Genomic DNA, 144,179 nt, shown 5'->3' with positions numbered 1-144,179 from the left:
AAGTTTTTTTTATGGAATATAGTTTAGTTACCAATATTTCAAGTCTTTTGCAGCATTAAAGTTAATTAATAATCATGACGAAGTAGGGTGTTACGACAAGCGTATTCTGCCCTGTTTTTATATCACATTTCCTATATGGTAGACTATTTTAATCGAAAGATTATACATTTTAACTAGCGTAATATAAATCGTTACATGTATAGACAAAAGATATAGCATTTCTTTCGTGTGCAGAACAATAACATTCGCATAAGCGTTTACAAAATCGGAGATACTTTAACAAATAAATTCATGTGTGAATAAAAGATGTTCGTGTGCTAAAACAATAGAGACCAGGCCATTTCTTGAATAAAACTAAGCCAGAGCTACAAAAAGCACCCGCTAAAAAAATTACGAGTGCTATGGTCGCACTCGCAAGCAAAATTTACAAGTGTGATGAAAATATTTGCAAGTGTGATTCACACTTAACTATTTTTTGTTTACCACAACGTTATTATGTTATTTAAGCTGTATAGAAATGATGCTTGAATACGCCTTGCAAAAAAAATATGATTAAAAAAAATATAAAGAAAAATTTTGAGTTGTGCACTCTCATTGTGTATGAATAAAACAATTTTTTTTTAGTATTTATTTTTGAAGGGCATAATGATGAATATTCACGTCATACTCTCCTTGTGTACGAACAATTATATTTTCAAGCACAGGTGGTCACTGAGAATATCAAAAATAAATATAAAATGCATTTCATAAGACACATGCAACTATCTCCTCTCCATTGCCACCATTCATTTTATCATGCACGATTGCTGAGATATAAATGGATAACAAAATTATATAAACATTAGAAAAGATTGTTCCGTACATCGCTGTTGCAGACAATCCGTGATAATTATTATATTGTTTATTTTTATGCTAAAAAAACCTATTTATACATAAAAAAAACCAGAGATTTTACATTAGGTTTAATAGCCCGTTTCATCGTTCTATAATATTTTAGAAAAAGAAAAAATTCACGAGTGCGATAAAAAGCACTCGTAAATTTTTTACCAGTGTGCGGGGAGTGCGTGTACGATCACACTCGTCTCAAGGAATGGCCTGAGAGACACGAAGGGTAATTAACTTTTTAAATATTTTTTGCGGTAATCCCTTAGCAGATGCGGTAATTATAAAAAACAATAAGCCGCACGAAAATCGTTAAAGTTCTGACGCTACCGAAAGCTCGTGTAAAGGTGATAACTATCGGGCACATGAACATTACATTCAGGTGGTATTGTTAACTATAGTCTGTGAAACTTTTTTGCACTTAAATATTAATTTTCCTATAAGACTGCGCAAAAACATTAAAAGAACACTTAATTTTTATATTAAAATAAATTTTGTATTTTATTATTTTAAATGGGAAAATAATAACTTGCTGTATAAATTTCCAAACAGCCTAAGTATAACCTGCTGTATATCTTTCAAAGCAAGGCAGGTATATTCTGTATAACTTTCGAAACAGCACGAAAATAATTCTTGATGTAGAGCTTTCAAAACAACACAAAAAAACTTGCTGCATAACTTTTGAAAACAAGTTTTTTAACATGCAAGTATTTTTATCTTTTCACCTTGAGTACTAGTTACATTTTTTTAGTGAGACAAATTATTATTATTTTTTCTTCGCAACTTAAAAATATAAACTGCGTGCGTTATGCAAAAATACATAGAAAACGGTTGTCGTAACACCTGTGAGATACCAGCAGGACAAGAAATAACACGTGTGTCTCGTAATATTTTTAAATACAAAAGAGGCTATATACACTTCACTCTGTGCCTTATATATACAAATATAGAACAGTCTGTATATATGCAGTCTCCGACATTACATTACTCGCCTTTTTATTTCAAAGACTCTGGGAGGTCTATTTCGTATTCTGTTAGCTTAGACGGCTTCGTTCTTTCACGTGTAGATCTAACTTGTTCCATCGTAATTTCTTGATCGAGACTATGCCAATCTTCCTCTACTTCATACTCCACAGTTTGCATACTTTCATCTTCACTGGTTACTGCGTCTTTGTCCGCTTCTCCTTCACAGGTTAACGGTGGTATATCGCAGTCTCCTACAGATGCTGATTTCGTGATAAGTTTCTGACTCCTTTCTTTTCCTGGGTGATTAGGAATTTTCTTAACCCTATTCGGTCCGCGGGGGGGGGGGGGGTGTATTCCGCTCCCCCTGACGTTTTTTTTTTAATAACTCCTGATTGCTTTCTTATATGGCTATGATACTTACTGAGTTTCAACATTTATCTATTAGACACCTGCATGCTAAATTTTTAGGTCCCATACCTTTCAGAGGCTTTGATATTGGCCATTACTCGAAACTACCCCTAAAATCTCTATGAAATCCTTATAATGGGGAGAATATAATAACTCCTGTTAGGAATATCCTTAGAACTTGAAACTTGCAACACAACTTTGTTTCATCAAGAAGAATCATTTTGAATAGTTTTGACACGTGACTAATCTGATTTCCCGGTTTTTTCGGATTTTACCCGAAAATCGGAAAAAACGGATTTTCGGGCAATTTTTGGCAATTTTTTATCCGATCCATGTAAAAACCGGAAGATATGTTAAAAAAAATTTATTTAGCTTTTAGAAACTTCAAACAGAATGTAAAAATTCGCTCTAGAACAAAAGTAATTATATTTTAAGCAAATAGTGGCATTTTTTATAATTTTTAAGCTTCTGATGACGTCCAGAAAATGTGCTGACGCAAGCAAAAATTTATTGCCGCCATTTTGTTCCTTTTATGACGTACTATAAGTGTGCCAAGTTTGAGTCAATTTGAATAATCCTATGAAAAGTTATTGAGGGGGGGCGGAATCCGCCCCCCCCCCCAGTCATAGTATGTTCGAAAAACCCCGAACCGAATATGGTAAAGAAGGTGCTATGCTGTGTGATGACATGTCTATCCTACTCTGCAGTGACTCTGCCGCCAACCTTTTTGATAATGCGATGTGGGGTTCCACAGTAGGGCGTATCGCTCTTCTTTTGTTGCTTTTGGCGATACATAACCCAATCACCCACTTGTAGCTCACTCTCTGCAACATATGCTTTTCGGTCTGCATATTTTTTCATCAAGGTTTGCCTTGACTCCTGCTTGGCTGATATTTCGGTGTGGAACTTTGGACTTTCAGCGCGGCGTGCTGCAGGCAACCGGGTTCTGTATTGTCTTCCATTGAATAAAACCTCTGCTGGACTGTGACCCGTCACTGTATGCGGAGCGACCCGTCACTGTATGTGGAGTGCCCTGATATGCCCGCAGTAAGCGCTGTAATTTGTGTCTTCAGTACAGGTGTTCCTGCAAAGACGTTTGCAAGAGCTTCTTGAGATTGTGCATAAAGTTCTCTACCATGCCATTCGTCCATAGTGCCAAGGTATTTTCGGACCATGCTTGAATCCCATGTATTTGCCATAGCTTGCAAATGTTGTGCTACTGCAAGGCGGGTCGTTATCTGACCCTAGATATTTCGGAATTCCAAAAAGGGAAAAAATGCGATCCATGGCCGGCAGTACTGATTGTGCAGATGTGGCGTGAACGACCTCTACAGCAGGGTACCAAGAATACATGTCTTGTACAACTAGTAGGTACTCATTACCACCCTCGATTGGCCCAAATAGGTTAGTTTAATCCAGGGTTGTTCTGGTAGTGAATAAGCTTTCATTGGTTCTTGTTGCTTCGTATTCGTTGCAGCTTGACACGGGTTGCAAAATGCTACAGATACCTCCACCATAGCATCTATTCCTGGAAACCACATAGTGCTTCTGATGTAGCTGTGACGGTATAATGATCCTTTCTTCTCGCAATATAATACCTGAATCGTCCTCACTGATTTCTTTGAAGATGGCTTTGTAGGGTTGTAGCTCTTTCTGCCTCTTGTCAATGTATCCTTGTCGTACAGCAATGACAAGAGATTGAAGCGTTGGATCTTCCAACGTTGCCTGCACAATCATATCAGTGGTAATAGCTGAATCACTTCTCATAACAACATTGGTGACTAAGTATAAAGGAAATTCACTTTCTTGTTGGGATGGAGCCTGCTTTTGCTGTGGATGGCGAGAAAGATAATCAGATGGGTTAACTGAACCAGGTCCGTGTATTAACTGGAAATTGTAGCCTTGTAGTTTTAGTTTATGCCTCAGAATACGTGCTGACATGTCCTGCTTCGTTTGCTTATACAAGGCTAGTAAAGGTTGATACAAGAATTCAAGTACAAAGTGGAAAACGTATTTGTACTTATCTGACATTGTTTCTGAAATGTTGTGGTAAATTTTCTTTTTATAAAATCCAATCCTCGTCGCCAAATGTCAGATACCAGCAGGACACTGATAAACAATGACCCCTACCGATCGATTGTTTAATCACAATAGGTTGCAAGATCAATTTTAGCAATCTATTTTGCGCGAACTCCTTTGAAATTTTTAATTGCGGTAATTAAGCGTTTTTTTAGATCGCATTTTAAAATTTTTAAACGAAAAGCGGCGATAGAAATGTTTTTTTAGATCGCATTTTAAAAGTTTATAAACGAAAAGCGGCGATAGAAATGTTTTTTTAGATCGCATTTTAAAAATTTATAAACGTAAATCAGCGATTGAAATGTTTTTTTAGATCGCATTTTAAAAGTTTAAAAACGAAAAGCGGCGATAGAAATGTTCTTTAGATCGCTTTTTAAAGTTTAAATACGAAAAGGGGCGATAGAAATGTTTTTTAGATCACCTTTTAAATGTTTAAAATCGAAAAGCGGCGATAGAAATGTTTTTTTAGATCGCATTTTAAAAGTTTATAAACGAAAAGCGGCGATAGAAATGTTTTTTTAGATCGCATTTTAAAAATTTATAAACGTAAATCAGCGATTGAAATGTTTTTTTAGATCGCATTTTAAAAGTTTAAAAACGAAAAGCGGCGATAGAAATGTTCTTTAGATCGCTTTTTAAAGTTTAAATACGAAAAGGGGCGATAGAAATGTTTTTTAGATCACCTTTTAAATGTTTAAAATCGAAAATCACATTTTAAAAGTTTAAAATCGAAAAGCGGCAATAGAAATGTTTTTTTAGATCGCATTTCAAAAGTTTAAAATAGAAAAGCGGCAATAGAATTGCTCTTTTAGATCACATTTCAAAAGTTTATATAAAATAGAAAAGCGGCGATGGAAATGCTCTTTTGGATCGCATTTTTAAAGTTTATAAATGAAAAGCGGCATCTAATAGTTATGAACAATGCTTCTCGTATGTTTCTTAAATTAAACGTGCTGGAATCTTTTTAAGTGAATAAATCAACAATACATTCTCGCGCAATGTATTATAAAACTTCGCGAAAGATTTTTATTATTTAATTACTTCATGCTAATACTTAAGGGAATAGTTTATCAATACATTTACACAATGTATCTCGCTATTACAAGAAATATAATTGTTCCAATATTTCTTCGCGAGCGCATTGTTTTTTAACACGCAAATATAAACTCGCAAAACTTTTAAGGGATTTAATTATAACAAAAGACAAACGACTGCCGTCCTCCACGCAAAGGTGTGATATTAGCGTGTACGCGGTAGATTACATTCAGACTGTACTGTATATGCAGATGATACAATAATTATTTCATCCCATAAAAAATTGGATATCCAATTTAAAAAAAGTTGAGAACAAAACTAGCAACTATATGGGTATTCCTTTGAAGAGGAAAAGTTAAATATCTTGGGGTAACGTTTTACCAAAAAATGCAATGGAAAGAGCACATTAATGACATAAATAGAAAACTGTTTCTTACATCCCTGGCAAGGAAAATACGGAGGCTGATATGGAATCAAGGAGAGGTATAGACAATAAGGAATGGATGCAAAATAAAAAAAAGTATCTGAAGCATTGTCATGCAAGCCTAAAATTGACTTATTTGCAAGTCGCATAAATTACCAATTAAAACCTTTTGTTTCTTACGGACCAGATCCGGAGGCATTAAAAGTAAATGTTTTTATACTAGATTGGAGAAAGTGGTCTCCAATATATGCATTTCCACCTTTTGCAATTATTGGTGTTTTATTAAGTGTTGCAAAAAATTCAACAGGATGGGGCAAGAGGTTTGGTAATTATACCAAACTGGCCTAATCAAGTATGGTTTTCAGTATTAATTCGTATGCTTATAGATGTGCCTTTTATCTTAAACAATAGGTCTCAGAAAGCGTTAATTTTACTGTTACACAACCACAGGAAACGCACCCATTGCTCCCAAAAATGAAATTACTGGCATGCAAGTTGTCGGGAAATCCCTCGGAATGCGAAATATTTCAGAGGAGGTGGTTGATGTCATCATCAAAGGATGGAGTGATGGAACACAAAAACAATACGCACCGTGTATTGAACGATTCATTCGTTACTGTAATGAAAGAGATTTGGATCCCTTTTACGCAACTGTAAATACAGTTGCAGAGTATCTTGTATATTTGATGAAAAATACAACAAATGAATATTCTGCCGTAAAAACGGCAAGATCAGCACCGTCAAGTTATTTACCCTTCGCAGAAGGAGAGCCTATAGGAAAACACCCTATTATAAAAAGAGTAATAAGGGGGATCTTTCGAGAAAGACCTTCTTTCCCACGGTATGCATTTACTTTTGATGCTAAAGAAGTACTCGTTTATTTGGACAGTTTAGAACCTTGTGATAAATTAACATTACCTCAGTTGACTGAGAGACTTGTGACTCTAATCTGTTTACTTAGCGGTCAAAAAGAGACCAAACAGTTTCGTATTTGGATATTCGCTTTACACATGATGGACGCTTGTTGTACAATGTGCTTCCAAAAAATAACCAAGTCAACAAGACCTGGCACCGCTAGAATTCAATAAATATGAGAATGAAAATTTGTGCGTTTTGTCAAACTTACGACATTATCTACTCAGAACGTTTGGCATAAGAGGTGTTTTTGTAGTTGTGGTGTTTTTCATCAGTCCGTATCCACCACATAAACCGGTGACGACAAGTACAATAGGAAGATGGGTAAAATCTTGTTTGAAAAAAGCTGCTATAGATACTAACATATTTTCTGCACATGTACAAGAGCCGCTTCGACATCAAAAGCATAACGTAAAGGTATAACTATGAGCGAAATTTGCAGGGCGGCTGGATGGACAAACTGTAAAACATTTGCTAAACATTATAACAGAACCATTGTAAAACAGTTTTCTGAAGGAATCTTAGAATAAAATGTAAATAATTAAGTTAAAACAGAGTTATGAAATCTTATAAACCTAGTATGTTTAATACACCACGATAAATCTAGGGCAAGGAAACGACGCCGTTTGGCGCCGTAGATTAGTGGTTATAGCTCTCGTACTCTGTGCGGGAGACCGGGGTTCGATTCCTCTTGACGGCGATTCAACATGGGCGAGTGAATGTTACCATAGCCCCGGGTTAACCACCAACACATAATAATATATAAACAATAATATATAACATCATCAACGCATGCGCAATAGTATATATGTTAGTATGCAGAACATGAGTAAGGGAATTTGCTAATTACCAGTTACCAGAGTTCTATCAAATAAATATGACCAAGGAATATTGCGACGAATGCGGGATCGTTCTTGATAAATATGATAGATGTGAGAAGTGTGGACGGAGGTTAATCATAAAAGAAAGGATGCTTTGCTGGCAGCACTATATGATGTATATAACGTGCAACGGTGGATTGTGCATTTGTAAAAATTCTTAGTTGGGCCCTGGTTATTATAATAAAAGATGTTCAAATTTTACAATGATTCTGTAGAGACAAGGGATTTTTACAGTGAACCAACTGTGCTCGATATTGACGAGGTTCAAGTTGAAAAAATAGTACTCAGCGATCCCATACAAGCTAATAAGGGCAATGATGCTAGATATGTGATCGGGTACAAAAATGGCAACAACATATCATCACTATTGATCATAACGCCAAAGGGGCTGTATTCAAATGGTGCATCCAGATATAACGATGGATCTTCGCTTACCATGTCATTTGATATGCATCAACATCCTGAATGGCTGGAAAAAGTGTATCCTAGCCAGGATACAGCAATTGTATGGTATTGATTTTACGACCTCATCAGTGAAGAACGGTAGATACCTGAACACAAAAATTAAAGAATGGGATAGTAAAATAAACACGTATTTCTACGATCTTCCAATACCTATGCGACATCCATGTGAATGTATCAGTATACTAAAAATATACAGCATTTATCAACAGGGGAATAAGCATTACCCGCAAGTCTTGCTTGAGGAGTGCAAATACAAGCCTGTTCAACAACCCTTAAGGACACGACATCTTATTGATTCAGATGAAGAGGAACCATTCGTTGTGGTCTAATAAGCTCGATAGATTTATATATTTCATCAAATATACAAAAATAAACATGAATGATTTGAAAAGAGAAGCCAGGACGCTGGGTATTCGTGGCTACTCCACTATGAAAAAGGCTGAAATTATAGCTGCAATTAACAAGATAAAATATAGAGATATTGCAACACAAACCCTTGGGCCTCATTGTAAATCATGCTTAGAAATCACGGCTTGGTGTTGTATAATGTATTGTTAACAATACATTATGAATATTCAGGTGGTGCCTCTAGGTAGCGTTGGCATAGTTCACAGATTGTAGATTTTTAAGGAGCTCATTTTTACCTTCTTCACGACCTTGCGCGACTAATTGCTGCCTTTCTTGTTCATTAATCGTCTCCACAATTTTTTTCGTGCGTTGGCGAATCTGCTCCTTTAGCAGCATACATTGTTGCTTCTCTTGGTTTATTAGTGAAAACTCATAATCACTTATCACTCCATTCTCAATCGCCCTTGATATAAGGTACACAATACTATTCAGCTTCGTTTCCGCTAATAATCTTTTACTATCATGTTTCTTACGTTTGTAATTCAGCTTCTTCCCACCTTGTTTTAAAGCAGTCTGCCCCAATCCAACGGCTATTGAGATTCCTTCCATCGCGACGGCTAAAGGAACTCCGATGCCGCTGAGCATACTAGCGATACCTACGCCTGATGTTATCACCCTTATGGCGAGCAATCCGTGGTCCATATAATGGATCCAGGTACCATGCATTCAAAAAAATTTTCGACAGCTTTTCACGTTGTTTAATCTCGCTTCGTAGATATTGTTCTATTTCCTCTATTTTCTTCAATCGATAGACCTGACTTTCATCAGGCTCATGATCCGGTGCACTCGGCGGTAAGCTTGGGTAAAGTTTTGTAATATCCGACATTTATTTTATAAGCATGCACATCGATAGTCCTACGAATAAAACGTTCTTATCATGGTGATATTCATCCATCAACATAATCTTTAGGCGATCCGTCGAGCCCTTCAAAGGAAGGTAAACAAGGTTGTCGAAACTCCATATTAACATGTCTCCCCAGTTATTTAACTCCTTCGTTTCAAGCGTAACTAGTATCTTGGATTTTTTTCCATTAAGAAGGCATCTTTCTCCATCGAGTTGGTGACAAGTGAGTCTTAGCCGTTGGTATACATCAGTCTTGTATAAGCTATCGTGATCGCCTTCTGTAAACATTGACTTGGTATCAAAATACCAAGTATTTTGATACCAATACCTATATTCCGTTCCTGAGTACAAAAAATTTGATTCTCCCTCCCGCATGTTCATTTACGATGGCCGCGATGTCCTCGATTCTATATACACCTTTCTCGATAGTGATGAGGGTTTCAAAATCCCCAACTGTAAAGTCCCCATCATTGGTAGACCCAGGCGTCGCTTTGTAAATCTTGATATCATTCTTTTTTTCGAAAAGGTTCAAATACGTAGGTCGAATGCTAATAGACTTCAATGCGATCATAGTATCCTCCCCCAGATATTCATCAAAGACTATTGGTTCCTCAATAGTCGTAATATATAACTGCTTTTCTTTAAAGAAAAGATGAACAATTATTCGTATAATCCTACGGCAAAGTACAAGTCCAACAGAGGCGAGTGGCCTCTCGGTGTAACTAACTTGGAGCATCAGGAGCTATACGTGAGTACGACTAAGCATATTTCCGTGGCTTTCCAACAGTTTACCAAGTACCCCATCAAAGTTCCTACTAATCTGTTGAATGATCCCGTGAGTGTAAATTGGGAAGGCCAAGCCATGGACTATTGGAACATACAGGTGAATTTCGCTTGCCATTGCGCGACAACGGCGTTGAGGATCTCTGCGAAGCATATGAGTGGCTCCGTACCCCTCGTTAACGCCATTTTCAAATTTCACGTATATTACCACATGCGTCGTATTTTAGCGAGAATGAAGGTACCCATATCATACGAAGGAGGCATGCTCGAGTATGTCGTGAGTATGGTGCAGATCCCAACGCTTTGTACTAGTTCAAAGCAGTCATGTCGTCTTTAACAAACGGTAGATGGTGGCCGCAGGTTGATGGGGATTGGGCTAAATTCATCACATCAACCTCTCAGGGTCTGACATCAGAGGGCCTAACCAAGCTAAGCGAAAGTATACGCGTCTATGTTGTCTTATTACTAGGGTCTCAAGTGAGTGCCAAGGCATCAATTCTAGGCTCTATTGCCGATAAATTCACGGCTGGACAGATCCTCCTGCAGAAATTCGAGGCCCTGGTTCAACGTGAGGAAAACGTAGGTCAAGACATCACCGAGTTTCAAAAGGTGCTCCAGTATGCCAGAACACCAGTGAATTTTGTTGTGATGTCCAGCGTGTACATGCTTCCTTCAAACATGGAACTTCGTATTGGTAAAGTCGTGGGATATAACAACAATGTTTTAATCGTGCCCTCTAACATAGGTGTAGGTGTGGAGCTAGACCTGAATACCAAAGCTGTCAAACATAAGGCATCCTTCACCACACCTCCTAGGTAACATATAAAGAAAACCACGCCTGATACCAAGGAAGCCCACAGGCAGCATGAGGATACCAAGGCCACCATTATCACGTTGGGAGTAGGACTGATACTTGCATATATATGGATTAAGGTCTAATGTGTTGAACAACATACTAGACTCTCATCTATTCCTTCTTTTACCTACATAGGCCACAACAATACCCACAGCACCTGCTATAGCCAAATACAAGTGTCTCGCTATATACTCCACGACTTTGGCGGCTACCCGGAAGAAAAATGATACGATGGTGCCAATAATGCCTGGAAGGGCTGCACCTGCCTTCCCTGCTAGATATTTAAGGAATTTTCCGAGCCTTTCCAGCTGCTTTTGAACAAACCCTTTGCTACCACCTCCTCTAGCACTTCCTGCTGCCCCACTACCTCCCGTGAGTGCTAGGACCAGGGTTGATATCAGTAAGCTGATACGATACTCGCTATAGTAATACCCTGCTCTTTGAACAGGACCCTGAGTTTTTCTCGCAAGGATATATCATCCCCCGCTATCTTCATCAGCTCGGATTTAATGGACCTCAGTTGCTTAAAAACCTCGGAGGAAAGACCGTGCCTACCCAGTTCATCCTTCTTATCTTTCTTCAATTTCTTCAATTCCTTCTCAAGATCATTAATATCCTGAAGCCTTTGTACCCCGGGCTTCTGCTTTTTAAGTTCTTTCAACTTACCCTCTTTCATATTTATCTCGCTGTTATTTTGTACAACTTTATCCTTCACCCCCTTAGTAGTCTTTTGAAGATCTTCAATGTCGAGCTTTAAATTTCTCATCTCAGGGATCTCGATCTCATCGTCGATGCCCGCGAACGAAGTATCTGCATAACCCTCTATGTCATGAGCAAAACTTTGAATGCTATCAATTGTTTTCATTCCAATAATCCCACCCTCCTCTTTACCCGAAGTCTCCTCACCCTTCTTAACAAGAACATCAACCTTCAGCGCAAGGTTCTGAGCCTGTGACCAACCACCATTATTGGGGGTAGAGACATACTTGATGAAGCCCATATCGCGAATATCTTGAACCGTAAGGCTATATTTGTGTAATGTACATAATGCTAGGAACCCTGTTCCATTCTCCTTCGTAACCCTTATACCTTTGAAAAAAAGCTGTTCCCCTTCACGTGTAAAGCTACCCCTGGTGATATTGATATCTATCAGAGTTCTATCCAGAGGTCCCAGATCTTGATTATTTAGATGTGTGTAAAAAGCACTTACCTCTTCCTCTAGTATAAATTTTGTTATTCTATCAAGTGTATCTCCCTGCTGCTCCGTCGTGGTATCTCCCGCTGTGCTGGATACGTCTTCGAGCCCACAGAACTCCTGCGACACAAGGAGTTCACTAGGGACATTCTCGGGCCCAAGATCATCCATCTGAATATCTTCCTCTGGCGTAAAGTGATCTTCATATCCTGGATTATCAGCCATTTATTTCAAGCCCGAACCACTATAAATAAATGTACGGAACTATCTTAAATCCGAATAAGGAAATCAAAATTATGATGGCAATGAAGGGTAAAAATCAAAGGGTGAAAATCAGCCACATACCCAGCACCATAGGTCCAAAAGAAGATTTATATGTGGATATTCCTAACCTTGGTCAAAACGACGTGATTTCCCCCGGCTCAATCAAGCTCCTCTTTGACCTTGAGCTGACTAGTATCAACACCAAGCGTACCCTAGTTTCAAACATCGGCAAAGCATTGGTACAAGGCTTACGGATTACACTTAATGCTAACGAAATACAAAAGTGCAAGATTACAACGTGCTCGCGGTGTATAGGGATTTGTGTCTCCCAAAATTTGAACGTGAGAATAATCTTATCATTCAAGGACTAAACCCAAATGACGGGACCATCAGAGCTCTGCAAGTCAATGCCAGTGATCACGACAGAAATAACGAGGAAAAAGCGATCGCTGCGGCCTACGGCAACACCTTTGCCATTTCTATCGGCAAGATGTTCTCGTTGATACGAGAGTTGCCCCTCTACCAAGGAGGCTTAAAAGACAGTTTGTGATCCACTTCGCACCGTTCGGTGACGTGATCAAGGATGCCGGAACCCCAGCCGCAGGCTTAACCGCGGCCAAGCCAGCCGATGCTGCCTACAAAATCAGCAATATCTGCCTTGAATTCGTTAAAGTGGTCAATGAAGAATTGGCTAGCGCTTTGATGTCCAGATACTCGAGATTGGCCCTACCTTACGAGCGTATACTTAGGAGCAAAGTTGTCACGATGAAGAAACCTGATACAAGTTACAACCTGCAAATCGACACACCGGCGAAGAGCCTTAAAGGTGTCCTCCTATTATTTCAGGATCTTACCGTTGTTAAGGCATATGCTGGTAATCCTGGCACATCGTCGGTCAGCATAGTCGTGGAGGGTGAGCCGAATGAATTGTATAGCCACGCGATGTTGCCTCGTGTTCATCTAGAACAAGTGTCTGCGTTGCTAGGATCTCATGACTCGAGCGTAACGATAGGTCAGTTCTTTACGGAGAGGGATGGGCTATTCGTGGACTTCCGCAGTAGTCCGGACCCCACCTTACACGGGAGCGGGGGGCCTCTGCAAAGGCTCAGTGACGGTATAACCCTCCATATGACCAAAAATCCTGATGGCACAGGTGATAAAAAATGCTATATTTACTTACTCCAAGATGCACAATTGAATATTCTGGATGTAGGTTCCATTCAGTAGAATATTAAGATCATCAAAATTTGTTTTTGTAGGCCTTGGATCTACAAAATAAATATGGCAACAATCGGCGTCCTCGTAGCGGGCGCTGCTATGAACGCCCTAGCATTCAGCGGATCAAATTTTTTGTTCAGCAAAATAAGTGGCCACGGCGAAGAGGAAAGGAAGCGTCATGATTTAGTGGTGGAAAAATTACAAGCTGCTCAAGCCCAATGGGTACGTGACAGACAAGCAAAAATAGACTGGTATAATAAGAGACGAGAAGAACAGCTGGACAGAGCCTGAAGGAGCTCGACGAAGGAATGAGACAGTACTATATCGCGACGATGGAGGAGGCTTTAAAGCTCTCCGATTTTATACACCCTCAAAGCAGCAGCAGGACGGTGAGTTGACGTTTATTCTTGGTTCCTTGGCCCTCCTCGGTTTTGCGGCGTATAAATACATAATAAATACGTAATGCAGAACGTTTTCGATATGTAATAAATATGTCGAAAGTAAAGCATATTGTTACTCAAGAGGAAGCGAAAAAATTAAGCAACATCTATTACCAACCAGAACATCTTTGGATTGGACGAAAAGCCATTAAATTACTATGCTCGCTGAGTAGTCTTTCCAGAAAGAAAATTATACATTGGCTTAGTCGTCAGTTGCTCTGGTTAAGGCATATCAAAGGCCCCAAGCGCATCAGTTACCCTCATTTCACCATAACGAGACCCAATGAGATCCATCAATTCGACTTACTCTATATGCCACATGATACAGTGTATGGTAATACGTACAAATACATACTTACAGGTATCGATGTGACCTCAAGGTATAAAGTCGCGAGACCTCTGAGAACTAAGAAAGCTAGCGAGGTAGCGGACATGCTCAAGGACATATTCAAAGCTGGACCCCCCAAATACCCAAATATTTTCCAGGTGGATAACGGCTCAGAATTCAAATCAGACGTGACAAAGTTGTTGGAAAGCAAAGGCGTAGAGATTAAGCGGGCAACCATCAAGTATCACCATACGTTCACAGCGTTCGTGGAGTCCTACAACAAAGTACTCGCAGAAAGATTGTTCAAGCCTCAAGATGCCCAGGAGCTGGTCAGTGACGAACAGAGTACCACCTGGGTGAAACACTTATATAATATCGTGAAAAGCATGAACAACACCAAGACCGCGATGATCAGCATGAAGCCCTCGCAAGCCATTAAGCTCGATGACGTACCACTTGCGAAAAGCGAGGAATATCCCGAGGAAAAGCCTTTGCCTGATGATGGCCTTTTTCTCTGTCTGCTACAACCCGGGGAAGAACATGGGGATCAAAAAAGACGCGCGACTGATCCGTGGTGGAGTAAGAAAACATACAGGCTGGATCGTATCGTAACAGGTACGAAATTGTTATACTACTTGGCAGATGGACCTGATCGATCTTTCGTAGCCGAAGAGTTGATGCTAGTACCCGAGGATGTAGAGGTACCTCCCGAGCATGTGAGGGAATGGTAATCGATTTTTGTGGCTCATAAGAGCTACAAAAACTTATACCTAATCTTCTAGTGTTGCATCACTCAAATCATACAAATCGTCGCGAGTAAGATCAATAAGCTTGAAATGGCATAAGTAGCGCTCCATATGTCCTTCCTCTTCAAACCGATTAAACGCATGCATCCCATTTGCATTATCAATAACAACGATTTCTTCGGACTCAGGAAATCGAACACTGATCCATCGTCTTTGTACACGGGCGCAATAGTATAGAAGATGGTGATATTTATCATCGTCATGTGTTGTATGTTTGCGAAAAATCATAATAACATTATCTTTGCCCGCATCATTGGCATGTGGTACATATCTTTGACGGAGTCCTGCAATTTCCAATGTTCGGAGATCTAACTGCTTCTCTAGCTCTTGAAGATCCTCCTCAAGGTTTGCTATAGTTACGTCCCTATTCTGAAGATCATCGCTGAGTATTGCAAGAGCTTGATGATGCTCTTCGATGGCTTCTTGTAATTTTTCAATGCCTTTCGCCGCAAGCCATCTCATAATTTCAATAGCCCTTGGTTTTCTTGAATGTACACAAATCTCAAGAGCATCGTCCAAAGAGATGAATACATCGCGAGCATTTTTAGTTTCCTTTGTCCCAGCATACCATGACGGGTTCTGAGCATTTAGCTCTATACGCGTCCTCTCCACTATATTAAGCGCTCTACAGGATGTTCTTATGTCAACAATTCCCAAAAATCTCCCGAGATCAGCACGTTTAAAAAGAGGCGGATTTTGCGCATTGAATAAAGTTTCGATGGCTCCAGGTAATGTGTTTAACGCAAGCCAGGACATTTTATTTTTAATAATGGTTCCAACCAGAGTACGGATGATAAGGACGGTTGATATGACAAAATAATTAATATACCTGTGGATCCTTTCCGTATATAGTGATTCACGAAGCTCCTCCTGCAGGGCTTCCAGACTCCGCTCCAGATAAGGGATGCGATCGAGCTCCTCATGGCAAGCAGCCAGCTGATTTTCTAATATTCTTATATATGACATTTATTCTAATATACTCTAAGTTCTTGGGTGCTCAAGCCTAATATACAAACAGGCATGCTTAGACTTTTTGAGTTGAGCCTTGATCTCTTCCCACTCAGTGGATTAGATCATATTCGTTTCCTCATCAATTAATTTGAGGTCCGATCTTTCCGAGGGATACCAGGCAAATAACTGTTTCTTTTGCCTCCTCAGATATTTGGGAATCGCGGTATAACTCTGAGTCAACAGCCATAACGAATGCTTCCTGCTTCTTTCCATTCCTTTCAACCACAAAATCAAGTACCACATCTGTTGGGGACTTGTGGCTTATTGAAAAGGGGCACTTTATTTCCAGACAGCTAGGCGAACAGCAGCAACAAGTCACCAACCCATCAGGACTAGCACCAACAAACTTCACGCCACCGTCAATAAATAAGCCACAAGACCGCACTTCTACATTTTTATGCTCTTTCTTTATTTCTTCTTTAAATGCGGCTAACGCAACAGGCTCCATTTCTCTTCCATATTTCAGTGCAGGTATATTTGGGTTGATAAACACAGACCCAGACACTTTCTGAAAAAGGGACCAGAGGTTAACATTAAGATTCCCTTTTTTAAACTTTTTCATTTTAGTTAATACCTCATGTGCTTTTGATGCAGTCACAATATCCTTCCGAAATAAATACCATGCCTGATTTTCTGATTGCCCACAAGTTATCTCTTCTATTTTTTTTCTGGCTTCTGGTGTCATTTGGCTATCTAGTTTACTGAGAAACGTGATCTTGTTATCACTAGATGAAATCATTTCATTAACAGAAAATACATTTTTTTGTTCTGGAACAGTTTTAACAATCTCTCTCATAAAGTCCATCTTTGGTGTTGGAACAGATGTAAACAATACACTACATGGCAGAGTGTCTTTCAGCGCAGTTACAATGTTTTGAAGCTCTAAAGGCTTTATTTTACATGTAGCAAGAGGATTATAATTTCTTTTCGGAGTTGCTACCAGCGGTCTCTTTTTCTTTTTAGATTTTTTCATTTCATCTCTGTTTAAAACCAAATCTATCATTTTCTGTGGTCTGACTTCTTTTCGGTTAGGTAGCCATTCACAAGCTTTGGCTGTGCATGATGGATTTGTCAGCCCGCATGTTACTGCAGCATCTACTCGAAACAAAAGTGCAGCAATATGGTTGCATGTCCCGGACATTCCTGTCATGCAGGTGCAGTGTGCTGACATAATCCGATTACTTTCTCCTTTCAGAACGCATACCCATAGTTTATGAGGTGGATCATTTAATCGTTCTGAAGGCCTACAATCTCCTTTTAAAAAGCAGTACTTTGAATCTTCGTCAATCGGATGGTACATTATTGGTCCTAGCCAACCATTTGTAAAATAGCTATATGCTTTGCTTGTTTTGTAATCGTTTAGGTCGTCACTCCCCAGTGTGCTAGGAGTAAAGGTTAAATAATTAAAAATATTTCCATATGTAATCATTGGCCAAAACGATACACCGTCTTCCTCCGCTAACCATCCAGAAGTAATGTCCATTGGGTCAGGTATAACACCATCTTCAATTAATAATTTGCTCACATACTCTTCGTTGAACTGCTCTTCTACCTGCGCTGCAGTTTTTACCAGTTTTACATTATTCTCACTAGCAGAAAATACCCTTGCCACCAACTCACATTTCCTTCCAGACACCTTTAAACCCCGCATTCTTAAATATTTTTTTAATTCTTCAACTTTCATCTTGCTTATCATATCAAACTCCATTGTAAATGAGCGTGTTTACTTCTTCTTGTCCCTCCTATACTAGTTACTAGTCTTTTCCTCCGACGCGGTTTCATAATGGTAGCCGGATGGGGTTGATTGGTGTATTCAGCAATTGTAATGCCCGTTTTTGTACAAAATTGCCCATCTTCGTACAAGCGCGAAAAATGACCAACCTCGTACAACGGGTCAATTTTGTACGGAGACACACGGGGTGGAACAGATATATGATTTAGCATCAACCTTTCAGTGAGCAGTGAGTGTAACTAGTGAGAAGTAAATTGTAATATTCACTATGAAGTTCTCGCAAGGATAAGTTTTTTTGTGTTTGATTGCCAATTTTTATATAACAGCAAATGTTTATGGAAGACCCTAAGTCTCATTCCGGGTTGAACACTACTTGGCCCCATATAGCTTGTGGTTATAACTTTCGCACGGGGACCAGGGTCTCAACCTATGGCGCCTCATGTAAATAAATAAAAAGCAGGGCATAAGTCATTTGCCTTGCCTAAGATAAATAAAACACTGTTTTTACAAATCGAAAGGGCATAGACGAAGAAGAAGAAGAATATTTTAGGCAAGGCGTGATTTATGCCTAACAGAAAAAATAGCAATTGTACAAGCTGAATCCAAGGGACTGTTAAACAAAAGAACAGAACTTATCAACAAATGTCGCCATCGTAATAAATTTACTTTAAAATGGTTGAAATGAACTGTAACGAACAATGTACTTATTTGCATTTATTTGTTTTATTATGTTTTATCACGTAATTAAAAGGTTTATACTTTAGTTAGTACCAACTTGTATAATTGGTATCATTTGCCTGAAGATTGCTAAGAAGCATGAACCTTTAAGTTGAAGGAATGGCTAAGATTGTTTATAGAACAAAACAACCTCTTCCTTAAAAAGGCAACAATGATCTGCAGTGCGCGTAAGGCCATGACAGCAAATCCTTTCGTTGTGCATGACTTTTATGACATGCTTGAAAACATCGTTGAAGAAAAAAATTACACCCAACCAAATCTGGAACTGTGACGAATCTGGAGAGGAAAGCGTCCTCTTCGAAAAGCTGGCTTTTTGGAGAAACTTTAACAGTGTTGGCAAACTGCACTTACTAAAGATAACATAAAAGCAGGATTCAGACAAATAGGTATTAATATTATATATTTTATTTTACAAAAACGTCATTAAGTGAAACTACTTCTCCTCTTTTGAAATGTGGAAAATTGCATTCAACTTGTTTTTACTGGGTATATTTCCGATCGACAGAACGAAGTACCTGAAGAAAAGATTTGACCCACGGTTACTTAAAAGATATAGAAGATGGTGCGAAATGGAAAACCAGAGTACGTTATGGAAGAACTTGCTCTCGCTCCAATTACGCCAAAAAAAATAAAAGAGCCAACAAATGTAAATGCAGTGATAACGCCAACGCAATCAATCGATACCACACAATCGCCATTTCTTGCTAACGCTTCTTCAGCATCCTTTACTGACGCTCCTTCAACTGCAAGCACCAATCAATCGACGCCAATACTTCCTGCATCTAAGCCTTTGCCCTACCCTGGAAAGGTTTGGGTGCCCAAATGGGTTCTGGATGATCCTCCGTCAACATTTGAAGAAAAGCTGCTATCTTCAATTAAGGGTCCAGTTGAGAAGACAAAGCCAGTTCACTGAAAAGTTAATTGGAAAACAAAAGTGATGTCCACCAATAATTATTTGCAATAGTTAGTCGAGAAAAATGAAACTAAAAAACCAACCCCAAAGCGTTGAAAGATCGAGGAAAAGAATAAAGAGGATAGTGACATAGAATCTGTAACAGATGAGGAGATAGTTGAGGACGAGGATGAAGATACAGATAAAGAAGAAGATTATGCTGATGAGGAAGAAGACGAAGCAAGACTTGTTAAATTATGTAAGTGGTTATCACCACCAACTCAGGAAGAAGAGATCTTTGGGAAATGGTTTGCTCTCATCTTTAAACTCGAGTCACCAAATGTAAAGAAAAGAACGCCAGCCCCTTCTCTTTACATTGGAAAAGCCACCACTTGATTCCTTTTAGACACAGATGGTCCAGCATGTGGTATTGAATTCAACTGTCTGAAGCCACAAGTTGGGAGCGGTACAATATTAGAGTCATATACAGGGACAATGCAGGATATATCACTTTATAAGGTCCACGATGTAATAGCTGGTCCTTTGGAGGTGTATCCAGAGCGAGGAAACAAATGGAGTGTTCCTGGTTATCCAAACATCGAAATGTTTTTTAATACAGTGTAAAATATAGACAAAAAACAATTTATTATGATCGAGGTGTGCATGTCCAAAACCAGGCCTCGTCAGGTGAGTGAGTAAGTAAAAGTAAGTGAGTAAAATAATTCAGAGTGAGAGTACAATGTGAGTGCGAGTAAAATAAATAAGAGTAATCAATAATTAAACTACTCGCAAGTAAATCTTTAAAAAAATATATCATGTTACTCGCGAGTTATATTAAAGAAAAACAAAGACATTAATTTTAATTTACTATTTAATTTTTTTTTTTATTTAGTTGCTCTTTTGAAATTAATAAATAAATTTTAAAGTTCAACTTTTCCGTCTTTTACTTGTTTAAATGCTTTAGCTACTTTCGTTATATGAAATCACTTCCAGCATGTTCTTTCGCAGAAATCACTTCCAGCATGTTCTTTCGCAAGCACAGAGTCAGCATGATATCTAATTATAGTTATGGTGATCAATTGCCACATGCAGACTTTGCTTTCTGAATATTTTTCAACAAACATTGCTTTACAACTCAGACAACAATCTGTATAGTTTTAAAACATCGCCATAGAAACAGGACGTCACAAAGCTTGTTATTGTTTTGTTTAGGGGGGAATGTTTTAAGATCGAAGCAACAATAATAACGTGAGGGATTTTTTATAAAAAAAACAGTTTAATGTTTAACGATATATTTTTTTGAAAAATATAAAAATAAAAAATATTTACCTCTAAAAAAATATTTACAAAAAAGTTATTAACTGAAAGAGTTTTATGACTGTAACTTGCATGTTTTATAATTTTTCTTCGTTTTGTTGCTACATCGTATACTTTTTTTTACAAAAATAATGAATAATGAACGCATCGCACGTTTTAGTTTCGTCCCAACAAATTACCTGCTTTTCAAAACATGGCAAAATTAGTGTTGCTGTATGCGAGTTCTATGATTATTCGAAAAAAAAATGGAACAAAAATGAGCACACGCCATCGTACGCCATTGAAAATTATGCCGTGCGAACAACGCACGCCTCAAAATTATAAAGAAGTATCATGACGTGCTAAGCTCGCACGCCAGCATTTTTCTTCCTGCCGAGGCCTGAAAACTGACATTTTTATTATCATAACTGTTTATTTTTCACCTATAACAAGAAAAAAACAATTTCAAACACAATACAAGTGATTTAATCAAGAAAAACTAGAACATGGACCGTGGAAAAATCCATGGATTCGCCCATTCTTTTTATATCGCATTGCGTGTGTCTCGCTACTTGCGGTACCATTTTGCGTGACAGAGAGACGCATAGGGTATTATAATATAAATAAACAATTAAAAATGATTATGGACAGAATTTTTACAATAAAAAATCTATTGACAATTAAAAGTATGGTAAATTAGTGAAAAAACAATTAAACCGATCAATGCTTAAAATAAAGACACTGCGACGTAGCCGGGAGAAAGAAAATCAATAAATCAATAAATAAGAGATAGACATTTAAGATACAGTTACGAATACATAAAACAGTCCTTACCCATTCCAGCTGGATAGAATGTGCAGAGTACACATCGAAGTTTTAAAGTACAGCTGATATGCCAGGAATGGATGAATAGGAGACCATAACTTAGACTTTATCAGCAAGCATTTATTCGGCACATAGAACCAGGTTGTATAGAAATCAATCATTAGAATATGAGACCAACATCCCGGAGTTAAATGATAACTTAAATGCCCGGCAAATGCCCACCTCCATCTAAGCCGTATAGTTCTTTCCCATCCGCCTAAGACCTGTTATAGCTTAAGATTTCCCCAAGCTGTACCATATTATCTTCAATAAAATTAAAATAAAGCTAGTGCATATATGTGAGGAGGCTAATAGTGTAACATTTGTTTAAGAAGATGCCGCTACGGCAGTTACACTATAATAGATACGCGGAAGAAAACGTTAGAATACACAAGTTCTTTGAGAGCCTAATTAAGGGGACCCGTGCGCTATGCGGATATAAAGAAAAGAGTAAGTTTGTATGTCCTATTGTTAGCAATAAAACAACAATGGAAAGTTTCTTAGCTCATCTGAACTCTTTCTGTCTCTCAGACTGGCGTTACACATCCACCTAACCATTCTCATATCATTCCTTTCTAAACGGTCAAGATCTTCCTGCTTCACTGCCCATGTCTCACTACTGTACAACATAACACTTCTTACACAGGCCTCATACAACCTACCTTTTACCTCAATTGACAGGACTCTGCTAGTCAACAAAGGAAGTAACTCTGAACTTTTTCCAAGCAGAACCTATCCTGCAAGTAACACTTCTTCCAACACCCCCTTCACTGCCCAACATATCACCTAAGTAACAGAAGTTCTCAACTATCTCTAAGGAGCCACTGTTGTACATCAGTGAAGCTGGAAATACTTCATTCTCTATAATCTCAACTTTGCAGCGCTTGCATACAAACTGAATGTCAGCTCTTAACCTTCCACTAATATTACTGCGCTTCTTATGTACCCAATGCTTGCCAGTCTGACAAAAAATTGAATTACTACCAACCCCTTTCCTGCAAACTCCACAAGGCCACTTTCCAACTACAAGGTCACACTTGGCTGCAATGCTACTAATCATGTCTTAAGACTTTGCTGTGTTCACCCTTAGCCCTTTCTCTACTAGTCCTTTCTTCCACTTCTCAAACTTTCAACTAATTATTCCATCGACTCTGCTATGAGAACGAAATCATCTGCATACAATAACTCCCATGGACAACCTGTTCTGAACTCCATCGACAGCGCTTCTAAGACTAGAACAAACAACAAAGGACTAAGTACAGAACCCTGATGTACACCAACATTTAAACTAAATTCATCACTAAGTGAATCGTTAATCCTGACACGACATCTAGCATTGCTGTACATACACTGTACCATCGTAACTAGCCACTCATCCACACCTAATTTTCTCATAGCCTACCAAATAACTTTACGTGGCACTCTCTCAAAAGCTTTCTCTAAATCTACAAAGGTAAAATAGAGATTCTTTCTCTTTCCTAAATACTTTTCCTGAAGCTGTCTGAGTAAAAATATGGCATCTGTAGTGCCACGCCCTGGAACAAAACCAAATTGCATCTTATCTATATCATTTTTTTCTCTAAGTAACTTATCAATCACTCTTTCAATAACTTTCATTACTGGATCAACCAACTTCAAACCTCTATAGTTACCTCTTTCTAATGCATCACCCTTGCCCTTGAAACAATTCACTATTACACACGACTGCCACTCACTCGGAATAGCGCCATCCGTTATAATCTGATTAGCAAGACTTGTAATAAGCTCAACTCCAATATATCCAGATGCTTTTACCATCTCTGCAACAATACCTGATACTCCTGCAGCCTTTCCAATCTTCAATTTCCTAATAGCCTCCACTACCCATTCTGTATTGATCTGCATAGCTGGCCCTTCTACAACATCATCATCAGACAAATTATCCTCATCCCAACCAAACTCAGTGTTAAGCAACCTCTGATAATAATTCTTCCAAGCTACCCCTTTCTCCTCCTCTCTGCTAGCCAAAACACCTTCATCATTACGTATACACTTCTTACCTACAATATCTTGATTAGTCTTCTTCATTTGCTTTGCTATCTTGAATACCTCATTGCGCTGGTCTTCCCTTCTTAACACATCTGCAAATCTGTTTCTCTCTGCTTCTGATTTTGCCTTATACAATGCTGTACGAGCGCGACGCTTAGCTTGTAAGTAAATATCTTTACTACCACCTGACTTCCACTCTTTCCAAAGTTTCCTCTTTTCCTTTATACACTGGTCAACCTCATTATTCCACCACCAGGTCTGTCTATGTCTAGCTGGTCCTTTCGTCCACCCACAGGTATCATCAGAAGCTTCTAGAAGACAATTCTTTAAAGTAGTCCAAGTACTTTCAACATTGTCACTATCACATTGACTATTGTAGGCTAACTGCTGAACTTTTGCACTAAATTGTCTTGCTACAATCTCTTCCTTCAGCTTCCAGACTTTTCAACGGGGCCTGTACTTTCCCTTGGCTTCTTTAACACTCTTCAAGATAATATCACAAACCAGCAACCTATGCTGGGAAACACACTCTTCCGCCGATATAACTTTCACGTCCTTCACCACTTTCTTGTCTGACTTTCTAACCAAAAAGTAATCTATCTGTGTCTTGCAACCACCTGACTCATATGTTATTAGCCTACTCTGTCTCTTACTGAATGATGTGTTGCAAACCACCATGTCCGTTGACATTCCAAACTCAAGCAATCTCTTCCCTTCCTTATTTCTGCTCCCAAATCCATAGCCTCCATGCACGCCTCTATAACCTTCAGATGACTTCCCAACATGACCATTAAAGTCGCCGCCCACCATGACAAGTTCAGTGTCTCCAAACTTTGATGTGACTGCTATTAACTCATAAAACTTATCTTTATCTTCCTTACTGAGTCCACTCTGTGGAGCATAAACTGACAGAAAAGTGACAATCCTATTACCTATCAAAAACTTTATCACTCTAATATGACTATTAACACGCATAACATCTATTACTTTTTCTACCCACTTCTCTGCAACGAATATGCCAACTCCTCCATATCAATCACTATTACCAATCCAAAAAAGCTTATGCCTTGCCCTCCTACCTTCCACAAATCTCACTGAAGTTTTGTAGAAGGTAGGATAATAATATAAAAATAAATAATAACACAACATATACACAACAAACGAATGCTACTCCTCAAAGCCTCAAACCAACAAAGTACTTCTAGACATATGTTCTAGTTGACAAACAGACAGAGAAGTATCTTCACCACTGTCACTGCAGTTAGACAGTGTAGTAGTAATCCGCTAAGTGGGGTCACCAGATTTTCATCCAGTGTCCAAAGTAGATCCAAAATCACTGCAGAAAACAAAAAAACAAAAAATAATAATAACAATAAAAAATAAATAAAAGATATATACAAAAATTAGTAATCGAAGGTAACCTCACGCTCATTAAGCCTATTAGGTTGGAATGAATCTAATTTGTGTGGCCAAAAGGATTCTTTACTGGGACAAACTTTTGGCATGGTGAATTAACGTAAATGATCAATCTTTCATTCCATTGTGATCAGGCTCTTAGAAATGAGAGTGAAAGGAAAGCTGTATAACAGGCTTCCCTGGACTAAATTTCCGGTGGCTGCATTTATAGGTGTTTAAAAGCACTCTAAACTTAGTGCTGGTACTACCAACATACTGCACGCCACATTTTCTACACTGTGCCAAATAAACAACATTATCAGAATTACAGTTCTTTTTCTTACCTTGAATTTTAAAAGAAGAAGAAGAGGATCTATTAGTGAAAGAATCTGTCTCTTTCACATAGTCACAAACGCCGTAACGTTTGCTACCACATTTTTGTCTCCCCCCACATACCTTTTCCTTCACCGACAATTTTGCCCTTAACAGCATGTCTTTAGGGTTTTTCCCTCTCCTAAAACCAACTATTGCGGGTGCAGCAAAGATGACACAGTGTTCTTGATTAGGCGTAAGAAGAAGGTGAATGTCCTGCAGATGATTTTTAACCTTAGAAAATGCAGGGTGATACGTGAGATTGAACACAAGTTTTTTTAGAAGTGTCCTTATTCCTCTCCCTGTCAAGTAATTCATCTCTCTTAAACTTCCTTGCTCTCAGTACCTGTTCTTGAGCCAGCTTATCACTGTATCCTCTTTTTTGAAGCCAGGCCTCTAGTTTGTTGCATCTATTGTCAAAAAATTTCCCTTCAGAGCAGATTCTGTTGAGACGGAGAGCCTGGCTGTAGCTTTATAACCTTAACATCTAAAAATTTAACACTTTGTTTGGAATATTCTGCAGTAAACTTGCATTTCTCCAGGCCAAACGGTTAATAGGCATAACCTTAAAAATGTGATCATTGTATCAATTACACTTTGCGATCGACACAGTTTCCTTAGAGGGTGTAACATGCTTTTGAGCCCCACCCACATCATTTCGATTGGATTCTTATCTGGGGACCATTTTCTTTCATAAAGTTAATAGTGTATTTTGACTTGTGCATGGGATTATTTTCCTTAAAGAATCTGTTGTAATCCAGGTTCATTGTTTTTACAAATGGAAGCATAGACAGGATACCTGTCTCTCTTTTCTGCTCTCGCGCTGTCCTGCTTTTTTAACCCTGCTTTTTTTAGCGCGCTATCGCTGAAAAGAAAAGCAGGCAGCTGCATGTGCGTTGACTGATATTTTTCAATAAATGTGAGTTTGGTGGGATACTTTTAAATGTTCAAACATATTAAAAATTATTATGCGGTAACTCCATTATTCTTTTTTAGTATTTAAGCCATTTCTAGCGATTTTATTGGACTAAAGCTAGAATTTTTTGTCTTTTAGTCGCAGCTATAGCTAGCTAGCTACCTTAAGCTAATTAATGTTTGTTTTTAATCCGCCATGTTTTAAAGTGACTTCCAAAATAATTATGCGAATATTTAAAAACAATACTGTGAAATTTAAGTGGCTAATATTTTTGATTTTGAAATCAGTTGTCAGTTTGAATGTTAACTGTCAAGGTAGGTTATTCTAAACTCTCTTTTTTCTCTTCTCTATCAAAAATATCAAAAAGGGAAAAATGATGAGTTTAGTTTACTAGACTAATGGAAGCAATGCTTCTTTCAAAATTGTATCGACGTAAAATTTCTATAAAAAATGGATAAATCACCTTTGGAAGACCAACCTTGTTCCCTGATCTCTAAAGGTTCAAGGAACTGTAAGTCTAAAAAAAATTCTAATTCTATACTTTATGCATAGCATTATGCCTGTAAATATCATCATTTGTGTTCTTCCTTTTCTAGATAGAGAATATTTTCCAGCCCATACGTGAATTTTGTTTTGGTGTTTTACTTTCGGGCTTTAACTTAGCAGAATGATATTTTTCGACAAAAACAAACTCAAGAGCAACGCTCCATCCAAATACGCAATTGTATGGAAATAGTTATTCATGTACTACAGAGTTTTAATAAAGGGGCTTGCATGCTAATTGCAATGTCATTGTTAAAAGATTTAACGAAAGCGAATATGTAGCAACACTTTAGCGACAATATTATAAAAAGAATGAAAACTAAATATATATAACTAAAATATCCACGTATTAATTACTTCTGTTTTGACTTTGTATATAACGCATACACTGAAAAAAAAATTATTTCGACGCATCAACAAAGAACAAGAAATGGCTTCTGCAGATATTGTTAGGAACAGGCAAAAAAAATTGCAAATTCCAACTTACACGTTTGTGTATTTTCAAGAAGATAAAAAAACTACTACTAAAAAACTTGTAAAAGAGGAACTTTTAAGGCAATATTTACAGGACAAGAAAGATATTGAAGTTAAATTAGAAATTTATGTTCAAGCTAAAGCTAATAATATATAAACGTTTCAATTTTTCTTCTAAAAAAGTAAAATAAATACAAAAAATGCCCTAAATGGCTATATTTTGCATTCAACTAAATAGCCATAATGGCACCTAAAACTCCAATTACACTTTTCCAGTCCCCTGTTGACACTCTTAGGGGCTATTTCTTTTATACCTGAGATTCAAATCTATATGCTCCAACTGCTCCAAGTGCTCCAGTGACCAAAAAAACGGCACAGATCCAAATGCAAGTGCTCCAACATTTTAATGTGATTAAAAAATATAGCTTATATTTTTTGCATAATTTTTGCATAATTAAGAAACTGTGTCTCTTTGTAAACAAATATGGCTGTTTCAAAAGGAAAAGTGCAAGCACTTTTAGCCTTCAGTGAAGTAGAAAACGAAGACGATCAAAGAACTGAACAGGATATAGCTGACTTAATTCTACCATTGGTTGCAGCAATAAGTTCTACTAACTGTGTTGGTGCTGTTTGCATAGTGTCCTGGAAACTTTGAAACAGTAATACCCTTGTATTTCGTTGACACATTTAAAAGCCATTTTAGGTTGAGGAAAATACCAATAGAATCATTGTGCCTAATGATCGACAACTTTGATCAGTTTCTCAAATTAAGTATTGGTGAAAGACTGATGGTCAAGTTGCACAAACAAGTGTGTAATTTTTTGTGGTATTGTGCGTCAAGGGGACCGCTTCGTAGTATTGCTGATCACTTTGATGTTTCTGAGTCAACAATATTGAAAATTAAACGTTGAGTATCAAAGGCAATGTTGTATTGTTAGGTCATACTTAATATTGTTTGACCTTTTCGAAATTCCATAATTGAATAACTAATGGCTTTAAACTTCTAAAAGGCAAGGAAGGTGTGATTGGTGGGATAGATGGCACACAAATTAAAATACCAGGCCAATTTATGTAGAGTATTCAAAATGGTTTCTCACTGCAAGAGTTTCACTGGCGAAAATATGGTGTGCCAAAGAAATGGGCTTTCGAAACGAGAAGGCTTTGACCGTAGTAAGTCCAATTATTAGTTCTGAATACTCTAAATGCTCCAAGTGAACTGCTCATTAAAAAGTTCATCCAGGTTTGATTCTGACTGCCCCAAATTACCAAAGAAATGGTAAATGAAGCACTTGAGCATCCAGAACTGAATCTTGCGTACAAAAGAAATAGCTCCTTAGATTTATGGGTTTTTCAAAAGAAATAGCTCCTTAGATTTATGGGTTTTTCAGAAGTTGTAATTTTTTGTATTTTGCGGTAGTGCAATGGAGTATTTTCATTCTGTAAAGTTACAGAGATGCTTCTAGTCTAGTCTCAAAATGTAAGATCCGATGTATGTACTATTTTCATTTTTAACCCCTTATTAAGTTCAGAATTTGCTATTAGTAAAATAAGTTTGAATACTAATATTTTCGAAATGAAATGACATAATCAGCTGAAATTTTCAGGGTTACTCATCTTACACATATTGTCATACAAACAAAATTTTGAGCAAAATCTTAGAGTGTCAACTGGGACTGTTTGTGAAGTTTGTATGGAATGACGCAATATCAGGAACTAAGTTGCATATTTTTGTGATATCAAAAAATAATTTTTAGGTTAACTTCCCCTTTAAGATGTAGTTCTGAATTTATGTGGAAAGTTGCTTTGCGTGATTCTATGTTCTTTTTACTCTGGTGATAAAACCTTATTAATAATCCATTTTTAAGAAAAAAAGACCCAGAAATGTAAGAGACCTTAGCATGTTCAGAATATTAAAATTTATTTTGCCTCCATATTCATAGATTTAGCCTAACACGTCAAGGTGTGTTGTGAATATCGAGAATTGAGAATTTAACTTTGGAAACAAATTAAATTTTATTTAAAAATTGTTGTTTTTTTATATTTTTTTTTTGTCAAAACATATCTAAAATAGTTTTTTGATTTTCAACGACCCTGACAAAAGTTACGATGAGAGTTATGAAAAGTATGAGTTATAAGAAGTTAAATTTCGAAAAAAGGCATTATCAAAGCTACTGAGAATTAAGAAAATTATAAACCTAGATACATCCCATGGTTAAGATAAGTTGAGAAAATATTTAAACGTTTTGTAAATGAAACTGCAACCGGGAAGGAGGGGGTCAAATTATAATTTTCACCTTATAAATCTGTGTCACACAAGAGTCCCTTGCTGCCCCTAATAAATCTGACAACAGCATTAATTTTTTACAAAAACAACCATAAACTTAAAAAGGATTCCGTTCTAGTAAAATATTTTACAATGCATAAATATTTACAATGCTGTGATTCGCATTTTTTTACCAGACAGTATCTTCTAAGTTTGACTGTGGTGTGTGATGTACCTATGAAGACCATAACTCCATCTACTAGAATAACTACAGTATTCTTAAAAGCAAACAATTTTCTGGCATCTTAGTTTTTCCAAAATATAATAAAGTTGTCAGTCATTAAAAAATATAAAATATGAGAGTGGCAAAGCAAATATGTACAAGTTATTTAAAACATATGCATAAAATCCAATATCGCTGGTGTAAAATTTAATTTTTTTATGCCATTTATAACAAAAATAAACTTGCAGTATAAATTTAAAAACAACACAAGTATAACTTACGGTATAACTTTCCAAGCAACACAAGTATTATTCTGTATTACTTTCAAAACAGCGCAAGAACAATTATTGCTGCATAACTTTTAAAAATAAGTTTTTGAGCATTTTTATCTTTTCACCTTGACAGCTAGTTATTTTCATAAATCAAAACAAGAGAAAAAATTTATCCAAACACTTTTTTTTGGCAAGACAAATTATTAATTATTTTGCCTTCGCCACAAAAAATTATTAATTAACTGCATGCGTAAAGCAAAAATAAATTTGTTTATATTTAACTTATTATTGTCGCTAAACAATGGTGGCCCCCAAACAAGACTCTATTTAAGCAAATAGAGTGGTATGACCAAAATATCTCTGGATGGCACTGATCCCAAGGTAATTTTCTAAGGTTAACTGACCTAAAAGCTTTGCATGAGAAAGTTATTGCAGTATATTCACTTTTTACCAAAGTAACATTATCTGAAATAATTACAATTTTTCTTTAACTGTTGGTGGCCGCTCTCAACAACAGTAAAAACTATTATTTTGAAAAATTGAGTCCTTTTTCAACCTGTGCAGTTTGTGACATACTATTTCAGGCTGGTCTGTTACAGTCAAGATGCTGTTCACTTTGCATTCCCTAGAACAATAAAACAAGCTGGCACCCTTGTTTTCCTTGTTCGTAAATTTAAGATTTTTCAGTTAGTCATCCTAACTTTAAATTAACAAAAAAAAATAAATGCAATCACAAAGAAAATCCCAACAAGTGGAACGATGTGAATGAAAAAAAACAGAGGATAACAAAGTGTTATATTTATATTAACATATTGTGTTTTATATTTAGGCTTATGAAAATAATATGTTCAGAGGTGTTTTTATCCGCATCGAGCCAAGATTTTACTTTGTTCTAAAGACTGAACTGTATTTCACTTTGTTTTAAAGACTGAGCAATCGTTAATTAACATTAGCTTCAAAAAAGAAGACCCCGCCGAAATTCGAAGACGAAATGTCTAATTTTGTTTTTCCAGGTTGTATATTACACGACTTGGAAAAACAAAATTAGATGTGGAAACTTGTTACTTCTGTTGATAAAAAAGAACAAGGCATTATTGTACTGTTAGACTCCTTAGAAGGAAAAGTAAAGGCAGAAAAAACAGTTTCTTACCTGAATGCTGCAGCATTGCATGTTGATAATGGCATAAATATTCTACTTGAAAAGCTTGATGTAGCATTTAAAAGCGAGAAAGTTGGCGAAGCTTATAATGCATACTCAAAATTTATTTTGTTTCAAAAATTGGAAAACATTTCTATGAATGACTATATTGTCGAGTTCGAACACTTGTATTGCAAAATGCATGACCATGACATGAAATTACCAGATACAATTTTGACATTCACAGTACTTGATGGTGCAAATCTTAGAGATGATGAGAGAAAAGTCGATCTTGCAGTTGCTAATGAGTTAAACTTTGACACAATGAAATCTGCTCTCAAGAGAATCTTTTCAAAACCTGATTTTGATGCCACAATGTCTTCATCTGCAATAAAACCAGAAGAAGCGTCTTATAGCAAAAAGTCCTTTTCGTAAAAAGCAATCATTCCTATCAAAATTGGTGACAAAAAGTGCATCATTGATATAAAAAATGATAAGCCACCATGTTTGGCAAAGAGACGAAACTTTGTCTCTCCACCAGCGGTCACTACTGCATAGACATCAAGAGGAATTAGCCTTTCAGCAAGAACTGAATCCAACGGAACGCAAAAAGCAATTTATGAAGCTACATAAACAATTCAGACATGCTAGTGCTCATAATTTAAAATAGCTAATCACAAATGCAGAAAGGATGGATAACCAGACTGACAAATTAATTGACAATGTTGTTGGTGAATGTGACACGTGCATCAAATATAAAAAGCCAGCCGCTCGACCTGTTCTTGGATTATCCAAAGTGAATAACTTTATCAAACAGTCTCCATGGATCTTCATAGTCTAGATCAAAATCTTTCGTACATGCATGTCATTGATGAGTTCACAAGACTTCAAATGCACCGATCATTCGAAACAAAGACGCCTCAGTCCGTGCATTTATGAAATGCTGGATAATTATTGTGGGAGCATCAAGCAAAGTATTCTCTGACAATGGTGGAGAATTTATTGGCGACAATTTTGTGGACATGTGCAAAACATTTGGTATAAAAATTTCAACAACTCCAGCATATTCACCTTGGAGTAATGGCTCATAAGGAAACATTGACTCATGTACTGTTGATAATCAAGGAAGATCGAAATGCGAATGGAAAACAGCACTTGCTTGGGCAATTAATGCCAAAAATTCCCTAGTGAATCACAGCTAGTATTTGGCTGCAATCCAAATTTACCAACAACTTTTACTGCAGAACGTCCTCTCTGGATACTACTCCCGAAATAGCAGTTGTTGCCAAACACCTTTCTGCTGTCCATGCAGCACACCAGGCATTTATTAATGCAGAGTCCTCTGAGAAATTTAAACATGCTCTTCGAAAACAAACCAGGCAATGGTCTTACCATGGCACTTACCAATTCGGTGATAATGTGTACTACAAGCGAGAAGATGACCAAAGATGGAAAGGTCTGCTAAGGTTCTTGGTCAAGATGGACCTGTTGTTTTCATACGACAAGGCTCAAGATATATCAACGCACATGTTTGTTGTTGTGCAATTTGCTGACCCACACACTCAAGATCAAGTGGAAGTAACCTTAACTCAGCTACCTTGCACCAAGGAAAATGTGGTCATACCTGTCACAAAGAAAGCAACTACCGAAGAAGAAAATGAGTCAGATGACGAAACACCACCTCCACCTGTTTCAATGACTGCACCTGAAACCCATAAACAGGCAGCAAATAAAGCAGCTGTATCTGCACCAAGAACTGCATCTACCACATCACGAATTGCACCTACTGACCAACCAAAAATCAAAGTGAATTAGAAAATAACCTTTTAACAAACAGATGGACAATACTGTGAAGCCAAAATATTAAGTAGAGAAGGAAATAGTACAGGTCAATATTCCAAATGGTTCAACATCCAATACAAATCACCCAACTCCAATGCTGGAAAAATTACTAGCCTTAATCTTTCAAATGTGAGGAATATTCAAATTCTTGAGAACGAATTAGATGTAGACAAAGAACAGGATGTTGTTACTACCGGTGAGGTACTTGAATTAAAACATGAATCGTTTGTTGGTGCTAAAGAAGAAGAACTTAACAGCTGGAAGGAGCACCTTCCAGCTGTTAAGAGTGTTTATGAGGAGGTGCTCTATAAACAACAGAAATGTATATCTGTTCGATGGGTATGTTCTCTGAAACCAACAAATGATGGTCTAAAACCAAAGGCACGTTTAGTTGCTCGGGGTTATAAAGAAACTGGTATTATTAAAAAAGATTCACCAACATGTGCTAAAGATTCACTACGAGTCATGATATATCTGTAATTAATCAAAACAGGTGGAAAATGAAAATTATTGACATCAAAACTGCATTTCTGCAGGGTGAATTTATTGAGGGAAATGTGTTTCTTTATCCCCCTCCTGTAGCCCACTGTGCCTAAGGATATATGTGGAAACTTCGCAAATGTGTTTATGGTCTCTTAGATGCCTCTCTTAAATGGTATCAGCATGTCAAAAATACCATTTCAACACTTGGAGGGAAGGTGTCCCATGTTGACCCAGCCCTTTTTACATGGCATAAAGAGAGTGTGCTAATTGGGATGATAGCTGTTCATGTTGACAACTTTCTTTGGTGTCGGGATAGTTATTTTTCCAATCAAATTATACCTCAGTTGCGCAGCACTTTACTGTGGGGCGGAAAGAAGAGGTAACCTTCAGATATCTTGGTGTCAACATTTGTCAAGATGAAGAAAGTATTATTATTGAGCAGGCTGATTACATCAACAGACTGCTGCCACCTTATTTGATCGTTCTGAAGTTGAGAAAATTCTTTCTTCAAAAGAACGAGATGTTCTACAATCTGAAATTGGACAACTCTTGTGGGTAAGCAATCAAACTCGACCAGACATCAGCTTTAACGTATCAAATCTTGCAGTCAATATGGAAAAATCAACATCCAAAGACATTGTCGCGCTCAACAAAGTCATTAGAAAACTTAAAAATGATTTCTACGCTATGACCTTCAAACAACTTCAGAATCCCATCAAAATTATTGTCTATACAGATGCGGCATTTGGCAACCTGCCTGCTGGTGGAAGTCAAGGTGCTTATCTCATTTTCCTTGCTGATGAAAACAACAGTTGTATGGCAATCAAAACATCTCAAACGAATTGTCAGAAGCTCGCTTGCTGCTGAAACATTGGCTATGGGTGAAGGTATTGATGCAGCATTGTACGCTTCAGCAGCATATTGTGAGATTGTTTATGGTCATAATGCTAATAGATTCCCCATTGAGACAATAACAGACAACAAATCGGTGGTTGAAGCTTTGAAATCTTTTAAGTATTGTAGTGAGAAGAGGTTAAAGATAGATATTGGAGCATTGAAACAACTGATTTTGAACAAGGATGTGGTAAAGATCCATCGGGTTAAAACTGATGAACAACTGGCTGACACATTAACAAAGAATGGCCTGTCATCACATCACTTTACATTTATGTTTTATTGGACATTTTGTTTATATTTTTTATATACAATAGGGCCCAGAATAATGGCCAGGACTGAAGGGTAGTCTACTCCTAAGAAGGTTCTTTTATAAAAGAGAGTGAATTTATATTAACATATTGTGTTTTATATTTTAGGCTTATGAAAATAATATATGTTTAGCGGGTTTTTTATCCGCATCAAGCCACTCTGTGTCTTAATAGTTACCCAACTTTTTACAAAGTTCAAATTACTATTGTATCAAACCAAAACTCATTTTTAAAAAGCTCTGTACAAGTAGACAAATGTTTATTATGCAAAAGGTTGCCCATGCACTATGCCCTGCTATCTTCAGAAGTCTCTTAGCATAATACACCTTACAAAACTGATAACAAAGGCTAGAACCTAGGTTGCGCAAAATGGTTGTTACGTCTTTCAGAAGTCTGGAAAGTCTTAAAATATTCTGGAATTGGCTCGACAGTCTGGAAAATAGCTTGATTATTTTATAAATTATATTAATACGCTTAGTCTGTGTGTTAGTACGGGGCAATATGGATATGCAATAAGAAACTATATCCTAATGGCTCAATGACAAATTAGTTCCTTTGACGTTATGTCACAAAGTCCTATATTTATATTATTGTATTATTTTTTTCATATTTTCACAGTAACAAAAATTCCTTTTCAAACATTTTTGCTGCAATGTAAACAGAGGGAAGCTAAGTGTGCAGTGGACACTATCTTTACATAGTGCCATGCCAAACAAATTTAAAGGATGTGTTAAAGGGAGTAGTTTTAATATGTAGTAGGTCTGCAGTTCAAAGGTCACCACACATTAATTCAATCTACTTACAGAATGTGTAAAACATTTTCTACTATACAACTATATTTACTTTATGATTTATGTATATTTTAGCATTATGTGACACAAAAGAAAGAAAGTTCTTCGCTTTCTGGACATTACAAAAATGCATGATGCATTTGACTGTGTGGCAATATTGGAAAAATTGCCATTAGAGATTGAATGTATAGCAACATCTGGCAATAAACTGCTAGTAGGGACAAACAAAGGCCATCTCCTGGTATATGGTATTCAGGAAGATTTATCAAGTGGAAGATCTGATCAACGATTTGAAGTAGAACTTCAAAGATCAAACAAAGCATTTGGCCGAAAGCCAATTTCACAACTTGTAGTTGAGGAGCAGTATGGTGTCTTAATTAGTTTATGTGATGGTATGATCAGTGTTCATGATTTCGACACATATTCTTGTAAAACCCAGTTTCCTAAAGGCAAAGGTGTCAACTACTTTGCAATTAATACTTCTACATATTCTGGTAAGGATTCCATGAGGTTGTGCACAATTTCAAAAAGGAAAATTCAGACCTATGTATGGATTAAGAATGAATTTCAGGAATTACATGGTGAGTTAGGATTGCCGGAAACACCGCGAACTGTCATATGGGTCGGAACATATCTTTGTGTTGGTACGAAGAAGGAATACATGTTGATCAAAGCAGATAGTGGTATGTATTTATGTGCATTTGTATCTTTGAAACCTAAATTGTACATTTTGAATCACGCATTGTACAAACCTGAATGTTTCTGTTTTTCTCCTTAAAACTATCAAAACAATAATCTTACACACCTTAAATCGGACCATTCCTTCACACGAAAGCGATGGCATGAGCACCAGCTCGTATACATTCGCCAAAAACTGTAAGTGCTTTTTATTGCACTTTTTATTTCTTGTCACTTAAATAATGACGAATGTTACAAATATTATAAATGTTTCTCATGGTAAACATAATACAGGAGAATGTCAATAAAAAGATTGAGAATGTCAAAACAATTATCACAAACAAATATTTTTTATATCATTTTTTTCTCTTCACACACATGCTCACCTTTGTTAAAAATATCTTCTGATAGTCACCTTCCACACTTTCGTTATTGTGCCGATCTGGGAAAATTTTTAAACTTGCAAAATAATTTTTAAAACAACTAAAAAAAGTTCAATCAATTTCCGTCTTGTGTTTTATGTTATTTGTTTTTTAAATTCTAGGGGGAATAAAAAAATACCCACATGGACAATTTTGTGGGATTGTAAATACTAAAAAATGAAATTTGATCTTTCTAATGGGATAAGAGAAGCAACTAATCTGCTAAAAGTTACAAAGATAAACAGATGATTTCTTTAATTGATGTTATATTTGTTGATTTACGAGTTATCAGTTGCATGAAATTTTTTGTCAAGTACTTAGCAACCATAGATATCTTCCTGCCAGTTCTAGTGATGGTGTCACTTTAAAAACACCCAGTCCGGTCTGTGAACGGTTGGTGCTAGGAAGGGCATCCAGCTGTAAAACAATGCCAAAACTCTTTATTAATGGCCGTAAGAATAGTTGATCAGACAAACTGCGTAAACGGGGCTGGAACTTTAAGGAGTGAAGGTGTCGCACACGGTAAGACAGATGTCAGATGTGAGCATCGTCAGACCGTTACCCAGCTATCACATCACAAGGTAGATAACACTAGGTTGAGGATGGCTAGTGTAAATGTTGGTACTCTGAGAGGTAGAGCAGGTGAAGTAGTTGAAATGTTAGAACGTAGATCTGTTGATATGTTTTGTGTTCAGGAAGTTAGGTGGAGAGGAGCTTCAGTGAGATTTGTGGAAGGTAGGAGGGCAAGGTATAAGCTTTTTTGGATTGGTAATAGTGATGGATATGGAGGAGTTGGCATATTCGTTGCGGAGAAGTGGGTAGAAAAAGTAATAGATGTTATGCGTGTTAATAGTCGTATTATAGTGATAAAGTTTTTGATAGGTAATAGGATTGTCACTTTTCTGTCAGTTTATGCTCCACAGTGTGGACTCAGTGAGGAAGATAAAGATAAGTTTTATGATGAGTTAATAGCAGTCACATCAAAGTTTGGAGACACTGAACTTGTCATGGTGGGCGGCGACTTTAATGGTCATGTTGGGAAGTCATCTGAAGGTTATAGAGGCGTGCATGGAGGCTATGGATTTGGGAGCAGAAATAAGGAAGGGGAGAGATTGCTTGAGTTTGGAATGGCAACGGACATGGTGGTTTGCAACACATCATTCAGTAAGAGACAGAGTAGGCTAATAACATATGAGTCAGGTGGTTGCAAGACACAGATAGATTACTTTTTGGTTAGAAAGTCAGACAAGAAAGTGGTGAAGGACGTGAAAGTTATATCGGCGGAAGAGTGTGTTTCCCAGCATAGGTTGCTGGTTTGTGATATTATCTTGAAGAGTGTTAAAGAAGCCAAGGGAAAGTACAGGCCCCGTTGAAAAGTCTGGAAGCTGAAGGAAGAGATTGTAGCAAGACAATTTAGTGCAAAAGTTCAGCAGTTAGCCTACAATAGTCAATGTGATAGTGACAATGTTGAAAGTACTTGGACTACTTTAAAGAATTGTCTTCTAGAAGCTTCTGATGATACCTGTGGGTGGACGAAAGGACCAGCTAGACATAGACAGACCTGGTGGTGGAATAATGAGGTTGACCAGTGTATAAAGGAAAAGAGGAAACTTTGGAAAGAGTGGAAGTCAGGTGGTAGTAAAGATATTTTTTTACAAGCTAAGCGTCGCGCTCGTACAGCATTGTATAAGGCAAAATCAGAAGCAGAGAGAAACAGATTTGCAGATGTGTTAAGAAGGGAAGACCAGCGCAATGAGGTATTCAAGATAGCAAAGCAAATGAAGAAGACTAATCAAGATATTGTAGGTAAGAAGTGTATACGTAATGATGAAGGTGTTTTGGCTAGCACAGAGGAGGAGAAAAGGGTAGCTTGGAAGAATCATTATCAGAGGTTGCTTAACACTGAGTTTGATTGAGACGAGGATAATTTGTCTGATGATGATGTCGTAGAAGGGCCAGCAATGCAGATCAAGACAGAATGGGTAGTGGAGGCTATTAGGAAATTGAAGATTGGCAAAGCTGCAGGAGTATCAGGTATTGTTGCAGAGATGGTAAAAGCATCTGGATATATTGGAGTTGAGCTTATTACAAGTCTTGCTAACCAGATTATAAAGGATGGTGCTATTCCGAGTGAGTGGCAGTCGAGTGTAATAGTGAACTGTTTCAAGGGCAAGGGTGATGCATTAGAAAGGGGTAACTATAGAGGTTTAAAGTTGGTTGATCAAGTAATGAAAGTTATTGAAAGAGTGATTGATAAGTTACTTAGAGAAAGAATTGATATAGATAAGATGCAATTTGGTTTTGTTCCAGGGCGTGGCACTACAGATGCAATATTTTTACTCAGACAGCTTCAGGAAAAGTATTTAGGAAAGAGAAAGAATCTCTATTTTGCCTTTGTAGATTTAGAGAAAGCTTTTGATAGAGTGCCACGTAAAGTTATTTGGTGGGCTATGAGAAAATTAGGTGTGGATGAGTGGCTAGTTACGATGGTTCAGTCTATGTACAGCAATGCTAGAAGTCGTGTCAGGATTAACGATTCACTTAGTGATGAATTTAGTGTAAATGTTGGTGTACATCAGGGTTCTGTACTTAGTCCTTTGTTGTTTATTCTAGTCTTAGAAGCGCTGTCGATGGAGTTCAGAACAGGTTGTCCATGGGAGTTATTGTATGCAGATGATTTGGTTCTCATAGCAGAGTCGATGGAAGAATTAGTTGAAAAGTTTGAGAAGTGGAAGAAAGGACTAGAAGAGAAAGGGCTGAAGGTAAACACAGCAAAGTCTAAAGTCATGATAAGTAGCATTGCAGCCAAGTGTGACCTTGTAGTTGGAAAGTGGCCTTGTGGAGTTTGCAGGAAAGGGGTTGGTAGTAACTCAATTTTTTGTCAGACCTGCAAGCATTGGGTACATAAGAAGTGCAGTAGTATTAGTGGAAGGTTAAGAGCTGACATACAGTTTGTATGCAAGCGTTGCAAAGGTGAGACTATAGAGAATGAAGTATTTCCAGCTTTAATGATGTACAACAGTGGCTCGTTAGAGATAGTTAAGAACTTCTGTTACTTAGGTGATATGTTGGGCAGTGAAGGGGGTGTTGAAAGAAGTGTTACTTGCAGGATAGGTTCTGCTTGGAAAAAGTTTAGAGAGTTACTTCCTTTATTGACTAGCAGAGTCCTGTCAATTGAGGTAAAAGGTAGGTTGTATGAGGCCTGTGTAAGAAGTGTTATGTTGTACGGTAGTGAGACATGGGCAGTGAAGCAGGAAGATCTTGACTGTTTAGAAAGGAATGATATGAGAAGGGTTAGGTGGATGTGTAATGCCAGTCTGAGAGACAGAAAGAGTTCAGATGAGCTAAGAAGCAGGCTAAGTCTCCGTAGAATTAAAGATGTTATCCAGATAAGAAGATTGAATTGGCTGGGGCACTTGGAAAGAATGGAGGAGGATAATTGGGTAAGAAAGTGTAGAGACTTGATAGTTCCTGGGGCAAAGCCCAGAGGCAGACCGAGAAAGACTTGGCAGGAGGTTATAAGGACAGACTTGATAGAGAGGAAGTTGAGTTTAGATCTAACACAGTCTAGATCAGATTGGAAGAGGGTCATTAATATACCCCGTCCAACCCATGCTAGCATGGAAAACGGACGTTAAGCCGAGAATGATGATGATGATGATGATGATTATGATGATGAAGGAGAGTGTGACTGCTGTTATTGTTAATGAGCATTGCTGTACAGCCAGGTGTTTCTGTTTCTTTATAATCACAGGATTCTTGTTATTGATCTTTCTGAACTTTTGATTGATGCTCTGAATTATTTTTAAACTCTTTTTTTTTTGCAAATCGATATGTGGTGCCTTCCACCACACGAATAACATTTTGAATCTTTTTGACAACTTTTAATAAAATGTCCAGTACGTAAACAATTAAAACATTTATTTTTTTGTGGAAGAATAAATTTTCTTGCAGAAACTTCTGTAACAATTTTACATTGATTTAAAGGATGGGCTGCTTTACAATAAGAACATGTGATTTTCGAAGGATCGGCCACAAAGAATGTTGAAGAAGATAATTTTCTCTGAACTCATTTGGAGCATTGTTGTTAGACGACATATCGTATCTAACAATTTATTAAATTCCCATTTTCCTGCAGGCGTCATTTTTGAAATTTTTAATCTGAAGTCGTCTGGGAGTTTACTTATGATAACGGATGTTAAAATTGGGCCATAATGTGCTGGATTGATGTCAGAATTTTGGAGATTTCGGGCATGGATTTCGATCGTGTTGTAAACATTTCTCAACGTTAGGATGTTATAAGAGGATGGCACTGAAAGGAGAGGTAGCAGGGTATCCATATTAGCGGATATTATTATTTGTAGGTCACCAAATCGATCTTTCAAAATTTTCTGATGATAATGTTAAACCTTTTAAAGAGTTAGCTGCGCTTTTGTCCAAAAGTGAATTAAGATAATTAAATTTAGTGACGTCATCTAATTTGGTGTTTTTATGAATGGCACTGTCAAAACTGTCCCAAAATGTCTGAAAATTAAGAGGGTTGCCACTATGACCTTTACGTTGATTTTTTAGTAATGTTAACTCCACCATAATTAATAACAATGTAAGTAAAACCTTGAACTTTGAACGACTAAATAATATTAATTAGTGTTTTGAATGCGAACTTTTAAATAATCCCAAGTCCCTGCACTATATGACAATATTTGTCTTAAGTTCCCCTGGAAACTTCTTTAGAATAATAACTCTGAATTTAATATATTGGTTTCTTCGTATAAAAATGATCGTTACACGATAAACAGAATTTTGAACTGATAACCAACAAACACGTGCGCATACATAATGCATAATGTGCACATGCGCAAAAATACCCATGACGTTATACAACATTAAAAAATACGAAATACAGAAATTTCGTATTAAAGAATATGGAGTATGTATTTTAAAATACGCTTAATTTATAAAAATACGAAATACGGATTTTCGTATTTTTAAAAGTACGCAATTCTATTTTTAAAAATACGAAATTCGTATTTTTTTAAAAATAGAAAATACGAATTTCTAATTTTTCTCTCAATAACGATTTTCTCACTCTCTCTAAAACAGGATTCTGCAATTAAGTTTTTCTTTTGTGTTGAATGTTATTCTATTCTATTTACATCTTTGCAATCACATTGAGCATATTGAAATGATTTGCTTCTGGTAATAGAGAAGTATGGCAGGTATCATCTTTAGGTGTTATTAACATGTATTTTACAACCTAGTACCCAGGACTAAATTGATAAATGCTGTTAAAAATAGTAAAATGTTAAAATTAAGTTTGAACAAGAAGCCCTGGGGGCTCTAAGAATTTCCGCTCGCTACCAAAATATTTGATGACAACCTGCTAATTCGTTGTGTTATCGTGCCAAACATTCGAAGAAGTTTGGTGCTTGAAGACACACAAGTGACATTACATCTTACAACAAACGCAAACAAAACGAAACGTGTCATAATAAACTCACACTTTAAAAGAAATTGCGAACAAAAATTATAGCCTATCATTCATGGTTGAAAGTGGTCTTATGATTGAAACGTTTATGGTCTTAAACGGCATTTAGTTGACAAAAAAACAAAATTTTGATGCCACCATCATGTTCAGCATACTTTTTTTGTTAACTGTGCCAAATTTTGTGGAAAATAAAGTAGTTTTAATTTTTGGACCAATTTTGGCCTAAAATGACATTTAGGTGGCCAAAAATCGAAATTTTGATGTCACCATCATGTTTAGCATGCTTTTTTTGTTAACTGTGCCAAATTTTGTGGAAAATAAAGTAGTTTTAATTTTTGGACCAATTTTGGCCTAAAATGACATTTAAGGTGGCCAAAAATCGAAATTTTGATGTCACCATCATGTTCAGCATAATTTTTTTGTTAACTGTGCCAAATTTTGTGGAAAATAAAGTAGTTTTAATTTTTGGACCAATTTTGGCCTAAAATGACATTTAAAGTGGCCAAAAATAGAACTTTTGATGTCACCATCATGTTCGGCATACTTTCTTTGTTAACTGTGCCAAATATTGTGGAAAATAAAGTAGTTCTATTTTTTGGACCAATTTTGGCCTAAAATGACATTTAAGGTGGCCAAAAATCGAAATTTTGATGTTACCATCATGTTCAGTATACTTTTTTTGTTAACTGTGCCAAATATTGTGGAAAATAAAGTAGTTTTAATTTTTGAACCAATTTTGGCCTAAAATGACATTTAGGTAACAAAAAAACAGAGGAACGTGAAATCCCAGGGTCGATTTTTTCTCAAAAAATGCTCCAAAAGAAAAAACGACGGTTTTAAAGATATTCCTACGCCTTCGGGCGCGGAAATTCAATTATATTTTTCTTTCTATTCTTTTTTTTATATTTGTTACTATCAAACAACAAGTGGCCACAAAAATTGTGAAAAAATTTAAAAAATACAATTACTAAAGCACATGAAACTTTGTCCTCCCCATTACTGTCACTGATTTTATTATACACACTATGATTTGTAAGATAAAAATGGATAATAAAATTATAAAAACATGAGAAAAAATCTTCTGTACATCGTTGTTGCAGACGATCTGTAATAATCATTATTTTCTTTCTTTTTATGTGAGGAAAACTTTACGTATAAATGATCGAAAAATCAAATTATTATAAGTGGCATCTCTTGCTTTCTCGTTATTAATATATTTATTTTTCTATTTTTACTTCGTTAAAACTCTTTAAATTATAATACACGTATTTTTGAATCGCACCAATGGAATCGCATAAATGAATCGCAATTAAAATTAATTAAGTAGAAGTTCAAAAGCATTCAACAAAATCTGCTTGAATTCTATTAAGTCACAAATGCACACTTTTTTATAAGAATGTAAGTTCAAATTACATATAAAGTTAAGCATATCCTAAGAGAATACTTGTATTGAACCTTTCTATTTTCCGTTGCCTGGCACTGTGGATTCGAAAAATTGCACACAGTTTGTAAAAAAATAGTTAAAAAACTTTTAACATATATGGCTAGCATGATTTTAAAACAAAATTATGCTTAGAATCAGGATTATGCTTGGCCAAAAGTTAAGAATATTGCTGTGTACTTTTTTCTAACCAGACATTACATTTTTTATGTCTTTGTATTTTAAATCTACAGCGTATTTTTAGAAATACGCGTATTTTTATACGATTTCCGTATTTTTGGAAAATACAAAATCCGGTTTTAAAGTTAGAAGCGGTCGATTTTCCTAGGGATCATCGCATATGGTAACCTTGTAGCGCATTAAAAAAAAATACGATTTCAGATCAGTTTGTTGATTCATGTGTTTTCTTATGTTTGAATTTCCCTCGTTATGTTAGCATCAACAAGCGGTTTTATTTCTTTTACCACCATAGTTTATAGTTCGTTTTAACTTATTAAGGAAACTTGTAAAGGTCTCTGGTTGTGTTGACCGTGTTGCAAAGCAGGCTGTCTCCATATGGTAAACAGGGACCTTTAAAAGAATAGCAAGAACAAAAAAAGTATTAGAAGACCTGTATAGTATAGTTTGTGTGAACAAACCCATTTTTTTTACTCCATTAGTTGCTATCGCCTAAAGGGAAGGTGGCATGCAGGCCTCGAAATAGCGGTTCGAAATGTCTGATCCAGACGCAAAATTTTCTGCAAAATGAAAATTTTTAATATGTCATTTTGTCCAACACATTTCTGTAGCTACCTTTGTACTTTATGTCTTTAAAATTTAATGTATAATTCAACTGTCTATCTTAATCTTTGTTACGCATTTCTTTCGTTTTGCTTTCATGTGTGATTTAAATAAACAGAACACATGCCGCATAAAAGAAGAAAATCAGTTAAATCAGAATGACACCTGCTAGCTTCGAAAAGTTTTGTTAAATAAAGAGGGTTTTTTTCTTATTTGTGGCACTCTATTGTCTTAAAATTTTCAATCAAAATTTCGAACCGGCTATAGAACGCTGGACGCTTGTGGTCGAAAATAACTAAGATATTAAAAAATTCATCTTATAGTTCTTTGCTTCTTTAAGCATCAATAACCCCAATGATTTGCCTTGTTTTTGCAAAAGCAGCACAAAGTAAGTTCCTTCATGACAGCATTGGAAATTCATGTGCAAGAGCAACAGCAAAAAAGGTGATGTTGTTTTCTGTCTTTTCTTTCCTAAAGGATCTTTTTACTACTCAAAATTATGCACTTGAAAAAAGTCTCTTAAAACAGAAAAGGTCATGTACAAAATATAATATAAAAGAAGCAAACACATTTTCTGCAAATAAATCCATTGTTCTGCCTGTAAGTGCAGTTTTGCAGACTTGCTTCATTCGTTTTCTGTCAGTGTTTACCTCAGCATTAGTTAAGGACAGCATGACTGGATTTCTTTTTGTAAGACTTGGTTACCAACAACAAAGGGGCCAAGCAATTAAGATTCATGTCTATGTGGTTATTGAACTAAGTTATGAGTCAGTGAATTAGCTAGGATGGTCAGGTTGGCTATGAACAAGCTGACTCATGGATCAAGCAGTCCTCAGGGCTACTCAGTAATTCTGCCATGCAAACAAATGTCCAATCCAAACGAAAATCTATAGGCCTTTTTATCTTACGTAAATTTGAGATGAAAATGTCTGACCAAACTTGAAATGTGGTGTAGAACTACTGTTTTAAAATGGTTTAAGCATAAATTTTAAAGAGCATCCCAAATCGCACATTATGTCAGATATGGTGGAGTGTCTAATTTTCACAATCATCTTCTTGGTGGACGAGGAGGGAAAGTACAGATTTATAAAATTTTTGGTTGTTGCCAGGCTGTAATTACAACGTTTTTTCTCAGGGTAAAAAAGGTGTACACTTTTTTTCTTGTTTTAATTTTAAAAAACATGTAACCTAATAGAAAATTTGTGCAAAAGCTGTGTATCTCACACAGGGCACTTTCTTTCCCACGCAAGTTCTTTTTTAAATTTGCATGGGTTCACGTTCTACTTTGAGTAAGTATGATGGTTGTTAACAACAACCTTCTTATAACAGTTAGAAATTTTTTCCCTAAAACGGGTTTAGCATCGCTTGTTTGTTCACACTGATTCATTAAAGAAATTACACAATTTGATAGAAGTAATTTTTGCAATATGACAGTTACAATTACTCTCTGTCTTTCTCAACTATCAAAATTACATTTGCAATATTTTGTTCTCAGGTCACGTGATTAATTTATTCGACACTGGTAAAAAGCAGGAACCATTGATTGTTCCAATGCCATCTGGTGAAATTGCACTGTGCCGCGACGAGGTTACAGTTTTTCTGAGTATAGATACTCATGGTCAGCATCATCAAAAACATGCAGTCACTTGGTCTGATGTGCCTTTAGACTTGCAATTCTCTCAACCATATATTATTGCAGCTTTGTCTAGAAATATTGAGATTTGTTCTCGAGATCCACGCTTGCTTGTCCAAAGAATTGATATCACTGGTACAAGAAATATTGTATGTGGTCCTCATTGTTATGCTGCTTCCATCACACATGTTTGGAGGTATGATTTTTATTTGCATAGAGAAATAAGAATAATCTTGCTGTATTATTTACAAGTAAAAAAGGAATCACACACAGCGCTAAACTAGTTACTAATGTTTTTACACAACATTTAAAAAGAATACATTCAGGTAGTTTTGGTATTAAAACTGCCCTATTTTTCTCACTCTTACGAATAATCCATCCGAATAATCCTCAATAAGTTAGAAAATTTGCAATGTTTATCTATTGCTGAATCTGTCTGCTTGTCAGTCGATGTGTGCAAGCCTCAAAATATCATGGTAACAATTGTTTGCCTAGATTGTTTTTTTGGATTGAAACTATTTACTTAAAGATTTTTTTTTGTATGATTTACATAAATATTAGTCTTAGTAATGATATTGGTACTTATAATGGCTATGCTGAAATTAATGATTGTTACCAGTAACCAATGGTACTTGAATAACAATACCAGTAATGATCGTTAACAGTAACTTCCTTTCCTTGTGGTACTATACACGATTGTTTTGTTTCATGTTTGTAATTCTTTTGTAATTTTAACAGTTTTAAGAAAAATAAATGTGATGCTTTGTAGGAAAACTGACCACTTCGTAATTCGTATTTTTAAAATTACATCATATTTTGTTCTATAATGAGGAAAACAAGAACGTATGGAGTTCAACAATTGCTGTATTTCGTTCTAAAACTTAGAAATCGTAAAATTTTGTTTCGAAATGACCAAAGCATGGCTTAAACCTTGGAGGAAAGAATACGGAAGGAGAAACAACTCTTTTAATTCTATTGAAACACTGCGTGAGGTTCTAGCAGGTGTCTGTATAGAAACTTAATTTGAAATTTTGGCGGTTGTGTGACTAAATTATTTGTGAATAACAATTCGCAACTATGATTGGTTATAAAAACAATTAGATAATTTGATGATGAATTTGATGATAATACCAATACAAGAAGCCACATTGAAATCGGTAAAATTTCTTTTGTTCTTATGTTAACATAATTAGCGAAGAAGCACATGCTCGACACTTTTGTAAACAAAAAGAAAAAGTTTATATCTCGTTTTAAAACGACGTTCTGTTATAAGAAGTTATTTCTTTAGTTAGAATAAACATTAATCCAGCACACATTTTGTCGGCACACGTCCGGCGCATATCTATCTATATTGTTTTTCAAGATCAAAGTGGTATACTCAAGCCTGCAAAAATAGGTTAATATCATGGTTAAACGCTTATTTCCAAACGTATTGTTGAAGTTTTTAACAGCAATGTTTACCGACTTATATTAGGCACACTTTCCATATAAATATCACGTGCCTGCAGCGTGTTACAGTCAGATTTCAATAGAAAAAAGTTAGCCCCTATTAAAGGAGAACATGGAATTTGATCATTTTTTTGCGTAAAAGACTCGGTCGAGAACCTCACGCACTGATTCTTTTGAAATTAAAAACAATAGAAAATTCAATACATTTAAAGCGTACAGAAATGAAGTTGTTTCTCCTTCCGTATTCTTTCCTCCAAGCTTAAACATAGGTATGTGTCTTCTAAAATAACCTGTGAAAAGCATAGAAATAGTTTTATTGTTCTTAAAGGAGGAATACAAAGCTTAAAAATCATACAAAGCTTAAAAATCACTGTTTTTTGTTCTACAATGATTGCACTGCTATATAAAGCTCATCGTATTTTGTTCTTTAATGACGACTACACACTTTTATGCAGCTTGCAAATCGCCTTATTTCATTCAAAATGACAATAAGACCACCATACAAAATTAGTTTGTCTTTCCTGACATCAACAAAACTTATAAACCCTTATATCTCCTTAAACGATTGTTTAATGTACAGGATCCTATACAACATCTTATACAACATTTTGATCAAGCTCTACACAATAGAAACAACAGCCAAATAAATTTCTGAAAAAACTTTAGTGCATAAGAGATCATTGCTATGATATGTCATCAAAATTCTAATGACGGATCTGTTTTATTGTTTTTCTGCCTAAGTGGATTTTTTCACGGGCCTTATCGACTAGTCTTATATATGAATGTGTGTGTGCGCACGGTTAGGCCAAGGAACAGGTTTCCCTTTTTAATGTCCTATTGTCACTTCTTCATAAGCGTGGACACGGGAAAAATATCAAGGGGGTTAATTTGCAATCTGTCTTGCCTCATTATTAGAGGCGATAGCGGTTAAAAACGTTAAAATTACCCCCGTGCTCAAAACACAATTTTATTTACCAAAATATAAAATTAGGGCACTATTTTATACACGGAACACACAGTTTATGAATATATCAACATGTATATATACTATATAAATCTATATGTCTGTATAGTGAAATAGCTATATATATACAGCCGTATGCATTATAGCCACAACCACCGGTTATATATTTACACATTTTAGAGATTCTGAAATGAAGTGGCTGGCATTAAATAACGACGGAGCGCTTAGTTGCATAGGAACCAAATGAAGGTTGCTGGTCTGGTGTTCAAAGGCTTATTTTAGGTGTTTTTCAGCATTTTTGCATTCAATGCTTTAAAAGAAACTTTTATTAAACATTTTAAGAAGTTATTCATTCTAGTTTACATCATAAAAAAAGGTTTGTTTAAAGTTTTTATGCTTAAAACAGTACTTTTAGGTAGCTAGCTATATGAGGTGGTTTTTTTGCTTAGACAACCATAGCTACTTTCTCCTTGTGTGTGCTTTATAAAATTTTAATGTGTCTATATTACCTAGCTAAAGTCTTCAATGTATATTGTACCTAGCTACTTGCTATTATAACTAAATTCTTGGATCCGGGTTTATATGCTTGAAATTTTCTGATTATTTTCAACAAAAATGACCAACATTCTTAATTCGACATCAAAATTTAACATGCAAGTTTTTAAGTTTACACACTAAGTACAACTGCCTTTATTAGTGGCCAAACTTTTAATATTTTATGAAGAACTGACCACGCAAATCAACTGCAGTGAAAATGTTTTACTACAGTTAAATATGACGGTCAAACATATATAAAATTTAATTCCAATCTTATATAATTTTTGCTGATAAATCCAAATATCATTTTCCTCAGAAGATCTTTTCACATTTGTGGATCCGAGAATATGACTATTAGTTTAGCCAGGATTTTTAGTAGTCTTTGTCAGGAGTTGTCTCCTGATGGATTTGCTTTGAGCTTTAAACTTTGAAAGCATGAATCATGAAAGATAATTAGCTAGCCACAAAATCTGAAGTGTTACAGACATTTTAAGGACAATTGAATACATTTTATTGATTTGAGTTGACAGTTTAACTCCTCTCAAACTCGTTAAACTTTTTAGATATTTTGGATTAAAATTTTTGGAGGCCACTACGCAATATGCTGAAATAATTGGATTTTGTATATTTTTATTCTGTGTCGTCAACTGTTGATTTTTTAAATTTTGTGTTTCGGGAGAGCGAAAGTTTCTGACAGTAAAATACAGAGGTTAATTACTTTTCTGGATAGAAATTTAAGGTGTTCCAAACTGGTTTTTTACATCTTGTGTAAGATTTCGTAGGCAAAGACAATATGAAATATGCTAAAAGACTGATTTGGGCTTACTCCTCAGAAACTGCTCTTGCTTTACGTTTTGTGTAAACCTTTGAAAGGAAGGACTGTACACAAAATTAGCAAATAATATTTGTTGATTTAAAATTTACTTCTTGCTAACCACTCCTTTTTCATCTTTCAATAAAAATGTTTGGTAAAAGACAGTATGGATAATAACGAAATATTAAAATTTTGCCAATTTTTTACTCTGTGGTTAACCCGTTGATTTTTACATTTTGTGTAGACTTTTATGAGAGAGGGTTGTATACGAATTATAATTTTTGGTAGAGGGTGGTATAAAATATAATGTTTTGCACTTCTTTATTTAATGGCGTGAACCATTGATTTTTTACATTTTGTGTAAATTTTTGTGGGAGAGGACTGAATATAATATACTAGTCGTTAGCCCGTGGTAAAAACCACGGGTTCGCCCGTCGCAGCTAAGCTACCATTTTGCGTGACAGACAGACGGACGGGCGGACGGACGGACGGACGTATACGGGCATTATAATATAGATTACTAGTCGATAAGGCCCGTGGAAAAATCCACTGAGAGGCAGGATAAAAATTTTGATGACTTCACAATCTATCCATTAAAAATTTAGAATTTTGTTTTCACGTTGCATCTATTGTGCAGAGATTAAAACGCTGATCAAGAAAGTGTATATGATCATGTGCTGTTGATATGAACGTTTAATGAGATATTCAACCTCTTTCCAAATAAACAATTTCAAGCGAAAGTTTAAATTTAAATTTAAACATTTTTACATGTATTTACAAATGCCATAATATTTAATTAAGATATCATGTATCCGATAAAAAAATAAAATAATATACAATAAAAAAAAAAGTTTCCCAAACCTGGGTCCACGATACGTTACGGAATGGACGGGTTAATGACGTAATCAAAAAACCTTTAAACCCCAATATCTCTGCAACCGTTTGCCAAAGATACATGATCCTATACATTTTCTTGACCAGCGTTTCAAGATCTACGCATTGGACGCAACGTGTTAACAATTTTAGAAGAGAAAAAATTGGTGTATTGACGGGTCCTGACAAACGTCATCGAAATGCAAGTTACGGTTCTCTTTTTTCAATGTACTGCCTAAGTGGATGTTTCCACGGGCCTAATCGGCTAGTTGCGAAATAAACAAACACACAATCCCTCAAGCTAGTGTTTCAATCTAAAAACACGCTACGTAGTATACTGTCACATCCTAAAGACAAAATTTGTCTAGAGAGTCAATGTAATATTGTCTACGAAATCCCGTGTAAGGATTATGATGCTGTTTATGTCGGTGAAACAAAACGAATGTTTAAACAACGTGTGCAAGAGCACAAAAGAGCCGTACGCACTGCAGATACAGACAAAAATGAGATTGCGGACCATAGCTGGAATGATCATGTTATTGACTGGGACAATAAAAAGATCATAGACCGAGAGTCTGATTAGACAGCAAGAAAGTAAAAGAAACCATAAAAATAGACAGATGTACTCATATTAATAGTGTTTCCTATCAACTTCCAGAAATATGGTTACCCGCACTTCGGAAAGCGAACATTTAGGAGAAAGTGCAAAAAATGGTTCGGGACAAACGTAACAAAAAGCGAACTTTTAGAAAAAGAAACGTAACATAAAGCGAACTTTTAGAAAAAGGAAAGATGTTAATCAATCTATTGCTTCCATCTGGGTCCGTGAAAAAGTTAATTAATTGCTGTGATCTGATTGGTTAATTATCTCTTTAAATAATAAATAGCCAAAGATGATTACGATCATTGCCCGTCGTTGACAGCTGTAGCTGTCGAAACGTAGCCTAGAATAAACTCGCTTGTTCATGACATGATAATATTTATATTATTCTAAAACAAGCACTCCATTGCAGAAGTAGAAAAAAAATCGAACATTGGAAGATTCGAATCACCAAAGGGGAAGTGTTAACGAAAAGAATACATTAAGAACTAAAATTTTCGGAGGGAAATGTTCGGCGGAAAAACTTTCGGACACAATTTTTTATTTCAGCGGAAATATTTTGGGACAAGAATTATAAAGTCAAAAAATTTATGGATAAGTCTTTTGAACGAATTTTAACCAAATTTAAAAAGTAATGATTACAGGAAATGACACAAAAAAAGGCTAGAAGCATTTAAGGTGTACATATATTCAATCAAGATCTATAAAAGGGTCTTCAGGATCCAACTTTATAGAGCCTCAGCCCTATGTGAAAATAACGAAAATAATAAGTTCAAAAACTGCAGTTTTTATTGATTTTCTGATTATCCTGTATATAATTTCTATGCACTGGTCCTTTTTTAAAAAAAATAGAAAAACCAAAATTTTCGGGCAAAAAAATTTCATTCAAAACAAGATGACAGAAGTAAAGAAAGTAGTAACAAAGACAATAGCAAAACTGTTATGAAAACAACGGAACAACAAGGTGACATAAATAATATTTAAATTTGTATTTGATTCATTTGGATCTTAATGGTAGTAAGTGTTTTGAGTTTTTTCTCACGTTTTGTTCTTAGATTCATTACCCGTGATCACAACCCATATCGAAGCAATTGGAGAAGTCGGAGAAGTTGTCGTTGGTGTTAGTGCACAGGAAGTGGAGTCTGTTAGTAGAAAAAGGAGTTCGTCTTACACAAGATAAAGTGAAAATGACAGATATTCCATTGGGAAGTACGCTTCAGAAAATAGAGTTGCCATGGCAATTAGGAAATTTGAAAGTAAGCGTTATTGGTTGTCCTCTGGAATAACAGATGCTATCAAACTTGGTTTTGAAAATCTCCCATCTTTGGACCCATTTAATGAATTGGATCCAATGATGAATGAAGTTGATAATGATGCCGAATCGAATGTGTTACGTATGAATGCTATTGCTTGTTTATTGATAGAGATGTTGGGTTCAAAGAATGAAAGTGAAAAAATAACGAGAAAGAAGAAGAGGAATCGGAATGGGTGGCTCCACATTCTGAATTATAAGGAGAGAAGTGCTTTTGACATGGTTGACGATGAGGATTGATTTTAGATTACATTTTTTTCATATTCTTATAACTCATATTAAGTTGATACGTTGTATTTATGACTTTACTAATCTTAAAAGATGTTTTAACTAGCATGGGCTAGTTGACCAGTTTCTATTTTCTTGTTAATATAATTTAGGAAAATTGATTCTTCCGAAAATCTTGAACATTATTGATCCGTGAAAGTTTATGTTCGCGAAAATTTTAAATAAGGCTCATTTGCGTCGTGTATGTTCGCGAAATGCAAAAATTTCGCGACTTTTTAAGTTTCTAACTCATAAGTCTAAAAGGGATTGTATTTAAAGCTTAATCGCGTAAAAAGCACCCGATTCTAATCTACTCTATTTGAGGACTAAAACTGTATCTCTCTTTTGCCTTTAATTAATGTCTACGATCGTGTTTAAAAAGGTTTTTGCAATAAATGCCTAATTTCCAAGATCATACGTACAGGCAAAGATTTACGGCCTTTTACAACTGATTTAGGACTTCGGATCTTAGGTTATTTGGTTTGACCCGACACCTAAAACTGTGATAATTCTTGCTGAATACAGTATGAGCTATTTTCTCGATTTCCTGATCCTTCACAGGCCGTCACGTTAATTGTTCCGTAATGCGGACATCGTAAAAACTACGGCTAGCGCATTTTAAACGCTCCTCGTCCACCCTAAACATCTGCCAAAGTAGAACTCTCGCAGTCTTTTGACAGTGAACTATTCGGCAGCGATGCTGTTTTGCCATTTCGAAAAATGCCCCAAATAACTGCTATTTTTAAAAATATTATGCACACGATTATAGTCATCGAAAAGTTGCTTTTCGTGCTATCCATTGTGCTTTTTACCTTTATACTGTAATAATTTTTGAACAACTCATTTTTAAGCAAGAAAGCAGACACCTGGAGAGCTCAGAATGTCCAGAACATTAGTGTTTTAGTTTTGTTCTATATTCATAAATGCTTGTACTTTTAATCCAAAACGTAGAAGTGTATTGAGCAAGAATTGTTTTTAGGATATCGAGATTTAAACGTTTAAACAAATTACGTTTTAATAAAAAGAACATAGAAAAAACGTTTGTTGTTTTATATTGTCCCTTTTCTTCTTTTTCCTGTCAAAAATTTATATTTTTATTAAAAAAAACTTTTATGAATTATAAGCTTTCCAATGGTATAAAAATAAAGAAAGTGTCAAAAACAATGATTTGGGTGTTTTATGTATCCTTAATACATTTTAGGCTCTGGTGTGACAATTTTTTTGCATCTTAGAAAAAATTGCTACAGCATTACGCTGTTGAGAAAGTTTAATTAAGCCTTCGAACTACTGCTTCAATAATATGCCATATATGTGGCGTATTTATGCCTTATTTTCAGCGTAAATTTCAAAAGAGTATCCCAAATCACAGAACATGTCACAAGTAATCATCTGATTCAAATTAGTTCTCTTGAAATATGTGTTTAGCAAAGTTGTTTTATTTTTAATATTCAATCTGACCATAGTGGTCAGATTGAATATTAAAAATTACACATATTACACATTAAAACTTGTGTGAACATAAATTTTAGTCGTTTGTATAACAAATACACTTTTATTTTTAAAAACCTTAAAATAATCTTATATATTGTTATTAGCCATTTTCATAGCAAGTATGTGTTTGATGATGACGCAGTTATATACTGTGCTGATTTAAAGACAATTAATTTTGATATATATCACAACCAAATCTCGGTATAGGTTACGGCAAATAGCAAAGCATGGTTTTTCCTTTGTTACGTGGTGTCATTCGTTAAGAGTGAGCCAATGACATAAATTTTTAGGATTTACGTACAGGGCACTTTGGTTTCACTCATAAGCCCAAGAAATACACACATAAAATTTGGTACTTATTACAAAAATACCACTGGGTTTGTTTACAAAAGAGAACAGCCTCGATGTTGTTTGATGTTGTTCTTACAGGTAGCTTAGCTACCCTATAGTTAGATTTAGGATTAAACTTGCATTTATTACTTAATACTCATTAAAATAGGTCAAATTTGAGTATTAAACTATTTCGCTATAACTACAATCCTGGCCAATATATAATGGAATTCCTTCTTGTTGGACTGAAGAAACCTGCCCCCTCCCCCCCTTAAACAGTGTTGACTTTGGCTGTTCCTTAAATGCTCAAATTTTAACACAAATCAACATTGTGTATAGGGGTAGGGGGGGGGAAGGACAGCTAAATTCCAATAGTTTTGGCCAGTATTGTAGCTAGACTAAGTATGAAAGGACAAGACTGAGCTTTTTAGCTGGGTTAAAAGTCAAAACTTAAAGAGGAAAATTACATCACATTTTTTAAGATCATACTACACATATTTGAGAACACCTGCAGGAAAATTCATTGTTCATCAAGTTACAACATATGGCTAATATGGAAGATTTCTTCATGTGGATTACTTTTACATTAACAAAAATTAAAAATTTGAAGATAGCTAAACTTTTGTGATTTTGTCATTCATTAGTTTTCAAATTTCTTACTGGAAATTTTTAAGGTTTAAAACCCATGTCCCACAGTAACTTTTTCATCCTTATCCTAATGTTAATACAAATCTATGCAACAGCTTTTACAGTAAAATTAAAACACATAAAGAAAAAAAGGTTGTTATTAAAATATTATAAATTAATTTCAAACCGATTAGTCCCTGCAGCCATTTTGGTGTCAGCGGTATGAAAAACTATGCTAAAACTATACTAAGTAAAAGTCCTATTACTTCAGTAAAAAGTGAAATAATGACTTGAAACTTAGTATTACATGTTTTTAGACCAGTTTGATGAAAGAACCCAAAAAAATTTTTTACTACTATCATAGTTTCCGAGTTCTTGAATTTAGCCATTTTTGGAGACGCCGATAAACTGTTTTTGACAGCATATCAATTTTGACAAGCCATGTGTACAGAAAACATTCAAAGTGATTCTCAGAATTCAAAATAATTCAAACAGATAAAATGTTGTACAGATTTAGGACCAAATACCTTATCCAGCTCAGAGAAAGTGGGAATGTGCTTCTAAAGCACAGTGCCAAATACATAATCTAAATTTTATGCCGTATAAATACAAAGTGGTTAGAAAGTTATTTTTTGTCCACCTGTATCTGCAACACGTTTACTTGCACTAATTGCTCAGCCAGGTGCCACTCACAATTAATTTTTGAATATCCACAGGAACTTTTTATGCAAAATGAAAAATGCTAAACAACTGTATTTGCTTTGCAGAAGTAACAATAGGCTTTATCTTCATCATAAGTTCTGTGAATGTTGGTTTATGAAAAATATATGCTATAAGCGCTCCACTGGATTTGTAACACATTATACTAAGTGTCGTCCGTGTGAAACAGTTTACGCTTACTAAGTCTTAACCTGGAGACTTTAGGTCTTCCTGCTTAAAGCGAATATTACTTCTGGCTATACTTTCACAAATTTTGTTATTTTATAAAATAAACCTGAATATCTACCAAATTATTTATGAAATATAGGTTTCTGTTTGTCGTGACATATTTAACCAACATGCAATGCCTTGCATACCGAACTAGCTATATACTCAAGTCTTGACTATTCACTGTTACGGGAGGTCTAAATTGCTAGCAGGTAGCTATCTTTATTTACAGAATGCCTTGAAAATTCTTTTGTGTAGCTAGGTACATAAAAATAATATGTTTAGCTCTTGTACTTTATCACTTAATTATTTAATAACAAATGTGTCCCTGGAGTGCTGGCATGGTACTAGCTAGCTAGCTTAAAATCACAAAATAAATATCTAGATGTGACCATCCCTCATCATCAGACATCAGAAAGGCGTTTCTGTTCTTTACTTCTCATTACGGGGTACCTCAAATTCTTGTAAATCCAATGAAAAAAATTACTTAAGACTTCCTCTTCTTTCCCTTGCACCACTCATGGCATTTCTTAGCATGTCTTCAGTTCGAAGCCACGATTCCTTAGCTTCCAACTGCGTCTCGTTCACAAGTTTCAGCGCTAGCCAATATGATGGACAACGTCGAGGAACCCTGGGTAATTTTGAAAAAATGTGGTTCTGCCTTATGATTTTCAGATTTTTGCTGCTGATATCAGCATATTTTAGCCCTTGAGTGCCACACCCCCGTATATATAGGAGTTAATTATCTTTAAGTCAACTCATCTAACTATTGGTACAACCTGGATTCACTGTTCTACATTATTGTAGGAAGTATAAAATGTGCTGTATGATTAATGACACATCGTGATTCTAACAGTCTGACTATTATTTTCTTGACAAAACAATAAACAATATATTTTCAAGAAAGGGTTTACACTGTGCCGTTATCAGAATTGGTTGAGTGACAACAAACAAATATTTCTGCATCCAGTCTAAGAACTCATGGTTAAATTTACTTTGGGCTCGTGTACTTTTTTTAAAAATTTTTAGGCAAAGGTCCCTACATAGGTCCCTACATAATTTCATTTTTTATTATAGGCTTGTCCCTGTTCTGATTTCAACACAAGTAGAACAGCTTATTAAGGACAAAGAATTCAAACTGGCACTTACTCTGACCAGCAGTATTGATAACGAAGGTGTAAAAAAGAAAAAAATGCAACAGATTAAGACACTGTATGCATTTGAGTTGTTCTACATGAAACGTTTTGAAGAGGCTTTGAAAATGTTCAAAGAGGTCGATGCAGAACCTACTTATGTCATTGGGTTGTATCCTGATTTACTTCCTGAGGAATATCGAAAACAACTTGACTACCCATCGGCACCTCCTAAGCTGTCTCAGGGTGATCTGGAAAAAGGTGATTTACATATTATGGGATTTATATTATTTAAAATCACAATTTAAAATAAAGTACAATAACATCTGACATCAGTAGAGAGAGTTACGAAGTATTCTGATATCATATAGACATCTTAATTATTGATAAAAATTGAATCTTTTTAAATTGCACGAATTTGCTGCATATATTATTTCTTGTATAATGTTTTGTATAATGTATAAAGTTAACAAAAACGTTTTTTCCAAGAGTTATTTTAAAATTTACAGCCATTTGCAGTTAACACTTAATTTGATTTAATTTAAGGTTTTGTATCACTCACGGAATATTTGACCAGGATACGAAATAAAAGTTTGTCTAACCAGGTTAGTGAGTGAAAAAAAATTTTTTTTATATTTTTGATTTCCCGGTGTTTTTAATATTTTACCAAATCACTGGCTGTTTTAGAGCAATAAATTTCCAGGCCTGGTTTTAACAATCCCCTAATGTTTTCTTTTTAAAAAACATACTCCAACAACGTGAATGTATAAACAGTGATTACCTTTTAGGCAAGTGCAGAAATACCAGGAACAACCGAGTCACGTAAAATGTTGTTACAAATAATTGACACTTCATTACTAAAGTGCTACCTAAAAACAAATGAAAATATGATTGCGCCACTGTTACGATTAAAGGATAACAATTGTCATGTAGAAGAATGCGAGAGGGTACTTGTCAAAGAAAAAAAAGTCAATGAACTAGTTTTACTTTACCAAAGTAAAGGCATTCACAAGAAAGCGTTAGATCTGCTATTGCGTCAGGCCGATTTACCATCAAGTCCACTGAAGGGTCCTAAAAAAACTATAGAGTATTTACAAAAATTAGGAGCAGAATATATTGGATTGATATTCGATTATTCCAAATGGGTTTTGAAAAAAACACCAGAAGAAGGTTTAAAAATATTCACGAACGACATTCCTGAGGTTGAAGGACTGCCAAGACAGAAAGTTCTTGTACATTTAGAAAACAATGCAGCTCAGTTAGTGATAAAATATCTGGAACATATTATATTTGATTGGAAAGAGAACAGGGTAGAATTTCATAATAAATTGATTACTTGCTATAAAGAGAAGATAATGCCTTTATTGAAAGACTATCTGGTGTCATTATTTGACAGTGATATCAGAAAGAAAGCTGGAAAGGAATCTGGCGAGCTAGGGGACCTTCGATCTAGACTGCTATTCTTTTTAGAGACATCAACAAGTTACCAACCAATGAAATTACTCCGTTTTTTTCCTCAAGATGTATTATTTGAAGAGAGGGCTTTGCTTTTGGGACGAGCTGGACGGCATGAAGAAGCTTTAGCAATCTATATCTATGTGTTGAAGGATGCAAAGATGGCTGAACAGTATTGTAGACGTCAGCATGAGATGAATTTGGATGAAAATAGGAACGTTTACCTCAGCTTGGTAAAAATGTATTTAAAGCCTAATCATTTGCCATCATTGGGATTATCACAATCTGTATTTTCTAAATGTTCAATGAAAGCAAATGTTGGTGCCGCTCTTACTGTGTTGAATACTCATTATCAAAAAATTGATGTTTCTCAGGCATTAGATTTGTTGCCGGCTGCAACAGAAGTAAATGATATTACAGTTTTCTTGTTGAATGTTCTAAAGGACAAAATGCAAGAAAGAAGAAACTGTCTTTTGTTGAAGAGCCTTTTGTATGCGGAGCATTTACAAATGCATGAGCAAAGGGTGTTTTATCAAAGTAAGAAATGTACTATCACTGAAGAGAGAGCGTGTTGTGTATGTCACAAAAGAATTGGTACAAGCGCATTTGCTATGTATCCAAATGATGTTATTGTTCATTACTACTGTTGTAAAGACCGACGTGTTTGCCCTCCTGAGAGTTTTTATTTTTAGTTTTTCGACTTTATATTTTTTGCTTAATAATGTCAAGTTATCTTGAGAACACATAAAAATCAGAAACAACATCAACCCTGAATTAAAATAAGTACTTCTTATAAGAAGCATGCTCTTTGGACTCAACCCAAGCAATGTAATCTAACTGAGAAAATGTAGAGCCTGACCTGTGTTTGATACTACGTGTTTACTTTTTTAAATTTTTCAATGAATCTTTATCAAATTAGCATTTGACTTGAGCCTCGCGTTCCTTGAAATATGTTTTATAACAACGTTTTTTTTATTATTTTCTCAAGGATATCTTTCTACCAATAGAAAAATAATCAGATATTCCTATATTGTTAATCGCTGTATGTTTTCTTTCTTTAATTTACTAAATCCACTGACCCATCCCCACACCTCTCCCGCCCACACCCTATTAGTTTACTTCAACAATTTTCTTGTAATGTTTTTTACGATAGTTGAATATACGTTGTTTTTACAAGGTATTTCATTGTTTTGTTCATTTAATAAGTACACGTCGCTGTAATTGCTTAGGTGAGATATTTTTATTTTCCATGTTGCTTGTGTTTGCCATTCGGCTAATTTTTGTCTTATAAAAATTTGATTGCACAGATAGTTTAAATTATTTCTGGTATGAAGTAAACAGATAAAAGATTGTCTTTTGTGATAATAATTCTTCAGTGTAATGTCTATTTTGTAGTACCATACAATAAGTAAGTTATTTTAAGCTGTAACCATGTTGCCACAAAAGAATTGTTTATTAATAGATTACGTGCTTGTTATAGGCACTGACTATATTTTTATTTTTATTTTGTTGTTGCTGTTTTTTGTAGCGTTTGTTTCATTCTTGTTAAATATACTTTATTATAAAAATATGTTTTATGAGGATATTAGTTTTTTGTGTCCAACCCCAATATCCTAAGCAGCACTCAGGATACAGTACACCCTTCAAACTTAAATATTTTTTAAGCTAATCTTTCTGAAAAATCCTAACTTTTTTGTAGTGATGTTAGTTTTTAAATTCCCAAATCTAACTAAAATTGATCTTTCACACGTGATTTAAAATGCAGAATTCTGTAAAATAATTTAAAATGACAATGTTTAAAATAGTTACACCTGTCAATGTATCACCCCTTTTGTTCCTTTATGAAATAACGAACCATCCTTTAGATGTTACATACAAAGCATGTTTGGGAAAATAAACCTTTCCGGGAAATAATCAAAAAAAAAGTTTTTACTTACACCCATCACAATCTAAGAACACTGAATGAGACTTGAAATCGAAGTAGTTGAAAGAAAAGTCACTTGTTCGAATACAATGGGTATTTTAAAAAATATGCTTATATTTTCTTATGACAGTGTGAGAATGAAATATGCTGGAAATTGCTTATATTTTCTTATAAAAGTGTGAGGATAAAATATGCTGGAAATATGCTGATATAAAACTGTGATGATGAGATATGCTAGAAATCTCTATAAAAAAAGCCGTCGTCCCTATGTGTGTTCAAAAGAGTGACCGATATTCCTTTGATCTTTTCGCGAATTTTTAGAAACCAGGGAGTTTTTAATGAAAAACCTCATTATTCATTAAAATAAATTATTTTATTTCTTTAATTTAATTACCTTAATTTATTTAATGGTGAATGCATTATTATATTAATACGCCATTTTGAATATGAAACCCCAGAATCTTAATCGCGAACTCCTCTCACAAGCCACTAAAAACAAATGCGACATAGTTGTACCGACTTTGTTTTGACTGCTCGCGCGTAGTAAACCAATCATGATGCTCGTTTTTTTTTAAAAAAACAATCCAAGATTTCGCAGCATGAACATGCCCGACAAAGAGACATAATGACGACGGACACGAGGGATTTTGAAAGTAGTCGTGGTCAGTGTTATGTTTGTAGGTCTAAAAGCTTTTTATTTTGTTTTTTTTTTAATGTTTTCAGATGTTAAGATAAATATATTGTCACATTTTGTAGCCATGTACAAATCTTAAACGCACCGATTTTAGGATTTTAGCTACGAATGAAGATTATGAGGGAGCATTGTAAAGCCAGCTGGCTAGTAAAGCAGTGACGGATTTAGGGTATGTCAAGCTAGTCGGGTGGACGTACTTAATTTTTCGTCAAAGGCCTAGTTGCAATTTCAAAAACGCCTATACACAAAAATAATACCGGATGGCTTGCTTAAAATGCGCCGTGTTGAATTTCTATGCAATATCTACACATAATACACACATGCATATATTATATAGTTAAGCACATATTCATCAATGATATGGAGTATCCTGCGACTTACTTAGCATGTTGTTTCATTAGGGGGCACAAAATTCAGTTATTTGCTTTAATTCACCGTCAAAATGTAGCAAACCCCCCTAATTAAATCTCGACATACTTGAACGTACTTTCACTTTGTGTTGCATTAGGGGGTGAAAAATATAAATGGCGGCATCAGCACAGGAAGATTATTTAGCTGGTGAAGAACTTGATGACTTGTTTCAGTTACTTGATGGTGATTTTCTTGACGATGATGCAGTTTTTAATGCAGATGTGAACGCTGTAGTTACTAAAGTAATGGATAACGAAAAAAATAAAGCTGTTTATCGTTGTCAACATTGCGAAATAATTTGTAAATCACAACCTTATTTACCTGGTCTTACTAGACATTGTAACGTTAAACATACATCAGTAACTATCATAACAAATTCTTGTGACTCTAGTATTTCTAAACCACAGCTGTCAAAGGAAGAACAATGTTTGAAGAAATTTCACTCCTTAACTTTAAAATTATTTGTAAATAAATGTGCTAATTCATGCTTTAAAGATTTGTGTTTTCCTGAAAATATTAGATGCTTGTTCTCGAAAGAAAAAATTTTTTTTCAACTGATGATGCTATTGAACTATGGAACAAGTTCAGACCAATGGTTGAAAAATATTCTGGGGATGCTGAAGATTTTTACATGAATTTTTATGGCATGTTGAAGGAAAATATCCTACCATCAAAATTTTAAGAAACACGATTTAGCAATATTTTACTTGCAGAAGCGGCAAATCATATTTTGACCCATTTATCAGGCATTGGTAAAGATACACCCAGAGACCTACAGGTGGCAGAAATTTCAAAAAAAGAGCTCAAAAGTTTAGATTATCTTGGTTTTTCAGAAGCTACATTCTAGGTTTCGATTTTCAAAGGCTACTTTAACAAATCGCACACAATACTGCTGCAAGAATGTAAGGTTGATAGCGATGATCCTCAGACATATATTAATATTCGTGATCGTGGAGGTTTGTGGAGGGTAAACAAAAAAATGCAAGCAGTTTTCGTTAAATGTGAACAAATATTTCGGTTATCAACTATTAATTTCCAAACCAAATTGGTATGGCACAACAAAGTTCACAAGATGCTAGAAAAGCCTTTAATTTTATATAATTTTAAGAGTGCCTGTAATAAAGTGAAGCCACAAGTTGATGAAGAAGCATATGTTAACATTGTTTACTAAAGTTCACACCTTTTCATATGCTAAAGATATTCGTGAAAAACACAAGGCTGCTAAGCAGAATTAAAAAACAGAAATAAAACGTGCTTTGAGAGTTGAACTAAAGAAAAAAGCTAATACTAAAGAACTGGGACATTAAATGTTTGCCAAGTCCTAGACATGGACTAAAAAAACTGTCAAAAAGGCTATTTTTATAGCCACAAGTTTTCAAAAAAACATGTTTTGATGTATTTCTGATGTATTTCTTTGCATTGTTTATTTAAACTTTATTATAGTTAAGAAATCAATGGTAAATTCTTCCCTAACCTGTCTTAGTGTGCCAAAATTAGCACTAACGACAGTTATTCATAGGTTTTGTCAATAACGCCTAGTATTCTCAGTGAGCAATGCAAAACTTTTAAATCACTGATTGCAAGTTTTTTTTTCAAATATTTTTCAATTTGTAGAGTTGCAAAAAGTTCCAGGTGAAGTAACTACCGTGTGTACCTACAAAATTTTGTTTTCTGGTAGAACCCTCCAGTCCCCAGTATAAAGGAGACTAAAGAATGTGACCAAAAATATTGATAGCCAGTGTAATGATTTTTTTTAAAAATAGCCGGTTTGACAGTTTTAATCCATGTCTGGGATGTAGCATCTATTGAAAGTTTTTTTTTCTTTTAGGCAATGGACTATCATCAATAAGGTTAAATTTGCTACTACCTGAGGCACAAACATTTCCAGCGATTGGTCGTACAGAAAATTGGCTTTTGATGGTGTTATCATTATAGCTTACATCTCTCTCTCTCTGACGGGTTGTCACGGCGTGATCCAATAGCACGTTGTCTGCCAAAATAATTTTCTAAATCATCCTGGCAAAATCTTTCTGACAAAATATAACGTACGCCATGCTCAAGTTAGAATTTACAGACTTTTTTAAAGGAATGTACAGTTATTTGTAATCCTTCATTAGTCTGCCAAGAGATCAACATATTCGATCTTGCCTGTGCAGTATAAGGATGATCATTGCGTTCTTTATGCGATTCCTTCCATAATTGGAAATAAGAGAGAAAATCGTCCAGCCAGGTGAAACGGATATCATCGATAGATCCATATGGTCTTGAAAATGGTTTTCTCTTCAATTCATGGTAGGATATGATCTGTGGTAAAACATGTAACAATGACTAAAGTATCCTGCAAATCAACATGCCAACTTTTACTTAATGAAAGTTTAACGATGCGTTGCTCAAAATCAGAAAAACTTTTATAAATTGTGGAAGGAGATGGTGGCGAAGATAAATCTTGAAACACTAGAAATTCCTCACGCTTTTGTATAGAAGTGGTTGAACGACTTTCACTACTAATGGTGACAGTTTAAAAAGCATTTTTTAGGAAGATTCAGATATGGTATTTCCCTTCTTTTAGTGTCTTACGTGTAGGGTAAACATAAAATCATAGTCACAAAAGAGAGATAGTCTGGGTAATCGGCCATTTCGGGCCGCTACGGCAAAAGTACCTGACCTAGAACGGGTGGTCCGAAAGTAAGGGGACTGAATGTTGTAAAATGGCTGCGGCGAAGAAAGATTTCCTTTATGGTGAAGACCTTAATGCTATATTGGAGGCTATAGATGAAGACATTTTGCTAAGTAATTCAGATTTTGACGTGGAACTAACCACAGTTGTTAACGACATACCGGAGGAGGACACAAAAGTCACCTTTAGCTGTAGTTTGTGTCCTAAAGTTTGTGTTTCTAACAGAGGATTAACACGCCACACCAACGCGAAACATAGTGACCACGACAAAGGTGACTCTGCAGGATCGGGTGATAGCGATTTCAAGGAAGCTAAGAAGATGTTACATCCACTGTATTTTAAAAAATATATGGAAGAAGCTGTTTCAAAATTGGCTGGTGATGAATGTTACCCATCAGAAATCACCAATGAATTTAAAATGTTCAAAGTTGGTGGCCTTGACAATGTTTTACCGTCTTATGCTCTTGTGAAAGACCTTATAAAATCGTTCGATGGGGATGCTGAAAAGTTTTATCTGTTGTTTTATAAGAATATTTTGGATATAGAGCATCCCTTTGGTTCAAGCTTGAGTCGCAACTGTAGCATACTGTTAGGATTTGAATTAGCAAATCTAGTTTTGTGTCACTTGTCTGGTTCAACATACAAAGACGATCTTCTGCAAGTGTCAAATAAGTCATCATACACCTTTTCAGAGAAAGAACTATCTGTGATATCTTATCTTGGTGGATATGTCTTCAGTACCATGTATCGTCGTATACGCTTCTCGTCAAGAAAGACCTCACAACACATATACCACCAACAATATCTAGCTATCCTGTTGGCAGGAAAATCTGAGGACACAAGATATACCACAAAACAAATTAGTCAATGCTAGGGACCGTGGTGGCTTATGGAAGGTTAAAAAGGAAGTGGTTTTAATATTTACATCTGCTGAAGAACTTTTTCGTTCATACACCAGCAAATATATGCTATAGAATATATCATCTATGTGATTCCAAACCATAAACATTCCACCATTCCACATAAACCGTGTACACCTACCAGCACCTGAGTTAGACAAACAATTACGAGCTGTTTTCATCAAATGTGGAGGATCAGAGATAAAATAAATATATCGTTTTTCAACACTAAAGAAATTGACAGTCCTATACGTAACATTGACGTGTGGATTGATGTCATCAGCTTGAGCAAGGTTAAAATGCATGCGAAACAATTTTCAGTTTGGCGATGCCCCATCACATGTTGCAGCAACTACTTTCAGATTGCACTGTAGTTCGCATATGCTGACAGCTTTCCAAAACATAGGGAACATTTGAACGGATGTGGCTCCAGTTGTTGCAAAATTTGCCAAACTGAATTTGAATGGATTTACTATGCTTCTCACAAGAAAAAGTAATACGTGACTTGCCAATTCATTATATAGTCTCGTAATCTACGTCGACTAGGAAGAATTACGAAACCTGTGCCAGATTTTTCGTCGTATCGAATGTCATCATATGCAGCTGGTGATTTTGAAGCTAACGACAAACAATATCGAATCATCATTGGATGGTAACGCACACCAGTTTTTGTTGAGGATAGATATTTTTGTTGTTCCTCCCAAAAAAATTTCATGAATGGAGAAACCTTTGATGGATCAGCATTGGACATGATCGTTTTGAAATCCGAACCAAGATCAGAACTGACAGAGATGGATGATGCAGATATTTCTTCTTGTAGTAACTTTATCTCAAGTTTTAGTGATATGTTTTCTATTTGCAATGCTTTTTTCTCACTACGTTCTTCGCGAAGTCTCAATAACACACGCTCTGGTGATGTGAATGCAATTGGTGCATTTAACTTAGCAGGAATATTTAGATTTGAGGATGTGCGTTTCACTGAAATATGTGCTTTTTTTACAAAACTAGTACATTGTATGCATATATCACCGTCCAAATTCAATAACATGCAATCCAGAGAACGAATGAATACGGTTTGTTGTAATGGACTTTCATCTGAATGTATTGTGAATTTTTTGGAGATGGTGTGTTTGTTGAAGTACAATGTTTGGGAAATGGATGAATCGGTAACCCCAGGACAATTTTGATATTTCGAAATCTCTCTGATCAAGTTTGATAAAGTGATATTTCGGACTGATCGTTTATAAAGTTTATAAATATTGTGATGGTCAGGAAGACTCCAAGTGTATCCACGGATAGTGAATGATAATGAGTCATCAACATATATTTCCAACTTAGGATTGACATGAATATTGTCACATGCCCAAACTTTTACTGCATTAGCAGCAGATACATCCAAATTCCAACCACAAGGAAGCTTAAGCATTTTGGCTCGATTTACAAAATTCTCGAACGATTGATAGCATTTATGGGTGGTCGGTCCACTGTTGTATTTAACTTTTTCTCTGCAATATTTTTTGCTGAAGGTCGTGGTTTGACTGATGTGCTGTAAAAGAGTAAACACAAACATTATATACTTGACTGATGTGACATGTTTTGTAAATGTAAATATAGCTATAGTTATATATATATATATATATATATATATATATATATACCTTGAAGCAGGAATACTTTTCTCTGGAAAATTCAATGTTGGTATGGAACCAGGAATGAGTGTTTTTCTTTTATCATCTAGAAGAAAGTATTATATATGCATTATTATCACAGTCGTGATTATTATATGTGAAATATCCTTTTTCTGTAGTTGAAATATCTGAAAGTGTATTGAATCACACTTACGTTGTACTATCTGGCTTTGTAGAAAATGCTTCTCACAAATATACAGATTACGTTTATCTATTTGTGCTCTCAACTGTTTATCAATAACGCGATCTTTGATTATCACAGCGACTAGCTTGTCTCTCCAGGGGAGCTAGAGCAACCAAACACTGAACAATTAGCTCCAACCATAGTTTATAATACCAAAAAATCCAGGTAAACTTCTGCAAATTACCTAGCATACAAATCTTCCCGCCTGTTTTTGAATTTTTGGTCCCCCTAAAAGTAGACTGGGCACTAGAAAATTTCTGAACGCGAGTCAGATACCGGAGCGGAGCTCAATCACGGCGGTACCCATCTCTCTTTCTTATGACTATGATAAAATTGATCAGGCGAGAAATGACGTTCGCGAATATATAACTTGAAGGTATCAATACGCTTTCTCAGCTGCTTATCAATCACACGATCCTTTGTTGTGATGTTGATCAATTTCTCACCCCATGTCTTGTTGAAATCACTATTTGGCAAAGGAACTTTGAAAATACTTATATCCCTATGTCTTCTGGAAGTGGAACAACCAAATATTGCGCAATTTTCCCCAGGTGTATTAGAATAAACATCAAACTGTTATGAAATCAAACCAAAACATACAGGCAATAATCGTCATTTTGAACTTCTGTGCAGGATTGGAGATCTGGGTGCGAGCTTCATTTGCTTGTAAAAACATAAAACAATAAGCCATTGTTTGTCAGCAGACTATCTTTTTTTCTTATGACTATGATCAAAGTCATGAAACAGCAAAGAAATAAGAACTTAACAAAAATTGTGCAACTACCCCCTCATAAATTAATTGCGACTGACTTGTTAAGAGATTTTCATGCTGAACTAAACTTGAAATTTTGTAGCCGTGGTATTCGTGGTGTTCGTAGAAAATTTTGTCAGCTGGAGAAAGAAAACGCATAATGATTTTTTATTAAAGCTTCGCTTTTGGTTAAGTTAGATAAAGGAAGTTGTTGTGGCTGGCACTGCTGGCTTTCGAATTACAAGCATATGTGAAGTGAAATATGTTGCTCTTTTTAAATCAACGATTTTAGCTTAAAAGAATGGTTTACTTTAAAGGACCTCCAAAAATACTATTTTCGGTGAACTTTGTTAATCGATGGACGGTGTTATAGGTAGAAGCAGATTCTGTAATGTTTGTAGCGTGTTTTTAGCTAGTAAAATGTTAAATACATTGTGCAGGGAAACTTTTATACTATTTTAAAACTAGTAAAATAACAAATCACTAAGCTATGAAATTTTGCTAGTTATATATATAAAAACGGAAAATGCCTTATTCACATAAATGTATAATTTATATTTTATATAATATATTTTACGTTTTTGTGTTGAGTTTCATTCTGCTCTTTTTCTCACACACACGTTCATAAAACAGTATATACTTTTTTTCGGCTGGTCACCAGAAATCAATTGAAATGTGCTCTCCAGCATAAGTTAGACATGTAGTATACACAATTTGTAGTTCTTTAAAAGGATCCTAATATAAAAATATAAATAAATTTAAAACAATAAAAAAATAATGAGAAACTTTTAAAAAACATCTAGCTCTTACTATATGTTACCGAAGCCTATTCGGGCCATGAAGAAACTCATTTAATTTTTTAGAAACCATTTAGTTTGTAAAGTTATCTTCAGATAATAAATCCTCTTAAAAAAATCATAAATCTTCTTCAGATAATAAATCTTTTTCAGATAATAAATTATCTAAGATAAAAAATTATCTAAGATAATAAATCTTCCGGATAATAAATTATCTGAAATAATAAATTATCTAAGATGAGAAATCTTCTTCAGATAATAAATTATCTGAGATAATAAATTATCTAAGATAATAAATCTAATTTAGATAATAAATTATCTAAGATAATAAATCTTCCAGATAATAAATTATCTGAGATAATAAATTATCTAAGATGAGAAATTTTCTTCAGATAATAAATTATCTGAGATAATAAATTATCTAAGATAATAAATCTTATCTATATATTAATACGCCTTGTGTGTGTGTGCGCACGGTGAGGCCACGTCACACAAATCACAGGTCACTTTCTTACGACGTGGCGTTACGCTAAAATTTACCAAGTTAAAGAAAACGCAAATCAGGGGGTTACTATATAAATATTTAATTCTCTTTTCTTATTTTTTTTTTAAAATAAAACTCTTTTTCCTTACTCATTAAAACTAAATTTTATTTTAATTTCAAATGGTTTTATTTGTTTTTTTGTTGTAAAAGCCCCGCTGGTCGTTTGGGATAGAATAATTAAATTTTACCTCCGGTTTACCATGTGCGCGCCGTATCTCACGGAAACAAAGTTTATTAACTGAAAAATGAAAACCGAAGCGAAGAAAGTTGTCTCTTTTTCAAAGTAATCCTGAAAAAAGTTATTTCAAACAAGGTTTACTCATCACGAGGTTAGATTAAAGCTTATTTGTTTCTTCTATCTTTTTTGTGTTCTGGGACCGAAGTTGCTTTCTTTTAAAAAAACTATCGAATTCGAATGATAATTCGAATCTAAGAAGTAAAGAACAAAACTGTTGTCATTGTAGAGCGACTGTTGATGTCGAGCAAGAATAAAAAAAGTTTATGTTGTTGCCAGAAATGTCTGTTATAAAGAAGAAAAACGTACGATAATATAACGTCAAAAAGAGAACTGATTGGAAATGTATCAGACAATTGTAGCTAGCTATACATTTTCAATTTGTTTTCTTTGGGATGAAGCGAAGTTTAATAATTGAAGTAAAAAACTGATTGGTCTTTTATCCAGAGACGCTAGCTAACTGTGAAAGCCAAAGAAAGGCAGGTGTGTTGTTTAGTTTATCTGGTAAAGAGATAAGTTTAGGTGTGTAACGTTTTTTTTAACCGTTTTAACTTTCAGAGCTCAGCTTTTCCTTTAAATTTTTAGTTCCTTGTTGCGTCTTGAGCTTAAATGCGTTTTCTTTTGACACAATTTTTATAAGAATCTAAAATGTAAAGCGACGTTTTGAAGCCGTTTACACGCTTCCAGCTAAACTTTCCCTTTAATATGAAGTTAAATATGTTTTGTCTTTAGCCTGAACATATTTAACATTTTTTGTAAGAATATACTCTAAACAATGGGTCAGAATATCCTAAGAATATGTCTAAGCTTGGTTGTTTCTTTTAATATAAAAATTTGTATGACTGAACCTCTTTCTCTCCAAAACAATGGGCAAGTACACCAGGGAAAGCTAAGAACATGAAGGCGGAAACGAAAAAAAACACTATTCTTATAAAATACAGCGTGTATATAATAGAGAAGAGTTTATATAAAATGTAGAAAGTATTTTTTCGTTGTTACTGTTTTTAACGCTACGAAGTGGTTGATGTCGTTATAATAAACCTTAATGTAAACAAAGTTAAATCAATGTTTACATCTGTTACGTTACCGTTTAAAATAATATTCGATTCTTCAATTCGAAAACACTGCATTGTTATCATGCACTGCACGTTTGCGCATTGGGAAGGTTGCTATATGTAATAGACTAAATAGCTAATTTGGTATGATGCATTAGAATCTGTACGTTGTGGAAACTTTGCAATAACCTTATTTGTGTGACTTATCGATTTTTTCTAATGTCTGGTATACCATTTTCCCTTTTATATTTCGGGCATGGCAAAGCAAGTATATAGTTTTAACAGATTTGTTAGCCACCTTCGATTTTGTTAAACTTTTTGCATTTTTATGTTGCTGGACATGCTTATATTTTTAAGCGTTCTGTTTCAGCGGGTACAAATATAACGCAGATTGTGAGCAACTTCAATCCCAGGGTTTTTTTCTCCTTTATTGTTATTTTTTTATTGCTGCACATATTTATTTTTTTGGACGTTTTGTTTTAGTGGTTATAAACTAGAATAATACAAATTGTGACTTTTAAAAATTCATATTACTGTGTTGTATGTTTTTGTTTGGTATCCCTTACATCGGTTTAATGAGAGATTCAGTGGATTCCCCCACGGGTATTCAGCTAGTCTTATATATTAATTCCCTTGCGTGAGTAAAACTGTGAGTCCACGACACGGAAATCACGGGTCACTTTCCTATGACGTGGCCGTACGCTAAAATTCAACTAAAAAAATTAGGGATGTACTGCATAGAAATCGCACATAAGGTGTAAATATATAACCCGCTGCTAATAACGATATAAATATATATACCCTTATGCCAAAAAACTCTATGTTAGCATATATATATAGGTATCGCTACATATGAAACGGTATTAGATATTCACAAAGCATACGGACTGTTAAATGAAGTTCCTAGCATAAAACGGAAATTGTGTTTACGAAAAAGATGGCTGTTCTTTTTGAGTATTCTCTACTCTTTCATTCAAAATAAATCTTTAAAAAAACATTTGAAGAAGAGCATGGTTTTATAAATTAATCATAGCAAGGTTCTGTAAGGTTTTTTCATGTTTTATTTTCAGTTTTGATTATATTATTGTTGCCAGACATGTTTTATAGCTAGCATCATAAAAAGCCAACCATCACCAACAACTAGCTAGCTAGCTAGGAATATATATATATATATATATATATATATATATATATATATATATATATATATATATATATATATATATATATATATATATATATATATATATATATATATATATATATATATATATATATATATATATATATATATATATATATATATATATATATATATATATATATATATATATATATATATATATATATATGTAGCCATGTTCTTTATACCTAGCTAAGTCTCCAGTTTATATTTAAGTGACTAGCTATTAGCTGCTGTAGCTAGCTAATGCTAGCTTTAAACTAAAGATTCCCAGTATATATATATTCCCACAAAACACATCAAACGTTATTAACCCTGAAAATTTTAAACATTTTCCTGGGTTTTTTTTGGTTTGCGAAGTTCTTTTCCTCCAAATATTCTGAAGATAAAGTTCAGAAATTACTTATTTTTAAAATGTAAATTTAATTTGTTTCAAATTGTGGGCAAAAACCTTAATCAGCATGCTAAAAGAACTGACTTTTCTTAATTTAGAATTACTAAACACAACCATTTTCTTACAATTAGTGTAAACTTTTGTGTGTATGGCTTATATTTAATACACCAAAAGAGCTACTTTGTTGATTTCAATTTTATACTCTTTGTAAGCTATTTTTTTCTTCTTTTTGACATTTCTGTTTTACCACTCAATTTTTACATTTTATAAGTTATTTGGAACAGAATGGTATGAAATAGACCAAAATACCTGATCTTAGTTGTTTTTAATTTACAGGCTGTGTCTGTGAAACTTTAAGGGGAACATTTGGTGGAAGACAATGGCATGACATATACTGATAGAACTGATTTTTGTTGTGTTAGATGTTATATCTGAACCTTTTTGACATTTTATGTTAATTTTGCGAGGAAGGACCATATATATATACACAGAAGAAGAATTCAATTTTACACCTTGCAAGCTTTGTTTTTCTATATTTTGTATAAATTCTTACTGGGGAGGACTCCGTGCAATATATCGAAATGACTGATCCTTCTCGATTTAAATTTGATGTGTTCTAAATCGTATATAGTTTTGGAAATTTTGTGTAAGATTTAATGGGTAAGGGCTAGATGCAATATGTCAAAAAAACTTTTTTTGTTGAATCAGAAGCACTCCCTACAACCATTCTTTTTTTTACAGTTTGTGAAGCTTTTGTGAGGAAAGAGTGTATGCAATATTATCGAAATGACTGATTTTTTGTTGCAAACTGTTTTTCTTTGGCATTTTGGATTAAAATATTGTTTTAGAGGGCATATGCAGTAGATATATGTACTGAAATAGTTAAATTTTGCAAACTTTGATTTTGTCGTTACCTCTCATTTTTTACATTTTGATTAAACTTTTGTGGGAGACCGTCGGTATGTGAAGGACCAAAATAAGAGATTTTAGTATTATTTAGAATTTGTATTTTGTGTTGCAAAATTGGTGCAAAAATTGACATAAAATGAACTTATATACAGATTGATTGCTGTTGTTTAACATGACTCATTATGACTTATATATATATTTTATGAAAATTTGTGACAGAATACTATGTGAGATTTGAAATTTTGTTTACTTTATTGATGGTAAAACAGCATGCAAATTGCTAAAAGGACTTTATTAATTTTAGATTTAAACACCGTTTTTTGTTGGCATTTTGTCTAAAGTTTGGTGAGGAGGGACTGTATGCAATATATCAAATAATGTTTTATTGCATTATAATTTGTCCTTGCAAATCCCTTTTTTTACACCTTAGATAAAAAATTCTGTCAGAGGCACAATTTATTGTTTATTTTTCACATTGTGTGTCAACCTTTGGCAGGGTTTGCAATAAACTAACTGATTTTAACATATACAATGAGAGAGATTTGTGTTTGACATTGATCAGCTTTTTTGTATATATGTGGCGTTTTAAGTGATTTAAATTTTATGGGTGAGATGTATGTTGAAATGCTTTTGGAAACTTCTTTCCGAATAATTTTCGCATTTGTCAGATGGTCAGAGCAAGTAATTTTAGTAGATTTAGATTTTAAATGTCACATAAATACTGCAGTTGTTGAAAACCTTTAATTTTTTTGGTCATTTATATAATAATGCAGATGTAAGATGCGCACTGCTGTATTGTTTGTTTTTTGATGGACATATATCTGCTACATAAATTAAATGGAATACAGTGGATTCTTCCACGGGAAACAGCTAGTCTATATAATAATACGCCAGTTCCGTGTGTCTGTCTGTCACTTTTGCAAAGTGGATTACATTCTTCAAAATTTTCTTTAACAAATTCTATAAAACATCGCCTATAAAATTGTTCTGTAATTTACCAAACTTTACCGATAAAATAGTATTGACGTCAAAGGAAAGTTAATTAAGATTAGTGAAGCCATTACAATGCACTTAAAACTTTGAGGCCAAATAACTTGGAAACGAGGTGGTGACGTCAATGTTTTTTCACCGCGTGGGTAACTAGGGACAACCTGGGACCAATTTGGGTAAGTTTTCCAAACCTGGGTCCCCGAATCCGTTTCGGAATGGACGGTTTGATGACGTCATCAAAAAACCTTTAAACCTTGATATCTCTGCAACCGCTTGTCAAAGATACATGATCATATACATTTTCTTGATCAGCATTTCAAGATCTATACGATAAAGGCAAACACTGCTGACGTCAGCAAATAAACTAAAACAACCTATTTTTCCATTGTCCTTCTGCCTAAGTGGATTACTCCACGGGATTTATCGACTAGTTTAGATAATAAATTATCTAAGATAATAAATCTTCCAGATAAAAAATTATCTGAGATAATAAATTATCTAAGATAATAAATCTTTAGATAATAAATTATCTAAGATGAGAAATCTTCTTCAGATAATAAATTATCTAAGATGAGAAATCTTCTTCAGATAATAAATTATCTAAGATGAGAAATCTTCTTCAGATAATTAAGTCTTATAGATGTACAACCATTGATGCCCCCTTTCACGTGGCGCAAAAACACATGATTAGGAAAGTAAAACATATAAACGATAGCTCATATAAACATATGATTGTGCAAGTTTAATACCATTTGAAAGAGTATAAAAGGAGAGAAAAAAGAGGGGTCAATCAACTTTTAAGTCCAAACTAATCCGACACTATGAAATGAGGGAAATTGCCTAAATCCTGAAAACTGTTGTTGCTAGTTATGAGGCATCAGTGGGAAAAGTATTATTTATAAATATTCACAACCTGAGTTCTGAAAATTGGTGGGTATATAAATAATAATATTGTGAATAACATATGAAAATTCGGACATGTCACATGACCAAAACGTGTATTTTCCAGACCATTAAAGGATTTGCAGACCAGTTCCTAAATTACAAATAAGCTTCATGGGAATTATGAAAATGAATTAGGTTCTATTTACTATAACAATGGAAAAATATTTAACACATTTCAGGTATGTCATCTAATCAAAATGTGTATTTTGCAGACTGAGGCAGGATTTTACAGGCCGGTACATATGTACACAAAAGATGATATGTGAAAACTTTGAAAAGCATAAAATGGAAATAAAACTTCAAAAACAATCTAAATGTTGTGGGTATGTCATTTTTCAAAGACAATATTTTACAGGATAGCTTTTATTACAAGTATTAACCGATTGTGTACATATAATACAAATTATTAGTTATAAAATTCAATACAAAACAACTTTTAAACACGTGAATGTCAAAACACAAAACATGTTATATACATTCAGGTAGTCCAAAGTCACTATTATCATCCATTTAAAATTAATTAACAAAATTAATTTCCTTTGTCATTAAAGCAACTTTGCACGTGGATGTTCCACATTCTTCGATGTACGATTCCAATGTAAAATCTTGGATTGTTATTTAGGGGCTCTTTTAAACTCTGGTTTTCTTTCTTGTGCAAATTTATTTAGTAGGATGTACACATCGCCTAATGCATTACCTATCTTTAAAAAATCTTCTTTTTGAAATAAGGATATGGAATCACATGACACCTAAAAAGCTATGCTTATACTTATTTATAGCTAGTGTGGTATACGTACAAACCATTTAGTTCATATAAAAATTATATTTAGTTGAGTTTTAGTTAGCTACCTACCTACCTTCGACTTTTGAACGTCTTCCAAAACATTTGGGGTATATTCTTTTTCCCGAAGAAAATACTCCATCTGTAAAATAAATAGAAGGAGTACAAACATTAGGAAACCTTCTCCTTAAAGGCTTCTTTGCTGTGCTCAAAACACAGAAAATTACTGTGCTTTATACCTCTAAATTTGTTGCTTGTCATTTCACTGGATTAATTAGTAAAAATCGCCTGCGGGAAAGATTGAGAATATTTATTAATTACAAAGGCTGTAATATTGCCTTTCGCAGCCTAATAAGGGCATACACTTAATTTACGTGGTTCCGAGCGCCCAGACTGGTGGCTATCGGTATAGTACTTTCATTGTCATTGGACTACAACGCCTCAAGTCGTTTCCTTGGCACCAGGCGAGATTGGAAGGACTAGACCAGGCGGTCTAGTGCTTCCATACTCAATGGACTACAACGTCCCAAGTTGTTTTCCTTGGCACCAGGCATTTAGAAACACGCCAACTGCGTGCTTAGGGCTCCAAACGCTTTATTATGGCCCTTTATAGCCCAATAAAGGCCCTACACGCAAATCACGTGCTTCCAGGTTCGCAGACAGGTGGACATCGGTCTAGGGCTTCCAATGTCAATAAACTACGTCGTTTCAAGTCGTCCCTTGGCACCACGCCTTTAGACGCCAGCCAAATGCGTGCACAGGCGTCCGAAGGCTGTAATGTAGCCTCTAATGGCCTAATAAAGGCTCTACACGTAATCACGTGGTTCCAAGCGCCCAAACATGTGGCTATCGGTCTAGTACTTTCATTGTTATTGGACTAAAACACCTCATGTCGTTTCCTTGGCACCAGGCCTTTAGAAACCCCTCAACTGCATGCACAGGCCTCTAAAGGCTGTAATATAGCATTTTACGGCCAAATAAGGGCACTACACGTAATTCACGTAGTTCTAAGCGCGGAGACAGGTTGTCATTCATCTAGTCCTCTTAATCTCAATGGACTACAACGTCCCAAGTTGTTTTCCTATGCACCAGGCCTTTAGAAGCCCGACAACTGCGTGCACAGTCCTACCTTGGAGGAAAGGTCCTACAAAGGCTGTTATATGGTTTTTACAGCCTAATAAAGGCCCTGCGCTTAATTCCCGTGGTTCCAGGCGCTGAGACAGGTGGCCATTGATCTATTCCTTCCAATCTCAACGGACTACAAGGTCAAAAGTCGTTTTCCTTGACAGCAAGGAAAGTCGTTTTCCTTGACTGCATCTCACGAGAGGTTCTTCTTACATAGAACTGCCCGCATGGATCTCTGCAAAAAAGGCTATCATCAACCCCAAGGACGAAGATGAAGAGTGCTTTAAGAGGAGCGTCATAGCATCCTTACACCATGAAGAGATCGGGGAAGATGTGCAAAGGATATCCAAACTACGAGAATTCGAATATCGCTACAACTGGCAGAGCATAGAGTTCCCTACGACTATCAAAAGCATATCCAAGTTTATGAAGAACAGCCCAGACATTGCTGGAAACGTGCTTTACATGACGAAGAAGAGCATTAATACCCTGCGACGATCCAACCACAACATCACGCGTAGTAAACAGGTAAACCTGCTACTCATAAAAAACGATAGAAAGACACACTCCACCTGCATCAAAAACCTATCAAGATTGTTGAGTCGAGAGAATCGTATAAAACGTAACCTACAGCATTTTTGTCTAAACTATCTAGCGGCAATCAACACAATCGAATCGAGAAACAAGCGCTATAACTACTGCATAGATCACGAAGCAGTTAAGATTACGATGCCAAAGGAAAGTGAAAATAGATGCAATACCAGCATGGTCAGATGCTGTTTAAGGTGCCATTTGCGATTTATGCAGACTTTAAAAGTCTACTCATCCCGGTAGAAGATCGTAGAAAGAGTAAGACCAGGAAGCTGAACAAGCATGTGCCATCAAGCTGGTGCACATATAGCAAATTTGCTTATGGAGATGTACCGAATCCACGAACAGTTTACCGTGGCAAAGATTGTGTTAAGCGATTCGTGGACCATCTGGAAGACGAGGTGAAGAGGTTGTAGCTATAATACATTCCCACAGCAGCCGATGACGGAGCTCACGGAAATGAAAAAGAAAGAGTACAACAAGGCAACAGAATGCCACATCTGTATGAGAAAATCTGCGCATAATCGCAAGGTTCGAGATCACTGTCATTACACAGGTCTCTACCAAAGTGCAGCCCATAACAATTGCAACCTAGCGTATAAAATTCCAAAACACATCCCCATCATCTTCTATAACCTGAGTGGGTACGACACGCATCTTTTCATTAGAGAACTAAGAGAGAAATACAATACAAAAGACATAGGCTGCATCGCGGAAAATTCTGAGAAGTATATCAGCTTTAACGTCAATGTTAAGGTGACGTTAGCAGGTGTTACAAAGTCGAGCAGAGAGCAGGTATTTAAGAACATAGAGCTCAGATTCATCGATAGCTGTAGATTTATTGCATCGAGCCCAGATAATCTATCAAGCAACCTTAGCGATGAACAGTGTGTAAATCTCCGATGGTTTTTCAATAAGGTAGACTTGTTCAAGACAATGCGACCTAAAGAAGTCTACCCTTGAATACATGGATGGCTGGCAACGATTTGAAGAGTTGGAGCTACCTCCATAGAAGGCTTTTTATATCAAGCTCAATATGAAAGAAATCCTTACCGAAGACTACGAGCATGCTACACAAGTATAGAATTGCATCAAGCCGGAGGGTGATCAAGTTACGCTAGGTGATTACCATGATATCTATCTAACTACGTTTGCTGCAACATGAACATTTATAAAGACAAAAATTTCTCCTCGTCTTTTTCCACCATTATCTTTTTTAATCACATTTATTTTTATTGTTATGGTCCCTAGGTGATTATATTCAATTGATTATTATCAAAAAATCATGTATGTTATTTATATTCCCTTAGGTCATTATTTTATTTTATTCCTTATGCTCATCTTAGATAAATGCTGTAATTTTGTATGTAATTCACTAGGCAATTATTTCTGTTGTAACATGAATTTCAAAGACTAATTTTATAACATCTGTCAAATCAACTTTAAACAAGTTTAATTTAAAAATAATCTGCACTGGGTACACTCAGTACTATTTACACTGACTACCTGGTAAGTTTTGTTTTATTTCAGTGTCAGCCATTTTTGTTTCTTAAGTGTGTCTTCTTAGGTTAAGTCAATTTTAATTTTTCAAACTCAATATTATTGTCACTCTAGAATTTGTCAGTTCAATTTTTTAGTTTATTAAAAATTTTTGTAAAAATTTACTTTAGTTTGAACATATTCACAAGTTACAAACAAGTCAATTCTCAATAACCCAGTCCGCCTTACATTCAAACAGGTATCAAATTATTCAAGCTGTTGATGTGTAACGTCCAATGACAATACGAGGAAACAGGATTAATTATAATCTACTGATCAGTACAGGTCAAGTCGTTCCACTCGGGGAGGAAGTTACTGCTCAATTCAACAATCTTTCACTTCACGAGCAAGCCAGTCCTTCGTTATCACCTGCAACAACCACACCAACCATGGCTGAACCCAGTGATAATGGTATTTACATGATGGTATTAGCCCAGGAAGCAATGGACATCATCGACGAAAGCCCCATCAAGGATCTGGGTGCAGAAGAACTAAACATCATCATTACCAAGCTGGATCAAATCAGAAGCTCCATTTGTAGAAAAGAGGTCAAAGTTAACATCCAAAGGGAGCAGCTTGGAGAGGATACGAAGATCTCAGTCAATCAAGCTATCATCTCGATAAGGGATCTCATAAAAACGGTGAGCGAGTGATATTAAGACAAAAGCAAGGCTTCAACAGCAGATGGTCACCGTAAATGAAACCAGGCAGAAAAAGCAAGCCGTCACCTTTCTACTCAAATGCACCAATGCAGCCATCAAAGAGCTAGAAGTCATATTCAGCCAAAACGTTAAGACAGTTGACTCAAATGAACTCTTGCAGTTGAGAAAAGATCTTTCACATAACACCAAGCTAGACAAGATCAAGGACAACTACAAAGAATGCCTTGAAACCTCATTAACCAATGCTGGCCTACTAACCGATATCAAAAAGACTGGTGAAAACTACATGCAGCTCAATGAACTAAAACAAACATTGTCAGCAACTTAAGTTCGGGGATACGTAAATAAGAGAACTTAACAAACATGCAGGCTTCAAGAAATCGAACCTCAACATCAAACTACAGAAGTTCTCCGGATATGATTCAAACACTGACTACTATACATTCCGAAGCAATTTCGAAAAAATGCACCTGTCAACAACAGCAGCAGATCTTTTGCCAGACTTGCTACGAAACAACTACCTGGCAGATCCTGCACTAACAATGGTCAAAAACATTGACAAAATCGGTGACATATGGAAACGTCTCAAAGAGTCGTTTGGTGATGCAAAGGTAATGATGACACAAAAATTACAAAAACTGAAGAATCTTGAATTCAACAAAAGGGATTCCGAAAAGCTCGTTTCTGGCATGAGCACACTCATCAGCCTAATGAAAGAAGTTGCAACGCTAGCTGAGAAGCACAAGATAGAAGAATACCTCCTACTACGGCGATACAATCACAAGAATCCATCAAGTCATTGGTGATCGACGCTCAACCACCTTCCTTGAACACAACTGTGAAGACAACCTCAGCCAAAAAGAAACCTGGCAGAAGTTGATTGTCTTTCTCAGCAAAGAGAGGAGAGTCAGTGAGCAGAAACATTTCCTGATCTTCAAGCAGTCTGATGCACACAAGAAAGAAGAAGCGAAGCAGTATGGAGGCAAACGAAGCACCTTATGCCACTGGAATCAAGACACAAGTGAACCAAAATGCTGCATCTGCAATTCACCTGACGAAACATCAAACCACATCTCAACAGACGGTCCAAGAGGAAGCAAGATCATCCAGTACTACACATGCAAATTATTTGTTTTGAAATCACCTGCTGATCGATTCGAACTTCTTCAACAAAAAGGTTTCTGTGTACAATGCTTGTTCCCTGGTGCAGACGCATCCTTCGGAAAACATGCTGAAGAAAAGTGTCAACGTGACTTTGTATGCACTCATTCATCACACCAGAAGGACATCGTGAAAAGGGATGTTCTGGTAAGCGAGGACCACAAGATGTTACTTACGAACCAACAACTCGTGCAAACCTTTGTCAAACGATTCATCAAAAACCCGTCTTTACCATCATTTGCAAAGAAATCACAATCAACGGCAGCAACCTACTCATCTTCTACGATACCGGTTGTAGTGATTTTGTAATTAGCAAAAAAAGGCATCCAGCTACTCAGAAGCAGAGCCAAGATGATGACATCCGAACCAGTAACCATCGGAGGTGTCGAAGAGTGTCAAGCGCAGTCGGATGGTGTCTACAGCATCACATTTCCGTCACATGATGGCCAGGAAGTTGTATTTTCTGGACCATGCCTGGATCAAATTACGTCCAGATTCCCAAATTATCCGTTGCATGACGTTGAGAGTGACATCGTCGACATTCACGTAGCAAAAGGAAGAACAAATCCACTTCCGAAGTTTCCATAAACCATCGGCGGAGAGGTACACTTGATGATTGGGATAAAGTACCTTCGTCACCACCCAAATATGGTAACCCAATTACCATCTGGACTTGCATTGTATGAAGTTTATAAACTCATCAGGAGGAAGAGGCGTTGTTGGTGGTCCACACTGCAGCTTCACGAAACTGTATCAACAATTTCACTCAACCATGGCCACCACTGTCTTCTCAAGTCAATTCAACATGATGAGGAATCAACCAAACGTTCCACTCTTGGGATACAGTCAGTCACACAACCTGAAAGACCTACATCCATCAAACCTCACAGATGCGCAGATGCATCAGTCCACATTTCATGAGGGTCTTCGAGGAGGTTGAGGCTTCAGGCAGTGAAATCGTATACCGCTGTCCAAACTGTAGAGATTGCAAGATGCGTAAGCATCCGTCAAATGAAATCATCAGCTGCAAAGAGGAAGTCGAACAAAGCATCATCAACTCTTCAATTACAATAAACTTCAAAAACAACACCGCTACAGCACTTCTTCCATTTGTAGCCGATCCAGATACAAGACTTACCAACAACAGGGAAAAGGCAATGAAAGTTTACATACAACAAGTTCGTAAGCTCAATTTACCAAAGAATCAGAAGGACAAGCAAGATGTGCTTGAATCGGAAGCCAAGTTGCATCAGCTTGGTTATGTCAATTACATGCGCAACCTTCCCCAAGATGTTCAACTGCAACTTCAAAACGATTTTGGCATCGCAATTTGGCAGCGATGAAAGTTGACTTCCAAGAACTTGTTCATCAGAAACTTGACTGGGATGACACCATTCTAGACAATCTGCGTCCAATCTGGGAATCAATTTTCAATTTTATCAAGGAACTTGGTACCATAAAGTTCAAGCGTGCCATAGTACCTGAATACTGTCAGTTTGAACATTGAAACACTTGACTTCGCAGATGCCAGCCACTCAATGGTTTGTGTCGCAATCTACGGAAGATTTCTCGGACGTAATGGGCAATACTCCTGTCAACTCCTTTTTGGCCGAACAAGATCTGTGCCAAAAGATTTCACCCAACCAAGGACAGAATTGTATGCTGCAGTTATCAACACTCATACAGGAGAAACCGTAAGACGTGCTTTGAAAGAATGGGATCAGTCATCAATAAAGTTCACTGACATCCAAATCGTTTTACATTGGATTGAAAATGAAGAGAAGCCTCTTAAGCAGTATGTACGAAACCGAGTTGTAGAGACAAGAAGATTCACAGAGAAAAGTCAATGGTTTTATGTAAACACCACCAACATGATTGCAGATATCGGTACCAGGAAAGGGGCAACCATCAAGGACATATCTGAATCATCACCGAGGATCAATGGATCTGGCTGGATGCGAGGAGATCAATCTCAATTCCCTGTCCTAAGCGCTAGAGACCTATGTTTAAATGATTCGGAAATCAAGGAAATCAGCAAGGAAACTTTCTACGTCACCAGGAAGGAAGATCAAGGATTTTCAGAGCGATACTCATTTTCAAAATATCTGATTGACCCAAGTCGCAAGAACTTCCACACTATTGTTCGAATACTTGCTTACGTCATTAAATTCTGTGATGCAATCAAAAACAAGTGCTCATCAACCATCAACTTTGTCAGGTCAATACATCTCACTGAAACAGAAATTCACCTAGCAGAATCGTATTTCTTTAAAAAGGCAACTCAGGAGATTCTGTATTTCGTCGATCCACGTAAATACGAACCCATCTCAACACTCAAGGATGGAATTCTGATGTACAATGGTCGTATCTTGTCAAAAAGCAATGCAACAATTGTTGGAAGATTCACTAAAGCTATGTTGGACTTGACTGCATAAACATTTTGTGTTCTATTGGTTCACAAAAATTCACCTCTTGCATTCAGCATCATCTATGATGTTCACTGGAACAGAAAATCAAGCAAACATGCTGGGATTGAGACAGCCATTAGGGAGGTCTTAAAGAAAGTCTATGTCATTGATTGTCCTCCATTAGTGAAGATGATCAAGAAGTCGTGCATCAAATGTCGCCTGATCAACAAGAAACAAATTCAAGCCATTATGGGCCAGATTCCTACATCAAGCATGACCATTGCACTTGCGTTCTATAACACTCAATTGGATTTGAGTGGTCCTCATCAGTCATTCTTAACTGCTCACAAGAGGACCACAGTCAAGAGGTTTGTTGTGTACCGTTGCTGTTCAACTTCAGCTGTGATGATCAACGTAATGGATGATTACTCATCGATAGCATTCATACAATCCTTCACCCGCTTTTCTACCAGATATGGCTTTCCGAAGAAAGTGTTCTGCGATGAAGGTTCTCAACTCGTTAAAGGATCAAAGACCATGAAGCTGAATTTCACAGATATAAAAACACAAGTGTTCCGAGTACGAAGCGTGGAGTTCGAGACATGCCCTGTCGGTGGCCACAACGTTAATGGAAAAGTGGAGAGGAAGATAAAGGAAATCAATCAATCCTTAGAAAAAGCAGTCACCAACCAGAGGTTTTCCATCCTACAGTGGGAGACACTGGTATCGACTATAGCAAACACAATCAACAACCTTCCGCTTGCTGTTGGCAACGTTGTGGAAGTCGGGAACATGGATCTCATCACCCCTAACAGCTCATTCTTGGACGAAATAACAATAGAAGCCCTGTTGGAAATCTAATTGTTTCTGACAATCCATTCAAGCTCCTGAAGACCAACTCTTTAAACCAAAAATTTACGACGCATGGTTCGAAAATTAGTTGCTAAGCCACGTTCCAAAACTGATGCAACAAACCAAATGGTTTTCACAAGATAGAAATCTTGAATTCGGTGATGTTGTGTTATTAGCAAAGGTTGATTCAGCTATTTCCAAAACCTACACCTACGGAATGGTTAAGTCGGTCGAGATCGGTAATGATGGTAACGTAAGACGTGTGCTGGTCGAATACAAAAATCAAAATGAAAACGTCAAGCGCGAAACGTTTCGTTCGGTACGTAGTCTGGTTTTGGTACATGCGATTAATGATCCTGATTTTTTCAAAGAGTAAGGCCTTTATCAGGCTAGAAAGGCAATAATACAGCATTTAGAGGACTGTGCGCGTAGTTGCCGGTCTTCCAACGCCACGGCGTCAAAGAAAACGACTTGGGATGTTGTAGTCCATTGAGACTGGAAGGCCTATACCAATGGTAACCTCCACAGGCAGGTGGAACGAGGGTATTTACGTATAACGCCTTTAATAGGCTGCAAATGACCATACTACAGCCTTTAGAGAGCTGTGCACGTAGTTAATAGTGTTCTAAAGCAATGGCGCCAACGAAAACGACTTGGGACGTCGTAGTCAATTGAGACTGGGAACACTAGACCAATGGTAGCCTTTCCGGGTGCTTGAAAGCACGTGATTCACGTGTAAGGCTTTTATTAGGCTCCAAAAGAAAGTATTACAGCTTGCAGAGGGTCGGGCACGTAGTTAACAGTGTTCTAAAGCAATGCCTTCTTGGAAAACTATTTGGGACGCCGTAGTCCATAGCGACTGGGAGCACTAGACCAATGGTAGCCTGCCTGTTCCTGTGGAAGCACGGTGTTTACGTATAAGGCCTTTATTAGGCTACAAAAGGCCATATTACAGCCTTTAAAGGGCTGTGCACGTAGTTGCCGGTCTTTCAACGCCACGGCGCCAACGAAAACGACTTGGAATGTCGTAGTCCATTGAAACTGGAGGGAATAGACCAATGATAACCTGCTCAGGCAGGAGAAAACACGTGATTTGCGTGTATGGTCTTTAATAGGCTGCAAAAGGCAATATAGAGATAGGAAAATGTTAGTTCTGGGACAGCCACGCACGTATGCACACACATCATACAGCAAATGAGCAACTGCTCCAGAAATGATGTCACGCTTCATTGCATAATGTATAGGGACGTTCCCTAATCGAATTCTGTCCCAGAAATGTTGTTGGTTGAGCTATACCATCATATAATAAAGAGGATATGAATGTTTATACTGTGAAACAATTACGTGATGAGGCAAAAGCCCGCGGACTCAGGGGATATTACAAGCTACGCAAGGCCGACATTATTGCTTTATTAGAGGCACCCCAAGACCTGTTTCTGCTCCGTGGGAAGCATTCACACCTGAAGCCATGAATGTTTTTGAGCGTCAAAAGATGAGAAAGACCCGTCCTATTAAGAGTAAGATTGAGCCCCGGCTCCCGACACCTGAAGCCATGAATGTTTTTGAGCCCCAAGAGATGAGAAAGACCCGCACAGTAGTCAAGAGTAAGCTGCGGGAGTGGTCTGACTGGCTTGTGAACTATGTACAGAGGCTATTAAAAAGCCGGTGCAAAGTATATACACATCGGTAAAAAATCGCATCCTTGCTCTTTATGATGGAGCCAAGAAGACCCTGATGGGCGAAGTCGAAGAAGAGGCGAGGGAGGATCATGCTGAAGACGACCAGCAAAAGGAGCAAGACTTCACACCCCAGAAACATAAGCATGCTCACCATAGGACCTTCCGAAGTTTTCGCATCCCTGGCATAGACGGCACGGATGTCGATGGGTACTTTACTTCATTTACTTCATTAAATGATTTGTGGAAAGATGGCGGATAAGCGGAAACGTTGTATTAAAGTTGTTAAAGATTTTGAGTATGTTAACTTAAATGGAAAGCTCCTTTCAAGCAATGAGATATTGGAAATGGATTTTAGATCTTCCTGTGGAGAATGTGAAGATAATGAAACTATTCCTAATGGTTTACAAAAGTGTATAGAACAACGTATAGATATATTTCGTACTGAGATTATGTCAGAAGTAAAAGAAATTGCAAACGACAAGAATAAATTTGGTGATAATCATAGAATTTTAGAAAACCGTATTATAATGTTACAGGAAGATAACACTTTTTTGAAAAAACAGTTGAATGATTTGACTGGTTTTTTAGAAGTTTTAGTGGAATGTATAAACGAACGGCGAAGTCAATCATGCATGACGACGGTAAAACCTTCTCGTGACGAAAGCCAAATTATGACGGTAAATGATTTGTCTTCGGAGACCTCTAATACGGATCACGAAATTCATAGCAACCCTCTAGGGAATGAGAATATTATTTCGAAGAATAGCGATCATTTATTGCGGCACAATACAGCGATAAAAGATCAATTGAATATGTGCCGTTTGACACAGAAGAAAAAATACGATGTATCAGCGCCGAAACGAATCTACAGTAAAAGAACAACTAAAAATGGTTCGATGTGAACATAACAGTAAATACAAAACTCTACATGATAGAAAACCAACACTACAGAAACTCTTAGAAAATCTTGCTGAATACAATGTTGATACTTCTGTAAATGAAAGTTGCGTTTCACATCATGAGTTTGAAAAATCCGTGACATGCATATATATCTGTGATGGTGTCTGGACTTACTATGCGAGATGATAATTTTAGCAGAAAGGCATTAGAACTTAACAGGATTTTAGAACGATCATGTAAAGAAAGAAATATTTGCTACATAAAACATAGTAATATCAGCAAACACCATTTGAACGGTAGTAAACTTCATTTGAATAAGAATGGAACAAAGAACATACTAAAACATTTGCCAGTTATATCAACAAGTGCTGATATGTACTGCACAGAGACGCACTTCTATCAATTGAATCTCCTCAAATTAGTGATGTCAAATCCATTAAGTATTTGAAAACGAAAAACATGTCCAAACTAATGATTGGACACTTGAACATCAACTTAATCCGAAAAAAAATTGAACAGTTAAACAATCTCTTGTGTGATAAAGTTGATATTTTCTTAGTATCAGAAACAAAACTTGATGGAAGCTTTCTGAACTCACAATTTTATATGGATGGTTTTTATCCACCATTCAGAAACGATAGAAACCAATATGGTGGAGGTGTTATGTTTTATGTTAGAAATAACATTGTTCGCAGAGAAATCGATAAATCGTCCTTACCAGAAGATATAGAAACAATATTTTTGGAAATTAATTTACGTAAAAACAAAAATGGATTGTTGCTGGCATTTATAAAACCACCATCCTTGAATACTAAATATTTTACAAGATGCATTCGTGAGTTTCTTTCGAAAATTAATTCTGATAATATTATTTTAATGGGTGATTTCAATGCTGTTGAACATGACGATGATATGCTACTTTTTAATTCAGAGTTATGTTTAGAAAACCTCATTAAAAAACCAACGTGTCACAAATCATTGCAAAATCCATCATGTGTCGATCACATATGGGTGTCTGATTCTAAACGATTCCACCACATTAGCATTTTGGTAAACGACCTTTCTGATTATCACGATATAGTTGTAACTTTCTTAAATGTGGAAATACCAAAGAAAGATCCTAAAATTGTAAATTATCGTTGTTACAGACTTTTTAATGACGAACATTTTAAACATGACCTTGAGTCACTTATTGCATTAAACAATGACTTAAATTACAACGACTTTGACGAACAATTCAGTCAGTTGGTCAGCAAACACGCCCCTATAAAATACAAAGTTGTTAGAAGTAATAACTCTACATTTATAACAAAAGCAGTACGAAAGGAGATAATGATTCCATCGAGATTTAAAAATATCTACAAAAAAAACCCTTCTAATAAAAACTGGGAAAACTTTAAAAGGCAAAGAAACAAATGTGTGACTATTTGTAGAGACGCGAAAAGAATTTATTACACATCACTAAATATGAACAACATTTTTGATAACAAAAAGTTCTGGAAAACTGTAAAGCCGATATTTTCTAATAAATGTGTAAAAGATACAGTCCAAGTAATAGTTGAAAATGATCAAATATTTCGTGAAAAAGAACATATAGCAAATATAATAAATGATCATTTTGTTGATGTCACGAATTGTTTGAATATTGATGGATATTAAAAACGATATTGAAAACGTCATCAAGAATTACGAACAGCATCCAAGTATCATATGGATAAAGAAACATGTTACCACTACCAACAAAATGAGCTTCAAATCAATTGAAATTGACATCATGAAAAAGTATATTGGTAACCTAAAAGAAAACAAATCTGGTCCCAAAGGAGCAATTCCACCATGTTTCCTCAAATATTACGTCGATGTATACTATATATATTTGTTCATAGTAAATTATCACCTCTTTTGTCAGGTTTTCGTAAGGGTTTTAGCAGCCAGCATGTTTTGCTTTACATGATAGAATCGTGGCGAAAAGATCTTGATAAAGAAAATGCTGTAGGGGCGCTATTGATGGATTTGAGTAAAGCATTTGAATATGTGGATCATAATCTGTTAATAGCGAAACTACATGGATATGGTTTCTCAGAAAGTGCTAAGGAGTTATCTCACCAATCGGTTTCAAAGAGTCGTAATTGATGGCTATTTCAGCTTGTGGAAAGAGATTATTAGTGGTGTTCCACAAGGTTCGATTCTGGGTCCACTTTTATTCAATATTTATTTAAATGATTTAATGTTTATTTTAAATGATAGAGCTGATGTTAAAACTTGTAATTACGCAGATGACAATACACTTTATACATATGGAAAACAATTTGAGGAGATGAAGTTATGTTTAGAAAGTGCTTTTTCAACTGTTAGCACATGGTTTTCCAATAATGACCTTCAGTTAAATTCTGAGAAGTGCAAACTGCTCATTCTGGGAAAATCAAAAAACAAAAATTTTGTTACTTTAAATTTGAATAATAATATATTACAAGAGTCTCCATACGTAAATTTGTTGGGTATAATTCTTGACAATCAGCTTTCTTTCAGGCAACATGTTCTTCCATTATGTAAGAAGGCTAATGCCAAGGTCAATGCCCTAAAACGTATATCACCATATATGTCTAATTATAAGGGAAATGCTATTGCTAGTTCATTTATTTCTAGCATATTTAATTACTGCCCTCTTATATGGGGATTTTCAAGTAGAGATCTACTACATAAAGTTAATAGCATTCATAGTAGAGCAAATAGACTTTTAGGCGACAGAATTGAAAATGAATGCAGAATCAGTATTCATGAAAATTTCTGCCGAAAATTGTTAAAGGAGGTTTTTAAAACAAAAATGAAACAGATTCCCTCCTACATGAATGATGTTTTTGCATTCAAAAAAGACAGCATATAGTTTCCGTGCATAAAGTTCTCTTGAAAGGTGCAGAATTCGCACCACAAAGCATGGTCTATTAAGCGTATCTTATATTGCGTCTAAATTATGGGAGAAGCTTCCAAACTCTGTCCGAAATGCCCCTTCGTTGTCTTTATTCCATCACGGGCTAAACACCATTCAGTTTATTCAGTGGAGTTGTCGTCTCTGTGCCACATATATTTGTAACGTAGGATATACGCTTAGCTTCTTATTATTATAATATAAATCTCTTTTTTTTGAAACTTTATTTTAGGACAGTCGATTTTAGTTAGCCCAAGGCTAACAAATTTAAACTTTTTTTTTTAAATAAATAAATAAAAACTTGGGCATGGTGCGATCACACGTGAAAACCTTGGTTGAAAAGCAGGATAAAGACATGGGGTCTGCTAAGGCGCAGGGTTCACTTTGGATTTTATGGAAGAAACCAGTGGAGGGCACAAACGAGTTCATCGAAGTCAATAAAGTATTCCGCAACAACATTACACCGGTCTTCCAGGGTACTGTCGTGGACGAGGTGCTGGATACGATGTTTGCCCACGTCAAAACACATGTGGAAAACCCAGCGCTTCCCAAGAGCGGCTTCACGATCGGTCAAATCATGCATCTCGACGTGGACTTCCACAAGCTCAAGCTGACGAGGGGTTCCTCGTATATCGAAGCACCCAAGTGGCTATCCACCAAAAAAGCCATCATTAATCCACAGAACAACGATGAAGAGTGTTTCAAGTGGAGTATCATAGCAGCTCTATATCATGGGGATATCGGTGATCATCCAGAACGCGTGACCAAGCTGAAACCCTATATGGAACAGTATAACTGGCAGGACATTGAGTTTCCCACGAGCATCAAGGAGATCTCCAAATTTGAAAAGAACATCCCAGATATCGCGGTAAACGTCTTGTACGTGACAGGGAAGACTTTCAATATCCTGCGAAGATCGACACACAACGAACGCGAGAAACAGGTTAATCTGCTACTCCTCACGGATTACAAGAAGACCCACCATATAGCCGTTAAAAATCTCTCACGACTCCTGGGCAGCGAAATATCAAAGAATCATGCAAAGATGTATTTCTGCAAGAACTGCCTCCAGGCATTCCCCACAATCGAGTCGAGTGATAAGCACTATATAAGCACTATACTGCGAAGACAACGAAGCGGTCAAGATCACGATGCCAAGCGAAAAGGAAAAAGGCTATACTATAGTGACGGCCAGCAACAAATCAAAGTACCATTCTCCATCTACGCGGACTTCGAATCACTACTCGTTCCCATGATGGAAGATAAGAGGGAGACCAAGACGAAAAAGTTAAATAGGCACGTACCGTGCGGGTGGTGTACATATAGTACCTTCGCCTATGGTGATATATCATATCCCTTGCAGAGATACCGTGGAAAGGACTGCGTGAAAATATTCGTTCAACACCTGGAGGACGAGGTAAAGTGACTCTACTCCACCTTCCCCCAGCAGGACATCTTACCGCTAACGGAGTTGCAAAAGAGTGAGCACGACACTGCTACGACTTGTCATATCTGCATGAAGTCATTCCACGATGACAACCACAAAGTTTGAGACCACTGTCATTACACAGGTCTATACAGAGGTGCCTCTAACAACACCTGCAATCTCAAGTACAAGATACCCAGCCACGTACCCGTGATCTTCCACAATCTTTCGGGGTACGACGCCCACTTGTTCATTCGAGAATTGGGGGAGAAGTATGATACCCAGGATATTGGTTGCATCGCTGAAAACACTGAAAAATATATCTCCTTCAATGTAAAAATCAAGGAACCCATTGCAGGCATGGGGTACGGTGATGGTGAAACATACAAGAAAATCGAAATCAGATTTATAGACAGCTGTAGATTCATGCCATCAAACCTTGAGAAATTAGCTAATAATCTCGATGATGAGCAGTGTAAAAATCTCCGTTGGTTTTTTGCTGAGGATGACACCTTTAAGCTCATGCGAGGGAAGGGCGTATATCCCTACGAGTACATGGATGGCTGGCGACGATTCAAAGAGACTGATCTACCTCCCAAGGAGGCTTTCTATAGCAAGCTATACATGAAGGGGATAAGCGATGAAGAATACGAGCATGCAAAAGAAGTCTGGAATTTCATCACTCCGAAGGGCTCTGAGACTACCATGGGTGATTACCACGACATGTACCTCACCATAGACGTCTTGCTACTAGCCGACGTGTTCGAGACTTCGGGGAGTCTGCCAGGAGAACTACAAGCTCGACCCCGCCCACTTCTATAGCGCACCCGGCTTAGCATGGAAAGCATCGTTGAAGTATACCGAGATCAAGCTGTAGCTTCTTACGGATCCTGACATGCTCCTGATGTTTGAAAAGGGTATTCGAGGTGGTATAACCCAGTCTGTACATCGATACGCGAGAGCGAATAATAAATACATGGGCGATCAATATGATCCTGATAAGGAGTCGTCATACTTGCAGTACCTTGATGCCAACAATCTCTATGGCTGGGCTATGCGTCAAAATCTGCCAACGCACGGATTCAAGTGGCTATCGAATGTTGATATCTTTACAGAAAAAAGGATCGAGAAGCTCGTTGCTGACAACAAGCATGGATACATCTTGGAGGTTGATATCGATTATCCAAAGAGCCTACATGACAAGCACAACGAACTACCCTTCCCGCCGGAGCGCAAGGTGGTTCATAGGGTTGAGAAACTGATACCTAATCTTGAGCACAAGCGGAAATACGTGGTACACATCGGGGCTCTTCATCGAGCCTTAAAGCATGGGCTCGGGGTTAAAAAGGTGCACAGAATTATCCAGTTTAATCAAAAGCCATGGCTGAGGGATTATATAGATCATAACACGAGGCTTAGAGCGGCCGCCAAAAATGAGTTCGAGAAGGACTTTCACAAGGCTATGAATTTATCGGTCTTTGGAAAGACGATGGAGAATATACGGAATCATCGGAACATCAAGCTAGTCACGAATGAAGCTGCCTATGCGAAGCTCGTCATGCAACCAAACTTCAGGGGTGGGAACTACTTCAGTGAGAACCTCAAGGGTGTTGAAATGGGCAGAATGGGAATCAAAATGAACAAGCCCGTGTATATTGGTCAAGCTATTTTAGACCAGTCAAAGACCATCATGTACGAGTTCCATTACAACTATATGCAGCCCAAATATAGTAGCAAGCTGCGGATTTGCTATATGGAGATACCGATTCCTTCGTCTATCACATCAGAACGGAGGATTTTTACCGCGACATTGCCGATGATGTAGAGACACGCTTCGATATGAGTGCTTATGACAAGGATGACAACAGACCCCTGCCCATCGGCAAAAACAAGAAAGTCGTGGGCTTGATAAAGGATGAATGAACCGGTAAGATCATGACGGAATTCATCACCTTGAGACCGAAAGCTTATGCATACAAAGCCTAGAGAGGGTGGTAATCGCAAAGCTAAAGGTGTGAAAAAGTGTGTCACGAAGAAATCCATCACCTTTGAAAACTACCAGCGCTGCTTAGAGGATGGTGTCGACATATACAAAACCTGGGTCTGTATCCAGAATAAGGGGCATAAAATCTACACCCAGGAAGTGAATAAGTTGGCACTTAACAGGGTAGATGACAAGCGGATTGTACAAGCGGATCAGATGACAACCCTTGCCAGAGGTCATTATCGTTTAGCAGCCAAGGAGACATAATGACTGAGGTTTCCATGTCCAAAAGTTTTGTGAAGCACTGCTTCACAAAAATAAAAACAAATATGGAGGAGACCAAGAAATGTACAAACTGTAATCAACCTTTATCTTTGAATAATTTTAGGATCGATAAAAAAGGTTAACGGACAAAAAAGTGCATCAAATGCCTGGATAGTGCAAAGGCGTCAAGGGAACAAAAGACCATGTCTTACCTGGAGCCGGCCGTCTCGCCCCGGTTTCTACCACACACTGTGCCAGTCGGGGAAAAATATTGTGCCAAAATGCCGGTTAAATGTCAGTGCTAGGAACGGCCTCTGAAAGTGCTCACCTAAAAAAGGTGGGTTTCGTTAATGCGTAGTACAGGCACGACATTCAAAAACCCTCTGGGTTTAAACAACAACATCAAAACACCCAGAGGGTTCCCTTGCGAGTGTTTTTGTTTAAAAAAAATAAACATGCTATGCGAGATATCCCTATGTCTCGCTGTACTCCTGCCGTATATCTTGATCATCTTCGGTTATTTCAGATACAGATGGCTAATAATAAAGATGTCCAAATTAGCTGAAATTTTCGATGTTGTAGATACCCCAGCAGAAGCGCTTGAGCAAAACAAGCGTCAGGCTTTGAAGGATGCAGGGGTAGTATGGCTGACTTGGGTATTCTCATGTACTCGGCGTTAGGTAAGCTATTGACACCCCTGCTTATCGCTGCGCCCACGATTAATCACACCCAACTCTCAAAGTCCAAGGTAGTTGAAGAGAAGGTTGATGAAGAGCAAAAAAAAGATAGGGAATATTCTATCAAAGATATACATGGACAATCGTGAAGTGTTTGAAATGGGAAGTATCATAGCAGATTTATTAGGCAATAGCAGAATAAAATCGCGGTACACGGATTGATGTGGTATCTACGGTGACTCCTACTCACGCGCTTTGGAAATCCTGACACCAGCAGCTGATCGATTTCCACCACAAGCATGTAATTTAGTGAGATATATGCATCAGATAAGATACGCTGGCAGAAACGGTTTAAGGTTCTCTGTGATATATCAGTACCTGAATGAGTGATCAAGATCTTTTTGTGTGTACCCAGGGGTACACATATAAATGAGCATTGAACAGCCACAAGAGAGAGTTATCACAAAGCCAGTAAAGCATCCGGGGAGAGTCGCACAGGGTCACAAGTTGGCGGCACTGATGAGAAAGAGGAAGGAAGATCTGAAACAACAAGAGGGTGCTGTAGAACCTCCAGTCAAAACCTCATATGAGGTGAGTTCTGTACAGTCAGGCAGTGCATATATTGGTGGAGGCCTTGTCGTAATCGCCTGCATGGCCGCAGGCGTCTACTACATTATGCGTATAAATACTGCAGCTACTCAGCAGCCTGCCGAAACACGTGCTTCAGAGCACCGTCAACCGTCAAAGCCCCAAACCAAGCCAGATATTGATATTTTTAAAATGCGATAATTCCATATATATAATAAATGAGCGGCAAAGAATATCAGAAGGACGTTGTTGACTCGCTATGGGAGTGTATAAGATTAGTGTCATATACTATCCTACTAGCACTGGGTGCGAAAAAGGCGCTGGGGGTTTCTAGACCAGGGGCCAAGATGGACCTGGAGGACGGTTTAAAGCTCGCTGGATATATGACAGAAGCGATATTATTCGATGATTACGCGATAAAACAAGGTTGGTATAAACGTTCCATGATGCCCCCAAAATAGACTTCAAGGTTTTGTTGTCTGCCCATGGCATACAACAAACATGGTTATTGATATCGTAAAAGACCCGTGCACGAGCATATTTACCGGACCTACAAGCTGTGACAAAACTCAGTGTGTATTGAACCTCCTGGAGAGTGAGTACAAGGGTCACTTTCACAATATAGTGATACTCTGTCCAACGATCCGCTGGAACAAGACTTACTTGGAGAGAGCCTCACTGTGGCAAGATGACTATGTGTTCATAATTGACCCCAAAGACCAGTTGTTCGAGTGGATAAGCAAATTATCAGAGCTCCTAGCGGGTGAAGAGACGTTGTTCATCGTTGACGACATGATTGCCGACGAGAGTCTGGATAAGAAGCGTCAACCTCTGCTCGAGTTTGCCATCAGTGGTCGTCACAAGAAGTATAGCTTATGGTTGTTAACTCAGTCATACACGGCTTTAGCTAAAAATCTCCGTCGCCAGAAAAAACAACTGTTCGTGTGGTATCCCCACGAGAAGAGCGACCTCAAGCTCATAAATGAAGAAAGTAACATGATCAATGACTGGGAGTCGATTAAGACCAAGTTGAAAAAGTCCAAACATGGCTGCCTTTGGATCAGGCTCGAACCCACGAACCTGGAAAATTTTTGGAGTGACGCGGGTGCATGTAGTATTGTCTTGACTTTCAGCTAAATAAATGACTTCTATCACCAGATTATATGAGGAAAAGAGGGAATTGGAAAATCAATTAAAGGCCTGTCATGATGAAATGGATGAATTGGAGAGCAAAAACTACCTTATGGTAAGGTATCTCGAAGAAAGTCAAGAAACGATAGATGTGATGCGGGAGAGGGAAAAAAATAACGAAAGGTTTGAGATTATGTTTAATGGAAGATATCTGACCCTTTGCCTGATCTACTACATATTTAAATATTAGACCATTTCGCGTCATGAGATAGGGTGTAGCGCCCCCAGCAGGTATATAATACGCTGCAAAGACGTTAAAAATGTTGTGGAAAGGGGGGAAAATATTGACCTCCCCCAACCAGACACGACGTTACCGATCTCAGGGGTGTACTCAGATATGAGTATACCTCTTACTGATCTCCAAGAGGTACTTAGATCCAAGTACCTACACCCAGACACGGTGTTACTAACAGAACCATGAGCTACGTGGTCAGAGTGGCATACCATGCCGGGTAAAGGAAGGTCATAATATGTGTCGGTGGCACCGACACATATTAATTGAACAAGTTCCCGCAGCGGGGACTTGATGAAATCGCCAACCGACTCGAGAAATTTACCATTCTTTTGCATGATTCGGAGGTACTTCAACATCCTCTGGTACTAGCATAAGCTCCCCCGCCACAAAGCTTCGATCAGGCCCATCCTTCAAATATGACAGGAGACGTGTACCTGTCACAATACGATCCAGTCTATACATTTTTTGCTCCACCAAGCGTCAGTGGCGCGTTTTTCAGCATCACCATGTTCCTCGCCGGGTTGCAGTACATAGAGGTAGAGACCATCATCGGGTAGATGCTTTTCTTCAGGATATTCCTCGCTTTTCGCCAGTGGGACAACGTCGAGTTTGATCGCTTTCGAAGGCTTCATGCCAATTATGGCAGTCTTGGTATTGTTGAGGCTTTTGGCGATGGTATACAGGTGCTTGACCCATATACTGCTAGTCTCGTCGGAAGCCAATTCCTGCGCATCTTGAGGCTTAAAGAGCCTTTCCGCAAGTACCTTGTTGTACGACTCCACGAAGGCTGTAAATGTATGGTGATATTTTGTGATATGCCGTTTAATCTCCACCCCTTTACGCTCCAGCAACTTCGTTACATCCGATTTGAACTCACTACCGTTATCGCATTGGAATATACTCGGATATTTGAGGGGTCCGGCTTTATATATATCCGTGAGCATGCCAGCGACTTCGCTGGCTTTCTTCGTTCTTAAGGGCCTTGCTACCTTATACCTCGAAGCTACATCAATACCCGTTAAAATGTATTTGTAGGTGTTGCCATACAGCTTGTCATGGGGCATGTAGAGCAAGTCAAACTGGTGCATTTTGTTGGGCTTTGTGATGGTGAAATGTGGGTAGTTGATGCGCTTGGGGCCTTTGATATGTCTGAGCCATAGGAGTTGACAAGTCAGCCAATGAGTAACTCTCTTTTTGGAGTGACCACTCTGCTCGGAGAGTAGTAGCTTTGCGTCCAGTCCAGAGATGTTCGGGTTGGTAATAGATTTGACTTAGCTTTTCTGCTTCTTCAGCCGTAACAATATGTGCTTTTGACATCTTTATTTCATGTCAAAAATGTTCCTTACATATACTTGTACACCGCGAAACCTAGAAGTGCCAAAGATCCTACGATGAAGTCAGCTCACCGTCTTGTTGCTGTTTACTGGGCGTGTAGAAGTCGGAGAGTTTTGGAGCTTTTTCGATCGTCGCGATAAAATATTCTCTCATGCCTTCGTCTAACTCTTTCAAACTCTGACCCGCAGCACGCTCTTTATCCCGTCTCTTGTTGTACCAATCGATTTTGCTCTGTCTGTCACGTACCCATTGGGCTTGAGCAGCTTGAAGTTGTTCGATAGTTTTATCGTGCCTCTTATGTTCTGCCTCGCCATACCCTGACAGTTTGCTGAATACTATGAAATCTCCCATCCAAAAGGTTCAGATGCGCATCTTGCAAGAAGTAGACGTAACACCTGATATCCCACGTGCCATCCGCTTTCTTGGTCATATGTAAGGTAATCCCATCACTAAGCCTTTGCAGGGGCCTTCCAGAACCATGGAGACTGTGATCTGGAGTACTGCGGAAATCAATGAACAGCGCATAGCGCTCAGTGATGAACTGCCCAATGGTCACTTCTCTATCGTCGGATTCGAATAATTTAACGATTTGCTCGAGATGGTCCTTGGGCAACATCGCGTGCGAATAGAGTTCGTTAGGCTCACCCTCGACAGTGATCGTGATTCTCTCGATCTTAGGATTATAGAACTGTTCGTTGGCACTGACGTAAGCCTTGAATTTCCCCGGATCTATGAATAGTAATAAGATGCCTTTTAGAGATTTTGCTGGGGTATCGATCTGGAGATTGTAGGAGGTATCGGCTTTTTTCATGGTCACCACTTTGCTACGGAGTACACTCTCGTAGGGTAGGGCGAGAAGGCTGTATCGAGACATCATAATACTCGCGAAATCCTCGTTTGTCACTTTATCAAACTCTAAGCAGATGTTGGTGATCTTATACCCACTATCAGCTGGCTTGCCTGCCGTGCTTCAAGCAGCAGCCGTACCCGAATCTTTGATGACTTGGTCGTGAGGTGCAAAATGTATTACGAACTGCAGCCTGTTGTGTAAGCCTGCTTGATAGAATGGCAGATCCCTCGTAAGCTCGAACATTTTACCGATAGGGATGCAAAAGGTGTTGCCGTAAGCTGCCATGATCGCTTTTTCTTCATCATTTCCTACTTGGTCGCTGGCTTTTACTTGCAGAGCTCGGATTGTACCATCGTTGGGATTTATGCCTTCTAAAATTAGGTTGTTCCCTCGGTCAAACTTTGGGAGTCAGAGATCCCGATAAACTCCGAGGATATTAAAATCGCTGATGTTCAGCACTTCATTCCCGTTGAGTGTTATACGAAGATTCTGTACTAGAGCCTTCCCGATATTGCTAACGATGGTGCGTTTCGTGTTAGTCCCCTTTAGCTCTAGGTCAAAGAGGATTTTAAGAAAGCCTGGGAAAATTACATCATCTTTACCCAAGTTAGGTACGTCCACGTACAAATCTTTGTTTTAATTGATCGTGCTGGGATTGTGGGAGATTTTAACACGCTTCTTCTTACCTTTAATGGCGAGAATAGTTTTGACCTCTCTGTTAGGATCTAGCTTAGTTCCGTACATGTTTATTATTAGGGATTTACGGGATTGAATAAATGCCGATTAATCCAATATACGAAGGAGACTTTACGCCAGAGGAAGATATTCAATATGAGCCTGAGGAATTTAGTAGCGAGAGTGAGATCCTTCGACCCGAGGATATTCCAGGAACAGGCACCGAGCCCGCAACATCTTCACAAGGTGACACCACGACTCTCACGGCAAGGGGGGAACTACTGAGGTCGAAGGTTGATAGCTTTTACGAAGCTCTTAGTGGGGAGCTGGGAGAACCGAGTGCGAGATACTATAACGAGTTTAAAGTCGAGGGGAACCGGCTTCTTTACGATGGTGTAGAGCTCACAAAAAGAAATGGTGAATTGAGGACCGTTTTCGAGATACGGAGGAGGTTAGGTGCGGGATGATTGCAAACCATGGGGTTTACCGACTATACCACACCTCACAAGGGTAGTAAAACTATGGCTCAGAGGCTCCTTAACGAATTGGATAATGTCAATGAAAAGGCTGATGACATTGAAATGTTGCCGCTACTCGAGAATGTGCTCGATGACACGGAGAGCCTGATCGAAGATACTTCCTTTGGCGGGGATATCACAGAGCGTGAAAGAAGAGGGTTAAACCGCGAGCTTCAAACGTTACGTGATAACCTCAAGTACCTGAAGGGCAAAATGGTATTCTACGACAGTGAAATCGACAAAGCAGAAGCCAACGTAAAAAGGCTTGAGAGCAAGAAGGTCACACCTGGAGCATCCGAGAACCTGTTTGCTATCTGGGACAGGGATATAGCCAAGGCCAAGGAAGACCTGGAACGACTACATGATCAAAAAGAGGCTAGTGCAAAAGCGCACGGTTTACTATCATTCGACACTCAGAGCCAGCTGCTACACATCAAAAAGACATTGATGAAGATCGCAGGGGATGATAAAACTTTGGTTGAAAAACTCAGGATCCTTTTCAAAGAGCAGGCTTGAAAGACTCGGCAAATTCATAAAGTACCTAGCAGGTAAGGCTGGCTCAGCTCAGATTATTGGTAGTTTTGCATCGTTCATTTTTAGAGTTGCGGCTAAGATTGTGGAATTTGCGGCAAAGCATCTGTATATGGCCTTGGCTGCTGCTGTAGGTATTGTTGTGGCTTACGTCGGGGCTAAGAGAGGAAAAAGGTCGTAAATTCACGTCTAACTTGATCAACAGATTAGACTTACTTCCACCAAATATATGCGAGGATCAGTCCTACTCCCAACGTGATAACGGTGGCCTTGTTATCTTCATGCTGCCTGTGGGCTTTCTTGTAAAGGGGTGCGGCCGCCGCACCAACTGTGATATTACAGCAAGGTGTGGTTTTCTTCGATTCGATATGTTGCCTCGGAGGTGTGGTGAAGGATGCCTCATGTTTGACGGCATGGCTCATTCAGGTCTAGCTCCACACCTACACCTATGTTAGATGGCGCGATTAAAACGTTATTGCTATACCCCACAATCTTTCCAATGCGGAGGTCCATGTTGGAGGGGAGCATGTACACGCTGGACATCACGGCGAGGTTTACCGGAGTCTGTGCATACTGGAGCACCTTTTGAAATTCGGTGATGTCTTGACCTACGTTTTCCTTGTGCTGTACCATGGCCTCGAATTTCTGCAGGAGGATCTGTCTAGCCGTGAAGTTATCGGCGTTAGAGCCTAGGATTGAGGCCTTGGCACTCGCTTGGGATCCTAGTAGCAAGATCACGTAAACGTGAATACTTTCCCTAAGCTTCATCAGGCCCTCCGATGTCAGGCCCCGGCTAGTGGAGATGATAAACTTGGCCCAATCCCCATCAACCTGCGGCCACCATCTACCATTTGTCAACGATGACACCAGGGCTTTGAACTTGTACAATGCGTTGGGGTCCGCACCGTACTCACGACATATTTGCGCATATCCCGAGGTGGATTAGGGGTTCTCGTATTGGGAAAAGCCTCCTTCGTATGGCATGGGTACCTTCATTCCCGCAAGAATACGTCTCATGTGATAGTATACGTGGGATTTGAAAATGGATTGAACGAGGGGCACGGAGCCACTCATGTGCTTGGCCGAGATCCCCAGCGCTGTTGTCGCGCAATGACAAGCGAAATTTACCTGGATGTTCCAATACTCCAAAGCTCGCCCCTCCCAATTTACACTCACAGGATCGTTCAACAGGTTAGTGGGAGCTTTGATGGGGTAATTTGTTGAACTGTAGAAAGGCTACGGAAATATGCTTAATCGTAGACACGTAGAGGTCCTGATGCTCCAAGTTAGTTACGCCAAGAGGCCACTCACCTCTGTTGGACTTGTACCTGGCTGCGGGTTTATACGAATATATATTCATCTTTCTTTAAAGAAACATGAAACAACTATATATCACTGATAACGAAAAGCCTACGATTTTTGAGGACTACCTAGGCCAGGACACGAGGATAGCCTTGAAATCGATCAGTATTCGACCCACGTGGCTGAACCTTTTCGGAAAAAAGAACGAGATCAATATTTACAAAGCGGCGCCTGGGTCGACTAATGATGGGGACTTTAGTGTCGGGGCTTTTGAAGCCCTCATCTTGATCGAGAAAGGTCTGTATAGGATCGAGGATTTGTTGAGTATCATCAACGGTCAAGTAGGGGATAGAATCAAACTTTTCGTGCTCAGGAACGGAGTCTGTAGAGTCAGAGTTAGTAAAGGATATGTTGTGATAGTCGATAAAACACTGACGGATCTTATGGGGTATAATTTTGATACCAAGTGAATGTTTACCGAAGGCGACCATGATAGCTACTAAAGGACTGATGTTTACCAGCGATTGAGACTCACTTGCCACCAGCTCGATGAGGAAAGATGCCTGCTTAACGAAAAAAAATTCAAGATACTGGCTATGCTTCCCACCAAAGAGCTAAGTGCCTAGGGAGATATGCTTACGTGGAGTTTTGATAACCTTGTATACCTTCTTTTTAAAGGTTCGACGGTTCGTCTTGAGTTCATGCTGCCGGATGAGTATCACCACGATAAAAACGTTTTATTCGTTGGAATTACTATTCGCTTATTCATAGAATAAATGACAGACATTACAAAGCTTTACACGCCTTTACCTTCTGCACCCACGGAGGACAGTTCACAAGTCTATAGACTGAAGAAGATCGAAGAAGTGGAACAATATCTACGTAATGAAATTAAAGAGCGGGACAAATTCGCCAAAAAAGTTCAAAATGCATGATACGTGGGTTAGATATATGGATCAAGGGCTATTAGCAGTAAGTGTGATAACTTCAGGCGTTGGCATTGGTAGTATGTTATCCGGAATTGGTGTACCATTAGCCGTGGCTATGGGTGGAAATACGATTGCCGTAGGGTTGGCGCAAGCGGGTCTACGGAATGCGGGGAAGAGGCTGAATACTAAGAGTAAAAAGCATGAAAGTATAAGATTACTGGCGGAAAATAAATTAAACTCTATCGTAGACTTGATCTCGAGAGCTGTGGAGAATAGTGTGATTAGCGACCATGAGTTCAGCTTAATCATGCAGGAAAAGCAAAAGTACATGCTGCTGAAGGAGCAAGCCCGACAACGAACACGCAAAATCGTGGACTCGATCAATGAACGGGAGCGACAGCAGCTTGTCGCGAAAGGTCGAGAGGAGGCGAAAGATGAACTGCTCAAAAAACTACAATCTGCGCAGTATATCAGCGGTATTTAGAGGAACCACCCGCGTATTCATAAGAATATACATGGTCTAGTATGTTGTTCAACATACTTGATTAATTAAGCAATTCTCCAGTATCGCCATCGATCAGTAAATCTCCATCATATGTCACTCGTCTACGCTTATCCTTAGGAGCTCTCGAGCATTGTTCAAGAAGTTTATCCAATGCTATCAATGAACATGGTTTGCAGTAAGGTCCATCGGTTTGAGTGGAGGCATCCTTGTATTTAACCTTACGAATCGCCTCGATGAGAGTGGCCTTATTCATGGTTGAAATGTTACGGATACCTAACACCTTGGCTTTCCTTTTTAATTCGGTAATGAACATCCTTTTGTTTTTGGTATGCTGAATCAACAACATACCAAAACCTCTCACATTTAGTCTACTACGACGAAGGATTCGTCGTCAGAATCACTAAGATAGCGGGTGCCATAAAACTCGACAACCTTATACTTACACTCCTCCAGGTAGGTTTGCATATAATAATTTGAACCTTGCCTGTAGATGCCAGATAACTTGATGATGGCATTGCACTCGCAGCTTTGTTTTAGTGGTACTTTTTTTAGAATGGAAGTCGGTGCTGACTTCACCCTCCCACTCCTTCACCTTGGTGGTGAAGTATTTACCTTTTTTCACAGGTGGGGTGGTGAAGCAATGACCCTCCAATGACTCTACCTTGGTCAGGATACTCTTATACTTCTCTAGCCACTCGGGATGGTTATAGATATCGAATGATATGGTAAGAGAACAGCCCTCATCATAACACGAGGCACCATTGGAATAGAGCTTTTTGGGTGTTTTGATCAATAGAGGTGATAGCTTGTTGTCACTATTTTTATAACCAATAACGAAACGTTCATCTTTGCCCTTGTTTGCTGCAATAGCATCACTTAGCACTATATTTTCAATGTTTACATCTTCGATATTTAGTGGATTCGCTTTGGCATAAAAGTCTCTTGAATTAAAATTCTCATTACCAAATTTGAACATCCTTTTATTTTGGTGATAGGCTCAACTAGGGTCGTTTACATGGACAGTGGCCGCCGTTATATGTAATATACCCATACCAGCAATACCAGCATAGCAGCTTACCCTTTACGAAGAACCTCTGTGGACGGAGGCATCTGTCATAGGTGTCGAGTACCCGTTCACAGTCATCGCATTGTTCATTTATCGTTTTATTTACTCCACAAAAGCTCAAGGTCTGCCTTTTCATCCTCCGAAAAACACCAGTCCATGGCTCTATCAGGATGCCAAGCCATTGGAAGCAGCTCCTCCTTAATTTTGGCCTTTGCCGCTTTCCTCTGTCGATATTCCTCAAGCAATTGGGGATAAATACCCCCTCGCATTTCGCAAGATCAGCCAATCTCTCCTTTGAATAGCCTAATGCACATTTCCTTGGTTTTAAAATGGTCCGGGACATACGCGAGTACCCTGGGGTTTGTGGGACTGCCTCGGTACATATTTCTTGCGTTTTTGAATGGTCTGGAACAAAATTGAGTAGGAAGGACTGACTGAACCGCTCTGGTACACATTTCCTGGGACTTGAAAGGGTATGGAATGAGAATAATTGTCTAGGGATTATCTCGAACTATCCCATTACACATTTCTGGGGTTTTTTAAATAGTCTGGAACAAACGCGAGCAACCATGAATTGGATCGAACGACCCTATCAGGCATTATCATGTTCTCATGATAATGGCTCATGTTTTTTATTATATCCCGAGCTCAGCTGCTCAAATCTATTTTTGTCGATGACGTCATATATATTAATATTTTAGGAAAGTCCCTATATATTATGCAATGAAGCGTGACACCATTTCTGGAGCAGTTGCACATTTGCTGTATGATGTGCGTGCATGCGTGCGCGGCTGTCCCAGAACGAACATTTTCCTATCTCTAATATTACGGCTTACAGAGGTCTGTGAACGTAGTTAACAGTGTTCCAGAGCTATCGCGCCAAGGAAAATGACTTGGGACATCGCAGTCCAAGGATAATGGGAACACTAGACCAGTGGTAGCCTGTCTGGGAGCGTGGAAGCACGGTATTTACGTGTAAGGCCTTAATCAGGCTGCAAATGGCCACATTACAGCCTTTTACAGGAGTGTGCACGTAGTTGCCAGTCTTCCAACGCCCCGGCGTCAAAGAAAACGACTTGGGATGTTGTAGTCCATTGAGACTGGATGGACTACACTAATGGTAACCTGCACAGGCAGGTAGAACAGGGGTATATACGAATGACGCCTTTATTAGGCCGCAAAAGGCCATACTACAGCGTTTAGAGGGTTATGCACGTATTTAACAGTGTTCTAACGCCGTAGCGCAAAGGAAAACGACTTGGGACATCGCAGTCCAATGATAATGGGAACACTAGACCAGTGGTAGCCTGCCTTGGAGCGTGGAAGCACGGTATTTACGTATAAGGTATTTATTAGGCTGCAAAAGGCCATATTACAGACTTTGGAGGGTTGTGCACGTAGTTAACAGCGTTCTAGAGCCACGGCGCCAAAGAAACAACTTGGGACGTCGTAGTCCATTGAGGGCTGTAATACCCGGCTAAACCACGGGATTTTGAAATATCGCGTAATTGCTTAACGGTGTATGCATCCATTTCTTTATTGTATAGAGTTTTTTGTTTTATCAGAAGATTTCATTCTGCTCGACCTAGCGTGTCTTCACTGCGCATGCGCTAATTTTTAGGGAATTCCCTTTTTGATGTATGATGTGCGCGTTGACTATTAGGGAAATGCGCTAGAAAATTGCTCATTTATAGCATTGATGACATCACTGTACAGAATATTAGGGATACTGTATAGCTATGCACTGATTATTAGGCAATAACCCCTGATAAGCACTCCATGGTACCGGATTTGTTGTGCTTGACTGTGGCGTGCGCGTGCGCGTATGCGCGATTGCTCCAGAAAAAACATTTCTCTATCTCAACCCTAATAACAGCCATACATGTAAGTCACGTGGTTTTCCCTACCTGAGCAGGTTACCATTACTATAGTCCTTCCAGCTCCGATGCACTACGACGTTTCAAGTCATTTTCCTTGGCGTCATGGCTTTAGAACACTGATAACTAAGTGCACAGCTCTCTAAAGGCTGTGGTTGGAAGACCGGCAACTACGTGCACACCCCTCGAAAGGCTGTAATATGGCCATTTGCGGGTTGATAGAGGCCTTACACCTCAATCACGTGCCTCCACTCTCCAAGGAAGGTCACCAATGGTCTACGATTCCCACTATCATTGGAATACGACGTTCCCAGTCGTTTTCCTTGGTGCTATGGCATTAGAACACTGTTAACTATGTGCACACCCTTCTGTAAGCTGTATTATTGCCTTTTGCAGCATAATAAAGGTCTTACACGTTAATCACGTGGTTCCCCTACCTGAGCAGCTTACCATTATTCTAGTCCTTCAAGTCTCGATGGACTACGACGTCCCAAATCGTTTTCTTAACGGCATGGCTTTAGAACGATGTTAATTAGGCGCACAGCCCTCTGTAAATCGTAATATAGCCTTTTGCAGCCTAAAAAAGGCCTTACACGTAAATCACGTGCTTCACGCCCCCAGGCAGGCTACCTTTGATGTAATGTTCCCACTATCATTGGAATACGACGTTCCGAGTCGTTTTCTTTCGCGCTATGGCGTTAGAACACAGGCAACTACGCGCACAGCCCTCTAAACATTGAGACTGGGAACACTAGACCAATGGTAGCCTTCGTGGGAGCATGAAAACACGTAATTTACGTGTAAGAACTTTATCACGCTGCAAAAAGCAGTATTACGGCTTGCAGAGGGTTGTGCACGTCGTTAACAGTGTTCCATATCCATGGCGCCAAGGAAAACAATTCGGGATGCAGTAGTCCATCGGGACTGGGAACACTAGACCACAGCCTTTAGAGAGCTGTGCACTTAGTTATCAGTGTTCTAAAGCCATGACGCCAAGGAAAATGACTTGAAACGTCGTAGTGCATCGGAGCTGGAAGGACTATAGTAATGGTAACCTGCTCAGGTAGGGAAAACCACGTGACTTACATGTATGGCTGTTATTAGGGTTGAGATAGAGAAATGTTTTTTCTGGAGCAATCGCGCATACGCGCACGCGCACGCCACAGTCAAGCACAACAAATCCGGTACCATGGAGTGCTTATCAGGGGTTATTGCCTAATAATCAGTGCATAGCTATACAGTATCCCTAATATTCTGTACAGTGATGTCATCAATGCTATAAATAAGCAATTTTCTAGTGCATTTCCCTAATAATCAACGCGCACATCATACATCAAAAAGGGAATTCCCTAAAAATTAGCGCATGCGCAGTGAAGACACGCTAGGTCGAGCAGAATGAAATCTTCTGATAAAACAAAAAACTCTATACAAGAAAGAAATGGATGCATACACCGTTAAGCAATTACGCGATATTGCAAAATCCCGTGGTTTAGCCGGGTATTACAAGCTACGCAAGGCTGAATTGATTTCTTTATTGGGGAACGTACCACGGAGACTGGTCAGAAGGGCTGGACAACGAAAGCTGGTCAAGCCCGTGACTATAGTACCAACACCGGAGGCCATGAATATATTCGAGAAACAGGAAATGTCGAAAAATCATTCAATCGTGAAAACCAAGATGCGAGGATGGTACAACTGGTTGGCTGATGCTGTCCCAAAACCTATAAAGGAGGGGGTTAAGAGGACCTATGCGGCCTGTAAACGTAGTGTGATGGGGATCTATGGCGGGGCAGCCAGCGCGAAACTTACACTTCATGACGAGGTGGAAGAAGAGACCGAGGAAGAATATTTGGAAGATATCCAAAATCTATATGAACAACCGGGAAAAGACTATACACCTCAAGAACATAGGCATGCTCTCCACAGGGCCTTCCGAAGTTTCCGCATTCCCGATATAGGAGGGCCCGACGTTGACGAGTATATAGGGATGGTGCCACCAAACGTGAAAACATTGGTTGAAGGGCAGGTAGAAGATAAGGGATCGGCAAGATACAGCTGTCCTTCTGGATCATGTGAAAGAAGCCATCAAATATGGAGGGGTTATCGATGAGTACATTAAGGTGAAGAAGGCCTTCAACAGCAATATGGCCTCAGTCTTCCAGGGCAGCGACGTAGACGAGGTGCTAGATAGGGTGTTTACTTAGATTAAAACACATGTGGAGCACCCAGCACTACCTCAAAGCGGATTTTCGATTAGTCGAATTCTACACGTCGATGTAGACTTTCACAAGCTTAGGCTAACGAGGGGTTCATCATATGTTGAACTACCTAAATGGATAAAACTAAAGAAGGCCGTCATTAACACAAAAAATAAGGAGGGGGAATGCTTCAAGTGGGCTGTTATAACATCCTTACATCATACGGAGATTGAAAAAGATCCACAATCCACAAATGATCAGCAAGCTGAAACCCTACATAGACCTTTATAACTGGAAGGGTATAGAGTTCCCAACAAGTATCAAAAGCATATACAAATTTGAGGCGAATAACCCGGACATTGCGGTAAATGTCTTGTATGTAACGGGAAAGAGGATCCTACGTCTACATCCTACGTCGATCGGTGCACAACGGGCGTACCAAGATGGTGACTCTATTGCTTATCACCGATGATAAAAAGACCCACTATACAGCCGTCAAAAGTCTATCGAGGCTCTTAGGCAAGGAGACCTCGAAGAATAGGAATGGAATGCATTTTTTTCTAAACTGCCTACAGGGCTTTCCCACAGTTGAATCGAGGGATAAGCATTATAGGTATTGCAAGGACCATGAGGCTGTTAAAAATACGATGCCAACAGAGGCATGGCCAACAGCAATTCAAGGTACCCTTTGCCATCTATGCAGACTTCGAGAGTCTACTCATCCCGATAGAGGATGCCAGGGATACCAAGACGAAAAGGCTGAGCAAGCACGTACCATCTGGATGGTGCACATATAGCACCCTTGCCTACGGGGATGTACCAGATCACCTAACATTATACAGGGGTGAGGACTGCGTCACCCGCTTCGTTAACCACCTAGAGGATGAAGTAAAAAGACTATACAATACATATCCACAGCAGGACATGCTGCCTCTAACAGAAGTCCTGGAAAGGGAGTACAACGAGGCCGCGCACTGCCATATCTGCCTAAAACCCTTCGATGACTGTGAGAATAACCGCAAAGTTAGGGACCATTGTCACTATTTAGGGTTGTATAGAGGCGCAGCCCATAACAGCTGTAATCTAAAATACAAAATACCTAGCCATATAACCGTATCTCTTCATACGGGAATTAGGCGAGAAGTACGACACCCAGGACATTGGTTGCATAGCAGAAAATACCGAGAAATATATCAATTTTAACGTGAAAATCAAGGTACTGCTTGAAAGGTATGGGTGATGGCGATGGTGAGGTGTGTAAGAAGATCAAAATCAGGTTCATAGACAGCTGTCGATTTATGGCATCAAGTCTAGACAAATTAGCAAGCAACCTTATTGGTACAAACGCCGCTGGTATGAAATGCCACCAGTGTGCGGATACCTTCTCGGAATTCCAGGGCATAGACGCTGATTACATGGCAAAATTCTGGTGTAAAAATTGCGACTCAAATACCATGAAGCAGCTTAATCGTGACCAGGTAAAGGCAAACGTACCATCTATGGCCAAATTCATCGACAAAGATGATACCTTCAGGCTGATGCTTCGAAAAGGCGTATATCCCTATGAGTATATGGATGGATGGCAGCGATTTGAAGAGTTGGAGCTACCTCCCAAGAAGGCGTTCCACAGCAAGCTAGATATGAAGGGGATCAGCGACATGAGTATGCATACGCTAAAAAGGTATGGAATTTTGTACGGCTGGGCGATGCGTCAAGACCTGCCCACGGATGGCTTCAAATGGGTATCAAACGTCGACGCATTCACCGAAAAGCGGATCGAGAAGCTCGTTAGAGATAATAAGCATGGGTATATCCTGGAGGTTGATATCGAATACCCGGAGAGACTACACGACAAACATAACGAGTTGCCGTTCCTACAGGAACGCACGATAGTCCACAAGGTCGAGAAATTAGTACGAAACTTAGAGGACAAGCGAAATTATGAAGTACATATCAGGGCATTAAATGAGGACTTAAAACATGGGATTGAGCTCAAGAGCGTGTGCAGGGTCATCCGGTTTAACTGAAGGGGTACATCGATCACAACATGAGGTTGAGGACGGCTGCCAAAAAGGAGTTCGAGAAGGACTTCTACAAGCTTATGAATTTAAGCGTGTTTGGTATCACCATGGAAAACATAAGGAACTACAGCAACATTCAGCTGGTCACCAACGAGGACAAGTACATGAAGCTTGTCATGAAGCCGAATTTCAAGGGCGTAAGCCGGTTTAGCAAACACCTAGTAGGTATAGAGATGGGTAAAACAGAGGTCAAGATGAATAAGCCTGTGTATATAGGACAGGCCATCTTGTCAAAAATGGTAATGTACGAGTTCCACTACGATTTCATGCAGCCAAAATATGGTTCTAAAATACAGCTCTGCTACATGGACACGGACAGCTTCGTTGACCATATACGAACGGAGGACTTTCATAGGGATATCGCAAAGGACGTTGAAACACGCTTTGACACAAGTGCCTATAATCCAGATGATGGGAGGCCTCTCCCTATAGGGAAGAACAAGAAGGTTGTAGGCCTCATGAAGGACGAATTAAGTGGGAAGGTTATGACCGATTTCATCACCCTAAGGTCAAAACTCTATGCTTACGAGAGCCTTGCCAAAGAGGGAGGCGATCGCAAAGCATGGGGTGAAGCATGGGCGCAAGGGGTGAAGAGGTGTGTAACCAAAAAATCTATCACCTTTGACGGCTATCGGCGGTGTCTGGATGAGGTCGTTGACATCTACAAGAGCCAAGTGCTGATTTAAAATAAGAATCATGCGGTATACACCCCGGAGGTATCAAAATTAGCCCTTAACAGGGAGGATGATGAAAGGCTCGTGCAACCCGATCAAATTACGACGCTTGGCCGTGGCCATTACCGCTTGGTGCCTGCAAGGGAATAAATGGACATATGCCTACTAGCCGCTATAATCCTACCCTATGCTCTTATCGCGTTTTGCCTTTTTCGATATCGTCGAAAAATGAAAAGAATGTCCGATATTGCACGAGTCTTTGACAATGCCTTCGCAGAAAATGAACATGTGGAACCCCCACCCAATAAACGCCAAGCCCTGAAAGAGGCCCTACGTAAGGGCAAGTGACACCTTTTACCGAAGATGTGCACAAAAGGGTTTGTTGACAAGGCCCCAGAAGAGGCCATCGACAAGGTCCATACCGAGTACCTTCAACGTGAATTGCAAGGGAAGGGAGAGAAGATTGCTAGGGCACTGTACACCCATGTTATCAGCCTGTATGCAAATTTGATTGGGAATATTGTAGATATTGACAGTGTTGACGAATTACGTTGAGATATCAAAGAAGATCCTATAATCCGAGGTGTTTAGCCCCACTACTTGTAGCGGGCCATACTGCAAGGCATATGCGCAAGAAGAAGGAGGAGGAGGCGGAGGAGGCGGAGACGATGTTATAATAAAATGAGTGAAGAAGAACAAAAGCAAGAAGAGAAAGTCATTACGAAACCACCAAATCATCCGGGAAGGGTTGCGCAAGGGCACAAGTTGGCGGCACTGATGAAGAAGAGGAAGGAGGAAATGAAGCAACAAGAGGCTACTGTAGAGCCTGCTATCAAAGCCACTTCTGGGGTTAGTTCCGTACAAGCCTCAGCAGGGCAAAGCCCAGCCAAATATCGATATTTTCAAAATGCGGTAATAATAATAAATGGGTGCAAGCAACGTTACCCCAAAAGAAAAGGAGATTTTAGATAATCTCTATGAGACAATTGTAGACCTTGGTTTCACCTTTGCGTATGCCATGGCAGGTAAGAAATTATTGGGCATAACAAGGCCATCTACCAAACTGGATACCAATGATGTCCTTAAGATGGTTGCATACTTCGCGGCAGGCAGGGCGAGTCGTGAAATGGCCGTCTCCAAAGGTTGGCTCCCCGCAAGTATCGTGCTGAAACCAAAATAAGTGTCCGGTAAAACTCGTGTTTGTCCTTAGGGACAAACACGAGTTATGGAAGGAACCAGAAGTTGTTCAAAATGTAAACGCCCTCAATTTCAAGATCAAGGGCAATGGTGAAACATGTATCCCCTGCCTTGATAAAAAGAAACTGTCAAAGGGCAAGCGTCGTACCCCCATACAGCCCCTGCACGAGGTTATAATTGTGCTGCAGGATCATATTCGAGCGCAGTTTACCGAGGGTTATACCTGGGAGAACTTCGAGTTGTACATTCATCACAAGACACCCTTCAGATACCAGGAGACAGGAAGGTCTCCAACACTTGCCGAGGTAGCTAAGGCATTAAACAACATGCAAAGACCATGTTATCGAACACGAAGTAGACCCCCTTGCCATTGATAGGGAAATTAGAGGGCTTAAACAGGATGAATATTACCTGCTTTTGTATACTCTGCTCACATACAACATTATACTCCAGTACGCTGAGCACATCCCCGAGGGCCCGGAGAAGGCACTGCTCGTGAAGAGATATTGCAAGGCATTGCGGTATCTGCAGGGAAAGTTAATGTATACTCCACTACCCCTCAAATATAAGACAAGAATATAAGACAAGAATATAAGACAAAATACCAAGTTCTGTCCTGCCTGTCAGAGGTCATTGGTGAACAATCAAGGTGGCGTGTTAATATGTTCAAGCTGTGCAGCTTTGTACCCGAAAATCCATGATCGAAAGTGGAGCAACTATTAGTAAATGGACGTTATTGAAGAGGCGCATACGGCAATTTTCACAGGCCCGACATCATGCGGAAAAACAGCGTGTTTTAGACCTCCTCGAGCAGGAGTATAAGAAGCACTATCAAAATATCATCATCCTATGCCCGACTATACGGTGGAACAGTACCTACCTCGAGAGGGCCTCACTCTAGAGGGACGGCTACGTGTTCCTAATAGATCCCAAGGACCAACTGTTTAAGTGGATCAAAAAATTGTCCTCATTGTTGGCGGGTGAAGAGAGTCTCTTCATGGTTGACGACGTAGTAGCCAATGAAAACCTTGACAAGCGTCGACAATCCCAGCTTGAATTGGCTATTTTAGGTAGGCATAGAAAGCATAGTTTGTGGCTATTAATGCAGTCATATACTGCATTGCCCAAGAATCTGAGGAGGCAGAAAAAAGCCTTACTTTTCTGGTACCCGCATGAAAAAAGTGATATGAAAATGACGGATGAGGTGACGAATTTGATCTCCGATTGGGATGAATTGATGAATTGAAAAAATCCAAGCATGCAGGCTTGTACGTGAGGTTAGAACATCCTAGGACTTCTCCTAAGATTCATCCTAAAATTCTCGAGTGAAATCCTCTGGCCTACGTTGATATATTAGAAAGATGTCGTCGCAAGTTATGTTCAACAGGGGAGCCATTGAGACGCTATTCAATATGTTCAAACGTGCCGATATTGGTAGGTTTTTGGATATCGCAAAGATTGCGGAGTGTTATCGAGATATTCCCACCCTTGCACGCCATGAGATAGGATTGGTTACAAACCAACCACAAAAACAGGACCAAAATAGGTATGACGCTTTTGTGACACTAGATGACGTGTTGGAGATTGTGCGTAGGTCAAAAAAAACCTAAAGCGGTGGGTCTAATCAAATGGCTTGCCCGGGCAGGTCTGAGAAAATTACAAGACGAACTTGAGAAGCAGCGCCAAGTCCTTGAGGACAGAGAGATGGCTCTGGCATTCCCCAATGATGAAATTGAGGATAGGGATCGACAACTTGCGGCACAGGCCCAGGAAAACGCAAGGCTTCGGGAAAAACATATACCAAATGCCCTGGACCCCGCAAAGACAACGTCATCATAATCCATAGAAAACATAGCGCACGGGATGACGATGAATACTATCATCTTCCCTTTTATTGCACGCGTGTTCAGAGGCGTAATATTAGCAAGAAGAGATCGTGGATCGGGGACAACTACCCAGGGGCGGAGGAGATTGTCGTTATCGACAACCCCAACGGCCTTTAATCGTTTTGAGGAGGAGGGGATGTAGAACGTTTCAGGAACTATTTCAGGCTTATCGATGTTACCCGGGATGATTTGTATGATCTGGGTGATCCGGCAGTAGAGGATTAGGCAGACGCTAATTTTTACTACTCTGGCGGGTAGTAAAAATTATATACAAAAGTGAGGCACCTCCCGTGGGCCCCCTCTATTGACCCTTTTGACTGTATGTTAAAAGGTAGTGAAATATCAAAAAGATGGAAGCACATGTACAAAGGAATCAATTTACAATCAAATACAATATTCAGGTACCTGTGATACAATGCTGTATCAAAGTAGGGTTCAGTAACTGGATATTGCCCAACCTTCCTGGACAATTTTAGGTATCGAGGTGGAGTACTACGAAAGTTTTGAATACCCCACAGACGAAGATCTTTTAGACAAAATTTCAACCTGTCATATAAACCCGCCGGATAAAAGGGTAAATCTCGGGCCAGCTCAAACATTTTTCCTAAGGGTATGCAAAAGGTGTTACCATACGCGGCAACAATCGCCTTCTCTTCATCCGTACCTACATGGTCGCTGGCTTTGACTTGCAGGGCCTTGATGGTCCCGTCATTGGGGTTGATGCCGTCTAGAATGAGGTTGTTGTCATGATCGAACTTGGGTATCGAACTTGGGTAACCACAAGTCCCAGTACACTGCCAGGATATTATAATCCGATATATTCTGTATTTCTTTGCTATTCAAAGTGATGCGTAGATTCTTCACCAGACTTTTGCCAATGTTGCTGACAATGGTACAGTTTATATTGTTCCCCGTCAGCGTCAAGTCAAATAGGAGCTTGAGACTACCCGGAAAAATGACGTCATTCTGGGGCATGTTTGGAATATCAACATAGACGTCTTCGTTCTGGTTGATGGTTGAGGGTATGTGGCTTATCTGAACTCTTTGCTTCCTGCCCCTGATACCGAAAAGCTGCTTCGTCTCTGCGTAGGGGTCTAGGGTCGTTCCGAATGTACTCATGTTTATTATATAAGGAAAATTTTAAATAAAGATGCCAACTAATCCGGTATTTGTACCTGATATTGATATTGATGATGAGGAAGATGAGGGCCATCCAAATAAACCTGATGATACTACGTCAAAACTCCCCGGAACGCCAAAACTCCCTGGAACGCCGGGGCTTTTAACAGAACAACAGCAGGGGAACACGCTTTCAGGGCAGAGGCAGATAATACTAAAATCAAAGTTTGACGGCTTTTACAATCATCTTGGGGAGAAGTTGGGGTTACCTAATCCGAGATATTATGATGCCTTCAGGGTGGATAAAGGGAATCAACTTATTGTTAAAGAGATAGTGAAAGGGAAAAAAACCTTCAAGGAAATAGTGATTGCGAATCAAGTGGTACCTTAAAGACTGTTGGCCAGATACAAACGTTGCTAGGTAGCAATCGTCTGCAAGCCCTAGGCTTTGTCGACTATGTTACACCTAACAGGGGTGGTAAATTCAGGGCCCAGAACCTCTTGAAAAAGTATAGTAAAACAGAGAAGGAGGTTGAAAACGCTGAAAATATTGAGATAGAATCGTTAGAGAAGATCGACGAATTTGTAGATGCCACGGAAAGCCTTATAAAAAGACACTTCGTTTGTTGGGCCTGAACGTGAAAGAAGGGGGATTGACCTCGAACTTCAGACATTAAGGGGTAACTTGAAAAGCTTGAAAAACAAGATGATTCTATACGACAGCGAGATTAACAAGGTAGAGGGTAAGGTGAAAGAACTTGAGAAGCAGAAGGCTGGGGCAGGCAAAGGACAACAAGCTAACCTTGAGAGGGAAATAGAAAAGGTGAAGAAGGAGATTAAAGATCTTAATGATAAAAAAAGGCCACAAGGGAAGCACATGGCATACTATCCACTGACATATACTCCCAGCAGAGACACATCAAGGACACGCTGTTGAAAATCGCTGAAGATAATACATCCCTGCTTGAAAAGCTTATAATCCTCTTCAAGGAGCAGGGTACAACTATAGCGAGTATCGTCTCTGCCATTGGACTACTGATAAGCACCATTGTACTCTCCGTTACAGCAGGAAGCGCCGGGGGTGCTGCAGGAGGAAGTGCCGCTGCGGGTGCAGGAAAAGGCTTTGTAGAGAAGCAGCTGGAAAGATTGGGTAAATTTTTAAAGTACTTGGCAGGTAAGGCGGGTGTTTCATTGTGAGGAAATAGGTCTATTGATGATCCCTACCCCCGTTGTTATCAATGCCGCCTTTGTATCCTCGTGCTGATTTTGTGGGGGTTGTTCGGGAGGATGTATAGGAGGCGTAGCATGCTTGGGATGTAGTTTGATATCTGCCACATGTTTGATGGTATGCTCAGCATGCTTGGGATGTAGTTTGATATCTGCCACATGTCTGATGGTATGCTCGGTATGCCATGGTGGTGGTTTGATGACCCTCTCTGTATTCCTGACAATAGGCTTGTTATTTACATCGATCTGTACCCCCACGTTTACATTGGCACGTGCTATGAGGATGTTGTTGTTGTAACCCACAATTTGGCCTATGCGCAGGTTCATGTCGAAAGGCAGTATGTACACGCCGGGCATAACGTACTCGCATACTGTATAACTTTCTGGAACTCCATAATGTCATGGCCTACATTCTCTTGACGCTGTACCATGGCCTGAAACTTTTGCAGTAGGATTTGCCTTGCTGTATAGTTGTCTGAACCGGAGCCAATTAGGGATGCCTTAGCCCCTGCTTGCAATCCAAGCAACAGGACCAAATGAACCCTGATACTCTCGCTTAGCTTGGTTAGGCCCTCCGACGTCAGACCCTGACTTGTGGGGATGATAAATTTGGCCCAATCCACATCAATTTGCGCCCACCATCTACCATTCGTCAACAACGACATGACAGCCTTGAACTTGTACAAAGCATTGGCAACTACACCGTATTCACGACACACTTGTGCATATCCGGAGGTTGAGTAGGGGTTTTTGTACTAGAAAAACCCATCATCGTAAGGCATGGGGACCGTCATTCTTGCTAGGATACGACGTATGTTGTAATAGGCGTGAAATTTAAATATGGAGTTGACAAGGGGTATTGAGCCCGTCATGTGTTTAGCAGAGATGCCCAATGCCGTCGTTGCGCAATGGGTGGCAAAATTAACCTGAACATTCCAGTAGTCCAAGGCCTGCCCCGTCCAACCTACTCTGACGGGGTCATTTAGCAGATTAGTGGGAATGGAGATGGCATACTTGGTAAACTCAGGGAATGCCACCTCAATGTGCGAGTCTGTAGACAAGTACAAGCCCTAATGCACTAAGTGCCCATTCTCCCCTGTTGCTTTTGTACTTTGCCTTGGGGTTGTATGAGTTTCATCCTTTCTTAAAACAAAAGATGAACATATACTTCAAAAATGCTTTGGGTTAAGAGCAAGAAGCATGAGGGTATCAGGCTACTCGCGGAAAGTAAACTGAACTCTGTCGTTGATCTGATATCAAAGGCAATGGAAAACGGTGTGATTAGTGACTACGAGTACAGGCTGATTAGCCGTGAAAAGGAAAGATATATGCTATTAAAAGAACAGATGCGACAGCGGTTTAATAGGATCGTTAACAGCATCAATGAACAATTGCGTGCCCGGCTAGTTGCGAAAGGCCGGGATGAAGGGAGGAAAGAAATGCAAGATGAAATTTTAAAAAAGTTCGACCTGCGCAGTATGTAAGCGGTACCTAGAGTCCCCACCTGAGTATAGACCGTAATTTGATATATGTTGTAGGTCTTGTATGGACCTATAAAGTATATGGTTTTTTAATCCTCACCTAACAGCCATTTCTTCTTAAAGTTCTTATATCTACATTCTGTAATATGTAGCTGAGGATAGTAGTTTTTACCTTGCACATACATCGATGAAATAGCTAGGATGGAACTAGCTTGGCATGGTTCATCATAGGGTACTGGCATACCATAGAATTTAGTTGTGATTGCAACCTTGTAGTATTTGAGTTTAGCGTTCACGTAACGGTCCTTTTTCACAGGCTCTGTCGTCAATTGCTCAGAAATCAACTCCTCGATCTTGGATCAGATTTGACGATATTTCCCAACCCAATCGGGGTACTCTTCAAAATCGAGGCTCATTGCTGGTACCGCATTTGCGTCGTATTTTTGTTGTTTTTACCCTGAGGGCTACCACGAGATCTCGTGTATGGTAGCCTATGTACCTTTGATCCCTACCTCCATTGGCAGGGATAACATCCGACACTGTCAGGTAGTCCACGTTAATATCATTGATAGAATAATTTAGGGTTGACATTCTCAAATTGTAGCATCTTGTTTTATTGAAAGTTTAAACGACTCCAGAGAATTGCATGTCATTGTGCATATGCAACCATCTCCATTATACGTGATATATTCGTGATAGCAGTACCAGCACAACACTTTACCATTTACCACGAACCGACGCCCGCAGGTACATCTATCATTCTCGTCAAGTACCCATTCACAGTCCTCACTTTCTCCATTTATATTATGATTTTCTAAGGCATCAAGGCAATTCTCCAGGCCTTTAATCCTCCGTTCATTTGCCTTCTCCCTCTCTGATTCTTGCACTAATGTCAGGGCCATGAGGGGTAGGGAGATACCAATGCCGGCCATAAAGGTCATGAATGCTGCAGTTGCAAAGATATCGAATTTTGATTGACAGTTTACGCACATTTATTATAGTAGTATTATCTTGCAACTATGTTGTATGATAACGTTTCAAGCCAATGCCAGGAATTCTTTTTGCGTCAAGTCACCCCCAAATCTGACGAGGCGTCTCCAATCCGGAGCAGGCCTTCCCTTGTTGCGCCTTTTTAACAACCACAGCGATATTTCATACGTGCTGTCATACACCTTTCGCTCTTCCACGTTAGCCAGGCAGCACGCATCTCCACAAAAGTAGCCCTCGTATACGTACTCACCACCATCGCTCATATAGGCAGCCATGTTTTCTTTGACTTGAAAAAAGCCAGATTTCGCTGTATGTTTTGTACTCACCTGTGGAGGGTTGTATATCATGGGGCACCTGACTTTGTCGAGTAGTTCTACAGAGCACAAGAAGCAGAGTACCATTATATATATATTTCAACAAGGTTCGGAGATTTCACCTACATATTGGACACAGGTCCCTCGTCTTGAACTGGTCTGGGATAAACCAGAATATGTTGGCATACTTTTCAACACCCCTATTACACATGTCCTGAAGGGCAATATCATTTTGGATATGTTTTATGATGTCTTTTTTGCGCATCCCTTGAACTACATAGCCCACTGGCTTTTGCAACATCGCGTAATTGCTTCACGGTGTATGCATCCATTTCTTTATTGTGTAGAGTTTTTTGTTTTATCAGAAGGTTTCATTCTGCTCGACTTAGCGTGTCTCAACTGCGCATGCGTTGATTTTTAGGGAATTCCCTTTTTGATGTATGATGTCCGCGTTGACTATTAGGGAATTGCGCTAGAAAATTACTCATTTGCAGCATTGATGTCATCACTGCACTCAATATTAGGGATACTGTATAGCTATGCACTGAATATTAGGGAATAACCCCTGGTAGCCACTGCATGGGACTGGATTTCTTGTGCTTGACTGTGGCGTGCACGTGCGCGTATACGCGACTGCGCAAGAAGGAACATTTCTCTATCTCCAGCGTGCAAAAGGCCATATTACAGAATTTAGAGGCTTGTGCGCGTACTTGCCGGTCTTCCAACGCCACCGTGCCAAGGAAAACGACTTGGGACGTCGAAGTCCTCAATGGACAGACCAATGGTAACCTGTGAAGGGTAGTGGACCCACGTGATTTACGTGTAAGGCCTTTATTAGGCAGCAAAAGGCCATATTACAACCTTTAGAGGGCTGTGCACGTAATTAACATTGTTCTAAAACCACTGCGCCAAGGAAAACGATTTGGGACGCCGAAGTCCATGGAGACTGGGAACAGTAGACCAACGGTAGCCTGCCTGGGCCTGTGGAAGCACGTGGTTTACGTGTAAGGCATTAATCACTCTGCAAAAGGCAATATTACGGCTTACAAAAGACTATGCACGTAGTTAACAGTGTTTCAACGCTATAGCGCAAAGGAAAAAAAATTGGAATGTCGCATTCCAATGATAGTGGGAAGCGTAGAGCATTGGTAGACTGCTTTGGAGATTGGAAGCGCGTGACTTACGTGTAAGGTCTTTATCAGGCAGCAAATGGCCATATTACAGCCTTTAGAGGGCTGCGCACGTAGTTGCCGGTCTTCCAACGCAACGGCGCCACAGAAACGACTTGGGATGTCGTCAACTGAGACTGGAGGGACTAGACTAATGGTAACCCGCGGAGGGTGGTGGGACCACGGTATTTACGTGTAAGGCCTTTATTACGCAGCAAAAGGCCATGTTACAGCATTTAGAGGACTGTGCGCGTAGTTGCCGGTCTTCTACTGCCACGGTACAAAGAGCAATAATACGGCTTACAGAGGGCTGTTCACTTAGTTAACATAGTTCTAAAACCATGACGCTAAGGAAAACGACTTTGGACGTCGTAGTCCATTGAGACTGGAAGGACTACCCCTATGGTAACATGCACAGGCAGGTGGAACGACGGTATTTACGTATAACGAATTTATTAGGCTGCAAATGGCCATACTACAAATTTTCATTTAGCAGATTAGTGGGAATGGAGATGGCATACTTGGTAAACTCAGGGAATGCCACCTCAATGTGCGAGTCTGTAGACAAGTACAAGCCCTAATGCACTAAGTGCCCATTCTCCCCTGTTGCTTTTGTACTTTGCCTTGGGGTTGTATGAGTTTCATCCTTTCTTAAAACAAAAGATGAACATATACTTCAAAAATGCTTTGGGTTAAGAGCAAGAAGCATGAGGGTATCAGGCTACTCGCGGAAAGTAAACTGAACTCTGTCGTTGATCTGATATCAAAGGCAATGGAAAACGGTGTGATTAGTGACTACGAGTACAGGCTGATTAGCCGTGAAAAGGAAAGATATATGCTATTAAAAGAACAGATGCGACAGCGGTTTAATAGGATCGTTAACAGCATCAATGAACAATTGCGTGCCCGGCTAGTTGCGAAAGGCCGGGATGAAGGGAGGAAAGAAATGCAAGATGAAATTTTAAAAAAGTTCGACCTGCGCAGTATGTAAGCGGTACCTAGAGTCCCCACCTGAGTATAGACCGTAATTTGATATATGTTGTAGGTCTTGTATGGACCTATAAAGTATATGATTTTTTAATCCTCACCTAACAGCCATTTCTTCTTAAAGTTCTTATATCTACATTCTGTAATATGTAGCTGAGGATAGTAGTTTTTACCTTGCACATACATCGATGAAATAGCTAGGATGGAACTAGCTTGGCATGGCTCATCATAGGGTACTGGCATACCATAGAATTTAGTTGTGATTGCAACCTTGTAGTATTTGAGTTTAGCGTTCACGTAACGGTCCTTTTTCACAGGCTCTGTCGTCAATTGCTCAGAAATCAACTCCTCGATCTTGGATCAGATTTGACGATATTTCCCAACCCAATCGGGGTACTCTTCAAAATCGAGGCTCATTGCTGGTACCGCATTTGCGTCGTATTTTTGTTGTTTTTACCCTGAGGGCTACCACGAGATCTCGTGTATGGTAGCCTATGTACCTTTGATCCCTACCTCCATTGGCAGGGATAACATCCGACACTGTCAGGTAGTCCACGTTAATATCATTGATAGAATAATTTAGGGTTGACATTCTCAAATTGTAGCATCTTGTTTTATTGAAAGTTTAAACGACTCCAGAGAATTGCATGTCATTGTGCATATGCAACCATCTCCATTATACGTGATATATTCGTGATAGCAGTACCAGCACAACACTTTACCATTTACCACGAACCGACGCCCGCAGGTACATCTATCATTCTCGTCAAGTACCCATTCACAGTCCTCACTTTCTCCATTTATATTATGATTTTCTAAGGCATCAAGGCAATTCTCCAGGCCTTTAATCCTCCGTTCATTAGCCTTCTCCCTCTCTGATTCTTGCACTAATGTCAGGGCCATGAGGGGTAGGGAGATACCAATGCCGGCCATAAAGGTCATGAATGCTGCAGTTGCAAAGATATCGAATTTTGATTGACAGTTTACGCACATTTATTATAGTAGTATTATCTTGCAACTATGTTGTATGATAACGTTTCAAGCCAATGCCAGGAATTCTTTTTGCGTCAAGTCACCCCCAAATCTGACGAGGCGTCTCCAATCCGGAGCAGGCCTTCCCTTGTTGCGCCTTTTTAACAGCCACAGCGATATTTCATACGTGCTGTCATACACCTTTCGCTCTTCCACGTTAGCCAGGCAGCACGCATCTCCACAAAAGTAGCCCTCGTATACGTACTCACCACCATCGCTCATATAGGCAGCCATGTTTTCTTTGACTTGAAAAAAGCCAGATTTCGCTGTATGTTTTGTACTCACCTGTGGAGGGTTGTATATCATGGGGCACCTGACTTTGTCGAGTAGTTCTACAGAGCACAAGAAGCAGAGTACCATTATATATATATTTCAACAAGGTTCGGAGATTTCACCTACATATTGGACACAGGTCCCTCGTCTTGAACTGGTCTGGGATAAACCAGAATATGTTGGCATACTTTTCAACACCCCTATTACACATGTCCTGAAGGGCAATATCATTTTGGATATGTTTTATGATGTCTTTTTTGCGCATCCCTTGAACTACATAGCCCACTGGCTTTTGCAACATCGCGTAATTGCTTCACGGTGTATGCATCCATTTCTTTATTGTGTAGAGTTTTTTGTTTTATCAGAAGGTTTCATTCTGCTCGACTTAGCGTGTCTCAACTGCGCATGCGTTGATTTTTAGGGAATTCCCTTTTTGATGTATGATGTGCGCGTTGACTATTAGGGAATTGCGCTAGAAAATTACTCATTTGCAGCATTGATGTCATCACTGCACTCAATATTAGGGATACTGTATAGCTATGCACTGAATATTAGGGAATAACCCCTGGTAGCCACTGCATGGGACTGGATTTCTTGTGCTTGACTGTGGCGTGCACGTGCGCGTATACGCGACTGCGCAAGAAGGAACATTTCTCTATCTCCAGCGTGCAAAAGGCCATATTACAGAATTTAGAGGCCTGTGCGCGTACTTGCCGGTCTTCCAACGCCACCGTGCCAAGGAAAACGACTTGGGACGTCGAAGTCCTCAATGGACAGACCAATGGTAACCTGTGAAGGGTAGTGGACCCACGTGATTTACGTGTAAGGCCTTTATTAGGCAGCAAAAGGCCATATTACAACCTTTAGAGGGCTGTGCACGTAATTAACATTGTTCTAAAACCACTGCGCCAAGGAAAACGATTTGGGACGCCAAAGTCCATGGAGACTGGGAACAGTAGACCAACGGTAGCCTGCCTGGGCCTGTGGAAGCACGTGGTTTACGTGTAAGGCATTAATCACTCTGCAAAAGGCAATATTACGGCTTACAAAAGACTATGCACGTAGTTAACAGTGTTTCAACGCTATAGCGCAAAGGAAAAAAAATTGGAATGTCGCATTCCAATGATAGTGGGAAGCGTAGAGTATTGGTAGACTGCTTTGGAGATTGGAAGCGCGTGACTTACGTGTAAGGTCTTTATCAGGCAGCAAATGGCCATATTACAGCCTTTAGAGGGCTGCGCACGTAGTTGCCGGTCTTCCAACGCAACGGCGCCACAGAAACGACTTGGGATGTCGTCAACTGAGACTGGAGGGACTAGACTAATGGTAACCCGCGGAGGGTGGTGGGACCACGGTATTTACGTGTAAGGCCTTTATTACGCAGCAAAAGGCCATGTTACAGCATTTAGAGGACTGTGCGCGTAGTTGCCGGTCTTCTACTGCCACGGTGCCAAAGAAAACGACTTGGGACGTAATATTCCATTAAAGCTAGATGGCCTACACCAATGGTAACCTGCGTAAGCAAGTGGAACGACGGTGTTTACGTATAAGGCCTCTATTAGGCCGTAAAAGCCACATTACAGCGTTTAGAGGGCTGTGCGCGTAGTTAACATTGTTCTAAGCCATGGCGACAAGGAAAGGGACTTAGGACGTTATTGTACATTGAGACTGGAAGGGCCACTCCTATCGTAACCTGGGGGTGTGGAAGAACGTGATTTACGTGCAAGGCCTTTATTAGAGTACAAAGAGCAATAATACGGCTTACAGAGGGCTGTTCACTTAGTTAACATAGTTCTAAAACCATGACGCTAAGGAAAACGACTTTGGACGTCGTAGTCCATTGAGACTGGAAGGACTACCCCTATGGTAACATGCACAGGCAGGTGGAACGACGGTATTTACGTATAACGAATTTATTAGGCTGCAAATGGCCATACTACAAATTTTAGAGGTCTGTGCACGGAATTAACAGTGTTTTAAAGCCATGACGCCAAGGAAAACGACTTGGCACGTCGTAGTCCATTCAGGCTGGAAGGATTAGATCAATAGTAGATTGGCTGGGAGCGTGGAACCACAGTATTTACGTGTAACTCCTTTATTATTATGTAAATGGCCATGTTACAGCATTTAGAGGACTGTGCGCGTAGTTACCAGTGTTCTATAGCCAAGGCGTCAAGGAAAAGGACTTGGGACGTCATAGTCCATTAAGACTGGGAACACAAGACCATTGGTAGCATTGCTGGGGCTGTGGAAGAACGTGATTTACGTCTAAGGCCTTTATTAGGCTGCAAAAAGCCATATTGCAGCGTTGAGGTGGCTGTACACGTACTTAACAATGTTCTAATACCATAGCCCCAAGGAAATCCACTTGGTACGTCGTAGTCCATTGAAACTGGGAACACTAGATCAATGATAGCCTTTCCGGGAGCGTGGAAGAACGTGATTTACGTGCAAGGCCTTTAGTAGTCTGTAAAAGGCCATGTTACAGCATTTAGAGGACTGTGCGCGTATTTCACAGTGCTCTAAATCCATGGTGCCAAGGAAAACGATTTGTGATGTCGTAGTCCATTGAGAATGGGAAAACTACACTAATGGTAGACTTCCGAGGAGCATGGAAGTACGTGATTTACGTGGAAGGCCCTTATTAGGCTGCAAAAGGCATTATTACGGCTTACAGAGGGCTGTGCACGTAGTTAACAGAGTTCTAAAGCCATGAAGCCAAGGAAAACGACTTGGCACGTTGTAGTCCATTGAGACTGGGAACACTAGACTAATGGTAGCCTTTCTGGTAGCTTGGAAACACGTGACTTACGGGTAAGGCTTTTATTAGCCTGGAAAAGACGATATTGCCATATTTAGAGGGCTGAGCACGTAGTTCACAGTGCTCTAAAGCCATAGCGCCAAGGAAAAGGACTTTGGACGTCATAGTCCATTGAGACTGGAAGTACTACTCCTATCGTAACCTGCGCAGGCAGGTAGAACGACGGTATTAACGTTTAAAGCCTTTATTAGTCTGCAAAGGGCCATGTTACAGCATTTAGAGGGCTGTGCACGGAGTTAACATTGTTCTAAAGCCATGGTGCCAAGGAGAAGGACTTGGGACGTCTTAGTCCATGGTGACTTGGAACACTAGAGTAATGGTAGCCTGACTGGAAGCGTGGAAGCACGTGGTCTTCCTGTAAAGCCTTTATTATGCCGCAAAAGCCATATTACAGCGTTTAGAGGGCTGTTCACGCGGGTACCAGTGTTCTGAAGCCATGGGGGCAAGGAAAAGGACTTGGGACGTTATAGTGCATTGAAACTGGAAGGATTAGACCAATGGTATGTCGCAAAAGGTGGTGGAACCACGGTAATTACGTGTAAAGCCTTTATTAGGGTGCAAATGGCCATATTACAGCCTTTAGAGGGCTGTGTATGGAGTTAACATTGTTCTAAAGTCATGGCGCCAAGGAAAAGGACTTGGGACGTCATAGTGCATTGAGACTGGAAGGCCATCTCCTATGGTAACCTGTTCAGACAACTGGAATGACGGTATTTACGTATAAGGCCTCTATTATGCCGCAAAAGCCATATTACAGCGTTTAGAGTGCTGTGCACGTAGTTAACATTGTTCTAAAGCCATGGCACCAAGGAAAAGGACTTGGAACGTTATAGTGCATTGAGATTGAAAGGATTAGACCAATGGTATGTCGCAAAAGGTGGTGGAACCACGGTACTTACGTGTAAAGCCTTTATTAGGCCGCAAAAGGCCGTATTACTGTCTTTAGAGGGCTGTGCGCGTAGTTGCCGGTCTTCTAACGCCACGGTGCCAAAGAAAACGACTTAGGACGTGGTAGTCCATTGAGACTATTAACACTAGACCAATGGTAGCCTTCCTGGTAGCATGGAAGCACGTTATTTACTTGTAAGGCATTTATTAGTCTGCAAAAGGACATATTCCTGCCTTTTGAAGGCTGTGCACGTAGTTAACAGTGTTCTATAGCCATGGCGTTAAGGAAAAGGACTTGGGACGTCATAGTCCATTAAGACTGCGAACACTAGGCCATTGGTAGCATTGCTGGGGGCGCGGAAGAACGTGATTTACGTGTAAGGCCTTTATTAGGCTCTAAAAGGCCATGTTACAGCATTTAGAGGACTGTGCGCGTTGTTGCCGGTCTTCTAACGCTACGGTGCTAAAGAAAACGATTTGGACGTTGTAGTTCATTGAGGCTAGAAGGCCTACACCAATGGTAACCTGCGTAGGCAGGTGTAACGACGGTATTAACGTATAACGCTTTATTAGGCCTCAAGTGGCCATAATACAGCCTTTAGAGGGCTTTGCAAGGAGTTAAAAGTGTTCTAACGCCACGGTACCAAAGAAAACGACTTGGGACGTTGTAGTCCATTGATACTGGAAGGACTACTCCTATGGTAACCGGCGTAGGCAGGTGGAACGACGCTATTTACGTATAAGGCCTTTATTGTTGCCGGAAGCACGTGGTTTACGTGTAAGGCCTTTGTTAGTCTGCAAAAGGTCATGTTACAACACTTAGAGGATGTGCACGTATTTGCCGGTCTTCCAACGCCCCGGCGACAAAGAGTACGACTTGAGATGACGTAGTCCATTGAGACTGGGATAGCTAGACCAAAGGTAGACTTCCGAGGAGCATGAAAGCACATGAGTTACGTGTAAGGTGTTTATTATGCTGCAAAAGGCAATATTATGGCTTACAGAGGGCTGTGCACGTAGTTAACAGTGTTCTAAAGCGATGACGACAAGGAAAACGACTTGGCACGTTGTCATCCATTGAGACTGGAAGGACTAGACCAATGGTATCCCGCGAAGGGTGGTGGAACCACGGTATTTACGTGTAAAGCCTTTATTTGGCTGCAAATGGCCATATTACAGGCTTTAGAGGGCTGTGCACGGAGTTAACATTCTTCTAATGTCATGGCGCCAAGGAAAAGGACTTGGGATGTCATAGTCCATTGAGTCTGGGAACACTAGACCATTGGTAGCCTTTGTGGGAGCGTGGAAGCACGTGATTTACCTGCAAGGCCTTTATTAGGCTGTAAAAGGACATATTGCAGCATTTAGAGGGCTGTGCACATAGTTCATAGTGCTCTAAAGCCATGACGCCAAGGAGAACGACTTTGCAAGTCGTAGTCCATTGAGACTTGAAGGACTAGATCAATGGTAGCCTGGCTGGGAGCGTGGAAGCACGTGGTTTGCGTCTAAGGCCTTTATTAGGCTGCAAAAACAATAATACGGCTTACATGGGGCTGTGCACGTAGCTAAGAGTGTTCTAAAGCCATGGCGTTAAGGAAAAGGACTTGAGACGTCATATTCCACTAAGACTGGGAACAGTAGACCATTGGTAACCTTGCTGGGCGCGTGGAAAAACGTGATTTGCGTGTAAGACCTTTATTAGTCTGTAAAAGGACATGTTACAGCGTTTAGAGGACTGTTCGCGTAGTTGCCGTTCTCCCAACGCCCTGGCGTTAAAGAGTACGACATGGGACGTCATATTCCATTGCGACTGGGAACACTAGAGAATTCGTAGACTGGCTGGGAGCGTGGAAGCTCGTGGTTTTCCTGTAAGGCCTTTATTAGTCTGCAAAAGGCAATATTACGGCTTACAGAGAGCTGTCGACTTAGTTAACATTGTTCTAAAGCCATGGCGCCAAGGAAAAGGTCTTGGGACGTCATAGTCCATTGGGACTGGAAGGATTACTCCTATGGTAACCTGCGCAGGCAGGTGGAACGACGGTATTTACGAATAACGCCTTTATTAAGCTGCAAATGGATATATTGCAGCCTTTAGAGGGCTGTGCACGGAGTTACCAATGTTCTAAAGCCATGGCGCCAAGGAAAACGACTTGGCACGTCGTAGTCCATTGAGACTGGGAAAGCTACACCAATGATAAGCTGCGCAGTCAGGTAGAGCGACGATATTTCGTATAAGGCCTTTATTAGGTTATAAAAGACCACATTACAGCGTTTAGAGGCCTGTGCACGTAGTTAAAAGTGTTTTAACGTTATAGCGCCAAGGAAAATGAATTGGGACGTCGTAGTTCAATGATAGTCGGAACAGTACACCATTGGTAGCCTGCTTTGGAGAGTGGAAGCACGTAATTTACGCGTAAGACCTTCATTAGATTCACAAAAGCCATATTATGGCATTTAGAGGACTGTGCGCGTACTTGCCGGTCTTCTAACGTCACGGCGTCAAAGAAAACGACTTGGGACGTCATAGTGCATTAAGACTGGAAGGACTACACCAATGGTAACCTGCGCAGGCAGGTGGAACGATGGTATTTACGTATAACGCCTTTATTAGGCTGCAAATGGACATATTACAGGCTTTAGAGGGCTGTGCACGGAGTTAACTTTCTTCTAAAGCCATGGCGCCAAGAAAAACGACTTGGGACGTCATATTCCATTGAGACTGGGAACACTAGACCAATGGTAGCCTGGTTGGGAGCGTGAAAGCACGTGGTTTACGTGTAAGGCCTTTATTTGTCTGCAAAAGGCCATGTTACAGCATTTAGAGGACTGTGTACGGAATTAACAGTGTTCTAAAGCCATGACGCCAAGGAAAACGGCTTGGCACGTTGTAGTCCATTGAGACTGGGAACACTATGCCATTGGTAGCATTGCTGGGGACGTGGAAGAACGTGATTTATGTGCAAGGCCTTTATTAGTGTGTAAAAGGACATATTGCAGCATTTAGAGGGCTGTGCACATAGTTCACAGTGCTCTAAAAGCATGACGCCAAGGAAAACGACTTGGGACGTCATATTCCATTGAGACTGGGAACACTAGAACAACGGTAGCCTGGTTGGGAGCGTGGAAGCACGTGGTTTACGTGTAAAGCCTTTATTAGGCCGCAAAAGGCCATGTTACTGCATTAAGAGGGCTGTGCGCGTAGTTGCCGGTCTTCTAACGCCACGGTGCCAAAGAAAACGACTTGGGAAGTTGTAGTCCATTGAGACTAGAAGGTCTACACCAATTGTAACCGGCGTAGGCAGAACGACGGTATTTACGTATAAGGCCTTTATTAGGCTGCAAAAGCCCAAATTACAGCGTTTAGAGGGCTGTGCACGTAGTTAACAGTGTTCTAACGCCATAGCACCAAATAAAACGACTTATGATGTCGTAGTCCATTGAGACTGAGAGCACTAGACCATTGGTAGCCTTGCTGGGGGCGTGGAAGAACGTGATTTACGTGTAAGGCCTTGATTACTCTGTAAAAGGCCATGTTACAGCATTGAGAGGACTGTGCGCGTTGTTGCCGGGCTTCTAACGCCACGGTGCCAAAGAAAACGACTTGTGACGTCATATTCCATTGCGACTGGGAGCACTAGAGAATTGGTAGCCTGGCCGGGAGCGTGGAAGCACGTGGTTTTCCTGTAAGGCATTTATTAGGCTGCAAAAGGCAATATTACGGCTTACAGAGGGCTGTGCACGTAGTTAACAGTGTTCTAAAGCGATGACGCCAAGGAAAACGACTTATCACGTTATAGTCCGTTGAGACTGGAAGGATTAGACCAATGGTGTCCTGCGAAGGGTGCTTGAACCGCGGTATTTACGTGTAAAGTCTTTATTAGGCCGCAAAAGGCCATGTTACTGCATTAAGAGGGCTGTGCGCGTAGTTGCCGGTCTTCTAACGCCACGGTGCCAAAGAAAACGACTTGGGACGTTGTAGTCCATTGAGACTAGAAGATCTACACCAATTGTAACCGGCGTAGGCAGAACGACGGTATTTACGTATAAGGCCTTTATTAGGCCGCAAAAGCCCAAATTACAGCGTTTAGAGGGCTGTGCACGTAGTTAACAGAGTTCTAACGCCATAGCACCAAATAAAACGACTTATGATGTCGTAGTCCATTGAGACTGAGAGCACTAGACCATTGGTAGCCTTGCTGGGGGCGTGGAAGAACGTGATTTACGTGTAAGGCCTTGATTACTCTGTAAAAGGCCATGTTACAGCATTGAGAGGACTGTGCGCGTTGTTGCCGGGCTTCTAACGCCACGGTGCCAAAGAAAACGACTTGTGACGTCATATTCCATTGCGTCTGGGAGCACTAGAGAATTGGTAGCCTGGCCGGGAGCGTGGAAGCACGTGGTTTTCCTGTAAGGCTTTTATTAGGCTGCAAAAGGCAATATTACGGCTTACAGAGGGCTGTGCACGTAGTTAACAGTGTTCTAAAGCGATGACGCCAAGGAAAACGACTTATCACGTTATAGTCCGTTGAGACTGGAAGGATTAGACCAATGGTGTCCTGCGAAGGGTGCTTGAACCGCGGTATTTACGTGTAAAGTCTTTATTAGGCCGCAAAAGGCCATGTTACTGCATTAAGAGGGCTGTGCGCGTAGTTGCCGGTCTTCTAACGCCACGGTGCCAAAGAAAACGACTTGGGACGTTGTAGTCCATTGAGACTAGAAGATCTACACCAATTGTAACCGGCGTAGGCAGAACGACGGTATTTACGTATAAGGCCTTTATTAGGCCGCAAAAGCCCAAATTACAGCGTTTAGAGGGCTGTGCACGTAGTTAACAGAGTTCTAACGCCATAGCACCAAATAAAACGACTTATGATGTCGTAGTCCATTGAGACTGAGAGCACTAGACCATTGGTAGCCTTGCTGGGGGCGTGGAAGAACGTGATTTACGTGTAAGGCCTTGATTACTCTGTAAAAGGCCATGTTACAGCATTGAGAGGACTGTGCGCGTTGTTGCCGGGCTTCTAACGCCACGGTGCCAAAGAAAACGACTTGTGACGTCATATTCCATTGCGTCTGGGAGCACTAGAGAATTGGTAGCCTGGCCGGGAGCGTGGAAGCACGTGGTTTTCCTGTAAGGCTTTTATTAGGCTGCAAAAGGCAATATTACGGCTTACAGAGGGCTGTGCACGTAGTTAACAGTGTTCTAAAGCGATGACGCCAAGGAAAATGACTTATCACGTTATAGTCCGTTGAGACTGGAAGGATTAGACCAATGGTGTCCTGCGAAGGGTGCTTGAACCGCGGTATTTACGTGTAAAGTCTTTATTAGGCCGCAAAAGGCCATGTTACTGCATTAAGAGGGCTGTGCGCGTAGTTGCCGGTCTTCTAACGCCACGGTGCCAAAGAAAACGACTTGGGACGTTGTAGTCCATTGAGACTAGAAGATCTACACCAATTGTAACCGGCGTAGGCAGAACGACGGTATTTACGTATAAGGCCTTTATTAGGCCGCAAAAGCCCAAATTACAGCGTTTAGAGGGCTGTGCACGTAGTTAACAGAGTTCTAACGCCATAGCACCAAATAAAACGACTTATGATGTCGTAGTCCATTGAGACTGAGAGCACTAGACCATTGGTAGCCTTGCTGGGGGCGTGGAAGAACGTGATTTACGTGTAAGGCCTTTATTACTCTGTAAAAGGCCATGTTACAGCATTGAGAGAACTGTGCGCGTTGTTGCCGGGCTTCTAACGCCACGGTGCCAAAGAGAACGACTTGAGATGACGTAGTCCATTGAGATTGGGATTGCTAGACAAAAGGTAGACTTCCGAGGAGCATGGCAGCACATGATTTACGTGGAAGGTCTTTTTTATGCTGCAAAAGGCAATATTATGGCTTACAGAGGGCTGTGCACGTAGTTAACAGTGTTCTAAAGCGATGACGCCAAGGAAAACGACTTGGCACGTTGTCATCCATTGAGACTGGAAGGACTAGACCAATGGTATCCCGCGAAGGGTGGTGGAACCACGATATTTACGTGTAAAGCCTTTATTTGGCTGCAAATGGCCATATTACAGGCTTTGGAGGGCTGTGCACGGAGTTAACATTCTTCTAAAGTCATGGCGCCAAGGAAAAGGACTTGGGATGTCATAGTCCATTGAGTCTGGGAACACTAGACCATTGGTAGCCTTTGTGGGAGCGTGGAAGCACGTGATTTACCTGCAAGGCCTTTATTAGGCTGTAAAAGGCAATATTACGGCTTACAGATGGCTGTGAGTTAAAAGTGTTCTAAAGCCATGGAGTCAAAGAAAGCGACTTGGGACGTCGTAGTCCATTGAGACTGGGAATACTAGACGAATGGTTGCGTGGCTGGGAGCGTAGAGCACGTGATTTACGTGCAAAGCATTTATTAGGCTGCAAAAGGCCACATTTCCGCCTTTAGAGGGTTGTGCACGGAATTAACAGTGTTCTAAAGTCATGACGCCAAGGAAAACGACTTGGCACGTTGTAGTTCATTGAGACTGGGAACACTAGGCCATTGGTAGCCTTGCTGGGGACGTGGAAGAACGTGATTTACGTGCAAGGCCTTTATTAGTCTGTAAAAGGACATATTGCAGCATTTAGAGGGCTGTGCACATAGTTCACAGTGCTCTAAAGCCATGACGCCAAGGAGAACGACTTCGCAAGTCGTAGTCCATTGAGACTTGAAGGACTAGATCAATGGTAGCCTGGCTGGGAGCGTGGAAGCACGTGGTTTGCGTCAAAGGCCTTTATTAGGCTGCAAAAACAATAATACGGCTTACATGGGGCTGTGCACGTAGCTAAGAGTGTTCTAAAGCCATGGCGTTAAGGAAAAGGACTTGAGACGTCATATTCCACTAAGACTGGGAACAGTAGACCATTGGTAACCTTGCTGGGCGCGTGGAAAAACGTGATTTGCGTGTAAGACCTTTATTAGTCTGTAAAAGGACATGTTACAGCGTTTAGAGGACTGTTCGCGTAGTTGCCGTTCTCCCAACGCCCTGGCGTTAAATAGTACGACATGGGACGTCATATTCCATTGCGACTGGGAACACTAGAGAATTCGTAGACTGGCTGGGAGCGTGGAAGCTCGTGGTTTTCCTGTAAGGCCTTTATTAGTCTGCAAAAGGCAATATTACGGCTTACAGAGAGCTGTCGACTTAGTTAACATTGTTCTAAAGCCATGGCGCCAAGGAAAAGGTCTTGAGACGTCATAGTCCATTGGGACTGGAAGGATTACTCCTATGGTAACCTGCGCAGGCAGGTGGAACGACGGTATTCACGAATAACGCCTTTATTAGGCTGCAAATGGATATATTGCAGCCTTTAGAGGGCTGTGCACGGAGTTACCAATGTTCTAAAGCCATGGCGCCAAGGAAAACGACTTGGCACGTCGTAGTCCATTGAGATTTGAAGGACTAGATCAATGGTAGCCTGGCTGGGAGCGTGGAAGCACGTGGTTTGCGTCTAAGGCCTTTATTAGGCTGCAAAAACAATAATACGGCTTACATGGGGCTGTGCACGTAGCTAAGAGTGTTCTAAAGCCATGGCGTTAAGGAAAAGGACTTGAGACGTCATATTCCACTAAGACTGGGAACAGTAGACCATTGGTAACCTTGCTGGGCGCGTGGAAAAACGTGATTTGCGTGTAAGACCTTTATTAGTCTGTAAAAGGACATGTTACAGCGTTTAGAGGACTGTTCGCGTAGTTGCCGTTCTCCCAACGCCCTGGCGTTAAAGAGTACGACATGGGACGTCATATTCCATTGCGACTGGGAACACTAGAGAATTCGTAGACTGGCTAGGAGCGTGGAAGCTCGTGGTTTTCCTGTAAGGCCTTTATTAGTCTGCAAAAGGCAATACTACGGCTTACAGAGAGCTGTCGACTTAGTTAACATTGTTCTAAAGCCATGGCGCCAAGGAAAAGGTCTTGGGACGTCATAGTCCATTGGGACTGGAAGGATTACTCCTATGGTAACCTGCGCAGGCAGGTGGAACGACGGTATTTACGAATAACGCCTTTATTAGGCTGCAAATGGATATATTGCAGCCTTTAGAGGGCTGTGCACGGGGTTACCAATGTTCTAAAGCCATGGCGCCAAGGAAAACGACTTGGCACGTCGTAGTCCATTGAGACTGGGAAAGCTACACCAATGATAAGCTGCGCAGTCAGGTAGAGCGACGATATTTCGTATAAGGCCTTTATTAGGTTACAAAAGACCACATTACAGCGTTTAGAGGCCTGTGCACGTAGTTAAAAGTGTTTTAACGTTATAGCGCCAAAGAAAATGAATTGGGACGTCGTAGTTCAATGATAGTCGGAACAGTACACCATTGGTAGCCTGCTTTGGAGAGTGGAAGCACGTAATTTACGCGTAAGACCTTCATTAGATTCACAAAAGCCATATTATGGCATTTAGAGGACTGTGCGCGTACTTGCCGGTCTTCTAACGTCACGGCGTCAAAAAAAACGACTTGGGAAGTCATAGTGCATTAAGACTGGAAGGACTACACCAATGGTAACCTGCGCAGGCAGGTGGAACGATGGTATTTACGTATAACGCCTTTATTAGGCTGCAAATGGCCATATTACAGGCTTTAGAGGGCTGTGCACGGAGTTAACTTTCTTCTAAAGCCATGGCGCCAAGGAAAACGACTTGGGACGTCATATTCCATTGAGACTGGGAACACTAGACCAATGGTAGCCTGGTTGGGAGCGTGAAAGCACGTGGTTTACGTGTAAGGCCTTTATTTGTCTGCAAAAGGCCATGTTACAGCATTTAGAGGACTGTGTACGGAATTAACAGTGTTCTAAAGCCATGACGCCAAGGAAAACGGCTTGGCACGTTGTAGTCCATTGAGACTGGGAACACTATGCCATTGGTAGCATTGCTGGGGACGTGGAAGAACGTGATTTATGTGCAAGGCCTTTATTAGTGTGTAAAAGGACATATTGCAGCATTTAGAGGGCTGTGCACATAGTTCACAGTGCTCTAAAGCCATGACGCCAAGGAGGACGACTTGCCAAGTCGTAGTCCATTGAGACTTGAAGGACTAGATCAATGGTAGCCTGGCTGGGAGCGTCGAAGCACGGGGTGTACGTCTAAGGACTTTATTAGGCTGCAAAGGCAATAATACGGCTTACAGGGGGCTGTGCACGTAGCTAAGAGTGTTCTAAAGCCATGGCGTCAAGGAAAAGGACTTGAGACGTCATATTCCATTAAGACTGGGAACACTAGACCATTGGTAACCTTGCTGGGGGTGTGGAAGAACGTGATTTGCGTGTAAGACCTTTATTAGTCTGTAAAAGGCCATGTTACAGCATTTAGAGTACTGTGCGCGGAGTTGCCGGTCTTCTAATGCCAAGGTGCCAAAGAAAACGACTTGGCACGTTGTAGTCCATTGGGACAGGGAACACTAGACCAATGGTAGCCTTCCTGGTAGCATGGAAGCACGTAGTACACGTGTAAGGCCTTTGTTAGTCTGCAAAAAGTCATGTTACAGCATTTAGAGGATTTGCGCGTAGTTGCCGGTCTTCCAACGCCCCGGCGCCAAAGAGAACGAATTGGGATGTCGTAGTCCATTACGACTGGGAACGGTAGACCAATGGTAGACGTCTGAGGAGCATAGAAACATGTGATTTACGTGGAAGGCCTTGATTAGGCTGCGAAAGGCAATATTACGGCTTACAGAGAGCTGTTCACTTTGTTAACATTGTTCTAAAGCCATTGCACCAAGGAAAAGGGCTTGGGACGTCATAGTCCATTGAGACTGGAAAGACTACTCCTATGGTAACCTGCGCAGGCAAATGGAACCACAGTATTTACGTTTAAAGCCTTTATTAGTCGGCAAAAAGCCATGTTACAGCATTTAGAGGGCTGTGCACGGAGTTAACATTCTTCTAAAGTCATGGCGCCAAGGAAAACGACTTGGGACGTCATATTCCATTGAGACTGGGAACAGTAGAACAACGGTAGCTTGGTTGGGACCGTGGAAGCATGTGGTTTACGTGTAAGGCTTTTATTTGTCTGCAAAAGGCCATGTTACAGCATTTAGAGGACTGTGCACGTAGTTGCTGGTCTTCCAACGCCCCGGCGCCAAAGAGAACGACTTGAGATGACGTAGTCCATTGAGATTGGGATTGCTAGACAAAAGGTAGACTTCCGAGGAGCATGGCAGCACATGATTTACGTGGAAGGTCTTTTTTATGCTGCAAAAGGCAATATTATGGCTTACAGAGGGCCTTGCACGTAGTTAACAGTGTTCTAAAGCGATGACGCCAAGGAGAACAACTTGGCACGTTGTAGTCCATTGAGACTGGCAACACTAGGCCATTGGTAGCATTGCTGGGGACGTAGAAGAACGTGATTTACGTGCAAGTCCTTTATTAGTCTGTAAAAGGACATATTGCAGCAATTAGAGGGCTGTGTACATAAATCACAGTGCTCTAAAGCCATGACGCCAAGGAAAACGACTTGGGACGTCATATTCCATTGAGACTGGGAACACTAGAACAACGGTAGCCTGGTTGGGAGCGTGGAAGCACGTGGTTTACGTGTAAAGCCTTTATTAGGCCGCAAAAGGCCATGTTACTGCATTAAGAGGGCTGTGCGCGTAGTTGCCGGTCTTCTAACGCCACGGTGCCAAAGAAAACGACTTGGGAAGTTGTAGTCCATTGAGACTAGAAGGTCTACACCAATTGTAACCGGCGTAGGCAGAACGACGGTATTTACGTATAAGGCCTTTATTAGGCTGCAAAAGCCCAAATTACAGCGTTTAGAGGGCTGTGCACGTAGTTAACAGTGTTCTAACGCCATAGCACCAAATAAAACGACTTATGATGTCGTAGTCCATTGAGACTGAGAGCACTAGACCATTGGTAGCCTTGCTGGGGGCGTGGAAGAACGTGATTTACGTGTAAGGCCTTGATTACTCTGTAAAAGGCCATGTTACAGCATTGAGAGGACTGTGCGCGTTGTTGCCGGGCTTCTAACGCCACGGTGCCAAAGAAAACGACTTGTGACGTCATATTCCATTGCGACTGGGAGCACTAGAGAATTGGTAGCCTGGCCGGGAGCGTGGAAGCACGTGGTTTTCCTGTAAGGCATTTATTAGGCTGCAAAAGGCAATATTATGGCTTACAGAGGGCTGTGCACGTAGTTAACAGTGTTCTAAAGCGATGACGCCAAGGAAAACGACTTATCACGTTATAGTCCGTTGAGACTGGAAGGATTAGACCAATGGTGTCCTGCGAAGGGTGCTTGAACCGCGGTATTTACGTGTAAAGTCTTTATTAGGCCGCAAAAGGCCATGTTACTGCATTAAGAGGGCTGTGCGCGTAGTTGCCGGTCTTCTAACGCCACGGTGCCAAAGAAAACGACTTGGGACGTTGTAATCCATTGAGACTAGAAGATCTACACCAATTGTAACCGGCGTAGGCAGAACGACGGTATTTACGTATAAGGCCTTTATTAGGCCGCAAAAGCCCAAATTACAGCGTTTAGAGGGCTGTGCACGTAGTTAACAGAGTTCTAACGCCATAGCACCAAATAAAACGACTTATGATGTCGTAGTCCATTGAGACTGAGAGCACTAGACCATTGGTAGCCTTGCTGGGGGCGTGGAAGAACGTGATTTACGTGTAAGGCCTTTATTACTCTGTAAAAGGCCATGTTACAGCATTGAGAGAACTGTGCGCGTTGTTGCCGGGCTTCTAACGCCACGGTGCCAAAGAAAACGACTTGTGACATCATATTCCATTGCGACTGGGAACACTAGAGAATTGGTAGCCTGGCCGGGAGCGTGAAAGCACGTGGTTTTCCTGGAAGGCATTTATTAGGCTGCAAAAGGCAATATTACGGCTTACAGAGGGCTGTGCACGTAGTTAACAGTGTTCTAAAGCGATGACGCCAAGGAAAACGACTTATCACGTTATAGTCCGTTGAGACTGGAAGGATTAGACCAATGGTGTCCTGCGAAGGGTGCTTGAACCGCGGTATTTACGTGTAAAGCCTTTATTAGGCCGCAAAAGGCCATGTTACTGCATTAAGAGGGCTGTGCGCGTAGTTGCCGGTCTTCTAACGCCATGGTGCCAAAGAAAACGACTTGAGACGTTGTAGTCCATTGAGACTAGAAGGTCTACACCAATTGTAACCGGCGTAGGCAGAACGACGGTATAATAAAGGTCTTGCACGTAAATTCCGTTCTTACACGTCCCCAGCAAGGCTACCAATGGCCTAGTGTTCCCAGTCTCAATGGACTACAACGTGCCAACTCCTTTTCCTTGACGCCATGGCTATACAACGCTGTTAACTACGTGCACGGCCTTCTAAAGGCAGCATTATGTCCTTTTGCAGACTAATAAAGACCTTACACGTAAAAAACGTGCTTCCATGCTCCCAGCCATGCTACCATTGATCTAGTCCTTCCAGTCTCAATGGAATACGACGTTCCAAGTCGTTTTCCTTCGCTCTATGGCGTTAGAAAACTGTTAACTACGTGCACGGCCCTTTGAGCGCTGTAATATGGCCACTTGCAGCTTATTAAAGGCCTTATACGTAGATACTGTCGCTCCACCTGCCTGCGCAAGTTACTATTGGTGTAGTCCTTCCAGTCTCAATGGACTATGACGTACCAATTCGTTTTCTTTGACGCCATGACGTTTGAAAACCCGCAAGTACGCGCGCATTTCTCTAAATGCTATAGTATGGCTTTGCGTAAATCAGGTGTTTCCACTCTCCAACGTGGGGACGTGGAAGAAGGTGATTTACGTGCAAGGCCTTTATTAGTCTGTAAAAGGACATATTGCAGCATTTAGAGGGCTGTGCACATAGTTCATAGTGCTCTAAATCAATGACGCCAAGGAGAACGACTTGGCAAGTCGTAGTCCATTGAGACTTAAAGGACTAGATCAATGGCAGCCTGGCTGGGAGCGTGGAAGCACGTGGTTTACGTCTAAGGCCTTTATTAGGCTGCAAAGGCAGTAATACGGCTTACAGGGGGCTGTGCACGAAGCTAAGAGTGTTCTAAAGCCATGGCGTCAAGGAAAAGGACTTGGCACATCATAGTCCATTGAGACTGGAAGGACTATTGCAATGGTAACTAGCGCAGGCAGGTGGAGCGACAGTATTTACGTATAAGGCCTTTAATAGGCCGCAAATGGCCATATTACGGCGTTCAAAGGGCCGTGCACGTAGTTAACAGTGTTCTAACGCCATAGCGCGAAGGAAAACGACTTGGAACGTCGTATTCCATTGAGACTGGAAGGACTAGATCAATGGTAGCCTGGCTGGGAGCGTGGAAGCGCCGCGTTTTACGTCTAAGGCCTTTATTAAGGCTGCAAAGGCAATAATACGGCTTACAGGGGGCTGTGCATGTAGCTAAGAGTGTTCTAAAGCCATGGCGTCAAAGAAAAGGACTTGAAACGTCATATTCCATTAAGACTGGGAACACTAGAGCATTGGTGACCTTGCTGGGTGCGTGGAAGAACGTGATTTGCGTGTAAAACCTTTATTAGTCTGTAAAAGGCCATGTTACAGCATTTAGAGGACTGTGCGCGTAGTTGCCGGTCTTCTAACGCCAAGGTGCCAAAGAAAACGACTTGGCACGTTGTTGTCCATTGGGACTGGAAGGACTAGACCAATGGTATCCCGCGGAGGGTGGTGGAATCACGGTATTTACGTGTAAAGGCTTTATTAGGCTGCAAAAGGCCATATTACTGACTTTAGAGGGCTGTGCACGTAGTTAACAGTGTGCTAAAGCCATGGCGCCAAGGAAAATGACTTGGCACATCATAGTCCATTGAGACTGGAAGGACTAGACCAATGGTATCCCGCGAAGGGTGGTGGAACCACGTTATTTAAGTGTAAAGCCTTTATTTGGCTGCAAAAGGCAATATTACAGCATTTAGAGGCCTGTGCACGTAGTTAAATGTGTTTTAACGCTAAAGCGCCAAGGAAAAGGAATTGGGACGTAGTAGTTCAATGATAGTCGGAAAGGTGCACCATTGGTAGCCTGGTTTGGAGAGTGGAAGCACCTGATTTACGCAAAGCCATACTATAGCATTTAGAGGACTGTGCGCGTACTTGCGGGTTTTCAAACGTCACGGCGTCAAAGAAAACGACTTGGGACGTTATAGTCCATTGAGACTGGAAGGACTACTCCGATGGTAACTTGCGCAGGCAGGTGGAGCGACAGTATTTACGTATAAGGCCTTTAATAGGCCGCAAATGGCCATATTACAGCGTTCAAAGGGCCGTGCGCGTAGTTAACAGTGTTCTAACGCCATAGCGCGAAAGAAAACGACTTGGAACGTCGTATTCCATTGAGACTGGAAGGACTAGATCAATGGTAGCCTGGCTGGGAGCGTGGAAGCGCCGCGTTTTACGTCTAAGGCCTTTATTAAGGCTGCAAAGGCAATAATACGGCTTACAGGGGGCTGTGCATGTAGCTAAGAGTGTTCTAAAGCCATGGCGTCAAAGAAAAGGACTTGAAACGTCATATTCCATTAAGACTGGGAACACTAGAGCATTGGTGACCTTGCTGGGTGCGTGGAAGAACGTGATTTGCGTGTAAGACCTTTATTAGTCTGTAAAAGGCCATGTTACAGCATTTAGAGGACTGTGCGCGTAGTTGCCGGTCTTCTAACGCCAAGGTGCCAAAGAAAACGACTTGGCACGTTGTTGTCCATTGGGACTGGAAGGACTAGACCAATGGTATCCCGCGGAGGGTGGTGGAATCACGGTATTTACGTGTAAAGGCTTTATTAGGCTGCAAAAGGCCATATTACTGACTTTAGAGGGCTGTGCACGTAGTTAACAGTGTGCTAAAGCCATGGCGCCAAGGAAAATGACTTGGCACATCATAGTCCATTGAGACTGGAAGGACTAGACCAATTCCATTAAGACTGGGAACACTAGAGCATTGGTGACCTTGCTGGGGGCATGGAAGAACGTGATTTGCGTGTAAGACCTTTATTAGTCTGTAAAAGGCCATGTTACAGCATTTAGAGGACTGTGCGCGTAGTTGCCGGTCTTCTAACGCTAAGGTGCCAAAGAAAACGACTTGGCACGTTGTTGTCCATTGGGACTGGAAGGACTAGACCAATGGTATCCCGCAGAGGGTGGTGGAATCACGGTATTTACGTGCAAAGGCTTTATTAGGCTGCAAAAGGCCATATTACTGACTTTAGAGGGCTGTGCACGTAGTTAACAGTGTGCTAAAGCCATGGCGCCAAGGAAAATGACTTGGCACATCATAGTCCATTGAGACTGGAAGGGCTAGACCAATGGTATCCCGTGAAGGGTGGTGGAACCACGTTATTTACGTGTAAAGCCTTTATTTGGCTGCAAAAGGCAATATTACAGCATTTAGAGGCCTGTGCACGTAGTTAAATGTGTTTTAACGCTAAAGCGCCAAGGAAAAAGAATTGGGACGTCGTAGTTCAATGATAGTCGGAAAGGTACACCATTGGTAGCCTGGTTTGGAGAGTGGAAGCACGTGATTTACGCGTAAGGACTTTTTTAGACTTACAAAAGCCATACTATAGCATTTAGAGGACTGTGCGCGTACTTGCGGGTTTTCTATCGTCACGGCGTCAAAGAAAACGACTTGGGACGTGATAGTCCATTGAGACTGGAAGGACTACACCAATGGTAGCATTGCTGGGAGCATGGAAGCACGTTATTTACGTGTAAGGTCTTTATTAGTCTACAAAAGGACATAATACTGCCTTAGAAGGCTGTTCACGAAGTTAACAGTGTTCTATAGCCATGGCGTCAAGGAAAAGGACGAGGCACGTTGTAGTCCATTGAGACTGGGAACACTAGGCTATTGGTAGCCTTGCTGGGGGCGTGGAGGCACGTTATTTACGTGTAAGGCCTTTATTAGTCTTCAAAAGGACATAATACTGCTTTTAGAAGGCTGTGCACGTAATTGCCGGTCTTCTAATGCCAAGGTGCCAAAGAAAACGACTTGGCACGTTGTTGTCCATTGGGACTGGAAGGACTAGACCAATGGTATCCCGCGGAGGGCGGTGGAATCACGGTATTTACGTGTAAAGGCAATATTACGGCTTACAGAGGGCTGTGCACGTAGTTAACAGTGTTCTAAAGCGATGACGCCAAGGAAAACGACTTATCACGTTATAGGCCGTTGAGACTGACTAGATCAATGGTATCCCGCGAAGGGTGGTGGAACCACGGTATATACGTGTAAAGCCTTTCTGAGGCCGCAAAAGGCCATATTACTTTCTTTAGAGGGCTGTGCGTGTAGTTGCCGGTCTTCTAACGCCACGGTGCCAAAGAAAACGACTTGGGACGTTGTACTCCATTGGGACTAGAAGGTCTACACCAATGGTAACCGGCGTAGGCAGGTGGAACGATGGTATTTACGTATAAAGCCTTTACTAGGCTACAAAAGGCCATATTACAGCGTTTAGAGGGCTGTGCACGTAGTTAACAGTGTTCTAACGCCATATCGCCAAGCAAAACGACTTGTGACGTCGTAGTCTATTGAGACTGGGAACACTAGACTAATGGTAGCCTTCCTGGCAGCATGGAAACACGTGACTTACGGGTAAGGCCTTTATTAGCCTGCAAAAGACGATAATGCCGCATTTATAGGGATGTGCACGTAGTTAACAGTGTTCTAAAGCGACAAGGAAAAGGACTTGAGACGTCATATTCCATTAAGACTGGGAACACTAGACCATTGGTAACCTTGCTGGGGACGTGGGAAAACGTGATTTGCGTGTAAGACCTTTATTAGTCTGTAAAAGGCCATGTTACAGCATTTAGAGGACTGTGCGCGTAGTTGCCGGTTTTCTAACGCCAAGGTGCCAAGGAAAATGACTTGGCACGTTGTAGTCCATTGAGACTAGAAAGACTAGACTAATGTTATCCCGTGAAGGGTGGTGGAACCACGTTATTTACGTGTAAAGCCTTTATTTGGCTGCAAAAGGCAATATTACAGCATTTAGAGGCCTGTGCACGTAGTTAAATTTGTTTTAACGCTAAAGCGCCAAGGAAAAAGAATTGGGACGTCGTAGTTCAATGATAGTCGGAAAAGTACACCATTGGTAGCCTGGTTTGGAGAGTGGAAGCACGTGATTTACGCGTAAGGACTTTTTTAGACTTACAAAAGCCATACTATAGCATTTAGAGGACTGTGCGCGTACTTGCGGGTTTTCCATCGTCACGGCGTCAAAGAAAACGACTTGGGACGTGATAGTCCATTGAGACTGGAAGGACTACACCAATGGTAGCATTGCTGGGAGCATGGAAGCACGTTATTTACGTGTAAGGTCTTTATTAGTCTGCAAAAGGACATATTACTGCCTTTAGAAGGTTGTGCACGTAGTTAACAGTCTTCTATAGCCATGGCGTCAAGGAAAAGGACTTGGCACGTTGTAGTCCATTGAGACTGGGAACACTAGGGCATTAGTAGCCTTGCTGGGGACGTGGAAGAACGTGATTTACGCGTAAGGCCTTTTTTAGACTTACAAAAGCCATACTATAGCATTTAGAGGACTGTGCGCGTACTTGCGGGTTTTCAAACGTCACGGCATCAAAGAAAACGACTTGGGACGTCATAGTCCATTGAGACTGGAAGGACTACACCAATGGTAACTTGCGCAGGCAGGTGGAGCGACAGTATTTACGTGTAAGGCCTTTATTAGGCTGCCAATGGCCATATTACAGCGTTCAAAGGGCCGTGCACGTAGTTAACAGTGTTCTAACGCCATAGTGCAAAGGAAAACGACTTGGAACGTCGTATTCCATTGAGACTGGACTAGATCAATGGTAGCATGGTTGGGAGCATGGAAGCACGTTATTTACGTGTAAGGTCTTTATTAGTCTACAAAAGGACATAATACTGCCTTAGAAGGCTGTTCACGAAGTTAACAGTGTTCTATAGCCATGGCGTCAAGGAAAAGGACGTGGCACGTTGTAGTCCATTGAGACTGGGAACACTAGGCTATTGGTAGCCTTGCTGGGGGCGTGGAGGCACGTTATTTACGTGTAAGGCCTTTATTAGTCTTCAAAAGGACATAATACTGCTTTTAGAAGG

General features: G+C 39.4%; 5 protein-coding genes across 5 annotated transcripts; 4 read left to right on the top strand and 1 right to left on the bottom strand.

The window, feature by feature from the left end:
• Positions 1–16,161: 16,161 nt before the first annotated feature.
• Positions 16,162–18,089, bottom strand: LOC130614737 (uncharacterized). The gene has a single exon (XM_057436179.1). The coding sequence runs from the start codon at positions 17,914–17,916 to the stop codon at positions 16,288–16,290; it is 1,629 nt and encodes a 542-aa protein (XP_057292162.1). The 5' UTR covers positions 17,917–18,089; the 3' UTR covers positions 16,162–16,287.
• Positions 18,090–33,798: 15,709 nt separating this feature from the next.
• LOC130613468 (uncharacterized) lies at positions 33,799–34,546 on the top strand. The gene is made up of 2 exons (XM_057434808.1): positions 33,799–33,966; positions 34,139–34,546. The coding sequence occupies exons 1-2, from the start codon at positions 33,799–33,801 to the stop codon at positions 34,544–34,546; spliced, it is 576 nt and encodes a 191-aa protein (XP_057290791.1).
• A 1,179-nt stretch (positions 34,547–35,725) lies between these two features.
• On the top strand, positions 35,726–60,480 carry LOC130614735 (vam6/Vps39-like protein). The gene is made up of 5 exons (XM_057436177.1): positions 35,726–36,358; positions 45,980–46,313; positions 57,387–57,703; positions 57,989–58,047; positions 58,231–60,480. The coding sequence occupies exons 1-5, from the start codon at positions 35,803–35,805 to the stop codon at positions 59,587–59,589; spliced, it is 2,625 nt and encodes an 874-aa protein (XP_057292160.1). The 5' UTR covers positions 35,726–35,802; the 3' UTR covers positions 59,590–60,480.
• A 21,895-nt stretch (positions 60,481–82,375) lies between these two features.
• Positions 82,376–84,305, top strand: LOC130613467 (uncharacterized). Its single transcript, XM_057434807.1, has 3 exons — positions 82,376–82,487; positions 82,561–83,452; positions 83,519–84,305. Exons 1-3 carry the CDS (start codon positions 82,376–82,378, stop codon positions 84,303–84,305), a joined length of 1,791 nt encoding a protein of 596 aa, XP_057290790.1.
• Positions 84,306–109,999: 25,694 nt separating this feature from the next.
• LOC130613466 (uncharacterized) lies at positions 110,000–110,719 on the top strand. The gene has a single exon (XM_057434806.1). The coding sequence runs from the start codon at positions 110,000–110,002 to the stop codon at positions 110,717–110,719; it is 720 nt and encodes a 239-aa protein (XP_057290789.1).
• Positions 110,720–144,179: the final 33,460 nt, after the last annotated feature.

The sequence above is a fragment of the Hydractinia symbiolongicarpus genome, chromosome 11, assembly GCF_029227915.1.
Source record: "Hydractinia symbiolongicarpus strain clone_291-10 chromosome 11, HSymV2.1, whole genome shotgun sequence".
Lineage (NCBI taxonomy): Eukaryota > Metazoa > Cnidaria > Hydrozoa > Anthoathecata > Hydractiniidae > Hydractinia > Hydractinia symbiolongicarpus.
This window is presented reverse-complemented; position numbering and strand designations above follow the sequence as displayed.

What these genes read in the sequence shown, in the direction of transcription:
- LOC130614737 (XM_057436179.1), bottom strand. Translation starts at nt 17,916, where the DNA reads ATGGAGTTTGATATGATAAGCAAGATGAAAGTTGAAGAATTAAAAAAA.
- LOC130613468 (XM_057434808.1), top strand. Translation starts at nt 33,799, where the DNA reads ATGTGGAAACTTCGCAAATGTGTTTATGGTCTCTTAGATGCCTCTCTT. An exon ending in TTGGGATGATAGCTGTTCAT is followed by an intron (nt 33,967 to 34,138) that starts GTTGACAACTTT and finishes TTACATCAACAG; the next exon opens with ACTGCTGCCACCTTATTTGA.
- LOC130614735 (XM_057436177.1), top strand. Translation starts at nt 35,803, where the DNA reads ATGCATGATGCATTTGACTGTGTGGCAATATTGGAAAAATTGCCATTA. An exon ending in TCCATCACACATGTTTGGAG is followed by an intron (nt 46,314 to 57,386) that starts GTATGATTTTTA and finishes TTTTTATTATAG; the next exon opens with GCTTGTCCCTGTTCTGATTT. An exon ending in ATAAAAGTTTGTCTAACCAG is followed by an intron (nt 58,048 to 58,230) that starts GTTAGTGAGTGA and finishes ATTACCTTTTAG; the next exon opens with GCAAGTGCAGAAATACCAGG.
- LOC130613467 (XM_057434807.1), top strand. Translation starts at nt 82,376, where the DNA reads ATGAAAGTTGACTTCCAAGAACTTGTTCATCAGAAACTTGACTGGGAT. An exon ending in CAATTTTATCAAGGAACTTG is followed by an intron (nt 82,488 to 82,560) that starts GTACCATAAAGT and finishes TTGACTTCGCAG; the next exon opens with ATGCCAGCCACTCAATGGTT. An exon ending in GGAAGATTCACTAAAGCTAT is followed by an intron (nt 83,453 to 83,518) that starts GTTGGACTTGAC and finishes TCTTGCATTCAG; the next exon opens with CATCATCTATGATGTTCACT.
- LOC130613466 (XM_057434806.1), top strand. Translation starts at nt 110,000, where the DNA reads ATGAGGTTGAGGACGGCTGCCAAAAAGGAGTTCGAGAAGGACTTCTAC.